At 41.9% G+C, this 144179-nt stretch overlaps 1 protein-coding gene across 5 annotated transcripts; it reads left to right on the forward strand.

The window, feature by feature from the left end:
- The first annotated feature begins 29744 nt into the window (after nucleotides 1-29744).
- fgfr3 (fibroblast growth factor receptor 3) lies at nucleotides 29745-91458 on the forward strand. Of its 5 annotated transcripts, none has more exons than XM_036517232.1 (18): nucleotides 29745-30031; nucleotides 34993-35207; nucleotides 48734-48997; nucleotides 53088-53153; nucleotides 63722-63891; nucleotides 68619-68742; nucleotides 69184-69374; nucleotides 71521-71665; nucleotides 75473-75651; nucleotides 77461-77609; nucleotides 77717-77838; nucleotides 79707-79817; nucleotides 80558-80748; nucleotides 81055-81177; nucleotides 81903-81973; nucleotides 85243-85380; nucleotides 85974-86079; nucleotides 91274-91458. In XM_036517232.1, exons 2-18 carry the CDS (start codon nucleotides 35063-35065, stop codon nucleotides 91436-91438), a joined length of 2460 nt encoding a protein of 819 aa, XP_036373125.1. In that variant the 5' UTR covers nucleotides 29745-30031; nucleotides 34993-35062; the 3' UTR covers nucleotides 91439-91458. The 5 variants fall into 5 exon arrangements, with proteins under 5 accessions (XP_036373125.1, XP_036373124.1, XP_036373126.1 ...); XM_036517231.1 differs by lacking the exon at nucleotides 71521-71665 and adding an exon at nucleotides 73573-73717; XM_036517233.1 differs by lacking the exon at nucleotides 71521-71665 and adding an exon at nucleotides 73573-73717 and having other exon boundaries at nucleotides 77464-77609.
- The last annotated feature ends 52721 nt before the right edge of the window (nucleotides 91459-144179 follow it).

Below are 144179 nucleotides of genomic sequence, written 5' to 3' on the forward strand. Positions count from 1 at the left end.
GGTTAGTAGCACATAGTTAATTATGTTAATGTAAAAAACGGTAAAAATACTTCCCTGGTGGCCTCCCTAGACAGACTCCTTTGTCTTTGTATGACCAAAGCATTTTGCAAAGTTGCTGCTTCAATGCAGAAACACCCAGGAAATAACTTTGAAAAAATAATAGATGAACATGGGTATACCTCCATGTCACAGATGTTTTACACAACAGATAAAATGTGTTTTACCAGCTAATAAATAAAATGCAGAAATGAAAGGAAAAAAGTTAAACAAAAACATTTTTTCTAATCTTCTAATTACAATTTTCTAATGGGATGAGCAGAAGACCATGCTAACAGCCACACAGCGAGGCTGCAGAGCTGGCTCATATACAAAGCATACAGTTCTTCCTGTCAAAGTCAGCCTTGGTTATCAATGATCTCACAAGGAGAAATGCTTTAAGAGAGAGCATACCTCAGCTGCAGTTATTTTACTGAAGAATCTGGTTAACCCCAGTGAAAACTAGTAGTTACTCAAAAATGTGTTGTGTCATTAATTCTCCAAATGGGTTCAGGCTATTATCAGTCAGGCCATAGGATTCTTCTCCCTTAAAGGGGCTATACAGTGGCTTTTCTCATGATTTTAAAACATTTCTTGGTATACATAAATTATTTTTTTTTCATTGAAAATTTTGAAAATCATAAAATTAGCTACAGGTCAAGCAACTAGCGACAAATTTGGCGACTTCTGGCAACTTTGGCAACCTCCATTCTTGTTGTCGAGCAACAGCAAAAATCACCTTTCACCAATTTGTGAATGACGTCATGTCTGCCTTTCCTAGTGCTGTAGCATTGTCCACGTTTTGTAATGATTGACCTATGTAGAATGAGCCGCTGTAATTACATGGAAGTAGATGTTCTACAGATCTAACAGATAGGCTACTATGCAGCTTGGCCAACGTCATTGGAGGGCAGGCAGACACAAAATCTACGCTATGCCTATCGCCGTGCGTGGCTATTATACAAAATTCAGGGAAATGATTAATGGTGTCCTAGCTCCATACTTCCTGCAGAGGCTAGTGTCTGACATAGGGGAACAAAGGTATAGCCTTTTGTTAGATGAGGACACTGATGTTAGCATATCAAAATACCTAGGTATTGTGGTCCACTACTTCAGTGAGAATAAAAATCAGGTCAACTCCACATTCAAGGCTGATAATTTTTCAGGAATCCTGTGGGTCACGGGATTCCTGCAGGATTCCCGCAGGATGGGAGTCAATTCCACTATTCATCACATGACTGGGACAGGACAAGAAAAAAAGTCAACGGGACAGATGGGACGGGAATCATAATAACAATAGGTCAGTTTTTATATATAAATATGCAGTTCTAATATGCATAAACGCTATTTTCTTTATTTTGAACACAATGCTACTCGTTCTCATGGCCAGACCTAGAGGTGGGCAGGGGTGGGCATTGCCCACCCAAATTGTTGCATTGCCCAGGCAAATGGCTGATCGTTGTTCTGGCCACAAGCATGTGTATATCTGTCACAGTAGTTATGTCCATTTGGAATCCTGTAGACGAATCACTTTCCCCCCCCCCCCCCCCCCCCATTGACTAGCTCAACAATTTCAAACTGTTTCAATTTCTGATTGGTTTGCTGGAAAATTTAGAGATGGAAAATTCTACTGACAGTTCTACAGTGCATGGCTCTTGCTTGAAAACTTGATCATAGCAACATTTTTCTCATATATATATTTTAAAATTGAAATATTAAAAAAAATCATTGTTCATTTATTTTCAGTTTTACTATTGTGACATGCACCGGCGAAGAGGGACTGCGATCGACGGCCCTGTCACCGCCACCAGCCAAGAGATCCACTGCGCCGCCGCCACCGACCGAGGGGGCCTCCACATCTTCACCGCCGCTCCAAGTATCGCCCGAGACCAGACAGGCAATCGATGACTTGTACCAGTGGAGTTGCAGGGGCCTCGAGGCAAACCTGAAGCACCAGCTGCGGAGCTTACTTCTGCCACTGAGCCGGGTGTCTCCACACCAATGCGGACGCCCTGTCTAGATGCCCCTGCGAGGGAGAGGAGTGCCGGTACTGTCAGCGCGGCGAGGACCGGGACGCGGTGACCCCAGTGGTGGCGACCCTGCAAACCATTCCCCGACGACACCACCTCTCCGGCATGTGGTGATGGCGGCATGGAAACCCTGGACCAGCAGCTCTTACTGGACCCTGTCCTCTCTTGGGTCCAGGTGTGGGTAGAGGCAGGCCAGCGATTGGCGTGGGCAGCAGTGTCTGCACTGGATCCCGAAACCAAGGCTCTCAACTCTGAGTGGTCCAGCCTCAGCAGCTGGGATGGTCTCCTCTATCGCCGCTGGCAATCCCCCGAGGGCTGCTCTGACATCCTCCAGCTCCTAGTGCCTCACCAGCTGCACCCAAAGGTCCTCCAGCTCGTCCACAGACAATCTATCTCCACCTTGCCAACAACACAGTTAAAAAAAAAGTAACTAAGTAACTTTTAAATATGTTACTTTTTACGCACTTTTGTGGATAATTTTATTTTTACTTTAGTACAATTTCACCAGTACATATTTACACATAGTAACAGTACTTTTACTTGAGTAAAATAATTTAGTACTCTTTACACCTCTGGCTATATTACATTTTATGTAGCCTGCTTTACTAGTCAATGTTAGAAAAAAATACTTGTTAACAGTAAAACCGTGGTTGGTGGGTGGCAGACATCACGGAGGGCCAGGGATTTGCAAATGATAGATTAAACATCGTTAGTCTATTAAAGTAAAGCCCAGTTATTACATAGAAACTGGGGCTAATTGTGAAGCCCTTGTAAAAGAGAGATTTTTTCCTGATAGCAAACAGAGCCAAAGGGCACTGACCACAGATGTTCAATGTTTTAATCATATTTTCATATTGTTTTCCATAAAGTAGCATTGCATTCTTTGATCAACAGCAAGAGCAACAAGGGCGAAACAACAGTCAATTCAAGTGTTTATAAAGACACTTATAAAGATCACCACTGGCCTGCAAACAAGATTCAGGCATCTTTGCTCTTCAGGCCAAGCACAAGGGGCAATAAAATCTTGGCTGGATCAAGACTGAACACATGGTGAGGCAGTATAAAGATGGTAGATGGTATGAAAATGAAGTTCATCCTTTGAAATGGACCAGGAGCAACTGTTGGAGGTGTGCTCCACATAGCCCACCAATCTGAGGAACCCAGCCTGTTAGGAATCCTTCCTAATCTTTACATGTATTCACTCAAAATCTATTCATGGTTCTGATTAAAATAAATACATAAATAAATACACATAAAGGGAAAATATGGACATGTCCTACAGGCACAGCATTGAAATAATTTTTCCACTCAAAATGATGAGTGTGAAATAACAATAATTTTTATGATCTTCAAGGGCGTCCTGTAAGAGTGAAAAAATGGAGCTGCTTCACCGACAGATGTGATTAACTGTAATTAAGAAAGGTTTCAAAGAAACAATAATCTTATTTAATAATCTGCTTGTGTTGCAGACCCTTTCTTCTTAACTTTGTGGTATTAATTGGAACATTACAGTTGAGATTTTTAAAGTGTTGAGGAGTTACACGGCAAGCCAGGAAGGTCAGTCCTGAATACTTTATTGTAGACAGACATTCATACATGTACCACAGCCATGTTATGGACATGTAACACAGCCATAACACTACAGTAAAACAGTGAACTCATGGATCCTCTCCTGAGTTCTAATGATCAAAGCATCTGGAATCCACCAGCTAGTGTACAGCTGCATGAAAGCGTAGCAATTCAGCTTTGAATCTGAGGAGAAGAATAAAACAGAGAGGACCACTGTAAGGTCTTGTAATTACAGTTTGTTTCTGCATCCCTAGCTCTACCATGTTTAGTTCAGGAACAGATTCAACACATGCCTCTAAAAATAGCTCTGGCTTCCATCAAACATTTTGCTTTTTGATGAAGGTGATATGATTTACCACAAACTGGCACAGCTGCCTGAGCCAAACACAAACATTAGTTACTGTAATTAGGGAAGGGAAGGAAAGTGCAAAGTGATTACAGACCCCACATGAGCCAGGGTAAAAGAAGCACAGGCATGCCTCAGGGCTGAACACATCTGAAGCTGAGCTCAAAAAGAATACAGAAAAACAGAACTGCTCTAGAGCAAAAGCTGTCCCACTTTTCCTGCTTTCAATGAAAAGCAAGGTCTGATTTCAAAATTAAACTGTGTCTGTCCACATTCTCTTGTACTTTATTTGAACTATTAAATTTGAACAAGTACTTCAAAGGACTTGCTGGTACCATGATAGTGTAAGAATGACAGCTTCTGGAAAAGTGAAGGGGGTATGGCACCAGAGGAAAACCATCATGATTAATAAATGATGTAAAAATTCAAAGTGCTGGTCTTTGGTAAGATCTTTAAATATTCATCTCTTCTGGCTAGGCTAGCTTATAATTTTCAAAAGAAATATCTTTTCAGCTAGTTGCAACCTTCATGAAGATGTATTTGAAAAAAAAATAATATGTAATATGTATGTAATATGTTTGACAACACTCCTTATCCAAAAACCTTTCCACAATGTGAAATCATGCATACCTATTTGTGTGAAAGGTTACTTTATCTTTCTATATGAAGAAAGACAAACCATTATTTTTAAGAAACGTATACAGCATTTCTCCAAGCCATGTAGGTGAAAAAACAGAAATGTTAAAGTTTGTGTTAAATTATCTTTTGTTTACATGTGATAGGGATTCATGTAAGTATTTGTGTTCCACACCATACCAACATAACATGGTCCTGGTGGCAAGAATAACATATGAATCACAAATTCTCTTGTACCATTTTATATATACCTGTTGAATATTAATTGACCTGTTGAATAATAACATATATACATTCATAGTGTGTTATCAAGATATTCAAACAAAATTCAAATCCAATTCCAGCACTAAATATTGTTACTGGGAAAATAAATGCAGGAGTGGCAATGCGAGCAAAGATGTGCCTTTTCAAAGCGGATGTGTGTATCGGCTCTGTGAGTCTCCACATGGACTCAGCTCCATGTTAGCTAGATAGATAACTTAATTTGTTCACTCAGATAGTTGGTACGAAATTGTGAAATGGAAAGCATATCAAACTAATAAGTTAATCCAAAATATCTGCTAACTACATCATCTTACCAACAAGCTAGCTTTGCTAGTTAGGATTAGGGTTATGAGTGGATAGTTAATATTAACCAGTGAGAGTATTTGTAAGTGAAAAAAAAGGTTTAAAAAATTATTTTGTGTCAAGTCACAAGATGTACTAATTGATTTAGGCTAAATAATTTATTGTAACCATAAAGAGATTCTACTAAAATCTCTGTAAATGCGAACAACAGAATATTTATTCTATTGAAAACATGAACGCCTGTTATTTATTCTTTCCACTGAACTTTAGTAATCTCTGAAGCTGTATCTGAATCAATGTAATAGTGAATGTATGTAATTATAACTAACAATCTTCAGTCCAATCTCTAACACAGTGAAAAATAAAGACTTGCACTGTAATATTAATGAGAATTGAATTCCAAAGTAATGACAGTTGTATGGAATAATAACATATGTGGAAGGAAGGCTCATTTCTGAATGTTTGCCCACTGATTACGGAGACAGCTGTCTTGCCTGGGGTGGTGTGTTTTGTAGGCAGAGAGCTCCTGGGTGAGAGCTGATTTCACAGTTTCACAGGGAGAGACTGTCTGCTGAGAGGAAAGGGCCCACAGCCAAACAATTCAGTGGTTACCAGGCAACCACAGTTGCTACTGTATGTAACATTGAGGGCCATGCAATATTCCCATAGAGCTGTGCTTTGCAATATACAGCTCATACCATGAAGGCTTCAGCAGTCTGCTGGGAGCAAGGGCCATGAATGGCAGCATTTACCCATCTGTGGTCACACCTACACAAAATAGGAGTATAAAGATATGTGTGTGTTAAGTTGTGGGGTGCTGAGTTCCCTAGCCTGATAATTATTTCTCTCTGGTTGTATCTGACACCTGTTGAGGAATGTCGGAGTTGGCCCCAGGAGTACGAAACTGAAAGTTCTTTGGATTGATATCTGTAGTTTTTCCAGTTCCTCCTCTGCTTGCGGGCACTGAGGCACAGAGCAGTGCTCTCACACTGCAGTGCCCCTGTAGTTTCTTATTTCTTTGCACTCAATTAAAGAATGCTTCTGAGCAGGATATTTTTCATTTTGCTATCATATCTGTTAGTCTGTGTGTTCCACCATGAGAACATTAATAGTGGTTAAATATGACGAGTTGAATGAAATCAGGAGACACTTCGATCACAAGTATTGTATCTGTCAGGACTCAGGCACGGACTCAGACGCGGACCACAAGTGCTCGAATTCCAGGCGTTTATTAGCAGAATTGTCAAACAAGCCGGCAGTCCAAAAACAGGCAGGGTCAAAATACCAGGTAGGCAGTCCAAGGGGAAAAACAAGGATCAAAAACAGAAACAGGCAGGGTCAAACCTTGAAGGCAGGCAGATCAGGCAATCAGGACAGGAGGGCAGGCAAAAACGTAGTCGAGGAACAGGCAAGGCAAAAACCAGCAAAATCCAAACAGGAAAACAGGCGGGAAACAAGACAGGCAGAAAACACTGAAACGATCTGGCAAACAACACAGAGACAAGCAGGGTAGATATAGGGCTGGGCTGATTAGGTGATGGGAAGCAGGTGTGCAGGCAGGCGGGTGGAGACAATCAGGTGGGCGGAGACAGGGCGGAGAGCGGGGCAGGGCTAGAACACAAGGAAAACAAAGGCACATGGACAGGGAAAAACAAAAACACAACAGCTAGGGGGCGGGAGCCCTGACAGTATCTGCCCATTCCTGATGACATCTGACTTGCCCCAGCTTTTGTTGCATTTAGAAATCTAAAATTCTTACATGCATAGTGGAAAACCAGGGGTGTTGGCATTCTCTGGAGCTATTTATGTATCTTTTCTACAGTTTTCATGTTTACACTTTGCCATTAATTATGAAAGCAATGGTGTATGCTAGAGAACCAATTGGGTCTGTGTTTGGCTCCAATTCAAGCTGGATGAGAAGGTGAGTCATCATTCTGCTGTAGAAAGTCAAATTTAAAACCCTCAAGACTGTTTTTCTCAAATTTTCACACTTGCCTCACTGTAAAGGTTTTAATGTTGTCAGGCTCTTCTGATATCACATAGAAATATGGATATCATCACTTTCTTACTGGATAGGTAATCTAGGATGCAAGTTGCATTAACATTCTTTAACAAAGAAGACATGTATCATGTGACATATAATATGATATTTTTGTGATTTAATTAGTCAGCCTAGCTGCTCTACCTTATCTACTTAGCCTGGCCTAGAGGACATATTAGTCAATGTAATATGTGAATCCTGTTAACTCTGAGTTATTTATAAATCAAGAATAATTAGACTATTATCAAAATGGGGGGAGGACCATCTGGCCCTTGCTACTTTGCCTTGGAAATAAGGTAGAATACTTGGAGAGGGGGCTTAATTCTAGGCTTTCAGAGAAAAAGTGGTGGTGTGGGCAGGACAGTCAGGGCATAGTAAGTCTGGGACTGATGCTGACAGTTGGCATGAGCGTAGGATACTATGGCCCAGCAAAGCTACAGGTCAGAATCTGACAGAAAGGGCAGCTGGGGTTGATACTGCGGGGCCTTAGGCTGTGAAATGTTAGCATGTTGCTATTGGAACACCATTAAAACCAATGGGGAATTAAATATCTCTTTAATTTTTATAATATCTTCAGCCCTTGCAATTATTCATTTAGGAAAAGGCACAATTCAAATCATGTGAAATTTAGTAAACAGTTCAGTAAATTGTTCAAAATTTGAGAGCAAAAGTGTACACAATTGTACATGTTTCACAGTCAGAGATGATGGCTGAGATGTTTGATGTTGATTTGATGCAAAGCTATATATGTGTATGTATGTGTATATAAAATTATGTGTGTGCGTGTTTGTATACATATACATATAAATTGACATTTTTCTTTGACTTTCTCACTTCTGGTGTTGAAGTAAAACTGGAGTGAGTGATAATATTAACTCCAGTGGGTAATACCTTAACCAGCTTTGTGCCCTACTGTATTGCACTACAGTACTACTGTAGCAGTTTTGTCTTCTCATTTCAAACAGCATTAAACCACACAGAACTGAAATGAAAGGCTGTTCTTTTGATATGTAAATAACTTGTGCAAATTTGGTCATTGCTGTTTTCCTTTGAGAAATGATCATGAATTAGCCACAAGCTGGGTTATTTATGTAAGAACACTCAAAAAGGTTGGATGTGCTGTAATTTACACAAGTAAATTCTTACTGTCACTTTCTGTGATAGTTTTTGTGGTGCATTGAATTTGTAAATATTTATCCCAGATGTGAATGGCATTGGTTATAGCCAACATTACTCTGGGACACACAGTCATCGATGTGTTTGAAGCAGCCCAGATTGTTCTGTGCTTTGGTCTGTGAGACTTAGGTATCTGTGATTGACTCAGAAAAAAGCCTTTGTTCTTGACAAAGCTCAATAAATTTCTCATTTTCTGCTTCTGTGTGTGAGTGAGTGAGTGAGTGAGTGAGTGAGTGAGTGAGTGTGTGTGTGTGTGTGTTTGGTTTATACTCGCACTTACTGTCTTCATCAGTTGTTTCTTCATCTTCATCTTCACCTTCATTATTGCTTCTTATAGTTCTACAGAAAACTAAAAATTAAATGGCTGTTCCTCTTGGAAGATTTTTATTACCTGTTAAAGTCTGATAAAATTCATTCACAGCTTGCATGTGTCAGGAGTGTCCTGACAGAGTTAATTGGCTGGGCTGGATTCCCTGGAGGTAAGCTGGTGAGGTGTCAGGAGCATGCATTCCAGGGCAGAGTGAATAATTGTTTAATTGGCTTTTGGGTGGCAGCTTCAGCTGGAGTGCGGGCTTGCAGCTGCTCCTTGTTCCTGATTAGGGCGCCGGGGAGGTATTTAGGAGGGTTGTGGGACTTTGTTGTGAGGGATGCCAGGGAGGAAGGCTTGATGTGTGGGGCGTTTTAGATTGGGGTTTTTTATTTATTTATTTATTTAGTTCTTTTTTTTGTTGTGGAGCTGGCTATTTTGGGGAATCAGTTGGAGTTTTTTTGTAGATTCTTTTGTTTGGTTTGGTTTTAAGTTCCTGGAGGTTGGGGACTGGGAACTTTTTTTTTTTTTTTTATCAATTATTCTGTTTTTCCTTTTCTTTTTTCTTTGGGGGTTTGTGGCTGTGCTGTTTTTCGGGGCGGAGTGGACCACGGGCCTTCCTGGCGGAGTGGACACGGGCCAAGACCGACAAGCGCTGGGGAAGGGGAAGATGACAGACGGAGAGACAGTGGCCTTGGACCCCCCAGTGCTGGGCGTGAGACGGGGAGTGGACAGCCCGTTGTTGTAGGGAACGTCCACACCCCAGGGAAGCGTTGTGGGTGTGTGTGACCGGTAGCAGCGGGGGGCCGGGGTAACACTGACTAGCTGCCATCCGCCTTCCTACAGTACAGTGCCGTGGACCTGACGGTGCGGTGACAACAAGAGGGAGCCAATGACCAGGGATGATGGTAGCCACTGGGAGGTCTGACGGTGAGAGCAAGAGCGTGCCCTCCGCCTCTATGCGCTTTCTTTCCTTTTTTGGGTTTTTATTTTGGGATGTAGTAAGGCCTGGCAGTGGGGCGCGGGCCAAGCTACATCCCACCATTGTATTTTCTGTTTTGTGTCTGTGGGGGAGTGCGTGCATGAGGGCTGTCCTGGTTGTGCGACCCATCCCCCCCCTCGGTTGGGTTGGCCGAGCGGGACAAGACAAATTTCTACAAGAATCACAGCAGCCTTGTAGCAAACTTAAAACGGCTGTTAAAATAACTAAATGAGGTCTAAAATGGGTATGTAGAGAGTGCAAGTTGGTTCTTTTAATCTAAAAGTGAAAACCATCTCATTTGAACCTTTTATGATGCGTTTCTTCTACTCACTGGCTAATCAAGTTACTCCCCTCCTCACCTCACTTCACTGGCTTCCTGCCTTCATCAATTTCAAAACCTTGGTGCTGGCATACAGGAAAGTGAATGGGACAGCCACGTCATACCTACGACCCCTCTTCAAACCCTATGGTCCCTCAAGATCGCTGCACTCTGCATCCACAGGGCAACTGACTGCCCTAAGCCAAAAGGGTCACTCTTCTCACTCACGATCTGTCTGTACTGGCCGTTCAGTGGTGGAATGAAGTTCCCACAGGGGTTAGGACAGTGGAATCACTGGCCATCCTCTGATGCAGACTGAAGACTCTCCTCTTCAGACTGCATCTCGGTTCCACTTTTATGCCCACACCCTAATACCTGCTACGTCTTGCATTCAATGTTAACTTTATGTGTAGTATTATGAATTTGTGCTCTAGGACCTGTTGTATCGTAGTATACTTGGCTTTTGTCAGAGTGCACAAGTGCACTTATGTTCTTTTGCAATGGAAGTTGCTCTGGATGAGAGCACCTACTAAATGCATGTAGTGTAATGATTCCAATTAATAATTCATTTCTAAGTTAAATTAAATGCAATGAAGAATTGAATACAAGGAGGTTGTTATTGGTGTTCTATGGCTGTGAGGGACCTCACATATAGAGCGTAGTGCCTGCAGCAAGAGCATGGGTAATGTGTTCTGACTGGTGACCCACACAGGACACAGAGCAGCTGCTGCTCAACAAAGGAGCACAAAGGTGTGCTTTTTAGAGGATGAAACACAACCTATGAGGGAGTCACATAAGACTGGGAATTCCTAAATTATATTCATGTAAAGCATACATTGGTCCAAATTTTAAAGTCGTCACTGTCAAAATGTTTAAAATATGATGGATCAGATCTTTAGCCTTGAAGACTTTTGTCTGTAGAAAAGGTGTAGCAGTTTGTAGTGTGAAGTTTGTCTGTCGGTGAACCTGTCAGGGCACAGGCAAGGACTCAGGCGCGGACCACGAGAACTCCAGAATCCAGGCGTTTATTAACAGACTCGTAGAACAAACAGGCAGTCCAAAACAGGCAGGGTCAAAATACCAGGAAGGCAGTCCAAACACAGTCAGGAATCAAAGCCGGGGACAGGCAGGGTCAAACCAGGTAGTCAGGAAGATCAGGTGAACAAGGCAGGACAGCAGGCAGGAGCAAGGTCGAAGAGCAGGCAGGGTCGATTCGGGGAACAGCGATCAGGCAGAAAACACGGCGGGAACAAGACAGGTAAAAGCACACTGCAACGAACTGGCAACAAGACAGAGACAAGCAGGGTAGATATAGGGCTGGGCTGATGAGGAGATGGGAAGCAGGTGTGTAAGCAGGCAGGAGGGGATGATCGGGTGGGCGGAGACAGGGCGGAGAGTGGGGCAGGGCTAGAACACAAGGAAAACAAAAGCACATGGACAGGGAAAAACAAAACACAATAGCTAGGGGGCGGGAGCACTGACAGAACCATGGAGGCTTTTAATGTTTTAATTTCAGAGAATTTAACTTTGTCAATCCATACTAGCAGTATACTTTCTCTTTACACCTGCTTCTTCTATACTGTATGCCTCTCCATTTTCAAAGCCTTTCTCATTGTGTTGTGATGTTTACCCATAACAGGCACCAAAAGTTCTACACTATTGGTTATCATCCCATGCCCTCCATCTCAGGAATAGGTTTTTGCCTTTCTTGGCTGATCTCTTTGCGTAACTTTCTATATCCAGCTTTCAACTTTTTCGATGAAGGCCACATGTGGATAAAATATCAATACATTTAGTCTAACATTGAAGCTGCTTATTCCATATTAAGAACCTATAATATAAAAGGAATTCAGACTTAACCCTGTGGATTACACAGAGGAGATTATTTAGAAAAACAAATATGATGGAGGCTTTAGGACCAGGTGGATTTGATTCCAAACACAAACAGTGCACATGGGAATGGAGGAGCACAGCACGGTCATAAGAATGCAGTCTCTCTGTGTTTAATATGTCACTTCATTGGTTAACACAGGACTTCAAAGTAGAGCTACACCCAAGTCTAACAAGAAAAATGCTAAAAATACATATTTGGGTGGGAATAAGCGGAACATACACTTATATACATGTTTGTAGCAATTTGACTGCAAATGTATACTAGCATCGGACTGTCAAGAACCAGCAGTAGAACTGAATTTACAATTCTACCCATTATTAGGTCAGTTACACATTCCTCTTAAAAATATTTTTCCTGTGAATTTTTTTGCCCCACAAAAACTAGCAGAACATTTATGTCTATAACCCCTTCCTGACCAATGGTACAGAGAATATAGTCCTAGATAAAGTCCATGTTTTTCTCAGCTATCTTTAGGCTATGAAATGTAATTCCCCTGAGGCTTGTGGAGGTAGCTTGAGAAAAATAAGGGAGGTCATTGGGTACAATGCCTGGCAGAGAAGAGTTACAGCAGTATGACCTCAGACCGCATACTAACTGCAGTTGGTCCCACAGTGAATCCAGTTCCAAGTATTTCACTCACAGGTTTATGAATTCTCTTGTAGGATCAAACTTCAGGAAGAATTTTAGACAGCAGACAAAGTCAGCTTTGAGATACAGGGAGCTGTGCATATACAGGAACCCCTCTTACTCCTAACATTTCACAACCAGCAACTTGCAGTCAATGGTATGTCATTTTTTACATTTAGCAACTGCTTTTCTTGAAAGTGGAATTTATCCAGATATATTTAGCAGGACCCTTGCAGAGCAGCATGAATCTGCATTAGACAGCAGTGATGCACTAATGTCCACTTTGGCTCCTACTAAAAACAGCTTCTGGGAAACAATGAAACTCAGAGAATATGGCAACCTTACCACAGAAGCTACACAAAGCAGGGGGAAAACAGGTAAAATCCTTACAGTACGTATGAATGAAGGAATATGTCAACATTATCTTGACATAGTTAGGTTTACCTGTTGTACAATGTCTTCTTCACTTTAATCATGCAGATGTATTGTCATGCTGTGTTATGTTTTTGGCTAACTGTGAACCATTTGGGAGCCTATGTGAGGGTGAGCGATTGTGATAAATATTAAAGCACTGAAATGACATAGACCCTGGATGCAGCTTCTAGAAAGTGTTCACCTATGGCTTGATAAAACTTTCTTTGCATAGGGGTTCAGCTAGCAAACCTTTTGGCCACTCTGGGCACAATTGGATTTATTATGTATATTTTGGTGGAGTATATTTTTAGTATCATTTTGGAATGATATATAATAATAATACCGTTCGAAATGTATACAGGGGAGTTATCGCCACCTACGACTTTTCTCTGGAACGTTGCCCACTCCAGCAGGGGAAGAACAGTTGGACCACTGGTTGGAGCAAGCACGGCTCATGGTGGAGGAATGCAACTGTTCTCTCAAAGAGAAAAGGCGGAGACTGTTGGAAAATCCCGGCCCGGCTGGAAATTAAGGCAGCACAAGCCAGTGATCCTGATGTGAGCCCTGAAGACTGCTTAGAGGTGCTTGAGCATGCTTTTGAGACTGCAGAGTCAGGAGAAGACCTGCACTTTGCAAGCAGGTGAGAAGCTCTCTGACTTCCTTAGGCATCTAGAAGAGTCGTTAGATAAGGTTGTGCAGAGTCTCCCTCCTGGTTGGATAAAGCAAGACTAGAACAGTTATTTGCGAGGTGCTGTAGCTTCTGATATGATGTTGGTTAATCTTCGTCTAAGAGAGAGGAAAGCAAAGCCACCAACCTTTCTTCAGCTGTTAAGAGATACGTGCAGAGGAGGAGTATGAAGCTTCAAGGAAAAATATCAGTCCGGTTGTGCAAAGTGCATATGTAAAGCAGTACATTGACGTAAAGCAGGCTGAACTTCAGAACTTGAAATCTGAAAAGAGCTCAAGTCTTTAGTTGCTGCTGTGGTGTCTAAGCCAGCTCAAGCCATGTCGGACAATGCTGAAAAAAGTCCCCCAAATGCATCGCCTAGTGAGTGCTGTTCCAACAGTGAGCTGACAGCTCTGAAGAAACAGATGAAGCGCTTACAACAGAAATTCATAAAGAAGTTGGCTGAGCCACAGCCGGCCATTTCAGCACTAGCTGCGTCAAAGCCAGTTGCAAGTTCTCCACAGAGATCACCCAAAGGCTCAGAGGTGCGCTTCTGTTATCAATGTGGGGAGAATGGGCATTTTGCAGGGAAATGTCAGAACCCCGAAAACCAGGCTAAGGTTATCAAGAGACTTATTCAGGCTCTGAAGGTTTCAAAGAACAACCAGCTGTCAGGTGATGCCACAGCTAGTGGGGTTAACTGTGGAGTTAAGAGTAGTACTGCTGATGTGCCAGAGAGTGCATGCATTCCTGATGGTTTCGTTGGGCCGCCTAGCCTTGTGCCCTTGAAGGTAAATGGGCATCCCTGCACTGCTTTGCTTGACAGTGGCTCTCAGGTGACAATCATTTTTGAGCCCTGGTACCAGAAATACTTGTCTGGTATCCCCATTCAGCCTCTCTCTGGCCTATCCCTTTGGGGTTTAAGTGAATCTGGCATTAGCTATCCTTAATGTGGTTATGTGGTGGTAGATTTAGAGTATCCAGCAGAGGTGGAGGGGACCAGTCAGACAGTAACTGCCCTTGCTCTCATATGTCTTAGTTCCAGGACTGATGATCAGACATCTATCATTATTGGTACTAATGCTAGTCATGTTAGATGCTTGGTGAAGCAATGTAGAGACAATGGTATTGTTGCACGAACACTAGGCCTTACTGTTTGTGTCCAGGACGATGAACTTACACTCAAGGACGTCGATGTTTCTGTCCAGGAAGATGAGGTTAGTCATGTCAGATGGCAAGGTCCAGGTCCAGGTTGATCTTACCACCAGGTGGCGACACATGCTGTGTGCAAGGTTGAGTTGAAGCATTCAGTCGAGCAAGAAATCCTGATGATGAACTCATCGCCAGTAGCCATTCGTCCTGCTGGTGTGTTTCTCCATCCTATGGTTGTGCCCAGTGGGGCGTTGGACATCAACAGCTTCAAAGTGTTTGTCAAGAATGAATGTTCAAAAGAGATTTCCATACCTCTGGGACAGTGACTGGATGCATGTGATTCAGTGGCTACTATCACTTCTAAGGAGACTGTGTCCCCTGAGTTTGATGCAAGTATGATCAACTTTGGAGACTCCCCAGTGCCAGAACAATGAAAGAACAGACTACGTAAGAAACTGGCCCAGAAGTCTCATGTCTTCTCCATGCATGAGTGGGATGTGGGATTAGCAAGAGGGGTGGAGCACAAAATCTGGCTTTCTGATCCACGACCTTTTCCTTAACAAGGATGGCATTTATTGATTTAAATTACTTTAAATGCTCAAAGTAACAAGGATGGCAATTTGAATAATTAAGTGGTAAGTAATCCCAAATGTTTCAAGTTATAGCTTTCTTGTGTTAAAAAATTCAAATTACAAAACGGAGCTAAATTTAGTTAAATTGATTTAAATTACTGAGAATAAACTTTCAGGTTAGGTTGAGTGCAATGAACAATAACGTTTAGAACACAGACCTCACAAAAGCTGTGATGTGTCATGAACATTTAACGTAATTTACATCGATAAATGCCATCCTTGTTAATTAAACAATCTCACATTGTAGCTTTCGCAAGCACACAAACTACAGACAATCTGCGCTGTTTCACGAGCATAATCATTTATTTATGATTGGTGTCAATTATTCTGTGAATTATTTGTTTTATTGTTAATCAAGGAGGATAAAGGGGAACAGGCTGAAAGTAATGATAGATTTAAAGGTAGTGTTTTAGCTTCTCCTGTTTCCAGCTCACCCGCAGCCACTGAAAAACATACGGGAAAAAAACCTAACGCCACATTCCAGGGATAGCTGTTATTGCGCTAAAAATAGCTGTTCGATACATTGCAATGGCTGTATCGTTCAGCCCTACTCTGTGCTTGATCTGCATAGTGGCTACTACCAGATAGCCATGTCCGAAGAGGACAGAGAGAAAACGGCATTTATTTGCCCACTAGGTTTTCTCCAATTTGAGAGGATGCCACAGGGGATTACAGGGGCTCCAGCAACCTTTCAAAGGTTAATGGAGAAAGGTGAGACATGAACCTCCTACAGGTTCTGGTTTACCTGGATGACCTGATTGTTTTCGGGAAGACGCTTGAGGAACATGAGGCAAGACTGCTCAAGGTCCTTGATCGTCTTGAGGAAGTTCGGCTGAAACCTTCTGTGGATAAGTTCCAGATCTGTTTGCCAAAAGTAAAGTACCTCAGGCATATTGTATCTGCAGAGTGTGTCGCCCCTGACCCAGAGGAAATTGAAGCCTTTACTAAATGGCCTAAACCGACAAACCTGAAGACCTTACAGTCTTATCTTGGATTCTGCTGCTATTATCGCTGGTTTATAGTGAATTATTCTGCAATTGTTAGGCCATTGACTGAGCTCATGAAGGGCTATGTTCCCACTCAGAAGGGTAAGAAACATACCCAAGATGGGAAGAAAGTCTACTTGAAAGAGTCTGAGCCCTTCGGGGAAAGATGGGACAAATCCTGTATGGACTCATTTCACGAGATTATCCACTGTCTGACACATGCACCTGTTCTGCCGTTTGCAAATCCCCAAAAGTCTGCATGTTGACACAAGCTTAAAGGGACTCCGTGCTGTACTCTACCAAGAGTATTCTGAAGGCCTAAGACCAGTCGCTTTTGCAAGCCGAAAGCTGAGCTCATCAAAGAGAAACTACCCCATACACCAGCTAGAGCTCTTGTCACTAAAATGGGCGGTAGTTCCATGAGTACCTATATGGGGCAAGATTCACAGTACAGACTGATAACAATCCCTTTACGTACGTACTGTCTACAGCAAAGCTCAATGCAGTAGGACATTGCTGGCTAGCTGCTCTATCAACATATGAGTTTGATATTCAGTATCGCCCAGGCTGACACAACATAGATGCCGACCTGTTGTCTAGGAACATGCCAGATGTGGAGAATGCAGATGAATGGGTGACTATACCTCAGTCTGGGATCAAGACTATCTGCCAGCAAGTCTATGTCACAGAGTCCCTGGCAGTCCACCAGTCCACCATCTATGCTTTTCTGATACACATGGAGTTAACACTAGGAGCGCCGAGCAGCGGTCATTTGACCGCTGTGACTTCCTACTAATAGCGCCGAGCTGGGTTTACCTACTTAAAGCGCGGCTAGGCGGTCAAAAGACCTCCGAGTCATTAGACAAGGACACTGTTACTGACACATAATGATCGCTAGATGGCGCTTCTTGCACAAAGCAAATAGTTTGCTTACAAGATCAACTTGAGCTCGGCCAATGTATCATTTCCGTGTAGATAGTCAGTGATTTTTTCATTAGAATGTTTGTTGTCCAGCCCTTCCATCATTCAGCATAATGTTTTTACTGAGAAAACCATCTGAACAACACTAAGCAAGACTAGTTCAGGCAACTTTTTCATAGTTTTTTATTTAATATTTAGTCTTCTGCCTTAGAGAATTAATTTATTATTAGAGATGCCACACACATGACAGCAGTTGGTCAGTTGGTCTGTAAATGTGTAGCCCAGCTTTATAAACATTCAGTTGTCGACTGACATCACGTCGTTGTCCCTAGTCTTTCATTTATTGTAAGGGCACAGTCCAACTAGTGCAAAAATTATTGTTGCAACAAATTACAGATTTGGACATTCTAATTGTTGGGCGACGTGTCGGGTGACGGGGTTATAAACCGCGTCACGGGGTTATAAGACCTCACGCTTATTCAGTACAACAGCCTATCGGAATGACAAGACAGGCAGCATTTGGTTGAGAATTACAATTTGTGTAAATTGAAACTTGTACAAGTTTAGAGTGTGAGAGTCCTTTGGGTGGCACTGGAGAAGTAAGCTAAAGTGTTTCAGTTCCAAACTCATCTGTCTCTTTGAAATTATCGCTTACACCACACACTAAGCCCTCCCGAGGATATAAAGCTTTACATTTGCATTTGAATAAATTAGTCATCTACCACAACTAACAGATAAAGCAAACACTACGACTTTTCAAGGCATTCAGTAGGCTATCATGTAGCCTGCCGAGTAGCCTACGAGTAACACCTCCCAGCCCCCTCCCAATAGAGTGCCATAGTTTATCGTTAGTGTCTCGCTTTTGAACGGTTTGGCCTGAACTAGTTCATACTATGAACAGCCTACCACCGCCTATCATGAGTCTTAGCTAAAACTAATTCCACACATGTAATAGAAAATGTAGGCACAGCTTGAAAGTGAATAAATATGCATGAATGTTGTTTTTACAAAATATGTATGTCGCAATTGAGTTTTGTCAACAAAGCTGTGTCGGATGTCTAGGCTTTTAGAATAAATTGAATTTATTTAAACTGAATTACAGCACGAAAAAACACCTTTTTGGAAAATCGACAGCTGTGTAGTTTATTTACAGTTAAATACTTAAGAAAAATTAATTATACATTACACAAGACAGATACACAAGGTACTCTATACAATGAAAAATGCACTAAGTAAATAACTACATAAAGTACTTTTCTAGCTATTTAGTATCCTATGTGTTGAGATGCTGTAACCCCTTGTGCACAGCCTGTTCAAGCAGGGAATGATGTGCCTTTATTCCGCCTCGCCATTCTGTGTTTCCATTTCAAGTAGAGAGATAATCGACCGACGGCCTAGAACAATAGCCTAGGTGTGATCCCAACCCCCTCCTAACGACCGCGTCATGAATCACTTGGTCAAGTTCCCTTCAACGTAAGCTAATGTTTTGCAAGTGCCTTTATCACTACTGAAATGCATTACATTTGGCTTACATGTCTGGCAGATGTCATAAGTTTTGTTCCCTGAACATCAGCTGATTTGGCACTGTCTCAAATCAAGTAAAGTTCCCTTCAGACTGTACTCAGGATGCTCTCGGAGCATTTGCCACAGAAAAGTCACGTAGATGTCTGGCAGAACACAGTTCTACCACTACACAACACTGCCTATCAGATTGTGAGGCACCTGAGTCACTCTCAAATGGTTAAACTGCAATACATTTTAATTTTTTTTTTTTAACTGCTGATTAGTTGGTAGTGTAGGCTTCCCCCTCTCAGCTGGTTGTTCATCCCATCATTAACTGAGCAGGGCATTTATCAAAGCTGTCTGCACTGAAGCTGCTGCTGTAAAAGTAGAGCAGGAGTTGTTCATGTCTCTCAAAGCAGGACCTTGAGAAGCCAGTGTGGACTGGTTAATCTCTGCTGGATCCATGTGATGACCCAGTCTTGTTGTAACAGTTGAGCAGGAGGAATCCAGATGGAGAAATCATGCAAAAAACAGGTAGGTTTTAAAAGACAAAGAATTTATACTAGAGACTAGAAACAAGCAAACTTGGGCATAGGAACGCACACAAGGCAGGGTAGCTCAAGACTGAGCACTGAACAAAGGAACAGGCAGGGCTTATAAAGAACACAAAACACATGACTATACTAACTACACACAGGTGAACACATTTAACTAAATTAGACAAGGCACAGACAGGAAGAAGGGCCCTCTGGATGATGATCGGGGAAACTGCAGGCAACAGGACCCAAAAGGCAGTTATGAGGACGCCTGCTGGTTGTTACAAGTAGAACTTCCTGTACCTGAAACCTGACAGCTGCCTCTGTCAACCTTGTTGTATAAAGACTCGATACAAAGACATGGGAGTCTGTCTGGAAGTCTATCAAGTAAAGCCCTGTCCCATCACTATCTAATATTGTATTTGTTAATTAATTAACTGTACAATGAATCCCATGTATTATTTGAGGAAGTTTTACTTTAGGGTATGTGTAGTATTGTGTTGAATAATATATTCCTGTCACGTATACTGAGTTTCACTTGCATGTTGGGCGTGTGGACTTGTGATCTCAACCCTGTGTTTTACACTTGCTCTTGGTCATATGTCATTGGTGGTGTCCTTGTTTGTGTAATGTTTCATGTCATTTTGTTCACGTCACTTTAACTTTGAGAGTTACTCTGGATAGGTGTATTTGCTGGATGTTGAAAATATAAATGTAGAGTTATATATACTCCTCTAGTATGCTGCTCTGGATAAGATCTGCTAGGTGACAAAATGTAAATGTAAATGGATAGTGTCAGTGGAGATCCACCTATCCTCCAGTCAGCATTCAGTTTGCTGTGACACACTGTGGGACAGGCAGTGTTTTGACCATGTGCATCAGGGGGTTTCATTCATCTTACTTCACAGTTCCTGTCCATACTTTGCTGCAGAGAAGCAAGCCTACTGTAGTACAATTGGCAAATTCAAGTTCAGCAAAAAAATCAATTGATTGATTTTTCCAGAAAATAAATCTAGGGATGTAATAAATCTAATGACTGTAAAAAAGTGCAGGCTCAAACAAATTCCGCAAAAGTGGAAGTGGAGGTTTTACATTTACATTTACATTTATTTATTTAGCAGACGCTTTTATCCAAAGCGACATACAAAAGTGCATACAGTAAGTATAGCGACAGTATGGGGACAGGATGTGTACAGTTCCACAATGAGACAGTTCTCAGCTGAGAGCAAGGTCTGTTTGAGGACACAGTACTATCAGATTTGTACAACTACAGCGTATAGGGCAACTAATACAATACACCTTCAAACAGCAAACAACAACTTCAAACAGCGCAATGAGTGTCAGGGTAAAGGCGGCAACAAGAAACAATTTAAAAAGCAGAGCAATTTACGACAGCACTGATTGGGGGGGCAGCAATTGTGTGCTGGGTCAGACCAGGTAGAGTCTGAAGAGGTGCGTCTTCAGGCCCCGTCTGAAGGAATGGGGTGAAGGAGCTGTCCGTAGCGGGACAGGGAGTTCGTTCCACCACTGGGGAGCGGGGAGGTTAACCAGGTGCTTCCATTAATCCATTTACAATAAACCCTGCTGCAGTTCAAGCTCCAAGGATCAGAAAGCAGAACTATAATAATAATAATTAAGAACTATAATAGACAGCTACTCATAATTACATTTGAATTCACTAGACTCTTTATGGTGATGTAGATAATAAAGCCTTCCAGACTCCCTGCTCATTCCTTCACCCAGCTGAGAGGGAGGACACCGTGCTTAAAGACTTGTAATTTGTATTTTGCCAACAAAGAAAGCCTAATCCCCCAGAAAGGCTCCCTCTTGAGGTCCAGAGCTTTGTCTCTCCTGCGATTGTGTGGGAGACAGAAGGGGGATAGAGATGTGTGTGACAGCAGAATGTGTGTGTGTGTGCATGTGTGTGTGTGTGTGCAGGAGGCATGAGTTGTTCACCTCTTGTTTTTTCTGCTTGGAGGAGCACATTTGAAAATTGTCTGCAATTCTTTTCCCTTCTTGAGCTCTTCTCTGATTGGCTGAACTTGTGTCTCCTGCTCACCAGCAGTGGAAAGGGTCATGGGGAAAGTGTCAGTGCTTGATGAAGTTGCTTAGCTCCAGAAGACATCTCTCAGAGTCCACTTGGGGGATGGTGGGGGGGGGGGGGTGCTCTCAGCTCTAATGAAGTCACCATGTGTTGACAGACTCTGTCTGATGCAGAGTCAGATTCACATTCTGTTTGAAACTTCTGTTATGGAGCCTTTCACAATTGTATTTTACAAATTTAAAAAAATATAAGTTTAAGGAAGAATTAATTGCATCTTTTAAAGTAAAGCTGCATTTGATGGTTCTATCTGTCTTCTGCTGAACAAGCTCATTTTTGTTTATATTTGTTTTTGCTTTTTTCTGATTTCTGATTTCCATGATATGAGAAAACATTCATTCACTTTATCCTGAATACAGAAATAGTCATCTATTCCCAGCAATGCCTGGGATAGTGTTTTTCACTCAGAATATATTAAAATACTCTGGTCCAAACATTTTCTGGTAGAGATTATTTAATTTTGAAAGCTTTGAAATTAGCCTATTATGTGTAAATTCATGCTTCTGAATCAGTAGCCTATGCAAACAATAACACTCAAGTGTAAATTCTACATGTAATTCAGTGAGGAATCGATCAATAGATCAGATCATTTAGATACTGTCAATTTGCAGAGTCGTTAGATTTAAATGCTTTCATGGCATGTCAATAAATCGATGCAATACAACAAGATGAATTTTAACCTTCATAACACACACATACACACAAACTTATATAAATGGTAAGCGAGTGGTGTTTATATATATATATATATATATATATATATATATATATATAAAATGTGTGTGTGTGTGTGGGTACAGTATAGCAGTTCCTCTGTGCTATAGCTGTGTTGGCTCCTCTGCAGTAAATGTTATTTCTCTGCTGTAGTCATGTACTGAGCTACAGACTGCAGTTTACCACAGGGGGATCAGAAACAGGTCAGACTGGATGTGAAGGTTTGTGGCACAGAGAAAAAACTCACTTTTCCCACCCCCACAGTTATTAAAATGTGAAGCACCATAAAGCTCCTGCTGAAGCAGTCATATCATATCATCTATGTCCTCACAACCCCTGTCACTTCCTGTTTAACTATGTTTTTGTTGTTTGAATGTTTTCATTACTTAACATAGAATGCATATTTAAATCCTAAATGATGAGCACAAATGACATGCATCATTTGATCAGCGGGACTGGAGGTGGCAACTACGCCCCTACCATGCTGTTACGGAATGATAACAACATGCCAAATGAGCAGAATCCAGTATTAATTCACTGTTTTTATTTGCCCCAGCCACACTGTTTCTCTGTGTCTCTGTCCAAGGCTTTTGTTGAAGTATTTGATGTTAGCTTGAATCGGGGTAGTCAAAAACGAGGCTAAAAATAGGAGTGGTGGACCAAACCAAAGCAGAAAATATCCTTTCATCTCCAAAAAGCGGGTGTGCCGTGCTGTCTGGATAGAGACGAAAGGAAAATCCTTGTGTGTAAATGTGCATAATAATTAGGCATTAATTCTGGCTGAAATTGATGTATGGGTCAAAGGTAATAGGCTTATAGAAGGAAATCCTCTATTCTTACCTTCCCCTGCTCTCTTGGGAGTGGCCTCATTCTATTCAGAATGGAGACTATCAGCTCATTTCTGTCACTCTCTCTTCATTCTTCTAGCATGTGTCTGGTTATCATTACTAATCATTGCAACCAGGTTTCAGCTCAAGTACAAACATATCATCTACCTCTGTACCTGTAGAGAGTTGCAATTTTTTGTCCTTGTCCAGATTTAAGTGGGACATTGTTGCTGTACCTTGTAGGGAATTAGAAAATGCTAATTATTCTGTTAAGTGTTTTTTATTATTTTTTAGGGTGTGTATTCTAAAAGCCTTGGCTCCCACACTCAAAGAGACAGGCCCTATGAGCTAACAAGGAGACCCCCAAAGTGCATACATAAAGAACGTGTCTGAACATGTTTGGGTAAATATTTCAGCTAACTGTTACCTCTACATGCATATATTATGGTTAACATCTAGGCTTCTCTTTTGGTTCAGAGCAATCACCCCAGAGAAGAGTGAAGTCTCACCTCGCTGCTGCTTCTGGGAGCCAGCCCACTCAGTGGGGGGAATGGCTGTATGGAGAGCATTTATTTGGATTAAACCTCATATCTTTGACACCCATGAATGAATGACAAAGTTTCAAGGAGTCTTTGTCTGCATATGAAAGCAGTTCAGCAGTATTTCTAGGCCAGTATATCTATTTCCATATTTGCTTTAATTATCATAGAGCAAACCCAACTATATTTGCTTTGATCAGGATAGGTCACAAAACTTAAACAGTACTACTACTCATGATAAAAATTATACCATAGATGGTTTATAAAAATGCTGTCATTAGTGGTATGGGCATGGCATACTAATGGTTAATATGGTTAGGCTTAAAACTAATATATTGCAATTTTTTGTATGGATAAGCTAAAATGTATTCGACTGATAATTGATAAGACTGATAATTATCATGCGTAGTCTTGTTTTTTTGATTTTTTATGTAATTCTTAGTGAGTAGCGGAGAATGACCAAAAGCTAAATTACAAAGAGAACAAACAACAGAAATACTGAAGACGTCCACTGAAGATCTCCACACAGGTTTAACATAGCACTTGGATTTGGTAAGTCCCAGCTGTACATGTTTATTAAATATTCCAATCATATCGAAAAAAAAAACTATTGATTAAAAATATAAGTATTCTGTTTTTAATTGTTCAATCATTAAATTATTATGAACATAATTAATTATTCCTTTCGTGAATGTGGGGGTACGTACGGACAAGTGGACTGGAGTGACAGGAAATGATGAATTACCTGGGTAGAACAGCGCTGTTTCAGTAGAGTTTCTCAATAATATTATTGTTGTCAGTAATGTGTCACACAAGGTGCTGTCTTTGTTGATGATTTCTGACAGTCAGCACCAGGAGATAGCTGTAAGAGCTGCCTCTCTAGCAGTGAAGTTCTTAATCATTGACTGTCACAATACTTGGTCTGTAGCCAGCATGTTTCTCCCATGTTAAGATTAGCCCGGTGGCTTTATCCTCATAAGGAACAATAGCTGCTGGAGTCAGACCTTGTGGTTGGTCATCCTGCCCATCTAACAACATGGCAGTACAAACACACAGAGGGAAGACCTGTGAGTGGCACAAAGTTAATGCTGTTCCAGTGTTTTCAGCACAAATACAAGCATATGCGCTCTTTAATCAGATAAAAACAATTAATAGTGACGTGGAACCTGTGTATACCTGATAGCAAATTGTCAGTCAAGAAAACAAAGTAAAAATGGCCATCTGTGTCTATGAGCAGTTGGGTTGAATAACTGTAAATATTTAGGCCTGGACAAGCAAAGCTACAGAGCAGAGAGGCAGGTCATGATGGCTGGTAAAAAAGTTAGAAGTAAGTGGTGCCTTAAAGGGTGTCCTCCCTTCACATCACTCAAATTGTATTATAACACCCAACTCTGCTGACAGTTTCATATCTGTTTTCCTATTGACAGGATGAGCACATGCTGGAAGAAAGGAATGTGTTACTGTCTTAGGATGCTCTGTTTTGCTGCAAGTGTCAACTCAAAGAAAGAGGAACAAGGATGAAGTAAACAGGAGCTGTCCCATAGCAATGAAAGCCCAGTATGAATATTTCTGCTTAATATTTTCCATATGTTTGGAGCAGGGTTCGAACGTGAGATTGTTTAATTAACAAGGATGGCAATTTGAATAATTAAGTGGCAAGTAATCCTAAATCTTTCCCTTAAATGTTTCACATAGCTTTCTTGTGTTACAAAATTCAAATTACAAAACAGAGCTAAATTTAGTTAAATTGATTTAAATTACTGAGAATAAACTTTTAGGTTAGGTTGAGTGCAATGAACAATAACGTTTAGAACACAGACCTCTGTGTTGTGATGTGTCATGAGCATTTAACGTAATTTAAATCGATAAATGCCATCCTTGCTAATTAAACAATCTCACGTTGTAGCTTTAGCAAGCACACAAGCTACAGACAATTTGAGGTGTTTCACAAGCATAATCATTTATTGTAATTACACGATTGGTGTAGATTATTCTGTGAATTATTTGTTTTATTGTTAATCAAGGAGGATAAAGGGGAACAGGTTGAAAGTAATGATAGATTTAAAGGTAGTGTTTGGGCTTTCTCTTGTTTCCAGCTCACCTGCTGCCACTGCTGTTAGGGGGGATCCAAGTCTTAATTAGGGGGGTCAGACCCCCCCCAGTCCCACCCCGTAAGTCGAACCCTGGTTTGGAGTCGGGCACAGCTCTATCTGCAGGCTACCTCAGAGCAAGTCAGAGGGCGAAGGTCATAGTGGGGGCAGTTACCCAGTGACCTAAGAGGCTGTAGGAGAGGAGCAGAGAGGTCACTTGGTCAGTTTGTCTCACTCCTAAGGTACTCATGCACTGACTTAGCAACTTTCATTGTCTGAAGGACCATCCTGGTTCCTCTCGTCTATGGCATATGTTATGTCCTGTGCTTTTACTGGTTTCCTACAAAATTGATTCAAAGGCAAATTCTAATTTCTGTTTCAATTTTTTTTGTTTACTGATGTTCACTTAGGATTATGTAGGTGAATTTTGCAGTGTTCTTTTGTATATTTTAGACTAGGTAGCTGTAGTAGTTTTAAGGTATTCAGTTAATTGCAGCTATAGTCCACTGCTGAGGTGCAAATGTTTCCATTGAAAACTGTAATGAAACAGCCAGTGACACAGCTAGCTCTTCCTTTACATGCATCAATAATGGTAAGAAGTTTAATAAACAGTATTTAGATATTGTGCAAACTTGCAGCCTAGCCTTGTTATATAGGATGCTTCACACTGAATGTGAGAGAGGCATGCAGCCTTGCCTTTATGAGTGCTGGCAGCATGTTTGCTGATAACAGACCCTTGATGTCATACAGAAGCAAAGCAGAACCTGCTGCTGATATGAGTACCACTATTACAGCTGAATCCACATATTACCATATGATGAATTTTAACATAATGCATTTTTACAAGAAAGTAGTGGTTGAGTTAATTTAAATGTACTGTATCTGAAGATTCAAATTTATTTTTGTTTATTTGTAAATTTTCCAATTTGACAAATGAAATCAAATTTTCATTTCAGTGTCAATGAATTACAACTTATTGACCATTTTGGTTACACACTGTCACTAATACATTGTTTTTTTCTCAAACATCTATGTGTTCAGTTTAAGGTGCCACAGTCTTTTTTACAGGCTGATGTACACAGTGGATGACACATGAGTCAAACACAGGTGGACAGAGATGTCAGTGATGCCATGAGCCTACTGGATGATTTATAGAATGTTACTAAAGTTTATGGCATCATAAAATTGCTCTGTCAACACCAAGTTAGAGAAATGACACCCCATTGACACTTCTTTAAACCTTTTTTACTAAATTACATCACCAATTGGCTTGTTTGCTAAATGGGGACATGATGTACAAAAACCAACAAGCTATTAATATCATATTGGATGCCTCCTTCAACACATATTGCAACACAGTGCCAATCTGGCCTCAGAGGATTGTATGTGGTGTATTTATTTGTAAATATTTCACATCTCCTATGTCCATAGCCTAGCAATCATGGGAATTTTGATTGTGTTACTGTTCACAATACTTAAAGCTCCTGTCTGGTGTTTATTAATAATAATAATAAGAATATCATCGTCATCAAATGTCTTTCAATTTAGTACACTGAGATTATGCCTGAGACATTTTGTCCCACACAGTTCAGTATTCGACAAATTAATGGTGATACATGGATTCTTTCAGTCGAACGGCATTTGCAAGATCATAGATTAAGAAAACCATGGAATGGCATGGGGGAGGAGAGAAAGAGAACAAGCAAATGTGCGCTGGAGCGGCAGGGGGTCAGTAGGCTCCCAGGCCTTGGAGATTAGAGTCATCAGTACATAGATTCTGGTTATTGTTCGCCTGGCTGTAAAACTGTCATTGCATGGCCCTATGGAGTTTTCTTACCAAGACAACGCCAGGGGATTCTTCAGCTGCCTTCTCCCCCTCTCCGATGCCAGAGAGCTCGAGGACGCAGGAGGGCCGTACCTCCAAGAAATTCCACTGCAGCTTTACAGCTTGGTGCTTCTATTGCCATTTGTTTTTTGTGGAAAAATTTTACACATGGAGGTACATAACTTTCTGCTTGTCCAGAGGTGTAAGGCCGAATCTCAAGAATATAAAAACTACCTGCTCTCCAAAGACAGCAAATCACTCGGACTGAAACTCAGTCCAATTTAGTTCAAGGAAAGTTTTTTCTTTTTTTCACTAAGCTGTCATGAAAGTAAGTCAAGGAAGCATTATGGAAAACTAGGGCATTGCTGGGTGGTTGCCAAAGTGTTGCTAAGTGGTTGCTAGGGTAAACAATATTGTTGCTAGGGAAATACCCACATTTGGTGAGGCATGGGTCACATGACCCAATGCAGCATATCAGGTCCCGTGGCTATTGGTCAAATGGTGACCAAGTGGTAAGACTTTGAAAAATGAACTGAATTGAATGGGAGGATGGAGGGATGAATAAATGACAAAAGGACAAGTGTGGGTCAGTGTGGGTTTCAATGAGTGTTGGGTGATTTTAGCTGAGGCAGCATATGTGGTACGGTGGCTGTCAGGCCAAAGGTGACCGAGCAGTAAGACTTTGAAAAATGAATTGAAGTCAATGGGAGGATGGAGGGATGAGTGAACGACAAAAAGACAAGTGCGGGTCAAGACAGTCTTGGTGGAGTGTTGGGTGATTTGACCTGAGGTAACATGTGAGGTATGGTGGCTATGGGGTGAACAGTGAGCGAGTGGGAGGGCCATGATGTGTGAGGGGGGTGATTTTGAAAATGAATGGGAGTCTATGGGAAAAAAGGGATGAAGAAACGGCAAAAACCGGAGAACGAGTGCAGGTACGGCTTAGCTGTGTACAAGCAACCTGATCGGGGTCAGACCGGACGGGTTACAGTTGGTTTGGTGTCAATATCTCGAAAACTCTGGGAAGAGAAGTGGTACAAAATTTGGTGGAATAAGAAGGAGAAGAAGGAGAAGAAGAAAAAGAATAAAACTATCGGATAACAATAGTGTGCTTGCTTCGCTTCACAATCACACTAATCATACAGTTAAAACACCAGTTTTGGAAGCTGAAGTTTAAGGATGAGCTTGTTTCACATAATTATGTTTCTGTATCCTCATGAACTACATACTTAAATTTATTCCGCGGAATTTCTGTACTGGGGTTATACACACAGTGATGGGTTACATAGCGTCATGCCATATAAAGTGGCTATGCATGCACTCCTCTAAATTTCTGTAAGTTTTAGCCTCAGTGTCACCATATTATCATGTAAAATTTGCAATGTTAGATAATGAAAATTATATTAAATACTTGGGGAAAGACGAGAGACAACAATTTCAGAGAACAATTTGTAATTACTAGCTGTTGTGTCTTAAAAGATAACGTTATTGGTGCATCAGGAACAATATACAACAATGACAATAGTGGTAGAGCGGTAAACACATAATACATAGATCATTAAATTGTGTATGCAGAGGAGTAATTACACGGACGTTTTCTATGTCAATGCAGATTACGCAACGGCTATGTTTACCCGATTTAGTTGAGGTGGGGCACTACGCAAGATTAAATGATGTAAAGATGCATAGATGTAAAATTAAGTATTAACATAAATGTCCGCACAGGTGAATAAGACCAGACAAATCTTGACAAGTTCTCCGATGATATAGTCGTGAAGATTATGTTTAGATAACACAAAAGCGAGGACAAAGCTGACTTCACGAAGCCCGAATATTTACATGCTAGTTGATTAATTTTTTTCGAGCGACGGAGGGAGGTGCCAGTTGTCTCCTCCCTGTTTCTCCGCAAATTTGTTCGCCTGCTGCAGCTTTTACTCTCGATGGGGCTGGTACAAGCGTAGTAGGTCTGGAGTCTGCAACCTGATCCTAGCTAATTTTTTTTTCTTGTGCCTGCAGCCCGGGACTGTACGGCGCGTCTTGAAGCCAAGCTTTCACACACACACACACACACGCGCGCGCGCGCGGATCAGTAACAGCGCCTACACTCTTTTAGAGCAACCATAGAGGGAAGACGGACATGACTACTCAAGGGGAGCTCTAACAGAGAACGCCAGTGGGAGTTAACCGGCTACCATCATTATTTTACTCAACCAAACCCCTAAATGCCGAACAGGAGATTCCTTCGAAAAGCACAGGCAACGAAAAGAGAAAAGAAAAAATACAGTACCATCTTAGACATGTAAAAAAAAAAACATGACGATTACGCGGTAATACAGGATTGTTGCTCCACCAGAAATTCTTGCGCTTCAACTGGTTTTGGAAGACTTCTTGCCCCAGCTCAAGAGAGCGTGCTTGGTTGGATTTAGAATACATTTAGCCTAAGTGTTTTTTATCATTATTCTTTTCATTACACATCTGGACAATTTTGAGGAAATAATTATAAAGGCTGCCTGCATAACATTTAATTGAGAGCCGTGATTGTATGGTCATATTCATCTCTTCAACGGGATTACTGTCACATTGGAAGTCCTCGGGTAAGATTTTCTCACCATATTTTATATTATTGGGCTATTTACAGTATTAGCCAATTATTATAATGTAGTTGTAGATATACTATTGATGTAGGATCGTTTAATTAACTGTATATATTTCTCTAAGAAGGAAACGCTGATTTATATGTTATTAACTTCCTCGTCTATGCTCCACTGTTGCCATTTGTAGCTGGCTGGCAGATTTCATATATATATATATATATATATATATATATATATATAATATGTGTGTGTGTGTTACAGAGCAGCATTTTTGTGGAAAGGTGGATTCTGTGTCAAAGTGATTGCCGCACAGTTTCATTTGTGACTTGGATGTGTCTTCGCAGAGCTTTGTTACAGTAGCGGCGCCCGTAACCACACACGTGTGTTATTGAGAAGCCTTAAAAGAAACAGACTTTCGAGGTTCAGCGTTCTGTCTGGTAAAGGGCTGGTTTCAGACGCAGGGGTGTGTGGAATTTGTAGTCTTAAGCACTTAATGCCCAACCAATGTGTTTGGAATTTTTGTCGGTTGCTTTCTTGAAACAAATTGGCTGTGAAGTGGATTACATATCGGGTCTCAATTGGTATTTAAGGCACAACTCGAGACGAAAATCAAAGGCATTTTAACGCAGCTGAAATAAATAACAAATGGTTTCGGTATAGCGTATTGTATATTTAAAGTGGGGAAAAATGATCTGTGCTAAATGAATGTAGCTGGAAACACTTGATATTCTTTGAAATAAACGGTTGAAGCGAAGGCGCGAGGGAAGCATGGGAAAATACGGCAAGGAAGACAAGATGTGAAAATACCTTAACATTCCACAACCGACAGTATCAACAGCACTCTTTTTCTTACAAAACAGTGTCTGTCTGACTCTGAAAACCTGTTACAGATATTTCAAAAAGCCCATTCGTTGTCGACTTAGTGTAAACTCGGCGAATGGGTTGGTCAAGGGTCAGACCCCTGGCGTAGCCGTTCGCAGGTTAGAGGGAGCTGTGATCCCCAGAGCCTCCGACACTAATACTTATGCTATCTCGTGAGGGGTCCAAAATAGCCTTTTGTCTTGTACTTCAGTCTATATTCGCAGCATTTTCTTTCTGATATATACTGGAAAATCAGTGTAGTGATCAGAAGTGGCGTCGTTAGGTCCTACATTCGGGGCTATAGCTCCAACTATTTTAAGCCTAGCCCTGAATATTTTTGCCCTGAAAAAAGGAGGTGTGTAACAGAGCGGAGCTTGGACCCGCAGCGTCCGAAGGTGTGATAATATTTATTTATTATAAAGCCTACTGATGCCAATATCCCTTCAAAAAAAAAAAAAAAAAACAAGCCCCAGGCAAACTTGACTTAACTTGACTTAGCCCCTGATCTTTTCAATAGCTAGAAATGCCCCTGGTGACCAGTCTCTCTCTCTCTCTCTCTCTCTCTCTCTCTCTCTTTCTCTCTCTCACACACACACACACACACGTAAAACATACTAAATGTAGTGCTAACCTCCTAACTTCCAATACTTGCCGTTCATCCTCAATCTGTTTTGCCTGGCGAGGGGAAACGGGTGAGACAGGAGAACTGGAACAGCGTGACAAGATTCCTCCAAGTTTAATTAGTTAATGTTTTAATAAAGGTTTAGTCATATTCCAAAATGAGCATGGAAGTGTTTGAATTTGTGTGGAAAATTCATTGTGTCAGTGCAGTTCCAAAGCAGGGGAATTTACTAAATTTACTTGTCCTTTTGCTGCTTAAATAGAGCACATTTTCTTTGCTGATTTATAAACTGTCCACCTTGACTGCAACAAATGTATTTTGTTGTATTTTGAGACGCTGAGATCCAGCTGTGTTACAGTGAACATATGACATATGACAACACATAGCAACAAGTAGATGGCCGTTAATCACTATCTCAAGGCAATCAGCAGTCACATTCAATGTTTCCTATCTTGAGCTCTCATGGTGTGGATCATGATTCCATACCTTTTTTTATACTAGTATCAGTTGTACATTGCAGCGCTATTCCGTGGTGTAACTTGCTGGAGTAGGGACAAGTGAATTGGGGTTACTATAAAATATGTTGTTAGTCCAGTAGGGAGCACTCTGATCCTGATCAAATAGGCCTTATGTCCCACAGCAATCATAGGGTTGATGTGCTGTATTAGGTAACATGTTTTTGATGATATGAAATTGGGTTTCTGGCTTTCTGCATTCTGCTGTACTCATGCCATAGATTGGAATGAGTTAATTCAGATGTTCTAGCTGAATTCCGAAGCTAGGTTCCTTATCTGCCCACCTAATCATCCTGCCAAAATGACTCAATACCTAAATTTTGTATTCCATTCCTCCTTGTCCTCTAACCATATCACTACTAAAGAGCAAGATGTCTCAAAGTACCTATTCAGCAACGGATTCAATAAATGGTAATGAAATAAATGAAATAAAGCTAAATGCTTCTCTCGTGAAATGAAGCCAATCCTCTTGAGTAATGTCATGATGATGGCATTGGTTTAATGCTGCAGTGAGTGTGTGAGAGCACATTTAGACAGCATTCCAGTGCACATCCTGCGCTGACAGCAGTCGCAGTAGCGCTGCCTCATCTGCAGAGGCAGGCAGACCAGCAATGCTGTTTACCTCCCCAGGACTAGAAGCACTCGTCCTCTCTGCTTTAGCTGTAATCTGCTTTAAAAGCATTGAAATGAAATCTGGTGGAGCTTTAAGTAAGGCACTCTAATCAGGGATCCGGACTAGTTACGTTTTTGCAATACATGATGTAACACTGTCAGTTGAGAGAGTTTGACAGGGATATGTGGACGATCTTGTATGCTTGTATAATATCTCTGTTGATACTTTTGGTGGTCAGAGAGTGTGTGGTTTACGGTTCTCTTGGAGCACTAACTGAGATAAAGATGAATGAACACGTAAATTGTTAACCCAACAAAGAAGGGAAGCAGAAAGGCAGACTGCAGGGGCAGAGGCTTCCACTCTGTCTGCCAGGAGGCGATCATGCACTCGTATTGGCAGGACTGGGTGGGAGGGGACCAGGCATTCAGTGTGGGCACCCCCCCCAGTGAATAGGAGCCAGCCTGACCCACACCACGCTCACTCAGCACAGGAGGATCATGGGAGACAGCTGACCAACAGGTGGACCTGCATGGAGTTCTGTTGTTGCCTCTCTGACAGAGCTCCACATAGCAGCAAGGAGGCTCTTTCACAACAATTCCCTGAGGACTGCACAAGCAAGGGCAGCTGCAGTAGAGCTGGATACAGAAACAATTATACACTGAAACTGAGCTCTAAAAAATATGGAAAAAGCACTGAATCACTGGTTGCACCAGTAAGAAGAAACCCTTCCATTCATAAATAAAATGAAAGTGAATGAGCTCTCTGAAGGGTAATGATTTGTTGTACTTGCTTTCCTGAGAATATAAAAAAAGCAGCAGAGTTGCCAAACATTTCCAAAGGTGTCAGCATTCTTCTGTATCCTGTATATGTTGGATCCTGAGCGAAGTGTTCAGAGGTAGAGCAGTCAGCAGCAAAATGGTAGCAAGTTAAAACTGGAAGAAATCTTCAAGAGATCTGATCCACATTGAGAACCATCAGGGACACAGTGTCTTAATGAATCAAAGGTCGACTTACCTGGAAACAACATGGAGAAGCTTCTTTTAATAATCAATTACAGTAAGGCAAATATATACTTCTTTTGTAGAGAAATCTGACATATTAAGTTTTGAATTTGAATATTAAAATGAGACTCAGAGTTAGAGAAGTTCCTGGTAATGGTCATAAATATGTATCTGTGGCTCTGAATGAAATGTATATGATCTGTTTGAAGGATTTACACAGAAACTATTGACATGGTACAGAATACTGTAAATGAAATTAAAATGACCATTGCTGCTGTTGTTTGAGAGGTAAAAATGACAGCTAATTTATGAAGCTATGTGTGAGTTACCATACTCTATCACTATTAAACATCATTTTGGATTAAAACTTTGTGTGTTCTGCATGACCGTGCATCCTCTAACTTGGTAGCTTTGCCTGGATTCTGAATAAAAGCCTTAGGGGCATTTTTAGTTCCTTACAGCATTGCTGTATTATTTCAACCTAACCAATGAGTTCTGGGCCTGGTTGCTATGCCATGGGGGCATGAGGAGAAGTGCTTTTGTTTAGCTCCTAGCTTGCCGTGTTTATAGCTGGCTGCCATTTCGAGATGAATTTCGGCACTGTGAATGTAATGGTTCCTTTGGATGAGATTTGTCTGGCACAAATATATTGTCATCACTGCTCTGATTGAAGAGGAGAAGCTTCACCCAAGGTTTCCTGGATCAAATAAGAGGCCCAAGATCTCCACAGTGTGTGTAGGCCCAGTGCTCTTATCACACTGTGTAAATAAACCTCGCTGGAGGCTTGGCCTCTTTCATTTTCAGGTGTGGGTGAGGGGGTAGACGGCACTTCCATACCTCTTAGGAATGGAGCCAAACAACAGACTGCCACAAAAAGAAAAACTGAGAAAGTGAGAGGGATTGGCATGGAGTTGCAGGTTGGACAGGGCAGAGTCTGCATTACAGCAAAGAAGAGCTGCAGTTTGAAGCTTAGACTGCTGTTTCCCCCTGCAGCCAAAGGGACCCATTTTTGTCTATGGGAGTTGTGTGTGTCACACCTCAGAGTGTGTTCCAGGTCCTCTGTAGGACCATGAGTGAGTTACTGCAGATATATTCCCCACAGACCTCCACCCCTACACTGTCTCCAGTTACTCTGTAGGATAAACCTACAGTGTGCTGATCAGACCATTCCATTCAGGTGGAGTTGAACTCTCCTCTGGACATTCATTTCCCTGCAGTATCCTAGTGGAAGCCAGTAATCCTATAAAGGAAGGTGCAGAGATGTTGACAGAATGTTTAAATGCAGAAGTCTTTCTTATACCTTGATGGTACCTGTGTCTTACTGCATGTGTGCTCTCTCTGTTCCCTAGGTGTGGGAGGCACTTTCTTGTGCTGGTGGGGGGCAGAAGGGCCCTGAAGTCTGGAGCATGTTTGTGGGGGATGTGTGAGTTGGGGTTGGGCAGCAGTGGTCCGCATCTCTCTCTGCCCTTCAGAGGAATGATGGAACTGTGGTACACCCTCTTCTTCCTCTCTGCCTTCCTCCAACCAATCACTGCTGCCTGGCTGCCCACAGCTCAGCCTGCAGGTAAGCCCCACCCACCAAACACAATGCTGTGCTGCTACCATCATGGTGAAACTGGCTCAGTGTTAGAGGTGATCTCATTCACAGGGTAATATCTGTGCTGCTTGTATCATGGTGGGGTGTCATGTGGGGTTTTAATGTGCACTGCACATCATGTGGAAAAAAAGACATTTCCATCTCAGATTAGATCCTTGAGCCATAAGCATTTAGCTGGTGCTAAAGAAGAAGGTCCCTGTAACTGATGCATCTGTAGAGCATTCAAAGCTAGGGTGTGGAGTGAGCTGGAAGCACAGTGCAGAAACGGCAGAGGCCACTTAGAACACAGTTGGGTTTGCAGTGTCTTCCTGGCTGCCTCTGGGCAGCTCTCTGTGTCCAGACAAAACACACACCAGGGAAGATCCAGTCCAGAGAGACGGACACCATCCGCGCCACTGACCAGTTGTCCATACTGTCACAGATGGGGAATTCACTGCTGTATAACAAGCAGATATATCACAATGGCTTGCCCTGCAAAAAGTGCTTTCCTCTCCCGTAGTCATCAGCTATCTTCAGCACACAGGGGTGAATGTTCATCCTTTTTCCTGCTATTAGGTGGTTGCTCCTGATACTGCACTAAACTCAGGTGATAATCTTTAACCTACAAAGTTTAATGTGTTTTGTTAATTTTAATTGATAAAGTGATCACTAAAACAAGATTTAAAAAAAAGATCATTTTTAAAGTGATTACAGCAGTCTGACTCTTAGACTCAGAATTGGTAGACACAGCCTGCAGTGGTTCCAGATCCCACTGCAGAACCTTGAGGGGTTCTTTAGCTGGGCAGCTAGCATGTGTCTCTAGACCCTCTGTACTTCCAGTAGAGCTGATTCCCACCTAACACATCTTTGCGATGTTCCTGTTCTCTTGAGAAGATGTAGTGATTCTTTAGTTGGGCTGGGATGATATGAAGGTCTTGAAAGCCAGCTCAGGCCCCATGCTGAATGTCTCCAGTGGAGTTCCCCATGTCCACAGATGGCTGAGCTGTGGGGATAAAAAGACAGTCATTTACAGACAGATGGCAGCTTTGCTCTCCTTTCCACTACCAAGAATTTTGTCATAGGAGAATATCATGGTATATGTCCAAGGGAACAAAACTGTACATCTGCCATTTCATCCTTAGCTGTGCTGAATGTGAATCACCTGTTTCAACAGCTGTACATGACCATTCATCAGTTTCCTCGGCTGTTGTCAAATGGAAGAGATTATGGGCTGGTACATGAGCAGCGTGTTGTCAAAATGCAGTTTAGCCTGTAACAGGAAATTAGGAATAGGGAGGTGTCTCACGCTTCAGCTGGAGCCTGTGGTCAGTGTAAGGCCTGATTCACTGCTGTCTTTGAGGGGTGTACTTTTTCTCATTTTGAATGACCTGCATAACCATAACAAATTTTTTTACCTTTGATTGTCAGTCTTCAGGTTAAGTTTGACCATTGGGTGCTATGTTAAATCTTTAAAATAAATGTGTACTTAAAAAACTCCCCAAGCCTTTCCTGTCAGTAAAGTACTTTAGTTTACTAAAAAACACCCCAAGCCTTTCCTTTCAGTCTTTAGTAAGTTGCAATTTGAACAATTAAGTGGCAAGTAATCCCAAAGCTTTCTCTTAAATGTTTCACATTATAGCTTTCTTGTGTTACAAAATTCAAATTACAAAATGGAGCTAAATTTAGTTAAATCGATTAAAATTATTGAGAATAAACTTTTAGGTTAGGTTGAGTACAATGAACAATAGCTAATAGAACACAGACCTCACAAAAGCTGTCATGTGTCATGAGCATTTAATGTAATTTAAATCGATAAATGCCATCCTTGCTAATTAAACAATCTCACGTTGTAGCTTTCGCAAGCACACAAGCTACAGACAATCTGCGGTGTTTCACGAGCATAATCATTTATTGTAATTACACGACTGGTGTTGATTATTCTGTGAATTATTTGTTTTATTGTTAATCAAGGAGGATAAAGGGGAACAAGTAGGTTCAAGGGGTTGAAAGTAATGATAGATTTAAAGGTAGTGTTTGGGCTTTCTCTTGTTTCCAGCTCACCTGCTGCCACTGCTGTTAGGGGGGATCCAAGTCTTAATTAGGGGGGTCAGACCCCCCCCAGTCCCACCCCGTAAGTCGAACCCTGGTTTGGAGTCGGGCACAGCTCTATCTGCAGGCTACCTCAGAGCAAGTCAGAGGGCGAAGGTCATAGTGGGGGCAGTTACCCAGTGACCTAAGAGGCTGTAGGAGAGGAGCAGAGAGGTCACTTGGTCAGTTTGTCTCACCCCTAAGGTACTCATGCACTGACTTAGCAACTTTCATTGTCTGAAGGACCATCCTGGTTCCTCTCGTCTATGGCATATGTTATGTCCTGTGCTTTTACTGGTTTCCTACAAAATTGATTCAAAGGCAAATTCTAATTTCTGTTTCAATTTTTTTTGTTTACTGATGTTCACTTAGGATTATGTAGGTGAATTTTGCAGTGTTCTTTTGTATATTTTAGACTAGGTAGCTGTAGTAGTTTTAGGGTATTCAGTTAATTGCAGCTATAGTCCACTGCTGAGGTGCAAATGTTTCCATTGAAAACTGTAATGAAACAGCCAGTGACACAGCTAGCTCTTCCTTTACATGCATCAATAATGGTAAGAAGTTTAATAAACAGTATTTAGATATTGTGAAAACTATATCTAGCAGCCATGATCATTTACTCCATTTACGCGATTGGTGTCAATTATTCTGTGGATTGTTTGTTTTATTGTTAATCAAGGAGGATAAAAGGGAACAGGTTGAAAGTAATGGTAGATTTAGACGTAACATTTCAGCCTCCCCTGTGTCCAGCTCACCAGTCGCCACTGGTGCATGTGTGTGTGTGTGTGTGTGTGTGTGTGTGTGTGTGTGTGTGTGTGTGTGTGTGTGTGTGTGTGTGTGTGTACCCTTGAACGCATAGGATTTTGGAGCAAAGTGCCATACCTTCAGTTGTCATGTTGTTAGATGGAGTTGATCTTTACTAAGAAGGAGACCTGCAAGTCTGGATCAGCTGTTCATAGATTTTAGTAATACAGAAATAAGAATGTAAAGGCAGAATCATTCCTGTACTATCATTGTTGAAATGCTGTTTGTAATGTCTAGAAATCCACTTGAATTATATGATGTAATATAAGACTCTAGTTATCGCAACAAAGCATAAATTGGAAAAAAGAAAAAGCTTGTATTTGAAAACTTTTGTATTTTGAATTAATGTTTGGCCATAATCACCAAAGCGCTAAACACATAAAACATTTTGAGAAAAAGTGTAGTTTTTCAAAATGCCTGGATGCCAGTCAACATGGCAAGAAAAAAGTAAGACACTTCCTGTATTAAAAAGGCTACCTTCTTGAATCTTACCAAAATGATGCAGGTATGAAGTTATGCATTTCATAGTCTACTGTCTAGGATTCTGAAAGACCTCCCAAGTATCTCCCAAGTGGCTTGTGTTGTAGCATTTATGTTAGAGCTGTATATTGTTCCATGATTGAAGAATTTATCTGAAAAAATCAGTTAAACATGAAACATGAACATTAATTGTATGCATTAAATTTGAATTCCAGATTTAAGTGTCAACCACACGGTGTGCTGTGATGGCAGGTAAACTGTACAGGTCTAGCAATAGTACTGGAAGTTAGATTATCTCAGTTACTGTAATGTAACACGATGGCATTTAGACAATGCAGTTACACTAATGTAATGTGATCGCATTTAGACTGTGCAGTTACTGTAATGTAATAAGATAGTATTTAGAGTGGGCAATTACTGTAATGAAATGTAATGGCTTTTAGACCTGTGCAGTTACAGTCATGTAATGTCATTTAGACATGTTGGCAGTAATGGCATTTAGTGCAGTTACTGTAAGGGTAGGAGTGGTGCTAACCTGTGAGGGCTTGGCCACTCCTGTGTTCTTTGGGTCCACAGATATATCAAATGTATCACAGTTCATTAACTGTTCTTTTAAACCTTCCTGCATGTTAGGGCATGAATTATGTATGAAAACACAGACACAGACTCAATTTACTGGCCAGCTGTTCAGCTCTCTCTCTCTTCTCTTTCTCTCTCTCTCACTCTCTCTCTCTCTCTATCTCTCTCCCTCTCTCTCTCTCTCTCTCTCTCTTTCTCAGACACACACACACACATGCAGGCACACCAGTGAAAGCATTTGATTTATAATGCATCGTTGCTCTGGACAGTTTGCAACAGCCTCTTGTTGTCAGCTCACTTGACGTATGGCTGGTTTTTAATTACAGGTCTTCCCTGAAGGAAATTGTTGAGATAGTTAAAAGATAAGACAGAGTCATAGTCAAACAAACAGTTTTGTTGAATTGAAAATGACCGAATATTTGCTCAGTGATCTGTAAGAGGCAGTTGTTGAAAATGACAGAATATCTGCTCAGTGAGCAAATGCTCCCAAAAGCCTCCGTTCCATTGTAAACTTATTTTGCGATTTAAGATCCCTGTGCTTCATAGCTTCATACCACATTTCAGTGGTAAAGAAAGGCTATCCAAGCCTATGTCAGGACTTCTACAGAAGTGCAAAACATGCATAAATAATTTCCCATTATCAGGGTCTCTTATTGTTACACAGCACATGGGAAAGCTAAATGTTCATTCTCAGGGCCTCTTACCATTACACAGCACAGGAAATGGAGGGGCACTAATGGAAGGGCAGCTGTGTGTGTGTGTGTGCGCGTGTGTGCGTGCATGTGTGCGTGCGTGCGTGCATGCGTGTGTGGGTGGGTGGGTGCTGCTCTTGGCAGGAGTAGACAGATGGCAGGTTGTGAGCTGTGTACTGTCGAAACAGAATGCAAGAGCCAGCTCACCTGTGCCACCCTCAAACACACAGACACACGCACAGCTAACCATTCTTCTCCATGCTCCACTGGTAAAATCAATACACACTGTCGCACCATAGGCATTTTGCAGGGTGCTCTGCATGTTTGATTGGCTATTGCATTCCAAGCCTTTTTTTTTTTTTTTTTAGCAAATTCTCCTTTTCCCTCTCAGTGACCCCCAGTGCAGTAACCAGTGACCAACCCCCCCCCCCTTCATTTTGCTTCAGTCTTATCATTAATATTCAAGTCAGGCAGTGATGCAAACGGATTATACAGTTTACTTTCTGTTCAAAGGCTGAACAGCCTGTGCTGGGGTCTGATGGATCTGTTATTAAAACCAAACACAGCCTCCATCTCCATCAGATTATTCTCCCACTTACTTCACCCAGAGACGAAAAGCAATAATGGCAGATGTCTGGAGGTATAGTGCAAGTCTTTTTTCACTGGAAGACGCAGACCAACGAGACCATTAGTTTGAGGCTCAATGTTGGCTGAAACCATGTCTCAGATTGAAGTTACAAAATTCATACTCATCTGGAGAGAATGGTGTACATGTGGGCAGTGTTTCTGTCACTTGAATTTGAGATACATATTTCAATTACTTTTGAGTAATTTGTGATATGTATGTGACAGGGCCAAAATAATTCAAATGTAATTTGTAACAAGATACTTTAGAGTGGAGTAATTTTGTATTTTCAACATATTCAAAATACTTTCTCCATGATTCATAAAACATTTTTTTAAAAATCCATGTAAATACATATTAAAATAAAGAACAATACACTTAGACACATGCACACACAGTGATTTTGTAAGCCCACACTACTCACAGTATTTCCGTAATGAAGTTCATCATTATGAATACCATAAGTAAAGGCTAAAGATAAAAACAATCCATACATGTTGCCCAGTGGCTAAAGAAGTGAGTGAGCTAGCAAGCTAGCTAGCTAGCTGTTAATTAGTGCTACAAGTTGGCTTGGATACTTAACAACATGAAACAGCTTGACGAGCATATAAGACTGGTTAGCCATGGGTAGTCAGAAAGTGTTAGCTAGATGTATAGGTCTGGGAAAGACCAGAGATCACAAGCCACAGCAAAGATGAATTAGACCCTTCATTTTCTGGAGGACACCAGAAGGGACCTGCTTTCTCTGGAGCTGTACCCACCGATCAAGCTCCTTTTTGCTCGATTTAACACAACCCTCGCCTCCTCAGCTCCGGTTGAGAGACTGTTCTCATTTGCAGGAATAATACTCCATCTGACAGGAGGCGGTTAACACCAGAAATATTTGAAAAGTTAGTTGTTCTTAAAGGCAACTAAATAGGCTACTAATTGAAGTAGTTGGGTCCCAACTGCCATGTCTTTGAATTGGACAGAGAGCAAATTCCTTCATACTGTACAAGACATACTATTTTCAGTATTTTTTTTTTACAGTTTTGCTTAGATGCAGTAGCATTCTACTTCCTGTTCTTCCTTCCTGTAGGGTTCAAACTTTCACCAGAGCCTTGTGTACATTATAAAAATCTGATCTGCCATTTTGTACAAATTCAGAATGCCCAGTGTTACAATTTTTGTATTTTGAAAATACAAAATACATGTATTTTTCATGATACATTTTCTGGCACCAGTATTTTGTATTTATTTGAGGGGTATTTTGTATTTTATAATAAGATACATTTTGATGTATCTTTGCCCATCTCTGGTGGTAAGGAGCAGGGCTTGTAAACAAAAACTGTTGCCAGTTCAATTCCCGCTGGGGCGCTGTTGCTGTAGACTTGGTCAAGGTACTTATAATAATTATAACAATATATCCAGTTGTTTAAATGGATAACTTATAAAATTGTAACATATGTAAGTTGCTCTGGATAGGAGCTTCTGCTAAATGACAATCAAGTAATGTAATGTAATGTAATGTAATATGGTTTTTACATATGCCTACTCTGCACACTGCCTGTTTCATGGGCTGCAGCACATTGTCTACAGTCAGTCTTATAAGCAGTAGGTGGCATCTTCAGCCACACACCCGAAGGGGAGTGAGATGTGCAGAGTCCCAAACAAAAAAGAAAGAGAGAAACTGAGTCAGTCTGCCAGTGGGGGAACTCAGCTGTGGGAGATGCAGGAGACTGTGTCTTGCAGTGATGGGCCACACAAGCATTCCTGTTCATATCGAAGGGCAACTGCACACAGTTGTTTCTCCTAACAGAGCAGCTTCTCTCCTGTCCCAGTTGCTCCTGGGGCTGAAGGCTGGGAAAGTGAGGGGGGTTTGGGGAGGGGACGGGGGGCGGGGTTGTGGGAGTGGATTAGGCTGGACATGGGGGGGATTGGTGGGCAGTGGATTAGGCGTTTTTTTTCTGGTAGCTAATTCCACCCTGTCCTACACATACATGTATGGTACCTCTGCTTGGTTGTGCTGTATCATGTGATTTCACACACTGAGCATGCAGGCCCTTATAATGCCCATACTGTACCCGGCTCTATTCATGGGACAACACTTAACTGAACTGGAACAAGGTGGGATGGGGGGCCCCACAAAGCAGTGCTCCAGCTGAACAAAACACATTGGGGATCAACTACCCAAAAGATAACAAAACAACAATAAAATTGGTGTGTTAGGGGAGACTGCGTGGGCAGCACAGAAAACAGTGGGCTACACACTGCTGCTTTCAGCCAGCAGAGGGCAGAGCGTGCTCACACCCTCTCCCCACTATCATTACCACAGAGCAAGAGATAATTAAAGCCTTTTACATATCGCTATTGCTGCATCTGCATTACTGCTACTCTTACTGCCACTGCTATGTACCTAATATTACAACGGTGTTCAAAAATATACACACACCTTTATTTTGTTCCCTTGTGAGACAAAATTTAAACTGTTGTTAAACCTTTTGTTCCTTTGTGAAAGTTAAATGATGGTGTTTAATTAAGTGCTTATTTAATAGTTGGGATTGGGGCTGGCGGGGTTTGAAAACAGCTGTCTCTATTCATTTTCTTCATGGTTAGTTCCTGGGATAGCAGTCACACAGAAGGACAGATAGTTGAGCTTTCTCCCTGTCTGAACAGCGAGCAGCTATAGAGCAGATCTCAGCCCTCCTCCAGTCTCCCAGCAGTCCCTTTGCTTTCTCTCTCTGATTCCCCCAGACCTCGACAGTGTTCTTGCCAGGGCATAGCCGCTGCTTTTTAAACCTAGTCATGATCATAGATGTTATGAACTGCTCAACCTTTCTTGTGCAAGCCACTCTGGATGAGAGCCAAATTGTCTTACATATATATCTGAAATGTGTGGAATGTGAGTCAGATTGCTGTGTGTCAGCGCCCAGGAACAGGGACCCTGACACTCTTGAGAGTCTGAGTTTGGAGAAAAGTGTGGGTGATGTCGCTTCTTTCCACCTCCTCCAGCCTGCAGGCCCCTCTCAGGACAGGGTCTGCTCCCCCAGCGGTCGCTCTGGGGTCAGAGGTTAAAGGGGATGATCCACTCAACTGGGGAGATGTTTCAATCAGCTCCCTATGTTTGGTCTTGAGTGGAGATGACACTTTTCCCCCATTGGCTTTGTGCGCGTGCTCTGTTGGAGGTCTGGGAGGGATGCATTCTGACTTTCATTGTGCATACGTGATACACGGCCCATTTATGTTAGCCACAAGATTTCTTTTATACATCAGAAAGACAGCTGACTCTTGTATGCTGGATGTGGTGTTATAATATTTTATATATTTCTTTCTTTAGTCATTTTTGGCTCTCTGTCTATGTGTGATTATTACTTCTTTACAATGCTGCTGCATCCTAAGGCCTTGGCCTTACATTGCAAGGATGACTGTACACTGAGTGCTGAAAAAGAAATGCTTTGACTCAATAGAACACCAACTAGGATTCTGATTCTCGAGCACTTTGGGTTCTCTAGGGTCCTGTAGCGAAGTGCAAGAGCCAGGCTCTTTGGTGTTGTGGTCAAAGCTGCAGTTTGGTACCTCGTAGACCTGGCTTCAAAGCCGGGTGGGGTGACTGCTCTCGCCCTTCGCTACAGGTCCCTCTCAGATAACATCCCAGTTAATTCCCCTCTGGGGTCCTGTGCAATGGACAAGATAATACTTAACAGTGAGAATAAAAAAGACAGTCAGACAGACTGGGCAGACAGATAGAAAGGGACAGGATGGATTGCAAAGGAAAAAGAAATGTAGTAGTATAGCAGGAAACCACTGTGTGTGATCAGTCCATCCAGCAATACATAATAAACAAAGTGGCCATAAACCTGTAGTAGGGTTAGGCTTATGAACTTCATGGTTGAACATCTCTATGCCCTGGAAACAGACAGGTTTTGTCTTAAGTAAAACTGGTATTTTGTTATACTCTCACATTTTGGGAGCACTTGCTTCCTTGCAAGAAAAGCGTGTACAGTGTGTTTGTTGAATTGAAAGTAGGCCAGTCCGCCTTTGGAATTACAATTATGGCTCAGCTGGAGGCCCGGCTGGCTCAGTGTAGGCAGGCACTTTGGCTGTGAGGAGGCTTTCTGGGTGTACAGTAGCTTCCCTTGGGCATTAGCATGGCAGAAGAAGGGGCGTTTGGAAGCAGTCTTTAACTTTGTGGCATTTGATAAAGCGCCTGTCCACACAGAGTAGAAAAGAGGCAACAAGCCACAAACTCCTTCCCCTTGATGTCCCTGTCTTTCCCTCCAGCAGGCTTTTGATAGTGTGACGTTGTCAGGCAGCTGGAGATTAAAGACATTGTGCCGAGGTATTTACATCCGGCCAGGCCACATTAAACAGAGATTAAGACTCACACATTAAAAAGTTTGAGCACTTCCAAGCGGGTGAGGATTTACAATCCACATAGCTGTGAAACAGAGAGAAAGAAATTGTGCTGGACCTCATTGGTGGTCACGTGGCCTAGGACCTGGCAATGTTGATGCCTGGCATTGAGACACTGTTTTCAGCAAGGCAATAGTAAAGAATCTGTTTCTTGGGCTTTGTGTTTGAGTGAGCTGCTGTTTGGAAGCCCAGTGCCAGAATGACTCTCTTTGTCTGAAGTTCATTAGCCCAGTCCCCGTGTGCAGGCCCGTATCAACTTATTTTATTGGTGGATTTTTCCATTGTGTAATTGCAATAATGTTAATAAATGAAATATCACATTCTTTTTACTCAGTGGCTGGATCAGAGGTGTAGATGATAGATGCACTTTAAAAAATTCTCTCATTTTCACAAATATAGTATAGTGCACACGCGCACACACACACACACACACACACACACGCACTTACTCACAGACACATGTGAAAGCTCACATTTACACTCACAGATGCATGTGAAAGTACACGCACATGCATACACACACACAGACGCACAAACACAAACATGGATAATTGCAATCCCAGTGGGATGTGGATAGATCTACAAATAGTTTCAAGTGCTTAAACAAGTAGAACAAAAGCCTAATTACCTGCAGTATAAACTGTTTTAGCAGCCCAGTGCAGACTTTCTAGGCATAACTGTATATTAGCCCAGGGTAGCAGAAAGCAAGCTGGATTAAGACAAATGCCTGCACTGTCCATCTGGAACCAATCACATTAGGTACATGCTGCTGGTTTTGGAATGAACTTGATAAAGTAACAGTTAAGTTTTTCAAAGAATCTGTAAGTTTAGTAATATTTTACAGCTCTGTTCATCGGCTTGTTTTTAACTGTCTCAATGTTGCATCATGCAAAAGTGAGGTGTTATTTCCCAGAAGGACACTATGTCTTTAGAAATCAGAAGTTGTAAAAAGAACAAATTTGATAACCATTTAGATTAAGTTTTCAGTGTCAGGACTGTTTGAGGTTATTTAAATCTGCTTTGTCTGAAAGATTGTTATAGCAGCCCCCATGCACTTCCACAGTGCAGAGTGGCAGTGACAGTGTGAGGCTGATCACCTAAAAGCAGAAGAGACACAAGGATAAACAGAATGACAGCTTTTCTTCCACAGGAAGCTGCCATGGTTCGCTGCAACCACCCTGATTCCAGGGCACTTGCTGTCCATACTCTGTTGCACAGCACTTCCATGCAGGGTACTTCCTGTCCATATTCTGTTCCACAGTGTAGACATGCAGGCCACTTCCTGTCCACGCTCTGTTGCACAGCACTGCCATGCAGGGCACTTCTTGTCCATATTCTGTTCCACAGTGTAGACATGCAGGCCACTTCCTGTCCACGCTCTTTTGCACAGCACTGCCATGCAGGACACTTCCTGTCCACACTCTCTTCCACAGCATAGCCATACAAGGCACTTCCTGTCTCCACTCATTTCCACAGTGTAGCCTTGCAGGGCACTTCTTGTCTGCACTCTCTTCCACAGCACTGCATTACAGGGCACTTCCTGTCCGCACTCTGTTCCACGGTACCAGCCCTTGTGGGCTCTGAGCACAGTGGATCTTTTCATCTGGGCCTTAAACCCCTGCTTGGAGCACAAGGGGCTCCCCAAGAATAAATAAACCCCTTGGGTCTGAAAGAAAAGTTGAGTTTGTAACCAGTGCCTCACTAACAAGAGTCATGTAATAGGAAAGAGATACTGTAGGATATTTATTGTGATATTCAGTTGAGATTAATGCCCCCCTTCATTTTAAGGAGCAGTAGAGGTGCACCCTCATTGAAGACCCCCCCCACCTCCCGCTTGGCCTATTTCTGTTCTCTGATACTGAGACATACACCAGACCCTGAAACTCAGTCACACACCATGCCCTGAACCTTAGATAAGCACCACGCCCTGATATTGGGACACGCACTTTGCACTGGTACTGGGACATGTACCACGCCCTGAAACTCAGCCACGCACTGCACTGTGATACAAATGCAGGGACTGAAGAAAAACCACAGAAACATAACTACAAACTTGCAGGGCTGCTCCCTGAGTTTGTAAAAGCAGAGTTGTGGAGCTGGGCTGTGGCCATCTGCAGATATGTAGGCTAGTGTGTTCAAATGAAAGAGGAGAGGAAAGGTTTACATTATCACTGACACACTTCACGCAGTGCACTAAAAACAAACAGCTGGCTGAAATTGCAACAAAACTGTGTTAACATAAAGACCATTATCACACCTTCTGTTCTGTGTGCAACTATGCTAGTCATCTCTCCCTGTCATGTACGCCTTGATACTGGGACTGGGTCTAAAAGTAACTCAATTTAGACCAATAATGAGACAATATTTTCCCCTGGTCTTAAAAGTCTTAAAGATTTCTTTCAAAATGTGATGAAAGGGCTGTAGTTAATGGATTTCATTTGATTAATGGAAGATTAGTGGTCTGAGAAGGAAAGGATAATATTCACTCGAGGTGTTCTGTTGGTCTCTTAGTGTCTGTTTATCTGATAGTTTGCCTGGTAACTTGCTGTGAAAAGACTATTTAGGTTTGATTCAGGACATGCCATTATTCCATTGCCTATGAGACCCCCTGGTAAGATATGCATTGTGCATGTTTGTGTGCACTGCATATTCATGTTGTGGGGTTTCTGCTCAATAGGACCAATTCAGACTTGCAATACATGTATAAATTATAAATCAAAATAGAGGTACACTTGTGCACATTCTAACCATGTCATAGGGTTGTGATGACAAATGATAACAAAATCGGTAATTTTACCTCCATTCAAAACTATAGGCAAGAACAGCGGGAGTATTTCACTTCAGTGTTTGAAAAATATGTTTGTTAAATAGCCATATCTCCGGCAGTTCTGGCTCTACACGCATAAATTATACATCAAAATAGAGGTACGCTTGTGCAGATTCTAACCTTGCCATCGGGTCTGTGCTGTGATGAATGGGTTTTGAATTATGAGCTGAAATATATGCCCAGTTCAAACTTCGCTCTAAGTCATGTAAACACATTCCTTTGTCAAAGAGAGCTCACAGCGTCAGACACAGAGAGGGGAGGGAGACTGCACATGGCAACTCCAATAGCGTGTATGCTCAATAGTGCACACAGACAACCACACTTTGCATTTTCTTCAGAAAATGCACACAAATCTAGTTTTAAGTGATATGCAGGTATTGCATTATCAAGTCTGAATTTGAAAAATCAAAAAACACATTAGTGAGGCACACAAAAATTGCCTAGCACCCCTAAATCTGAATCAGCCCCAGTGTGCCTAGGATTCACATGTACACCCCAGTAGATTAAAATGCAGTATCAAATACCCAAACTTGTTGTGCAAGCATGGAAACCATGGTATAAACAGCACAGATAAGGTTGAGGTTTTGCAGTTCATGTTTTGATTTAAAAACTGTGTTTAAGAAAATCTCCATCTGAACCAGCTTGTTTAGGTCATGCAGTGCAGCCGCAAAGCAAGCTTTAATGTCCTCCAACTCACGTCCATGGCTTTGGCTCTCACTGAGCAGGGCAGAATAAGCACATTCAGTCCTGAGGCTCTGCCACTTACAGGCATCGCTGTAGAATCATTGCATGGGCTCAGTGTCTGTGAACAGGGTGGGGGACTGGCTGGCTGTGTTTTTACTGTGGAGCTGTGGAGCCTAGCCCATGTCCTTCTTTGGGTGTGCAGGGGTCGGGGTGGTGCTGTGAGTAAGCCATTTGTCATCTCCAAGTGCAGTGAGACGGGGAACCTAAACGTGGCATGAAAACAGGGAGTACAAACCAGCAATGGTCTAATTGTTTTATTTCAACGTCTTGTTGTTTTTCTCAGACTCTGCATCAAGTGAGTCGGCCTTCCTGGAGGATTTTGTCCTGGGGATTGGAGACACTCTTGACCTTACTTGCAGCTCTCAGGCGGTGTCCCAGCCTGTCAGTTGGTTCAAGGATGGCATGGGTCTGTTGCCCAGCAACCACACAAGGATTGGCCAGAGAGTGTTGCGCATCATCAATGTGTCATACGAGGACTCGGGGGTGTACTCCTGCAGGCTGGCATTCGGCAAAATGCTGCTTAGCAACTTCTCCGTCAGAGTGACAGGTGAGCACACAGCTGTTACCTGGTCTCTTTAACCACATTTACAGCAAAAAAACACTGAACAGCTGCAAACTTACGCTTTCAATTTTTCTTTGATTTGCATTAGTGCTGTGTAAAATAAGACCGGCACTTCCTTAAAATATGGGCAATGATCTACTATTATGATATATAATATACAATAATGTAAATAATTGCCTTCACCCATTAACCATTTAATAAACTAATGAGAAGACCTGTCAACTTTGATAAAGACAACTTATCAACTTTGATAAAGCCATTATTACATTAGACAGGGTTCGAATTACAGGTGGAATTCAGGGGGTCTGACCCCCCTAGTTAAGACTTGGACCTCCCCTAACAGCAGTGGCGGCGGGTGAGCTGGAAACAAGAGAATTCCCGATTACCACCTTTAAATCTATCATTGCTATTACTTTCATCCTGTCCCCCTTTATCCTCCTTGATTAACAATAAAATAAATAATTCACAGAATAATCAACACCAATGGCGTAATTAGAATAAATGATTATGCTTGCGAAACACCGCAGACTGTCATTTGTGTGCTTGCTATACCATGAGATTGTAGTCGGGCTTTCCCTTGTTTCCAGCTCCTCCGCCGCCACTGCTGTTGGGGGGGTCTTAATTAGGGGGGGTCAGGACCCCCCAATTCCACCCATAATTCGAACCCTGACATTAGATAATTAAGAGATGATGCACCCCACACCAGGAAAGAGATGTACAGGGGTCATTCCTAGCAAATCATCAGGTTAATGACAGCAAACACAACTGCATCAATGAGGGCTTTACAAGATCTGAGCAGTATATTAGAGACACAACAGTAGACTCACCTCTTCGTAACAGCATCTGTGCTTGCACAGAAGCGCTGAAGCAGGACAACATGCAGTCTGCCAATACACTCCTATACAGCCAGCATTTTTCACATTACAAGTGAGGGATAGTGCACTAAGTGGAGGCCATGGCTGTGAAGGTTTTTAATATTGGAATGTTGTTCATATTCATATAATAAAAAGTATGCTTGCTAACCACCAAATTATTTTGTTTGGATGAAAAGTACTGCAAGCAACCATGGTGCTTTGAAAAATCTTTCCAAGGAGAAAAACTGGTGTCAGTCAGTCTGTGATCTTTATCTATAACATTACCATAGAGAGAGAAAGAGGTCAGTATACTTTTTCTTGGCAGAATATTTACCAATGATGACCGTTAACCCTTTTGTGCGTACGCTGACACCGGTGTGATTAGCCCTTTCGCGCATATGGTAAAATCGGTGTGGTTAGAAAACTAGATTGGAAAAATTCTAACTAACGTTAGCTTTGAGGAAACAGTGATTTAATGTTATAAAGTATAGCAAATGCGGCAGTTAAAATTATGAGAAGCTTAATAACGCTACTGAAAGCATAACAATCCATGTAACGTAACACGAGCAATACATAGCATAAAATAATTCACGTGCGAAAAGGATAATGGCATCTCCAGTAGTTTCATAATATCAGTAAGATCTGTTATAAATATGTCATTCATCAAAATAATCTCACAGACAGTATTTGTGTTTTTTACACTCAAGTCTGATGTTAAAACAGATCTGGTGTCAGTCTGAAACTCAGGGTTCAGGGCGTGAGTTCAGGGCATGCACACATCCCATAACCTGTGTACGTGGAAAAACCAGGCCAAGTGCTGTTTGTGACTTATGCTGTTGGGCAAAACAAGACATGTGTAAAAGAACTCAAAGTTAACTGATGTGTTTGTGATTAATCTTTGAGTGGATAATTCTCTGTACTGTGGCTTTGTGGGTGGGGGCAGGAGAAGCATGACTAAGTGGAATTAAATGTGCTGTGACACCCTGTTTCATTGGTAATGACAGTCTTGGTAGGGACTGTCCCATTTCTGGCATGCTGTTTGGTTGCATATTTATTATTGATTTGCCTTTGTAGACACACTAAAATTTTCACATTTTACACCAATCCTGAGAGATGTGGTCTACCAGGGATCGGAACCATGGCTCTGTTGATCGTGAGATCTGAGCCATGACCCCATCAATCCCAGGGTTTGGACCACGACACTGTTAATCCCAATATCTGAACCATGACTGTGTTAATCCTGGGACCTGAATCATGTCTTTTATAATCCCAGGTGAACCATGAACCTTTTAATTCCAGGATCTGAACCATGACTCTGTTAATCCAGGGATTTTAACCCTGACTCTTATAATCCTGCAATCTGTACCACTCTCCTCACTGTCCTATCTCTCCCATAAAGGTTCCCCAACATTCCTCCTCTGAAAACAATCAGCATCTCACTTTACCACAATACTGTCAGTAGATGATTATAGTAAATTCTATCACGGTAAACCTATAAAATTTTGCTTTTCCATCGTAGTGTTATGAAGTGACTTTTTCCTATCTCTTTCTTAGTTACTAAAAATGTGCTCAGGCCTTTGCTCAGAGGAGCTTTGTGCTTTTTTATAAGATTGCATTGGTGCAAGGTTCTCTGTTCCCTATGTGAGCCCAATGTGCTGCAGCAGGCCCAAACCCTCCTATAGTGCTGCTGAGGGCTTGTGATTTCACAGTAAATAACAAATTACGAAAAAAAAATTACAGCTGAGTTGGGTCCTGTAATACAGAGGCAATTGTTCAAGACCAGCACTGTTAGTGTTTCTTTAGAGGCATTTGAACTGGGAGGGTAAACCACAGTTTAAGCCTCATTCTGTTGTAAATTGAAGGTACCAGCTGAGCCTGTTATTGACTACTAATTGCAAAGCAATTAGTTTGAAAAGCTTCACATTGAAAACAGATGGGGTGGCGATGAACTTTGCTCTGGCACATGTGTTTAGGAACTCTGCCAAGGAAACCAAGATTTTTCCAGCCTTGATCAAAGAGGCACAGCAGCTCCTCAGCCTGGGTCCAGATACCAGGCACTTATTGTGAAAAGATCATTGTAGCAACAAGATCCTTTCACACAGTCTCAAATGTATTGACTCAATTCATGCTGTGTATTGTGTTCTTCTTTAAATATTTGAGCAAGGTGTCAGGTATTTAAAAAAGATATGTCTCTGGTGTTGAACTTTGTCCAGTTACAAATTGCCTGAAGCCAATTTAATATCATACTGTTCCTAGGCAGGTTGTGTACAGGTCAGTGTCACTTTTGGCTTTTAGTGTTATGCAGATATGGTGTTAAGAAAATAATCATTTAAAGAAATATGTCACCTGGAGCTACTGTATGTTGCTGAGCTAGCTGCTAAATGAGACCATTATGTAAAACAGGAGTGAAAGAGAACAAGAAGGTGTTTACAGAGATCTCAGCAAAGCTCTGGCAGGATCTGCCTTTTATTAACCCCCAAGCTAAATTGCACAAGCAAATTCAAGGTCATACCAATTAAATAACCATGGAGGTTTGTGCCATGTAACAATTTGAAAAGATGCAGAACAAAGATATATTTATATTTGTGGCTAGACTTGTGTGAATGTTTTTAAACTATATGTATATCATATGTCTATACATATGTATGGGAATATCGTGGGTTTTTATTATGCTTGACCCTTCGGATGACGGGGGTACAAACAAGGCGGGTTACAAGAAGAAGTAAAATTCCTTCTGTGATCTTTATTTCTCCACAGCACAGCAGGGACAGAAACCATATGTTCCCCCTCAATCTCCCTTTAATCAGACTCTCAAAAAAACCATATTGCTAGTCTTCTAACTAACTAGGTCCGTCCCCTATAAGGGTCTGTAAGGAAATGAGTCTTACTTGTTTTTCTGTAGCAAATAAGAATATATACAAAAATAATGACATACAAAAATTAATAACAACACAAGTCACTATAAATAACAAATTATATAAAATTATGGCTACATATATACCAACCATATATAAATTGATTAAATATAGGAATTTGTTCATCATAACAGTAGTCTCAAAGGGTCAGCGAAATGTTAGTTGGAAGCTGTTTCTGATTATTTTAATGTCCTTGTCGACATTAAGGCTGAACTGCAGTATGTCTTTGTGTTCATTTTCATTTAAGCTTGCCATGCATTAGACAGAAATGTGATATTTGTGCACCTTTGTGCTCATTCCCAACAGACTCCTTGTCTTCTGGTGATGATGAAGACTACGACGAAGAGTCAGACGATGCAGGTAATGGAAACGGTGTGTTTCATCCATTTAAAATGTACACATTTAAACATTGTGGAGAGATGGTGTTTGAGGCCCGTACTGTGAGCTGTTCCTCTGTAACCTGTGCCCAATGTCCTGTTCTAGACCCATAGCTGGTTAAACATTCACTCCTCTGCAAACTATTCCTCTGGAGAAAAAGGATGTGTTTCTTTGCATTCAAGGAGGAGTCTTTGCACCATGATTTTTATTCAAATCCCACTGTGTGTTTAGCAGTGGGTAAAGAATGAGCAAACATTATGAGTCACATCATCTGCAGTGATGTCACCCCAAGCTGGATAAAGGGTCTTAATCAAGCAGCTGCAAACAACTAGAGTAGCAGCTTTATAGTGTCCTAGGTCCAAGTGCATGCCCAATATGACTGCATTCTGCAGACATTCCAGTTGGTTTATAGAGCTTTCACTCATTCACTCACAGCCTTAAATCTCAGATAAAACTGAAGTAGTGGAGGAGAATGGCATTAACACAGCAGTAAGCTGTAATCTTTGTGAGTGCTCCCATTTTGACTTTGACAGTATATTGTGCCTCAAAACATTTAGCTCATCACTTTTCCTGTCCTGCTACTGCAATTGCTTCAGTCATTTTCAGAGTAAAAATCGCCTGTTTTAAACTTACCTTGGATGCACCACCACCTGAATCACCACCTTCTAGATTGATGGATTTTTTTCTTGCTTTGGAGAGCAGATACAGGGATGGACTCATTGGTCCTGTCTTCTTTGGTTCGGACAGCTATAGAATCGTAATTAGGCAACATTGCCAGGCAGTCAAGGGTCACTGAGTTGGTGTGCATAGACACTAACTCTGTATAGGTTACAGCGACCGTGTCACTATCTCATTGTGCTTTACCCCTGTGCTCATTGCAGAGACTGTGTCACTGATAACACTGTGCTCATTACAGAGATTGTGTCCCCTCAATTAAATTAACATGTTAAATAATTACATAACAATAACAATGAATTGTCCTTCATTGTCCTAAATATGTGCTACTTTTTACTTTTTTATTAGTTTTGGTGATAGCTGAACATGCCAAACTATGTTGAGTTAAAAAACTATCACATTTATTTAAAAGTGAAGGACACATGATGAACCCAGTTATATGTCTCATTATCCCACTACATTGGACAGTCTGCAGAGACTTTGTCACTCTTTCACAATGTATGACATAGGAAGGAGATCTTGATGGCCTTCAAAAGGGACATAGATAAATGTTACATCCCAGAAAACATTTTCCTTAGATATTTTTCAGAGAAAAATTCTAGGTTGTGAGTTTTAGGGAGGTCCTGTAATGGAAAGTGCACGAATGGTACCCAATAGCTTAAAGAGTTTATTAGCCTGCCCTGTGACTGTCGTTTCCCATAGTCCCAAGGCTCTGCGGTTACAGAGAAGGGATTAGGAAAAAGATAAAAGCTTTTCTTTTTAATGTCTGCTAATCCACCCCTAATTAGCCTGCAGAAAAGAGTCCTCTGCAGAGGTTACAGCCAAATGTGATGGCCAAGCTACAATAACTGTAAGCAAAGTGGCTTCACAGCTCCAGATTACAAAACCTCAATCACCAGTTTAACAATCTTCCACCAATGAGCCCACTTTTTCTAATCTTCTGTCTACTTGTCAAACTGTTCCCCATCAGAAATATCAGAGCCTAAGCATAAAGAAGACAGGAATGGGGATTGACTCATTCCTAAACACAAGCCCTACTCTCAGAATGCCCAGTCATTACGTATCATGTACATGTAGTATTGTTGGATTGTTGTAGTTTTGTGATGACTACTATGTGTAAACAGTCACTTGTCATCTTGCCTTACATCCTAAGCCTTACTTACATTGAAGATCTACAATATTCCTTCTTGCCTTTCCTGCAGCACTCAAATAACCAGTTACTGAAAGCTCCCTGTATATTTCAATCATTAAAATATTTGGAAAGCTAACAAAGCCTAATCTGTCCTGCTCTGCACCTAAGCTATGTACTTCTTGTTTATCCTGGATGAAGAGCAAAAACAAAGTGTTGCATGGCTATGTTTGCATTCTGTCCCCATAGACTCGACTGCACGCCTTCAAAGGGCCAGTGTAATCTGCTATGAAATCTGCCACTGTCCTTGCAGGCGTCAGCTAGGCAAATTACACAATTACCCCTGATCCTGTTTGCTGTAATCCGCCCCCCCGACTCAGTCCTGAGCCCATGTTCCATGGCGGGCTAATTGCGCCCAGTAAAAATCTCAGGAAGGGATCCCATTCTCTGGAACGGGCTGTCAAATAGAATAGGAGTGACATGCAATTCACTTTTAGAATTGTTCAGGAAAATAGCTTTGTGATTCAGCTAAATGTGAAATATTTAAATATAAATATAGTGGTTTCCTTGCAATGGCTGCAGAGTGGCATCTTAATTCTAGTGTTGCTTCCATGCAGGAATTGAACCCATCTACTACCCTCAAAGATGGCCAGAAAAGCTCAATTAAGTGTAGCCAGAGGTTATTAATGAGTGGGGTATGGTGCATCTTGGTGACTTTTATCTGGGCCACACAATTAGGGAGGTGGTGAGGAAACATTGGGATCCCCCCCCCCCCCCTCCCACCGTGCAGCGGATGGGTTGTGTCATAGCGGAAATTCCTCCTGGCGAATTACAGCTTTTGCTACAGATCACAGATATTCTCCCTTTAATGAGATTTGCTTTGGAATGGGTGTAGTCTGAACATCAGGAAAACGTCCACTGCGCACCTGAAGTGCAGTTTTTAATTGTCTCTAAGGACCCAAACTTTCACTGTGCTTTTCATCTCCTCTTTAGTGTTTGCATGCATCTCCCTTTGTTCTTCCAGGGCTAAGTGCTCTAGAGCCAGCCCCTAGTGCTGCTAATGATTACTTCCTAGAGCTTCCCAGCAGGATGGGTAGAGGCATTGTAGTATACATCACAAGAGTATGACTCCCCAGGTATAGGGGAGTTAATCATGTGCGGAGAGCACCATGCACAATGACTGTGATAATGTGGAGTTATCTGAAGCAATTTACAGGATTGGCTTGACAACCTTATGCAGTGCCTAGGCAGTTTCCATTCAGTGGCAGTCTCCAAGTCTCCATGAACTATGCGCCAGGAAATGACATGATCTCCTACGCCAAGACAGAAACTAACGTCCTATACGTGTCTTTGATGGAGATCAGCATTATTGCGCCAGCTTTTATGCTAAATATTACATGTAAAAGACGGCACAATTGTGTCTGACAGAATTAAAGTATAGACTATTTTTGGATTGTATGATCATAAAGGTGTGAGCGTTTATTAACATTTGACATTTATTGTGCTTTTTTGCAATTTCTAGCGAAGCAGAAATTAGCTTGCTAACAAGGTGTATCAATTAGCAAGCTAAAGTTAGCTTGCTAGCCACCTGCAGCTAGCTCTCAGCACACTGAAGAAAGTAGCTATAAAACAAACAACAAACTGTGATACACCGACTTTATTAAGTACCGGGCATGACATGGTGACCACCTCTGAGTATTTACTGATATTCACATATCATGTGCAAGTCCACTTCATATATTCAGCTAAACGCTCTTCAATTAGGCTATGTGATCAATGTCTGGTCTGTTGTCACCCCTACCACGATGACAGACAGCAGACTCACTGGACTTGACCTTATGAACATTCATCCTGAAATGAAAATAGACAATGAGGAAGTGCGCAAACAATTCGATGTGATCGGGAGAAGGAGGGTAAACTTCAAATAGGTAGACCAGATTTCATTATTCATGAATCAGTCAGTGGCGTTTCTCTCTCCCAGCTCTCTCTCTCTCTCTCGATGTGTGTGTGCATGCGTGCGTGTACGTGCATGTGCGTGGTCAGGTTTCTGTGCGTACCCTAAGAAGAAATCCTGCAGGTGCCCCTGCTCGTTGCTAACCATAGATCATTTGGGGGAAGCCTGCAAAGCAGCATTTAGTGACTTAAGTGAGAATAAAAATTAGGTCAGCTCCATATATCTTGGTTCGGTTGAGCTAACGGGTGGTGATGCTAGGGCTGTTGCGACTGCACTAAATGGATTTTCTGGTCAAGTGTGGTTTAAACAAGGAACATCTGATTGGCATTGGGACAGGCAATGCCTCTGTAATGACTGACATAAATAATGTTGTTTACAAAGTCCTTCGGGATGAGTACGGCCTGTCCAGTCTTGTGCTCATTAGATGTCTGTGCCCTTCTCTCCAGCTAGCTGTCAGTCATGCATCACATGACACCATACCAAGAAGTGTGGAGTACCTTGTGAGGGAGACATATAATTGGTTTTCTGTGTCTTTTAAATGGAGGGATGCTTACAGGGTAGTCTATGAGACAATAAACATTGGAGAAAAGCCCCTGCAAATCACTCAGGTGTGTGCAACATGGTGGCTGTCGATTGAGCCCGCAGTTGACTGCATCTTGAACCAGTGGGTTGAGTTGAAGCTGCACTTTGGCCTTACAAAGTCTTCTGAGCATTGCTAAATGGTGGAGACACTTTATGTAATGTACAGTGACCCTCAGAATGTACTATACCTAACATTTTTAAGGTCAATTCTATCAGAGGTCCAAGCAGCTGTGAAGGCTTTTGAAGCTGAGCAAGGAGACCCGCTCAGGCTTTTAGAAACTTCAATGACTGGTCTCATTAAGTCTGTCGCCACACATGTTTTAAATCCAATGACAAGAATTAATGTCCTTGAGGAGGCAATTGATTTTAATTTTTTAGTATACTTTATTTTATATCATGCTTATTTTTTATTTCAGTTTTTAATTGTATTTATTTCATGTTTGTTTATTTCATTTAACTTTTTATTAATGCACTTTATTTTATATCATTTTTATTCCATTTAAAAATATTTATGCAAATATTTATGCAATGTTTATCTTATGTTTTAATTTAATTTGTTAATGCACTTTATTTTATAAAGGTAATCTGAAATTAAAAATAACATGTTATATACATGCTCTTGCCCTGTCTGCAGTCCCTGGGAAAGGTCCTACAGGACAATCTATCTGCACCTCGCCAACCACACAGTTAAAAAAAGTAACTAAGTAACTTATACTCAAAGTAAATTTTAAATAAGGTACTTTTTACTTTTATTTGAGTGGATTTTTACACAAGTAATTTTACTTTTACTTTAGTGCAATTTCACCATAGTAACAGTACTTTTACTTGAGTAAAATAATTTAGTACTCTTTACACCTCTGCTCTCTATTACACATGACCAGAGATATCAACCACACCACTCTCTATTACACATGACACAAAATAGTTTATTGTCCATGAAACATTCCAGCACTGTTTATCCTCAGCCTCTTACCTCATTCCCTCTGAGACCTTGCTTTGTCTTCCCAGGATGTGGAGGAGTCTCTGGACTCCAGGCCCACATACCTGGAGGTAAAATGGGGATGTCAGTGGCAGGGGTGTCCGTGTCTCACATAGTGCACTTGCCAGGAGGGAACAGTGCCAGCTGACAACTGCTCCTCTAGGCCTCAGTAACCCACCCACCTCTTGCCAGGGAAAGGAGCCCTGAAGAAGAGAAAATAACATCAAAATACAGAGCTGTGTGCATTTTACTGCATGTGGCATGTGGCCTTTGCCATTTAATGTGTAACCCTTCTTGTGGTGTCCTCTGTCTATGAGGGTTAAAGGCATATTTCAGAAAGCACAGTGTATATAGAGATTCTGTTCAAACACTTTTCTAACACTTAATGCTCAGATGCTTATACTGAGTGGAGTAAGCTGCTGGTGTGCTGTTTTGATTAGAGAACCTGATAATGACTGTGGGAATGTGTTTTATCATCTATTATTGTCTTTTAAACACTGCCTTAGGTTCTCACAGTAGGAAGTAGGATTGAGATGATAACTGTAACCAAACATACGCACAATGTTGAAATGTGTGAATCATTAAAAAAGAATATTTACAGGCTTTTCTACCTGTTGATTGCAACAATAACAGTGACTGTTAATCACAGTTTACATTTTACGTCCTGAACAAGAAGGAGAGAAAGTTAAAGAACCTTGTTCTAGCTGCTAAACAGGGCTTAGAGAATACAGAGGTGGTTCAGTCTGGCCCCTGTGATTTCGTTTCCAAACAAATCACCATTCAGAGTCAAAATTAGGCTCCCTGCCCATTCAAAACCAAGCCATACAGAGTTTTTCCATAAGCAGAGAGCACAGAGAGCAGAGAGCTTAAGCTCCCACTCCCATCTCACTCAAACAGGAGCAGGAAAGGCTCTACTGGGTTAGACTCTGTACTGGAAGACTTCACTGGTTCAGGCTTAGTACTGGAAGGTTTCACTGGGTCAGTGTCTGTACTGTAAGGCTTTCCTGGGTCAGGCTCTGTACTGGAAGGCTTCACTGGGTCAGGCTCTGTACTGGTTGGCTTCACTGGGTCAGGCTCTGGGCTGGAAGGCTGCAGCTAGCTTTTGGTTATAGTGAGTAACACAGTTGAAATGGAATCATTTCATTGATAAGTGATTCTAACTTGGAAATGAAGTGAGTAAACTTGAAGGTGCTAAATAGCAGGCCGAACTACAGCCCCACTCTGGCTCTCAGATAGGGTTCTAGTGGAGTGCTGCAATCTGAGCCACATGGTATTACTTAGAAATAATACTAATAATAAACTTTATTTATGTCATACCAACTACAGCTCAAAGCACTTTACAAATAAAAACAAATAGAGAGACAAATACAAAATGCAGGCAACACAGAATGCATCAACAGGAAAATAATAAATGCATCCATTAAAAGCAATGCAAAACATAATAAATTAAGTAAAAGATATTTAAATTGAAATGATGTCTAAAAGTAAGATTAAATGAAGAGTAAAATAAAATTATAAAATATAAAAATTTCTAGTGAAATGCAAAACTAAAAAACAATTTAAAACAAGATATTTGATATAAACATATATAACAGTTTTCATAAAGTGACAAAGTAAAATGGTATGTCTTTAGCTGATTTTTAAAACTGTTTACAGAATCAGAATTCACATCTAATTTCTTAAGACAGTGTGTTCCCCACTTTCATCGTTTTAAAAACAGAGCTGCCTCACCACCTTTTCTGTTTGACCTTTGAGATATTAAGTAGGGCAGCATTTGAAGATCTAAGGGCACACAGACAGGCATTCTAAAATGTAGGTAGGTGCTAAACCATGAAGAGCTTTAAAAGCAAGTAAAAGAATGTTAAAATCAATTCTAAACTGCACTTGGAGCCATTGATATGTGGCCAGAACAGGAGTAATGTGCTTTCTCTTTCTGGTTCTGGTTAAAATTCTGGCATCAGCATTCTAAAGTTGTATCAATAGCTTACTATAGCAACCCAGTAAAAATTGCATTACAGTACTCTAGGCTACTAAAAACAAAGGCATGGGTCATGCAACATTAAAGAAGGTCTGATTCATGCTATAAGATTAAAAAGGTGGTCCTAGTTACACCATCAAAATTAGCCTCAAAACTCAGATCAGTGTGGAATGACCGCTAAATTCCTTGCTTCTGTTTTACTCTATAGAGCCAAATGGCTATGTTTACTGAATAATTTTTCTCTCTGTCTTTGTGACCTGATTGACAGAATTTCTGTCTTTTCCTAATTTAATTTAAGGAAATTGGACATTGAATTCCTTATGCTGGACAAGCAGCTGCTTCAAGGATTAAGATCACTGGCATTGTGTCTGCATAACTTTGGAAATCTGACACCATGTCCAGAAATTATTTTATCCACTGAAAGCATGTACAATGAGAAAGAATAGGACCAAGAATAGACTCACCTTTTTTCTAAGGGTTGAATTAATATGCTCTGGTCAAGTCCAAAGGAATAAGGATAATTTCTGAAATACTTTTTTCCTTGAGGAAATCATTAGGTTGTTTGTAAAGTACTTTTTTTCAGAATTTCCAGAAGGGTAGGTTAGATATTGGTGTGAAATTGCTGAGCAAAGAGCTTTCAAGATTGTTTTTAAGGGTTTCACTAAAGTAGCTTTAAGATGGGCAATTGCCTGTTACTCGAGAGCAGTTTACTAAGTCAAGCATGCTTTGTAATAAACACATCTTTCTTTGTTACAAAGGTTGTTTGAATTGGATCAAGAAAGCAAAGATGCCAATCTGGATGTGCTTTGGGGCCTTGGTTAGACGGAATGAAATACTAGTGATTTTTCTTTAAAATGTGATGCAAACTACTCACATTTTGACAATGAGGCCAAACTTGCCTAGTCTGGGGCTGGATTTAATAATCAATCAGTTGTGGAGAACAGTATTTTAGGATTGTTTCCACTATTGGGGGTAATTTTAGAAAAATATGCTTCTCTTCTTTTAGGTTCTACTTTGTGGAATGGACAGTCAGATGAATGAAATGAGACCAGTCTTGCAAAGATGAGATTTATTCCCCACGAGCCAAAGTTACGCACACAAGCAGTGCCCGAACTAAGACTGCCTAGGCTCGGATGAGTGCTTACATAAATACCAGGGTGTAATTTGGCTATGGGTCAACAGTTGTTGATTGCACTTAGATGCAGTGATATGTCAGTGAACTACAAGCATTGATATGGTGATGACCCTTTGTTCTGTGACAGTTCCTGCAGACAATTTGGTGTGATCTGCCCTGATATGGTGGTGACACTTTGCCAGTTCCCGCAGATGATTTGGTGTGATCTGCCTGATATGGTGGTGGCATTTTGTTCTAGGACAGTTACTGTGGGCAATTGGGTGTGATCTAGACATATTGTCTTGCCCTGATTAAATTTGACACGATTTTGGGTGATTAGATAAATGAGCAATACAGTGTAGATCCTAACACTTCTTATAACCTTACAATTAGCTGTATGTTGTTTATGATGTCATGATGTACCTGCAATTCCATTTTCCTCCATTTGTACTCAAACTTGTGCCACACACTTTTCAGCTAGGTACTAGTTTTATTTTTCAGTGGCATGGTTGAATTGGGACATTTTGTTTTGTTTTTTGCAGGAGCTATGATGTCTAAGACAGACACTAAAAACTGTTGACTAAGCAATGCACTGATACATTTTCAGCAGCTCAGGGAAACATCAGCATTCAACCCTTGTGATATTACTAAATCTAGCATGTGCGACGGTTGGTTGGTTAATGTGTTGAATAAAACTGAGAGTGTAATAGGTTCATAAACTCCATGGTGTCAGCATCTGTAATTAACATGTAGCTTAAAATGAACAAACAGAATAATCGTGCTATAGGTTGGGTGGTAAACAGGAGCACTGACGGTTGACTTTTCAGTACAAAAGCCAGATATTCAAAAGCTGCAACAGTGGCTAATCCTCCATCCCATTTGCACCTGGTTGAAAATGAATTCATATCTTAGTTTGAAGAGATTTGGGGCAGAGAGGGGTCCATTGGAAATATAACCACAAAACTGAAGGAATTTTGGCTGTACGGTTGCTTGCAATCCAGTAATATGCCTGTTATTCCAATATTATGGGAGCAGAGTATACTTTCTACTGTATGTGCCTCACACAGGTAACTGTAATGAACACCTGTTGGATTTTGAACTGGAAACATTGAAGATGTCAGTGTTCAGCTGTAGGCTGGACTATGTTTGAAGCATGGATGTTAGAAATGTTCCATAAAGGAGCAGATAATGTGCTCAGATTTATTTATTTATTATGAAAGTGTTTGCATTTGTGGACCTTACACTTTTATTTTTCTTATTTTCATTACCTCTAGTCCAGGCTGCCTGTTTTTGAGTAGCTCGTCAAAAGGTGCAAAGATTATGTACAAAAAAATCTGACAACAAATAAACACACCCTGGAAACCTCTTCCCATTTCAATCCAATCAAATACACAGATGTCCCACCACCCTCCAACACAAAATGATATCAGCTGTCAATCACTCTACTGTCAAGTTTGTCAACTTGTGAGCTTGATTATGTGAGCTTGACACATTGAAATTTGAAACATATGGATACAGAACAAACATTTGACATGCTATTGATGTGAATTTAAGATGTTTTTTATCCAAAATGTGAGCTTTGGATATTGACATTTGATGCATGTATATACAAAAAGTAGCTTAATTCAGCTGGTTAATGTGAGTGTTTTGATACGTTATGTGAATAAGTGTGAGTAATATAAGACATGAGTAGTTCTCAGCCACTTTCATTTTTTCAAAGTAGCTCTCAGATGACAAAAGGTTGGAGACCCCTGCTCTAGTCAGATGTGCAAGAGTTGCCTTTTCTATGCTTTCAGGGCTTTGTCTGTTTCGACTGAGGTGTTTCCCTGTAATTCTGTGGTATAAAAATGAGTGGCCTTTCTTCTCAAAATCTCAGCCTATATTCCACAGCAGTGGCATAGTTCCACTGCTCTGTTCTTGCCATTGCCTTCAGTGGACTCCAGCTGAAGTGGAAGTTTTTGTTACAAACTAAAAGATATCCTGGACTAACCTTGATAAATTAAATATCTTTGCCTATTTTCTTCACCATATCTTCACTTTGTTTCGTCTGCAGATTGTATCTTGCATCATTTTATCAGCTCATCTGTGTTTATAAGGTCACAGTTGTACATTCTTTTAACAGGTGTCCTCTATGCCAACTCTCTCCCACAGAAGCTCCGTACTGGACTCGACCAGACCGCATGGAGAAGAAACTGTTGGCTGTGCCTGCAGCCAACACGGTCAAGTTCCGCTGTGCGGCGGCTGGCAATCCCACCCCAACGATCCACTGGCTGAAGAATGGGAAGGAGTTTAAGGGTGAGCAGAGAATGGGCGGCATCAAGGTGGGTAGAGCAAACAGTTCAAAAATACCCCAAAACCTGGCACCTCCCACACTTAAAACACCTCACTATTGCATAATGGGTTAGAGAGATTGAACCCTGCATACTCTGAAAAACTGCTGCTACACTGAGGCTTCAGACCTGTGAAGGCACAGGAATCATATGTGTGTCAGAACGCTTCAATAACCAACACAAGAACACAAGAGAGCTTTTTGGTTGTTCTCTGCAGATGTCAGTTTCAGTCTTCTGTGGCCCTTTACTCCACATGCCCAGACAGCACTGAAACATACTCTGCAGAATGCGGACAAGAATATGCTCTGCTAGATTAGCAGGGTAATACTTGCTTGTTTGGTGTCATTGAAAGGAAATTGATGCAGTTGTACAGTGTGGAGATTCACTGGCCGGTAGATTAGGAATTTTGTGTGAGGAGGAAAGGGTGTTGTGATCTTCCTGTGTTGCCAGTGTCCTGGAGTCACTTCCTGTCTCTGTACTGATCTGCCAATATCTGTGCACTCCATGCTGTTGCAGAATGTGTCTACCAGTTTGCAGAGATCACTATTTAGTTTGATTACATTAAGTGGTTTCATTTTGTGGTGTTGATGTTGAAAAATGTTGTAAATCACTGTACACATCACTCATCCTACAAATAGCTGAATTTGATGGATTCACCATCGTAGTATAGTATCATAGATAATATGTCATCTTTATTGTGTTAATGTGGCTTGGGGAAGGGAGAGAACAGAGATATGCAGTGACATGGTAGTGATGGCAGAGTGCAGGTATGTAGTGATGTGAAGGCAGAGCACAGGTATGTAGTGGTGCGAAGGCAAAGTGCAACTATGTAGAGAAGGATAGGGCAAAGAGCAGGTAAGCAGTAATGGGAAGGTAGAGAGCAGATATGTAGAGATGGGAAGCCAGAGAGCAGGTATGGAATGATGGGAAGGTAGAGAGCAGGTATGTAGAGATGGGAAGCCAGAGAGCAGGTATGGAATGATGGGAAGGTAGAGAGCAGGTATGTAGAGATATGAAGGCAGAATGCAGGTATGGAATGATGGGAAGGCAGAGAGCACATATGTAGAGATGTGAAGGCAGAGAGCAGGTATGGAATGATGAGAAGGCAGAATGCAGGTATGGAATGATGGGAAGGCAGAGAGCAGGTAGGGAATGATGTGAAGGCAGAATGCAGGTGTTAGTAAAAGTCCCGAACACCAAAATGTGTTTCGTTCCGACAAAGAAGCAGATTGGATGTTCGTAGAAAAAGACAGGAAGGTTTATTTGCACAGCCGGCTGTGGGAACATCAGCATTGAGCAGAAGTTCAACAAGTATAGCATTTCATTCTTTTTTATACAGCTACATTTACATGTGAGTTATCATGACCAGCAGGGGTGCTGTTTTTTGTAGAGCTGTGCATAGCTAAACAGCTCCCTCTTTAATTGGGTCTTTCCTGAGCCTTGTAACCTAATTGGCTCCATAGGGTTCAAACTCAAACTTCACACAGAAGTGAGGTCCATATATGGTCATGGGGAACCCCGTGTTCCGCAGACAAGAGGCGCCGTTTGGCTCCGGTCGGATGTAGTGGCATTGCTTTGTATTCGAATACACATCGCTTGTCTCCAGCATTTGTATTCGAATACACATTACGTGTCTCCGGATCAAACACCGTGCCGTTCCACAAAACTGTCTCCTAACACAGGTATGTAGAGATGTGAAGGCAGAGAGCAGGTATGGAATGATGGGAAGGCAGAGTGCAGGTGTGTAGTGGAGGGAAGGTAGAAACTCAAAGTGTCAAGGTTTTTGTTCATGTTTTTGGAAAGTTTAGGGGCTTAAACCAGTGTTTCTCAATCCTACTCCTGAAGGCCCACTGTCCTGCATGTCTTCTATCTATCCTTGCTCCAAACACACCTGATTGAAATTAGTGTGATTAACATGCTCAGCTAATCAAAAGAGCCACTGATGGATTCAGTCAGGTTGGTAGAGCAGGGAAAGATGGAAAGCGTGCAGAGCAGAGGGCCCCCAGGAGCAGGATTGAGAATCAGTAGCTCAAACAATGTTTTGGACTTTAAAGGGAAGTAAATGTGGGAGGACAGGACAAACACATTATTTAGGGGTTAATCAAATCTGAGAGGGTCTTATTTGAGCCATATGTGGTGATCTCTTAATGATCTTATTTTTAATGATTTTATCTGTTTGGTTTATCCACTGCTTTTCCATTGGGTGTCTCCTTCTAGAGAGATTTAACTGGTTACACTGTTATGCAGGAAGGCCTTTATTTAAATGTTTCTCTGTCTGTTCCATTCAATGTCCCACATTCTGAAGTCTGGAAGCAAAAGGAGAAGAAAAATGTTTGAGCTGCGGTATTGATGTCCACAGTCTGACAGTTCCAGGGCCTTGTATGTCTGCATTCTCTCCATAGGTCAAATTAAACTAGGACACAGATATATTTCAGGTCTGCTTTGACAGCAGCATTCAACCTAGTACCAGCCCCAGTGCTCTTAACAGGCACATTCTGTTCAACAAAGAGTAAAAACCTAAACACAGTTTCCTGTAGGCTGGACTGTCCCGAACATTGTGACATAACTACTCTCCCAACTGCAAACATATATGGATTTATAAAGTATGCTCCTTAACAAGTACCATGCTGTGTGGAATGTTTACTATTACGAGACTCATTGCACAGTGGGCTGAGAGTTGGTTATTCCTTTCCAGTTTTATGGATGCTTATGGTAGCTTGTATGGATTCGTCAGGTTTGAGTTTACTTCTTGCAGGTCTGGTATGTGCAGATTAGTTATCAAGATGGAAAGTGCTTTCCATCTTTCTCAAGCCATAAGTATAAAAGTGCAATACAATGGTTTGCAGTTATACTTGTTGGATGAGTTGAAAGGAGTGTGCTAGTGTGGCCCATGCTGAGGAGACAGTCTCTCTTTGAAGGGCAGAGATAGTCCTTGCTAAATTTCCACTTACCCAGTACCACAAACAGCATTGTAGGCTCACCAGTCCAAGACACTCCAGCAGCAGGGCACACTGGCATGCATGGAGCCTGTGCTGTGTAACCACGCAACTGCTGAGAACACACGGCATAATATTTACACAGCTACATTTTTCTCCATACGACCTCTCCCAGACAGAGGAGAAAGTGCACTGTGTCTCTCAGCATGTCTTCCACTCCAACACAAATGTGCTCATGATTTGTGAATTTCCAAATGCAAGGGTTAAATGTTTGTAAAACAATTACTGCTATATTACATAAACCAGAAGGCATTTTTTCTGAATGTAGATTGATGATTTTGCATTAGTTATTACAGACAATATATTACATACAATTCAAATGTTCTTTCTTTTGATAAAAGCAGGCATACCTATATGTTTGTGTGGAACCTTTCTCCCCTAACTAATTTTCTAATTTCATTAATGATTTTTTTGGGTGAGGAGACTAATAATTCAGCAAAGTTACTTCATGCTCCTTGATACAGATCTGTTCTGTAAGATCTGTGAAATGTTCCCAAAGATGGTCTTGGCATCTGTGACAGCATCTTGGATGTACTTATCAGAATAAACAATCTCTTAATTATATTTACCAGAGTATCCTGAAAGTGGGGACCATCATCAAGTTTAGTATGTCATTTAGACTGATACTAATTCATATTCCTAATCTTTCCTAATTCATTACATTCTGTTAATGTATAGTTCATGTACTGTTCTGAGATCACTGAGTAGGTTGTATTCTTTACCCTGCTTTTTCATTTCTGTTTAAGCGGGACAGCAATCTTGGAAAACAGTCTCAATATTAAATATCAGTGCGTCTCATATGGACAAGAACCTTGTCATTGTGATTTTGTTTTATTTGATTAAATGTATTGAAACAGGTAAATCAGATGGGGATTATGTCTGATTCAAGCCTCAGTTGAAATGTGTTCTCATGTGAGCCAGTGATCTGCACAGGCCATAGAACAAGGCACTGTCTCCCTTTAATTTTACTATTACTAATATTACACTGGTTTGCTGTCTGGAATACAGGCAATATCTCTCATTGCCCTTATCCTTTTATTTCTTTTTGTTGGTAAAATAGACACAAATATATCTTAAGCCTTTTCTCTTTGACATCTGATTCTATTGGAGAATTCTGTTGGCTGTTGGAGTCCTTAAATGGTCAGGAAAACGGATTTTGAATACAATTTTTACAGTGGTCAATTTAATTCATAGAATAGAAATTCAGTACAGGTGTGTGTTTTATGGGTCACCCGCCGGTGTACCTGCAGTTATGGTCTCGAGCCCTTGGGGGGGCTGTTGTCCTGTGGCCACAGCTGCCACATTGCTCATGCTCTAGTTCTTAAACAGTTCTGACCTGACCAATAAGCAGCCCACCAAAGCCTTCGAGGGTCACGGCTGCTCCCTGAGAGCATGAGCCAAATTTAATTGTACAGCTTGCTGTGAAACTGAAAGAGTGATCTGGGGCAGGAAAGATGTTTAGAGTTGCTGCTCACAGAGTAAATATTCAGCTTTTGGGCTCTGCTGATGAAGGAATTGGACATGTTTGAACTGCATTTTTCCAGAGGCTTTCCATGCTTCATCTGTATTAATGTCTTGTGAATACCTTTATCCTTGACTCACTGACTCATCCTTAACTCTTTGATCACAGTATAACACAGTATGTCTCTCCCCCTTCTGTCTATGATAACACAGTTTCTCCTTATGGTGTATAACACACTCTCTCCCCCTTCTGTCTCTCAGCTGAGGCACCAGCAGTGGAGTCTGGTAATGGAGAGTGCTGTTCCATCTGACAGAGGGAACTATACCTGTGTGGTGCAGAACAAGTTTGGTACAATCACACACACCTACCAACTAGATGTCCTGGGTAAGCAAAGTGCACAAGGCCTTGATGTATTAATCATGAATGCATTATTATTATTATGTATGAACATTGCTGAACACTGTATATACTGGTTAAGACATAGCTAATGGCCATAATCATTCCAGTGAAGCTTCAGTATTACTACACAATAAAAATGATCATAGAAGCACTAAGTTGGAGATTTACTGTTGTAATTACATAGATCATTGTTCTTTTAGTTTATTGTTCTCTTTCTTTTAGCTGGCGTCTCGGCATCTGAGTAGGGTTAATCATCAAAGCTGTCAACTAGTAACTGTATGCATATGAAATTTATTACATTTACATTTATTCATTTGGCAGACGCTTTTACCCAAAGTTACCCACAAGTCGGTACAAGAATATCCTCTCTGTGATGTGATATATGCATCATCTTCTAATAAATTGACCACCCCACCCCCCGCCCAGAGCGTTCACCTCACAGGCCCATACTGCAAGCAGGACTCCCAGCCAATAAGACGGTGCTGGTGGGCAGTGATGTAGAGTTCCACTGCAAAGTTTACAGTGATGCTCAGCCCCACATTCAGTGGCTGAAGCACATAGAGGTGAATGGCAGCCGCTATGGACCCGATGGCGTGCCCTACGTCAACATCCTCAAGGTATGTGCCATAGAACTGCCCATGTTTCTCAGGTATGAATGAGTAAAAACTGTTCCCCTGAAGGACTTCCACCCCTCCTGTCTCCTGCCTGAACTGCTGCTCAGGTATGGTGATTGGCCCTGCTTCAGGCACTGTGATGTTTTGTGGAAAAGGTAATGTTAAACCATAAGGCATAGTGTTAGACTTCCAGAAGGCATAACATATCCTTGGGGGGGACAGAATTCCCATGTCTGCCTAAAATACCAGAATTTTCCAGTCACTGTTGTGTTTCCGGGCAGAGAATGTTAAGAGTATAATGATGCAGTTTTAGTGTGGACATCAGCCTGAGTTCAGGCAGCACTTAAAAACACATCACCCCATCACCTCTCAGTGAAGCCACAGCTGCTGCAGGCTCTTACCCACAGTGCCCGCCAAAAGGCGAGCAGAGAAGGCAAGCTACAAGCAGCTTATGCTTAGTGGCCAAAAGTAATTAAAGGTTTTGTTTGGAAACTTTGATGGAAGAATGACTGCACAAGTAGCTGGGCTCAGACAGCTGCTGGGTGAGGGCTTTGTTCCTGGTTAAAGAAGACAGGTCTAAAAGGCAGAGCCCCAGGGGACAGCAGGGATCAGGATCTGCACAGGACGGGGCTCAATGTGGTGGATCAGGATTTTCCAGATGCACGCTTTTCCCCCAGAATAAACAGTGATGTCATGAATCCAGAGCGCTCAAAGGCCTGACTGAGGAGAGAGAGAGGAGACGGCCTCTGCCAGCCTTACAAGCGTAGCTGTAGCTGGACAGTGTCATTTTTACCATGCAGTGAGGTTTTTTTACAGTGCTTTAAGACTGTTCTCATTTTTGTTTTTGTGCGAAGTACATTGTGCTATAATTCCAAAAAATTAAGAGAAAATATATAACGTAATACAATCTAATACAATATATAAATACATATTTTGTCCATATTTTTACATGACCTCTTTAAAAAGTCACTGGTAAGTGTTCATATAAATTGAACTTTTTGTCCAGTTACACCCCTTAAACTCTGGCCCTCCACTCTCCTGTGTGAATGTGCCTTTATAAAATGTGGGATGGCTCCTTCAGAAGTGCTGAGGGCCTGTTTTCATTTTTTTTCAAATGTAACGAGCAAAAACAAACATCTGGTTTGGAATAAGCCGAACGCCACAGAGGCGGCGCAGAGAGGGCCATTAAGCAGTGCGGCCTTGTGTGCCTGGGAAGGAGCCTTCTGAAAAGCCATGGAAAAAGTGAGTGGGAGCTGGGGAAGGGCCGAATCAGCAAAGGGGAGAGACCGCCGGCAACCGCAACCGCGTCTCCATCGTCTATTTTCGACTCCCACATAATTGGAACAGGGTTTTCTGGGATTCGCATTCCTCCTTCCCCTTCGTGTTCAGACAACTCGCAGCATCTCACGTGTGGCACTGTGCACCCCCCCCCCCCCCCCAAGGAAAAACTCAAGCAAACTCTCTGAACATTTAGAATACCACATTGATAAAAGGAAAAATTTGTTTCAGCTAATTTGAAAGGCAGATCCCACTATAAACTGCTTTCCTGTTGTGTCTCAGTATGGGATGAAGATTTTTTTCCCTCTTTGTTCTTCTTGCCTGGCTTAATATTTCCAGTTGGATAGAGAATGAGCTGATGTGGTGGTTTTTGAGTGCTGCTCTGTGGGCATTTACAAGTTCAGAATGCCTCCCTTTTTCTGAAGTGGCAAACGTGCATATCATACTGATTTGTAATCTGACTGACACTGATTTAAGGTATTGGACTCTAAAGAATTAACATTACATCCTATAATCCCCAAATCAGTATAATTTGTAAGCAATGTGTTTTTGAAACAGTGCTGCCTGACATAATTAGAGTAGCTAATACTAAAACTAATAGCAAACAATTGTGCTAAACCTGAGATTTAAATGTCTTAAATCTTATTCACCATGACCCAGAGCCATTGTCCACCAATGTGGAATACAACACTTGTGTACAATCAACTGTATGTTGTCCTTTTCTGATGTGTTTTTCATGTCGCTTTTTTCTGGATAACAGCTCTTCAGGGTAGTTATGTAGTTGAGCTCATTATAAATGTTTGTATTCAGAATTGTGATGTTCCATTGTCAGTCCTCCAGCACTCACTGCCCTGTCTGTCTGTCTCTCCAGTCTCTGGTCAGTAAAAGCTCTGAGGCCCATGTAAAATTCACTCTGTTCAATGTAACAGAGAAAGACGAGGGGAAATATTGGTGTCGAGCCTCTAATTTCGTAGGCAAGTCCGAAAACCCCTTCTGGCTTTTTATTCATAAACCAGGTAAAACACCCAGTACTCTGCCCCTGCTCCTAATGACCCCTCCTCCAGCCTTACCCAGTCTGTCACCCTCTCTAAGACTCCTCCTCTTCCTGCTCACAGCCCCTCCTTTATCCCAGCACCGTGCTGCACTGTCCAGCTTTGCTTTGGGTATGCCTCGCATGCTTGCTGGTGGAGAGAGCAGCTGTGATGGTTCTGTGTCAGAACTGTGACAGGCTGCTGCTGTAGGGATTATTAATGTTTTTGATCCATTCTCCTGCCCATCTTCTTCCCTGATCAACTGCAACAGCACACCTCTGTTTAGGCCAGGACTTCAAACAGAAACTACCCACTCTCTCTGATATTGATTTCCCTCCGAGTGCATTCTACAGTCATATTAATGTTTTCTGGATAGGTGCATGCTTAGTACCCTGCAGACTCCTTTTGGATGGGTATCAGCTTTGACTGTGAAGAGCTTGGAATGAGCTGTTAATAGAAGGCCTGAGAACTTCCTTTAGGCTGACTGTTACCCTGCATGGCCCCTCTGTCAGCAATAAAACCCCACTACCCAACTCTGAGGCAGGGAAAGGAGCATGGTCTGGCCCTCTTACTGGTCCCCATTGACATCTTCCACTGAAATATTGAACATTAAAAATATTATTCACATGTAACATCCAATGGCCTTTTATCTCTGTAAGCATCACGTGACCATTGCTCGCAGCCAATGCCAGATCTCAGAAACTGTAGCTCATTTGTGAGTAGTTGCAAACATTGTTGTACATTTTTAATTAATGATCAAATACTGTCAAACATCAACAACAACAAAAGTATGTGATAAAAAATCACTAACACTAAAGTGTGTAATTTTGAGTAATCTTAAATGCAACACTGTATTAAAGAAAGAGCAGAGTAAGTGTGGAGGGATGGAACTGTGGAAGTGCTGTTGTCAAGCAGTTGCTAAGAGATTGAACATCTCAGTAATGTAATTTCAAAACCAGATCCTAGACACAGGTTTAGTTCATTTAGTGCATTTGAGTACATTCAGACATAGATACTGTGGAAGTTGTCAGTATCAGCACAGCAGCTCTGCAACCATTTATTTATAAATCAGTAAACAGTGTTAACACCATGAAAAAACAGCCCTCCAGGTCCCAAGTGGCTCACATGGCAAAGCATTTGTATTTATTGCACCAGCAATGGCCCCATTGTGGCACAACAAATTGGCTTCATTCTACTGGGTGTAGGGGAGGAGAAGTTGGCCCAGGGCTCCTCATCTTGCAGCTCTCAGGCACACAGTGATTTGTCAGGTGCCTGCTCAGATTACACTGGAGGAATAGCACCTGTCCTCTACTGTAGTGTGCTGTGATTTCTAGTGTGAAAAATCAGCATTGGCTATGTGCAAATGTATCACGGGGTAGCATTTGTGACACATCAGCACTCCTGCTTGCACTCCAAGATCAGTGTAAAACTGGCAATTGCAAAACAATGTTACATAAAGGGGAAAAGAATTTTTTAAATGTTTGAAAAACACCCCTCTGCTTTTCTATGAAGACAGTATTTTAAAATATTCTGCCCTCATCTAACTGCCTTTGTTGAAATGGTGGATAGGCTGTCCATATATTTTCACTCTTCCCAGCATGCTTTGTGGTGGGACGGTACAAGAATCCCGGTGTCGGGCCTTCACTATTGTCGTGCCAGCTTCTGGGGAACTTGGTTGGCTTCCATGACAACTGGGGGAGAGAGACAGCTGGTAGCCAAGCTCTGTGGTGCAGAAATCAGCCTCATTTCTGCTTTTTCCTTGTTGATGGATTGTGTTTGGGTTTTCTTCTGTTTTCCTTCGTGTTTTGTGCCTTTTCTCTTGGGATTCAAGGCTGATGAACTCTTGTCCTCCCTCCCTCCCTCTCTTTCTCTCTCCTTCCTCTGTGTCCCAGACGGCAGGTATAAACACCACGGACAAGGAGCTAGAGATTCTGTTCTTGACAAATGTATCTTTTGAGGATGCAGGGGAGTACACTTGTCTAGCAGGGAACTCTATTGGGTATGCCTACCATTCTGCATGGCTAACCGTCCTGCCAGGTATTTTCCTCTGTTTCTTTTGGGATTCTTCTCATGGTCTTCTTCTGTGTGTGCTGAGTCACCATGTTGTTTTTTGATTGCATTTGTAATTTTTTTTTTTGCTACCATTTGTGCCAAAATGAAATACTTACAGCTAACTGTTGTATGAAAACACTGCATAATATTGACCACAATAAGTCAAAGACTGCATTTTCTTATGCTCAACAGTGAGATGAATATATTCCTGACATATTGAATGACCCTGTTCTACTCTAGCATGTGTTAACTGTGCTGATTGAATGAAGGGGAAGCCAAACAAAAGAACGGATAAGCTCTTCCATCTTTCTGCTCAGTAGCCAAATCTGCACAGTGCGAGCCACATTGGACAATGCTTCAATTTCTGTCACTGTTTCCATGGTGACTGGGTTTTTGTCTTAATCATACCTTACTATTTTGACTGAGTAGGAAATCTGAAATCCAAAATTAAAGGACTTGTCCTTTGCTGTCTGTTTCACATTTTTGACTTATTTTTGGATAGTGGACAGGGTGACAAATGTACCAGAAATATTTTACAACACTGTTAGTTGTGTTGGTTGTACATGCAGCAGTTACAGTGATATACTGCATAAGGAGAGCTATTTCAGTATTGCCAGAGTGTTCAGACATTTTGCAGAGAAACCACATATTGTAACCACAGCTGAAATTATTAGCAAGTCTGTGTAGCGGGGGCCTCTAGTGACATAATGTCTTCAGCTGTGTACCATAAGTGCCTTGAAATATATTGAGGTAGCGTAGCTAAGTTTGTTTCTTTTAGTAAGTCACAAAACAAATCCAGTAAATGCTCTTAACCTTGTCCCAGGTCCTGAATAATAATAATCACTGCTGTGCAGTGTTATCACTTCCATTGAGGAATTGGATTGTAGGTACTCTATCTGCAGGGATTGCAGTGTTGTTTATTAGCTGTGCACCCCATGTATAATGAGAGATGAATTTTATGCTACATATTTTTGGACAAGCATTTTGTGTGATGTGGTTTAATTCATGTCAAAAAACATCCTGGAACTTTGTGTCTGAGGATGCTTTGGGGTCATTCCATGCCCACTCACCCAGAATTCAGAACTTTTCCCAGTTCATGTCATGGATTTTCTTGAAAAAATCATGTAAAAACTAAATTTATGGGACCTTGCAAAATCCTATAGCTCTACTCCAAATACTTTTTTAGTTATGAATTTTGAGTTTGGCCCTCAGAGCTAAATTTCATTTTTGCGATTCTTTGCATGTGTATTATAAGTCTCACCAATTGCTTATTTTTCACTGGATTGGGTTGAAATTTGTACTGAACATCCATTACAGTAATCAAATTAATAAAAATATTTTTTTTACCCGAACGAAGAATCTTCCATGTTCAAAAATTAGTATCTCCACTAGTTTTCACTTTCTTGCAACTAAATTTTGAAAATAGGTGAGTTTTAGTAAATAACTCGTGCCTAACTTTACCCAGGTGTTAACATATTCTGTGTGTTTTGAGTTGTGAGAATCAGTCAATCAGTCATTGATTTGGAGATAAACTTGAGTGAAAAGATGGTTTTGAGCAATCTTAGAAAATTCATCCTCATCATAATCAAATTGTTTGGCTATTTCAGTTGGTTTCCCACTGGCAAGATTTGGCCAATGAACAAAGTATAATTATTATACCAACAAATAGCACATGCCTAGTAGTGTTTTTGTAGCTTTGACATTAATATAAGTTTCTCCATTGACCTTTAACCCTGGCAGCCATAGATGACAGTGGGAAGGAGGATGACTATGCTGACATTCTGATTTACGTGACGGGCTGCGTGCTCTTCATCCTCACCATTGTCATAGTAATCCTCTGTCGTATGAGGATGTCCACCCAGAAGACACTGCCTACTCCTCCTGTGCAGAAACTGTCCAAGTTCCCCCTCAAGAGACAGGTAACAGAAAGTAGATACAAGATTCGTGACCATGTGCTTTCTCTGTCCTTCCCTAAGTTTACACTTGTGTTGTTTAGCCTCCCTTTACACTATAGCATTCGCAGTGTAAAATACTATATGGATTCAAGAGAAAAAAGCTTAGAGAGAATTTTGTGTGTTTTGGAACAGGGTAGCACTATTATGTATCAACTGCATAGCCACTGAAACTGGCGGACCATGTAATTGCGGCTGCTACTTTGTTTGTAGTGTTATATTTGTCAGTCATTCTTTAAATATGATTCTCTAGCAAATCACCATTAGTCTGAATTTCAGTGCAAAATCAATCAAGTTTTTATGTGTGTGTAAGTGTGTGGTGTGTCTATGTGTGAACAGGGCCTGCATGCATGATGCCTGGGACCGGGACAAAATTATTTCAATGGCCCCCCGCCCTCACCCCAATTAAAACAAAAATATGCTTGACAGCACGCTTGGAATATTCAATGTCATGCTTTATTGTTAGGACAACTGAAATGTCATTCAAAAATGTTTAAAAAAAAGTCAAATCTGCTGCACCTTTTTGGTAGCAAAGTCATGTATTATGTCCTTATTAAGTCCAGATTCTGCGCCAACTGGCTGTCTGTTGAAAGCAGTGCCAAACTATTTAATCTGTCTTGAGGCATAGTAGATCGCAAATAGTTTTTTATAAGTTTCGTCTTACTGAACGCACGTTTACCACCCAAGACAGTACATATCGTATACACTAGCTAGTGGGTAAGGAACCTGGCATGTCTCAAACTTATAACCAAGGGCAGATAGGTAGCTACCATGTTAAACTCAGTTACAAGAGTTTAAAATACAACAGCATAAAGTAGGAAACTATTCCAACTGCACACTAATAATAAATAATGCGGAACCAGCAAGTCAAATTCAGCAACTGTCAGTCTCGCAGTTACCCTATTAAAACGACAGTTTAGCAAGATTGCTAAACTACCTCACTAATGTCTAGTAGGGTTCTCATTTCGCTAGCAAGCTGATTTGCTGTTTTCAAACAAGACAGTGCAATGGGGAAAGTGCATTCCTTACTTCAGGTTTTAATTTCCAGATAATCTCATTAAACAGTCACAGCAAATCTGCACTCACTTGCACGAGTATGCATTAGCAGGCTAGTCATCTTCTTTTTTTTTCTCTGTTCTTTTCGCTTTTGAGCGCCACATTTGTGCGTAGACATTTTGACAGCTCAGTTTGGTAAAGGGGGTGTGGACGAATTAATGTAGGACTACCCTTAAGACCAAACCATTTTGCAATATAATAGGGGGGACATGTAGGCTACATATTGTAGAATGAAGATAAATGATTTGATGGGAAGGATCATGTATTTAAAGCAAATGATGCAAACACTTTCTGAAAACATATAAATTTGTCTAAATATTCCACCAATCAATGGCCAACATTTATGAGTGAGGATCACTCTCTCTCCTGCCTGCCCACCCCCCCCCCCCGTGTGTGAGAGAGGATGATTTTGTGCATGTTTTGGGGGGGGGGGAGGGCTGGTGAATGTCTTTGGGTATAATAGCATATCCAGCTTCCCCACCATTCTTCTTTGAGCACAAGAACTGGTAAGTAAAGATGTTTGTGTGTCCCCAGCACATGAGCTGTAGCCCAGGTAGTGAGATGGATGGAAGAGGAGTAATTTTTACAGGTCACATGCACAGGTCTTTGGTAGAATTGCATATCACAGTACCCTCTCACACCCCTCATCTGTGCCTTGCTGAGCAAAGCTCCTACCCCTGTGTTCAGAGTCTATAACCCCTCCTATGTTTTGCACTCAAGCAGGTGTCTTTGGAGTCCAACTCATCCATGAATTCCAATACGCCATTGGTTAGGATAGCCCGACTATCATCAAGTGATGGACCAATGCTGGCCAATGTATCAGAGCTTGAGCTTCCTGCTGACCCACAGTGGGAATTCCCTCGCAGCAGGTGAGTCCAATGTTGAATAGGGTCTGTGTCCTACTCCAGTCCAATGGTGAGCTGGGTATGTGTCCTACTCTGGTCCAATTTTGAGCCACGTCTGTGTTGTTTTCCAGGTTGACACTGGGAAAGCCACTGGGAGAGGGCTGCTTTGGTCAGGTGGTAATGGCAGAGGCTATTGGGATAGACAAGGACAAGCTAAACAAGCCCCTCACGGTTGCAGTTAAAATGTTAAAAGGTTTGTGTGAATATGCCTAAAAGTGTGCATGAGAATGTGCATCAATTGACTATGTCAAAAACAATTAAAAGGTGAGGGACAGTGAATGCAGGCAGAATGTGACATGTCCTACCATGTGAAATGTGTGAGAACATGATGTATCAAGGGCTGGATTGCCAGTCCTTGCTATTGAAGAAGACTGATTGTGACTTGCTCCATCAAAATGAGTCGCCGTGGAAGCCAAGACACATCTTTAGTTTTCCATACACTTATTCAAATGATGCCAATTTTATTTCCCAACTCCCAAAACTTATATCAGTAATGCCCCATTATGTAAGGGATGATCCAGAACAGGTGAGAAGGATGCTTCCAATTTTTTAGAGGTTCTTAAACGCTCATGCCTTCTCAAATACATGGCCACGATCCTGACTGACATAACTTTACTGTAACTCGGGACTTTTCAGTGTAGCTCTTGTTTCTTTGAGAACATAAATTGATCCACATCTTCCAGAGGTCCCTCAATAGCTAATTTTAGCTCCTTATTCCCAACATGATTCTTACTCTCTCTGTCAATGGAGTCTCTGTCTGACACTTGCTCACTCTGTTCAAGTGTTAAAAAATAATCATCAACTCACTGACGCCATTCACCTGTGCCAGCCGCTTGATGGAGATCAATATTCTGAAGATGTAGCATTCGTCTTTGTCTTCCCATGAAATTTCTGGTAGGAAACCAGCTGGCTATGTAGTTTTTAACTCAGGATGATCTCTCAAATGAGAAACTATAAAACTACAGTCTGACAGATGCTTACATTTATGAATCACATGCTTTCTTTTTTCAAGAAATGATATATTCTGCCAATTGTGGCAAGACTGTAGCTGCTAAAAAATGTTCCTTTTAGCTGTGGTATGGTAAGCTACAACATTTGGTGCTAGTGGATGCTGAATTTAAATTTCAAGTTTTCAAAGAATACAAAAATTTTGGAGCGTTTATTAATCATGAAGCATGATCACATAGGCTTAAATCCCTTTGCTGTGAATAGACTTTATATTGTTCCTCATCGTTTAAATATTTACAAGTCTACTTAGATGATGATTTCAAAATCAAGACATAGAAAACACAGTAGAGGACATATTTCTGTCAGGGCTCCCGCCCCCTAGCTGTTGTGTTTTTGTTTTTCCCTGTCCATGTGCCTTTGTTTTCCTTGTGTTCTAGCCCTGCCCCGCTCTCCGCCCTGTCTCCGCCCACCTGATTGTCTCCACCCGCCTGCCTGCACACCTGCTTCCCATCTAATCAGCCCAGCCCTATATCTACCCTGCTTGTCTCTGTGTTGTTTGCCAGATCGTTTCAGTGTTTCTGCCTGTCTCGTTTCCCGCCTGTTTACCCTGTTTGGATTTTGCTGGTTTTTGCCTCGCCTGTTCCTCGACTTCGTTTTTTGCCTGCCCTTCTGTCCTGATTGCCTGATCTGCCTGCCTTCAAGGTTTGACCCTGCCTGTTTCGGTTTTTGATCCCTGTTTTGCCCTTGGACTGCTTACCTGGTATTTTGACCCTGCCTGTTTTTGGACTGCCTGCTTGTTTGAGGATTCTGCTTATAAACGCCTGTAATTGGAGCACTCGTGGTCCGCGTCTGAGTCCGTGCCTGAGTCCTGACATATTTCTTTCTAACAAAATCACTTCAAATCCCAAAATAGGTGAAGTGTACCTTTGTGATGAAAATTGTCACTATCTGCTAATTGCGAATGTGACATCTGGCTTATTTTGACAGAATGCATCACAATTAAACCCCATTAGAACCCCAAGGGAAGGTTTGATTGGCAGGCATGAGCAGTAACTTCAGTAAAGCTGCATGAATGACTGAAGGTTTCACCTCATCTTGCACATCTCTCCCTAGATGATGCCACAGATAAAGACCTGTCAGATCTGGTGTCGGAGATGGAGATGATGAAGATGATCGGCAAGCACAAGAACATCATTAACCTGCTGGGAGCGTGCACACAGGAAGGTAAGTGGGGCCCCAGAGCAGGAACCATGTATATACAACACTATGTCAGTAATTGGCCTAACTGTGTTTTATTATTATTTCTTTCACCACTGTATGGTTACACCTTACATGAAGTTGCACTATACCACTGTAAGTTACACTGTAACTAACACTGTAACTAACCAAAGCAATGTAGTTACTGTGTAATGGCATGCAGTTACACTGCTATTACCAAATGAGTTACAGTGTATGACACAGGTATACATACAACTTAGAGTTACCTTGTATTAATATAAGATGTAAGTGTGATGTAAGTGTGTTGTTACTATTATATAATTACTGTTAATACCATTACAAGTCATAACTTAATATTAATAGGTTCTATGTCCTGTCTGATATGTAATACATCATAGTATTCAGCTGTTTCTGTTCATTGTTTGGTTCCATGTTTTTAATATCCAAACAAGTATTTGAAATGATCTGAGATAGTCAGATTTGATTATGTCCAGTACATAATGTATAGCTCTTAGTCCCACAGGGAAACAGATATCATAAATTAATTCCTATGAATGCATCATTTATGCTGGTGATGAATGAGACATGTGTCAAGTGAACATTTTAAATGTGCAGGAGATGGGAGTGTTCATTAAAAGATGTTTTAAGGGGTACTTTATTCATTTTGGGTCTGAATAAAGTATTTTTGGTGTGCGGTGATGTTCAGGACCCACAGTAGACCAGATGAGTTTGATCTCTGTTCCTAGGCCCCCTGTACGTGCTAGTGGAGTATGCTTCCAAGGGGAACTTACGGGAGTACCTGAGGGCACGCCGGCCCCCCGGCATGGACTACTCCTTTGACGCCTGCAAGATCCCAGACGAACAGCTCACTTTCAAGGACCTTGTCTCCTGTGCCTACCAGGTGGCACGAGGGATGGAATACCTGGCCTCACAGAAGGTTTGAAAGCCTTCCATATGGGGTCAAGTGAGAGACATGGTGGAAATGGTGGATAGGCTGTTCAGGGGTCAGGGGGCATGTCTGGAGGTCTGGAGGTGTGTCCAAAGTGAGGAATTCCAGTTGTGCCTTGTGCCTTTGAAATTCACCCATTGTAGCCTGTTAAAAATATTAGCCACATGCATGAGGTGTTGCATATGTGGGGCAGATGGATGGGTGGTAAACCCAGGACTATGGCCTGCTGTGAAGGCCATGTGAAGATATTCTGCTGTGGTTTTGATGTGTCAGTGGATTTGGTTTCCTCTGCAGTGCATCCACAGAGACCTGGCTGCCAGGAATGTCCTGGTCACAGAAGATAATGTTATGAAGATTGCTGATTTTGGCCTGGCCAGGGATGTCCATAATATCGACTACTACAAAAAGACAACAAATGTAAGTTGACAACATGAACTACTACAAAAACACATAATTGAAAAAGGGATTGAAAAAGGTGTTTGCTGATTGGTTATGGCGCACCCATAGTGGGTCTGTGGCTCATGTCTGATGTATCTCTCCGCTGCCCAAGGGCGATAGCAGCCACTGGGCCTATTACCATAGGAACAAAGCCTGCAGGAGAAGCAGCCACTGGAATGGCAGTGGCAAATGTTTTTGGAGTCACTCACCACAGCAGATATTAATATGGATTGTTGACAGCAACCTAGACAGAAAAGCAAAAACAGCAATGTAACAAAGGCACATGATACAGTCCTCCCCCAGCCAGCAGGGAGGGAGGCTGGGTAGAGTGAGACTACACAGACAGATCCTGGACAGCCTATCAGAGATGTATATGCTGTGTCAAAGGTCGGCACAGACATCCTTCCTCTGTTACACTCTAGTGGTGCTGGAACTGCAGGCAAAATGTGTACGTAGCAGTGTTTGAAAGGCTGTCTGTTGGTTGGTCTTGGGAGGTCAGTTCCCTTTTTCCTGTCTGTGGTGCCAGCTGGCTTTGCTGTTTGACTGAGCAAGTTCTGATCAGCATCCATATTCATGTGGGCATGTTCAGTAGCGTGAGAGTGGCACCCTGGGGGCCATTATCGGGCTGGGGATTGAGGTAGTGCCACCCTGACCCAAAGCAGGCTTGCTGACAAAGGCCTTCTATTGTGCCACTGTTATTGCAGGGTCGGCTGCCTGTGAAATGGATGGCTCCAGAGGCTCTGTTTGACCGGGTCTACACACACCAGAGCGATGTGTAAGTTTTGCTGGGTGAGGGGGTGGTATGGGAGGGATATGGGTGTGTGAGTGAATGTATGTGTGTGGGTACGTGAGTGAGTGTATATGTATGTGTGTGTGTGTGTGTGTGTGTGTGTATGTGAACAGAGATTTTTTTTTTATTTTAGTACACAACTGATATTACAGTTGTATTTCATTGCCATTCATGTATCTGGGTCTCTGTTTCCCTGGTGTCAACTCTTTCCAAGCTCTGCCTGCTCAGAGGACTGTCCGTGCTAGCTTTAAATATGCTGCAGAAAAACTCAGACCACTGCAGAGGTAAAGAAGGGCAGTACTTTCATTCACATGTACTTTTCACTCCCTAAAACAGGTGACACATATCACAATACATTTGTTCAAGAGCTCAAGTTTTGTGCTGTACTTGAACTGCACTGCAGCAGTGTTTGTGGTAAGCATGTTCAAAAGGAACAGGAGAGAAAATCAGTTGGACCATCTGACAACAGATTTTTGAATTTCAGTGGGTGAGAACTTTGATAACAAAAATACTCAAAAACATTTTTTTTCTGTCCCCATACATACATCATGAAATGCAAAATGTCACATGGCAGAACAGTTCCACTAATGTTTGAGGTCCACACCAAAATGAGAAAGCAGCCGAGCATCTCTTGGAAACAAGCTGTTTCTAGGCACACCATCATCTGTGTTACTGTGTTACGCTGCCAGTGTGCAAAGATTCTGTCAGCACACTTTCTGCATGGAGGCGTGGGGCCTGCCATTGTGTTGTTTCAGTAGCTTCACATGAAACATGTTCTTACAGTAAACACTCACCAGCAGGGAAAGAAATAAAGAGGAAGGCAGGGATTTACACATACTGTATATATACAATTTATTTACTCATATGCATACAGCATGCCCTTATAACATACTTGCATACAGTATACATTAACTTTGTAACACACTTGCTTACAGTATATACTAACGTTATGACACACATACCTACAGTATATACTAACATACTAACACAAACTCATGACAAACTACAGTTAGTCTACTATGTCCAGCTAACTTTATAACTAACAGCATAAACTAACTGTGTTGTACAGCATGAGACCAGCACTTTCTCTGTGTTTTATATGCATACAGTGTAAGACCAGCACACTATCTGTGTTTTACAGGTATACAGCGTGAGACCAGCACGCTCTCTGTGCTTTACAGGTATACAGTGTGAGAACAACATTTTCTCTCTGCTTTACATGCATACATTGTGCTATTCTCACACTCTCTCTGCTTTACAGATATATAGTGTGAGACCAGCATGCTCACGCTGTCTGTGCTCTACAGGTGTTCAGTGTGAGACCAGCAGACTCTCTGTGCTTTACAGGCATACAGCGTGAGACCATCACACTCTCTGTTCATTAAAGGTTTACAGTGTGAGACCAGCACACTCTCTGTGCTTTACAGACATACAGTGTGAGACCAGCACACTCTCTGTGCTTTACAGGTATACAGTGTGAGACCAGCACACTCTCTGTGCCTTACAGGCATACAGTGTGAGACCAGCACACTCTCTGTGCTTTACAGGCATACAGCGTGAGACCATCACACTCTCTGTGCTTTACAGACATACAGTGTGAGACCAGCACACTCTCTGTGCTTTACAGGTATACAGTGTGAGACCAGCACACTCTCTGTGCTTTACAGGTATACAGCATGAGACCAGCACACTTTGTGCTTTACATGCGTACAGTGTGACACTAGCAGGCTCTCTTGTTTACAGGCGTACAGCCTGAGACCAGCTCGCTCACAGTAAGTTCTAGAAAGAAGTTAGGCATTGCATGTTTGCATTGTCCTTAAATGCCTTTAATTGCTTTTCAAAAATATTTTTACATATTTTCAAATATGTTTAGCCTTTTGTCTGTTAAAGACATGCAGACATTTTTAAAACTGCCTGAGTCTTTTTTGTTGTTGCTGTTGCCTAAACAAATATGCATATAGACTTACAGTTTATTTGGAGTCTGACACAGTTTGCACTCTGCTGCTGGGTTTGCCATTGGCTGTGGTGTGGCACTACAGTAGCCTCCAAGTGTGATGGAGGCCATGACCCTGTAAGCTGCTTTGTTTGGGTTTTATTACATTTACATCACATTTATTCATTTGGCGGGGTTTTAACACAATGATAATGAATTGTGGATGATACGATGAGGCTGAATCATGCAGCTCTCTGCTAAGACTGAAGCCTGCGGGTAGAACCGTGCAGTGTGGCTGTTTGGCAGGAGTGGCAATGGCTCTGAACCTGGGCTGCAGCTGAAGTTGTGTGTGGATAATTCAATTAGCTGTGCTTGGTGCTGGCGGGCCCGAGGGGTGGAGGGCAGAGGAGGTGTCAGTGTAGCCTAACAAAGAGCCCAGTATTAATATCTGGGCCCATCACCCATCTGATTAGATGGTTATATGGAGCTAGAGTCTGCTCATGTGCAGCAATGATGGAGAAGGCCCCTGAGAGGACTGGAAATATATGGAAATATATCTTATGTGAGAGTGTGTTAAACATGTGTTGCAGGAGTGTGTTTTTGTGAATAATGTGGCACATCAGCTAGACTATGAGACAGTGATTCACTGATCTGGCATCACACAGTACATGGTTCACATGCAAACCATGACTATAGTTGTCTCTCCTAAGCACACATGGTCATAGGTGTTGCAGTTGTTTCCTATCAAAACTCTAACACCTCTAAGATCTAGAGTGGAAGAAACAACCACATAATCTCATACATTTACTGTGCTACAGATAGTTACACTGTTAAACACTGTTATTAGGCAACCACAGCAAATATGTATGGTTACAAATCATGCCAGTGTATACCATTTCAGCTATATACTAGCTAATATTATATGTGTAATGAGGCACAAAGCTGTCTATTCTGCAATTAGTAGTGTTCATATTCCCAATTCTGATGTTCAGTTTTTGAATAGAATTAGGTTGTTGCTAGTTTTTTGCTAGTATGTGTTTATGGTATTGAAGAGCTAATAAAACGTTTAAAAGTCACAATAAATGCAACACTGCTTCCTCTCAGATGCAGACTGTATTAAACAAAGTATTAACTTAAACATTTCTGATTATTAAGAAAGAGCTGTTTTGTGCAACTGTAGGTTAATTGGTCTCAGACAAGCCAGGTAAGGTTGATGATGATGAACAGGATGAGGATAGTGATGGTATTGATGTTGCGTATGGGGATGATCATGAGGATGGTCATGATGAAGTTGAGGATGGTTTCCTCCTTTCCCTCTCAGCTGGTCCTATGGTGTTCTTCTGTGGGAGATCTTCACCCTGGGAGGGTCGCCCTACCCTGGTATCCCAGTGGAAGAGCTTTTCAAACTGCTGAAGGAGGGACACCGGATGGACAAGCCCGCCAACTGCACCCATGAGCTGTGAGTCCCCTCCTACACACATGTCTGTGCCTCCAGTGTCAGCACAGCCACCACTACAGAAAATTTCAATGTTGGCTGTCATTTGTGTGTGAATTTTAATACAAATAAACTAACATTGATTTTAATTGAAATGACCTAGATCAGATACAGTCAAAATTACTATTATTATTGTTATTATAATTATTTTAAAATGATTTAGTTGATATTCTCATCAAAGGTGACTTACAACATATGATAACACATACAAGAATACAAATGTAGAGAATTAATTATATATAAAAACTATATGGAGCCTTTATATATAAATATGTGAAGCCTGGCACAATGAGAGAAGATAAAGGACATGACTTTACAGGCATACTGAGAGACTCACACAAATACAATAGACTGTCAAGGTGTTTGTCTTTGGCCATGTATGGAGGTGAGCCATTGCTGTTGCATGACACTGGTGAACAAAAGCCTTAATAGCTTTAAGTCCTTAAAAATAAAAATAAAAGGATAAGTATGGTGTAATAGCAGAGTAATACATACTGATAGTAGAGTGGTTAGCAGTCAGATAAAAGGATGTGTTTTGATGTCTGTCGTTGCTGTAGATATATGATCATGCGTGAGTGCTGGCATGCTGTGCCCTCCCAGAGACCCACCTTCAGGCAGCTTGTGGAGGACCATGACAGAGTGCTGTCCATGACCTCCACTGATGTAAGCCCCCCTAAACAACACACACACAATGACCTCCACTGACTAGGGCTCAATGCTTACTTTGAAATGCTACACTGGACAACCAGCCATCACTTTTTGGTTGCCCAAAATAATGGGCAAGAGAATATGGTAGCCATGTTTTTATATTGTAATACCTCAAAAAACCCTGCTACGGTCAATTGCCGATAAGAGAACTTTACCCGAATCTGTTTCACCTAGACGGTTCAGCTGTAATTTTTATTTCTGTGGCAGTATTGGTGCTACCAAACTTTTCTTCTCTTTGGACACACTTTAGAAGCTATGAAATAATACTGTCCAATTGTCATTGAGGCGAAGAAAAATGGAGGCTTGTAGATTCATCCCCCAAAGTTCAAATGTTTTCTTTACAATGGCGCGTGTGAGTTCTGCAGAAAGCTGATAGAGTATCGGTAGTGATGTTATGTTTGTGACCGATTCGAGTCTTTTGAACGGCTCTTTGGTACGAATGAAGGGATCCAGGTCGTACTTGAGAGCTGTTAATTTTATCGTTGCACCCAAACTTCACTGCGTGTCCTAAGTTCAGTCATTGTAGCCTAGTGGTTATGGAGCAGGAATCGTAACTAGAGAGAGAGAGAGAGAAAGAGATTGAGATTGATTTCCCCCCTGATTGTTTCATGGGCGGTTATGTTGTAAAGCACAAATACACAATGACATTAGGTCTGGCAATACGAGTATCATTATTTCGCAGATATACTTAGTAACCCCCGTCCCCTAAAAGAACGATGAGCTGTTCTTTTGAACAGCTCTCGGAAAGGAACGGAGCCATAAGATCCGGCTCCCTTCAAAGAGGGTTATTCCCGTCACTAGAATCCGGCAGCAGAGCGCTTTCATCTTTGATGTCACTCCCTGGGTTAGCTAGCATTGTCACCTAGGGAACAACATTAAATTACCAGAATAGTAGTGCTAAGTTGCAGACCTCTTTCAAATTTGTTGCATATGCAGTGCTTTCCCTGTCGGAGATGTCATTTGACTGCAAAAACCTCATCAATATGCACATACATTTCTCAAACAACAACAATGCGTGAACCAACCTGTAAAAATAAAACTAGCTTTGTCACAGTACAGGCCAATACAGTAACTAAATAATTCTGTGCCGCCAATTTCTAGTTCGCTCGAGTAGTGGAATAGTGATTAAGTGCTGCTGGTAATTGAGTTGAAGACAATTCAATCTCAAAGTAACTAAAACAGTACTCTTCTTTCAATTGCATAGATTTGAAACAGTAAGATGTAGTCTACAGAAATAAATGTGTAGCTGGCAAGGACGTTTTGCTCGCTTGATGAAAAGGCTCAGAACTGCGAGTTGGTCAGAGGAGCAGCGTCTCATTGGAATGTGTACAAGAGTCAATAGTGATCACAGTCCATAGATCAGAGATATGTTGGCTGCTGACAGTATTTAGTAATCACAGTATTCAAGTATTTTTTGGTAGCAGTACACTACTTTAAATTAGCTAGACACTCACTGGACTGAGTAAGCTAGTTACAACAATAATTTTGCACATGGGATTTATGAATTGCTGTTTTTTTAATATGAAAATACATATTGTTGGGTTTTAAGGAGGAAAGGTTTTATTGCCAGGTTTTCTGCAATGGTGAGAGAGAGCCTAATATTGTAGGCTAAATGTGGGATGCCACTGCAAGGCAATGAGAGGGGAACCCATTTTATTTTAGAGGAAAAATAGTTTACAAGTTTTTAGTTTAATAGTTTAGTAACATCATAACATGAAGACTAAGATGGTGGCGCGTGCAAATCGCAAGGCTCAGTGTCTTAACAGATTTCGCAAAATAGTGTTAATTTATCTGGTTGTTTCAGCTATGCGAACTTCACAAACGGCAAACAGACACTTTTGGACATTAAAATATTAAAAAAATATTACTATGTTGGTGCACCAACATAGTTTTGTACCATCCATTCAACTTCGACAAACTACCACTGGAGTTAGAGAGGACGCTGCGGACAACTCACCCTGACCGGAAGTGTCTGGCGCCAGTGTCGAGACCGTAAACAAAGACAGGGGAAGCAGGGAGGTCTGCGGGCTAAGCTAAGGCTAAATCCACTCCGGCCAGCGCTACCCAGCATCTGCCTCGCCAATGTACTGTCTTGGGCGAACAAGCTGGACGAACTAAGGACTTGGACCCTCACACAGAGATGTCCCAAACAACACGGTGGAACTGGAGGGGCGCACGGTCTTCAGGGCTGACAGAGCTGCAGCAGTGACAGGTAAAAGCAGGGGCAGTGGTTTATGCGTCCATATGTGAATAAATCATGGTGCACCGACTCTACCATTGCTGAAATTTATTGCTCTGCTGATCTGGAATACCTGATTATTAAGTGCAGACCCTTTTATCTACCGCAAGAGCATGCATCATTGCTGCCACAGTTTATGTACCACCGGATGCAAATGCTAAAGTTGCCATGAAAGACCTCAGTGCTGCTATTAGCAAGCTGCAGACATATGGGGACGGGGCCTTTATTGTTGCTGGGGGACTTCAATCACTGCAACCTACGCACCGTGCTTCCAAGATTTTACCAAAATACCTCATGCACCACAAGGGGACATAAAACCTTGGATCACGTCTATACAAATGTGGCTGACACCTACAAAGCCACTCCCCTCCCCCACCTGGGACAGTCTGATCATCTTTCATTTTTCCTGTTTCCCAAGTATAGCCCGGTCATTAAACATGTGAAACCCACAATGAGGACCATCAAGATCTGGCTGGAGGGTGCTGACTCTGCTCTTCAGAACCAATTCCAGCACACAGACTATGCCACCACAGACTCTCAGATCTCATACACCAACTCTGACCTGGATCACATTAACAGATGTGTGGACAGAGTGACAACCCAAAGACAAATAAAAGCTTTCCCTAATCAGAAACTCTGGATGAACAGAGAGGTTCGCCTCCTGCTCAAGGCCAGGGATGCAGCCTTCAGGTCTGGAGACCGGGAGGCTTACATCTCAACCAGGGCCAACCTGAGGAGGGGAATCTCCCAGGCTAAACACACATACAAACAGAGGAGGACTTCTACTCCTCAGACCCCCAGCGCATGTGGCAGGGCATACAGACCATCACGGACTTCAAACCACCCAGTACTGTGCCCCCATCCAGCTCTGCCTCCCTCCCTGATGAGCTCAACCACTTCTACGCTCGCTTTGACCGGGGAAACAGGAGGAAACAGGAGGTCACCCACAAAGCGGATCTCCCACCTGGTGAACTGCCTCTCTCTTTTTCCACCTCTGATGTTTGCACCACCCTGAGCAGGGTGAATGCACAGGCATGGTATACCTGGCCGAGTGCTCAGAGTCTGTGCAGAGCAGCTGGCCCGGGGTCTTCACGGACATTTTTAATCTGTCTCTGGCCCAGGCAATTGTGCCCACAAGCTTCAAGACGGCCACCATTTTGCCAGTGCCGAAGCACTCCACTGCTACGGCCCTGAATGACTTCCACCCAGCTGCACTCACCCCCATCATTGCAAAGTGCTTTGAGTGACTGGTCTTATCACATCTGAAATCCTGTCTGCCCACTACCCTGGACCCCCATCAGTTTGCCTACTGCACCAACAGGTCAACAGAGGACGCCATCTCCATGGCACTCCACTCTGCCCTGACCCACCTGGACAGTCCCAACTCTTACGTCAGAATGGTTTTCATTCACTTCAGCTCAGCATTAAACACTGTGTTCCCCTCCAAGTTGATCTCCAAGCTTAGCCAGCTCGGTATTAGCACATCCCTCTGCAACTGGACTTTAGACTGTCTAACAGACTCCAATCTGTTAAGTTAGACAACCTCTCCTCAACCACTCTGACCCTGAACACCGGCGTGCCACAAGGCTATGTGCTAAGCCCTCTTCTGTACTCCCTCTTCACCCACGACTGCGTTCCTGTACATGGTTCTAACACCACAATCAAGTTAAGATGCAGATGACACCACGATGGTAGGCCTGATTGGGGGGACGATGAGATGGCCTACAGGGACGAGGTCCAGCACCTGGCCGCACGGTGTGCCAACAACAACCTGGCCCTTAACACCCAGAAAACCAAGGAGATCATTGTGGACTTCAGGCGAGCTATGAGCCACACACACACCCCCATCTACATCAACGGAGTTGTAGTGCAGCGTGTATCAAGCTTCAAATTCCTTGGAGTCCACATCTCTGACGATCTCACCTGGTCCCTGAACTCCTCCATTCTGATCAAAAAGGCACAGCAATGCCTTTACTTCCGGTGGAGCCTTAAGAAAGCTCACCTGTGTCCTAGGATACTGGTAAACTTTTATCACTGTACCATTGAGAGCATACTCACCAACTGCATCTCAGTGTGGTATGGCAGTTGCTCCGCATCAGACCGCAAAGCACTCCAGCGGGTGGTGAAAACTGGCCAACGGATCACCGGCACCCAACTGCCCACCATTGAGAACATTTATCACAAGCTGCCTGGGCAGGGCGAAAAGCATTATCAAGCATTATCCCACCCTAACCAGGGACTTTTTACTCTCCTCCCATCAGGCAGGCGTTACAGGAGCCTCTGCTCCCGCACCAGCAGGCTCAGGAAGAGCTTCTTCCCTGAGGCTGTGACCCTGCTGAACTCCACACCACAGCGCTAAGCATTATTGCACTCATTACTGCACTGTCTCAGTACTTTTACTTTTATATTTTCACTGCTGTACATACAATCATCTGTACATATCTTGCCTATACTGTACATACAACCCTTATATATACACTCCCCTTTCCAACTCTGTCCACTTCACCCCCCTATGTATAACACATTATTATATTATACATGTTTAATAATCCGTTAACACTGTACATACTGTAAAATATAGCATCATTTATACTGGAGTAATTACTCTTAATCGCACTTTCTGTAAATAATACTATTCTGTTGCACTTCTGGTTAGATGCTAACTGCATTTCATTGGCTTTGTACCTGTACTCTGCACAATGACAATAAAGTTGAATCTAATCTAATCTAATCTAGTATTTTTTTACACATTTTTTCATTCCAAAACAGCTGGGCAACACGGGATGATTGCCAAAACCTCTCAGTAAAATTTTCAACCACTAAGGTCTAGTCCTGCTGATGTAAGCCCCCTCAAACCTTTACACATTATTGCAGCAGTAACTGGGTGTCTTGTGTTTCTGTATTTCCCAGGAATACCTGGACCTGTCAGTACCCTTTGAGCAGTACTCTCCTACCTGCCAAGACTCCAACAGCACCTGCTCCTCAGGGGATGACTCAGTCTTCTCCCATGATCCTCTGCCAGATGAGCCTTGTCTTCCTAAACCACACCTGAGCAATGGGGTTCTCAGGACATAAACCCAGCACCAGTGTCCCCCCCCCCCCCCCCCTTCACTGCTGGCCTGGGGTCTCCTCTTCGTCTTCTCCAAAAACATGGACGAATCCAGTGCAGTACTCTGAACTTTTAGAAATCTGGAAATTATGTTTCTTGGTCCAGGTCTTGCTTGGTTTCATTAGCATATTGTAATGGTGAGCAGGAAGGATCCAGATGCAGACATAACTCAAGGAACACAGGAGGAATATAACAGACAAAGAATTTTTACTAAACACACAAACGTTGGCACAGGAAGGCACAGAACGCAGGCAAGCTCAAGACTGAGCAAGGAACAACTCAACAGGCAGGGTTTAAATACAGCAAACACTCAAGACTAATTACAAACACAGACAATGATTAGACATACACAGTACAAACACAAACAGGAAGAAAAGTCCCTCTGGTGGATGTTCAGGGAAGCAGCAGGCACCTGGGACAGGCTGTCATAAGGATGCCTGCTGGTCCTTGCGGGAAGCCGTCCCTGACACCCTGACACATATTTAAGGCTGTTTAAAGTTGAGCAGCCATCATTCTTCTAAACCAGCCAGATCCAGGACCCCCTTTCTGTTTTACCACCAGAATAGTTTGGAACTGACTGGTCATGCTGACACCATGCTGTGCCTACCTAGGGGACAGACAGATTCATCAGAGGAGGATAAATGCTGTTGACATGCCATGCACTGCTTTTGTTCTTCTGAGGTGTTTGGCTTATTGAGGCCTCTGGGAGAACACAGGCTTGAACAGAAAGTCCTCCATGTGAATATATGCAATTTCAAGATTCCAGCATCACACTGTCTTGTTTTCTTTGACTCATGGCTATTCTCCAAATTACAAGCAAATGAAGAATCTGAAAGTCCTGGATTGCTTCCCCCAACCAGGACCCATCCTTACTTAATGGTCCCCAAAGTCCCCACTATTATGTTGCTAAAGATGGCAACAACTAAAGGAAAAGAAACATTGACCTTGTAGCTTTGTGGCTATTCTCAACATGAGACACTTAAGCGTCCATAAGGGATGCTTTAAGAATAAATAAAATAATGTGTTTTTAGTGTATTACCTGAGAATTTTTTATTGTAAATATATAAATACAAATGTGTATCATAATGCTGTAAGCAACAGTGTACTTATTAAAAGAAATATACATTTTTGAAAATGCCATTTTGAAAATCAAGAACATTGCGATCTAGGATATACTGTTGTGATCATATCATTTAATCTTTTTAAATTTATTTGAGTAATTAACATGTATATTTGTAATTTATTTATAGACTTAACATATCTGTTCAAAAGGTTTAAAAAGTTAATCTAGGATATTTGATACTGTAAACAACTTGATTTTTTCATCAGATTTTAATTTTATAACTTATTAACAACAGAAATTACACAGGATATTTTCTCAACTTCCAGATTGGCCATGTCTGAGTCTGATCAATTTTGTTTACAGTTGAAAGAATGTATGAAGGAATGGAAAGATACATTTAACCATTTAGCTTCTGTAATTGTGCAAGCCCTTTACACACTGATATAGGTAAAACAGACAAAACAAAAAAAAAATCCTGAAATGTTTGTCCTGGATTGCAGTGTTGAATTTACCAGCATAAAACAGCTACTAAATCTTGTCAGGCAGATGACAGTTATGACATATTGAGAAATGAAGGGGATAAAGTTTACTAAGAAACTTGTGTGAAAATTTACCCCTATGAATGGATATCTAGCTGCTAACTGATAGTGTTTCTCCTTGATATGAAGGTGTGCATTGTGGTTAAACTTTATTGAAAGAACTCCACAAAGCAAAAAATTACTCTCATGTGTCATTGTGATTGTGATTTTTCAGATGTATGTTTTCTGTAGTTTTGTATGCATTGTCAGAATACATTTGTGATGGCAGTGTGTCAGAGAACAGGATGTGTACAGTTTTGTCTTTTTTATCCCAGGTCCAAACTCCCTGTGCAGCATACACACATGGAATCTCTTCCTTTGCACGTGTTCAGTGTGGAAATTCTAGCCAAATATTTGAAAGCAGTTCCACAACTGGGAGGAGAGGGAAAAGTTTAAAATGTTAATGTACTCTAAATAGTGACAATTACAAAGGGGAAAATGCAAGATTTTTAAATGACGTGTAATATTAATACAATTAATAAAATCTTGCTGCTGAGGTGGATAACTGCAAATTCACCTGCAGTTATTTTAAAGATTTGTTCTTCCTGACATCTTTGAATTGGCTCTTTGTAGAACTTGTAGAAACAAAGGGAGGAGAGTTCATTCATTTAAGATCTATTTCTTTGAATGTATCAAATGTCTATGGTTGCCAAACAAGTGGATCTTAGAAGGCCTTCATTTTAGGAAATGCAGTACAAGGCACTTCTCAGATATGAATTGGATTGGATGTAGATATATTTTAACGTGTTCCGTTGAAGTGGGTAAAGCTTTCCCTATGGTGAGAGTATTTTATTCTTTGTTTTACTTACAAAGATCCAGCTGTAAGGTCATGCATTGTTTATTGTAGTCCAGATTCTGTAGTCTTTATGGAGCTTCTGGTTCCATTGCGGGTAATAAGGACTTCTGCTATTTCCTGGCTACCCCTGGTTTAACTATGTGTTGCTGACCAAGGGATGCCTGCCAAACTTTTTCTTCTACTACTGATGGCCACCCAGTATAATTCTTATGTAACAAAGCAAAGATTGTTGTTTACCTGATCAAATTCTAATTAAGATCCACATTACACATCCTTATTTATTGTAATGTATTTATTATAATAACTAGATTTTATAAAGAGGAAACTGTGGTGTAGTGTCATGGTTCTACCTTGGTGGAAGAAGCAGAGGATGGACACTGAGTTGGTATTCCCAGGCTCAGCAAGTTTCTGATCAGTTGGGAAGCCCATATAAAAGGGATAACCTATATAAAGGGGATACTGTATATGAAGAGATACCCTGTATGCAGTGGATTTCCTATATAAAGTGGAATCCCATATAAAGGTCATATTCCACAAAAGGGGACACCCTCCATAAAGTGCCAGTCAAACTATTACAGAAATCCTCAGTGTGTTTGTTTTTTGTTTTTTTTTTGTTTTGTTTTTTTTTTTTTTTTTGCTTTGCCCCAGGTTAGAATGATAAGCAGTTCTGGTCTAACCACCCCACTTTCATTCACCTGTGCTTTCCTTTTTTGATAGTGCCATGAAGCTCTTGTTTGAAGAACAGTAATTTATAGTTGGAAATTAGTGATTGTTATACATTTAGTAGATTTTCCATAGTTGTGTGATTTCTTTTGAAAAAAATATATAGAAAAGAAAATGTTTTATCTTTACAGTATTTTCTTAACAAAACTCATCAAAGTATGTGCATTCTATGTACCCTTTCCCAACGTTTAAAAATTATGAAATTTCATATGTGAGTGAATTTTCAAAAATGAATTAAACTAGATATCTATATAATTTATTTTTTTCCTCAATATTCTTTCTCTTTTTAGACAAAATTTAGAAGGGCAAACTAATCATTTGATATTTAGACCTTTTGTAGTTTTCCTAACTGTTCTGGGCTGCATTTCATCTCTTTGAATGCAGTGTTCTGTTACATTCCTCTATATGGCCTGGAGATCCATCCCCCATACACAGGGGGAAAATGTTTATTTTCATATCCCTCACTGTGCCTGACAACTTATGCTGTTCAACATTTTTTTCAATAAATACATAACAAATCACAGTTTGTCAGACTCCAATCACTGTGTGTCTGTTAAAATCTATAATCTAATTTAGATGTGGGGTGAATGTCTAAAAAGTGCTTCTAAAATAGCAAAGGTTGGCACACAATGTCAGACATGTCTGATCTCTTACACATTCTTTGATGGAGGTACAAAAACCAACAACAGTTTAAGTGAAAGAAAATTACTCTCCTTTGAACACACTGAAATGACTTCACCAATCTCCTTCTGATGAATCAGGTTTATAGCCCTCAAAGCCCTCACAATGTATACATGCCCTTGAGTAAACTACAATAAACATGATGTAAAAGCAAAAGTGTATTTGATATTCATTATTGCTATAAATAAATAATTAAAAGAAATAAAGAAATGCTAGACTGAAATCTTCACACCATTGACATTCTTTTCATGAATACATTTTATTCCAAAGCAGTTCTACAAAAATGTGTCTTTAGACAGAGATTCTAATTTTAAATGCAAAGCTGTTCTAGAGTCTATGGTTCAGAACTCCCATTATCTCCCATTGTCTTCATCCCTGACTCTGGAACAGCTAGCAGAGCGTTTTCCTACAGACCTAAGAGACCTCGGAGAACTGTAGTGTATTAAATGCTCAGTGATGTACTCAGGTTCCAAAGCATGTAATGCCTTGTAAACGACTAGTATTACTAGAGTTACAAAATGTAAGTAACGTTTGACCTCAACTTGGTCCTAAACAGCAGTCTTGCAATTTACAGTTTACAATTTGGTATTTCGCAGATGCTTTTAAACCAAAGCAACTTATAATTGGTGCATCAATCAGGTTTAGCTTCTTACCTCATAGGCAAAAGATTGCAGTAGGAATGCAAATTAATTATTTACAGTACCATGCCCTTGTATATCCTGCAACAATAAAACTGACAAACAAACAAAATCTGCAACATAGAGACAAGGTTAGTACAGAAGATTTTTTTTTTTACATTTTATACCATAAAATATAAAAACATAACAGGAAGGTTACACAATAGAGGACAGATGGATTCTGAAAAGGTAGGTTGTCAGGCTCCTGCGGAAGATGGCGAGTGATTCCACAGTTCTGATTGGGTGAGGAAGGTTATTCCACCACCGTGGAATGAGGGCAGAAAAAAGACGTGGCCAAGTGGAAAGTGAGGAGACCACCAGCTGCCCAGAGGAGGTTGAGCAGAGAGATCTGGTTGGAGTGTATTGAGTGATCAGAGGCTGAAGGTTTGACGGGGCAGAGCCTCTTGTGGCCTGGTAAGCCAGCACCAGTGTCTTAAACTGGATGAGGGCTGCTACCGGAAGCCAGTGAAGTGCAGTGAGTAGCAGAGTGACATGAGAGTGTTTTGGGAGGTTGAATACCAGGTGTGCAGCAGCATTCTGAACCAGCTGAAGTGGCCTGATAGCGCAGGCCGGTAAGCCAGCCAGTAAGGCATTGCAGTAGTCAAGGCGGGAGATGACTAGTGCTTGAACTAGGAGCTGGGTTGCTTTTTGGGTAAGGAAAGGGCGGATCCTCCTGATGTTGTAGAGGGAGAAACTGCAGGACAAGGTGACCGCCGCAATGTGGCTTGAGAAGTTTAGCTGGTCATCCAGGGTCACGCCCAGGTTTTTGGCTGATCTGCAGGGGGTCACCACAGAACCCTCAATGGTGATCGAAGTGTCAACCGTTGGTGAGCTCTTTGCTGGAAAAAAGAGAAGCTCAGTCTTCTCCAGATTGAGTTTAAGATGGGTAGCAGACAATCAGGAGGCAATGTTGGCTAGGCAGGCTGTAATGCGTCAGAGTCAGAGGGGGAGAAAGAGAACAACAACTGTGTGTCATCTGCATAGCAGTGATAGGAAAGAGGGCAGAGATAACCTGTCCAAGTGATTTAGTGTAAAGGGAGAAAAGGAGTGGGCCAAGTACGGAACCTTGTGGGACCCTGGTCTGGAAAGGGCAGGGGCAGGAGACCAATTCCCTCCAAGATACCTGATAGGAACGATCAGAAAGGTAGGATTCGAACCATGTCAGCGCACATCCTGAGAAGCCCATCCCAGCAAGGGACAAGAGAAGAATCTGGTGGTTCACAGTGTCGAATGCTGCAGAGAGGTCAAGTAGTATGAGGACAGAGCTGAGTGACTTCGCTCTGGCCAAGTGAAGCGCTTCTGTGACTGTGTGGAGGGCAGTCCCAGTGGAGTGGCCGGCTTTGAATCCCAACTGGTTTGGGTCCAGGAGGTTTTTCTGTAGTAGATATGGAGAAAGTTGGTTATAGACTGTGTGTTCGAGGGTTTTGGAGAGAAATGGTAGAAGAGACACTGGACTGTAGCTTCAGACATCAGCTGGATTTAAAGTGGGTTTCTTTAGCAGTGGCATGACACATGCCCTCTTCAGAGCAGAGGGAACTACACCAGTAGACAGGGAGCTGTTGATTAAGGAAGAAATAAAGGGAAGAATGTCCTCAGAGATGGAGTGAAAGAGAGAAGAAGGGATAGGATGAAAAGGACAGGTAGTGGGATGGTGGGATTTTATTAGATGTAGAACATCAGTCAGTTAGGGGGGAGAAGGAAGAGAAGGTAGTGGGAGTGACAGCGGGTGTGGGATCCGAAATGGGAGGAGACGAGGGGAAAGATTGGCAGATGTCTGTTACCTTCTTCTCGAAGAAGGAGACAAAGTCACCAGCAGAAAGGGATGAGGGAGGAAGAGGAGGAGGGCGGGAGAGGAAGGAGGAGAATGTAGAGAAAAGTTTGTGAGGGTTAGAGGAGGCAGAGTGGATCCTGGAGTGGAAGAAGGCAGACTTAGCGGAGGACAGGGTAGATGAGAAGGAAATTAGAAGAGAGTGGAAATGGGATAGGTCATCTGGAGATTTTGATTTCCGCCATCTCCTTTCAGCCGCACGAAGTTTGGCTCTGTCTGCACGAATGCAGTCAGTCAACCAGGGACTGGGAGGGGACAGGCGAGCTGGTTTAGTAACAGGGGGACAGAAGGTGTCCAGGGAGGGGGACAGCGTGATACAAAGCAGTTCAATGCAGTCCCTGAGAACCCAAGCAATATCTAATCTTATCAGTTAAAATTGAATGATCAATTGTATATAATGCTGCAGATCTAGGAGCACCAAAACAGATCATGCACAAGAGTCTGCATTTAATAGTAGATCATTTGTCACCCTTAGAAGGGAATTATCTGTAGTTTTCTGAAACCAAATTTTTCGAAAATGTTGTATTCCATTACATTTAGAAGTTGCTTTTACAGAATTTTAAAATAAATGGCAGCTTTGACAGGTTTGTGGTTAAGATGGATGCATCAAGACTAGACTTCTTAAGGAAGAGTTGGGTAAATGCACATTTCAAATAAATCAGGAACTCACCTCATTAAAAGAGAACTATGGCCCTGTTCACACCTGGCATTAATATGCATCTTGGGTGATCCGATTACAAATGGACAGCACTAAGTACAGGTGTGAACTAGGCCTGCACGATATGAGGAAAATCTGCAATGTGCGATAACATTGTTCAATATTGCGATGACGATATGACTTGCAATAAATAAACAAATATTGAAGTGTGCATATTAGCCATACAGTTTCTATGTCTTTCTGCTTTAATAGGTACACTGCTAACACAGACCCCAAACATTGAATAGCCTATGCCCGCTGAATAAAGAAATGAAATAAATTATTTCAGACATGCTTTTATTGAACAAATTGCACATGAATACCCAATCAATTAAACAGAACATTAATTTAAATAAGACATTATAACTATAAGAAATTAAAGTTTAATTTCCCCTGCTCCCTTATACCATAACTTATTTGTTATGGTATGTAGCGTGTATTACCTTATATGGTTAGTTATGTTTTCATTTGCGTATTAAGTTTTTATAGATTTCAGTTAGCATTTGCTATATTTTTAGAGTTAAATCGCTGTTTCCTCAAAGCTAAAATTAGCAAGAATTTCTCCAACCTAGTGTTCTAATCGCACCAGTTTTAGCATATGCGCTAAATATTGGGCGGCAGTGTAGCATAGTGGTTAAGGAGCAGGACTCGTAACCGAAAGGTTGCCGGTTCAATCCCCACTGGGACACTGCTGCTGTACCCTTGGGCAAGGTACTTAACCCACAATTGCCTCAGTAAAATATCCAGCTGTATAAATGGATAACATTGTAAAGAACTGTAAACTATGTAAGTCGCTTTGGATAAAAGCGTCTGCCAAATGAATAAATGTAAATGTAAATGGCTAATCACACCGGTGTGACAGTTCGTGAGAAAGGGTTAAAATGAAATTTGCCGTTCAGCACATCTGCGTTTGTCACGTAAAATAAAAAGACCGCAGCACTTTATACAAGCAGTGATTGAAGTAGACCGACATCATGAATGTTCAATTATGTTGCATGTTTAAAAACCATTAGCCTAATGTTCCCTTACCATCTTCTTATTTGTCATTTCATTTGAAAAATAATTAAAACTGTTTTGATGCGGCTATATATAGCCTACCTGCTCATGCTGCTTCAGACGCCATTATTGTATAGCCTACAGATTATATATAGCCTACAATTATGTGAATTAAAATATAAAATATTAAAATGTTAAAATGTAAAATATTTGTAAGTTTGCAATCACTTTCTAAGTTGTAATCACCCTTCCTGAGAATTTTGCAGAAAAATAAACAAGTTGTTCATGTGCAAATGTTATGGGTTGGCTTTTTGTGTTGCGCGGGGGTCGGAGGGCGGTGGGGGGGTTGGGGGCGCTAAATCGCGGTAATTTGTTGCTTTATTACCGCGGGAAGAAAAAATCATTACCGTCACAGCCCTACACCATACTGCCCCCACTACATATATGTCAAACTTAAACATAAGCAGTGCCGTAAAATGCAGTGCTCCTTCTTGGGACATTGCAATGAGAAGTGCCAATGCTTTTGGAGGAGTGCAATTTTTGGGCTTTTGAAAAAATCCAAAATCATGGGAAAAATGAGAGAGAACATACCATATGAGCTGAATATAATAAAATGTCCCTGATTAGAAAAGGACCCCCATTTTCAACACCTTTTTTTGGTAACTAACTTTTTGAAGATCAAATCTTATTTTTTAAAGAAATCATTTCATTTGATATCAATTTAATGAAACACACTGAATAAAACAAGGTATGGTGACATATTGTCTACATCTTTTAGATGAAATTGCCACATTTATATAAAAATAAAATGTAATCACATTTTCAAATGAATAAGTTACTTAATTAAAAATAAACTAGTCTACTGGGATTTCTAATACCTTTCAACAATCTCAGATAAATGGCGCCATCTGTTGTTCTTAATGTATGACATAATTTATCATTTTTTATGACATAATTTTTTTAATTTGTAATTTCTGAAGCAGAAAAAAACCCTGTGTAACATTCAGGCCAATATGGAAAGTCCAATTGTTTCTTCAACACTATTTAGTCTATTAGTTATGGCAATAGGTAAAAAAAGTGCAGGAGATGTGCTTATTTTAAGCGCTACAAAGTGATTGTATCTTAGCAGCCATGCCATTTGGACATTGAACTATGTGTTCATTTCCCAGATTATGTTATGATCTACAAAAAATCGGTCACAATATCTGCTTTTCTTTGTGTGGCCTGTGCCTGGTGATGTCCTTTGAAACAAAATGTTATTAAAATCTAAGTACATGGACACACGAGTGTTTAAACCTGTTTTTCAGCACCCAAAAGTGGCCAAATTTCACTAAACTTGGTGTGTGCCACCCAGGCCTCATGGTAAGCATGTGTATAGACTTTTATACCAATGAACAAAAGCATTGCAGAGATATGGCCACTCTTCCTTGATGGCGTCTTCACGGGCAAATTTGTGGGTACACTGCGGCCACATTGTTCAACATGGCAGCCATCCTTTAACAACTGCTAAAGACAATGGTCCAAAGAGGTAATACACAAAACCTCATTGTGCCATTGTGGAGGAGGTGGTTAAATGTGTTATTGACAAAATCAAAGATGGATGAAACACAAAATTGCTTATGTGGAGGTTATGTAAGTTCCCAGATATAACATTAAAATAATCATTAAAATACCCATTACTCTGGCAGAAAAGCAGATATTTCAACTAAATTTCTTGTGCTTCAGCAAACTTTGCTGAAGCACAAGAAATTTAGTTGAAATATCTGCTTTTCTGCCAGAGTAATGGGTATTTTAATGATTATTTTAATGTTATAGCGCCCCCAAGTGGCCAAATTTCATGAAACTTGGTGCATACCCAGTATTGCTAATAACAAGTTTGGCATCAAGTGTACCAAGTTTGGCATCACTCCAGCAAAGCACTGCTGAAATATGACTAACTTCCTGTTTTGGTGTCCTTACCATGGAATTTCATTGGACGACAGCAGCCGTACTGTTTGCCCTAGCAAAATTCTTTGCATAACATTTGGTCAGACCCCTCTTTAGATGATACGTACCAAATTTGATGGTGATAGGATGTGTAACGGGTGTGGGCCGGCGAGCGAGCGAGTTTCAAACCGAGGTTCTCACTGCTCGCTGCCAACCCCTTACACAGCCAGCGTCGTTGCCAGTTGAGCTAAAGGCAAATTGCCGTTAGCCTGTCGGCAACAACACTACTTAACCAGGTCTCGGGGGAGTGACGTAGCCGCTGCAACCGCTTGCAACTCGCTACCTAAGACTTTTTACGCAGGACTCACATGAGCTATTACTTCAGCTCTGCTACAGATGCACGGTCTAGGACTAGTTTGCAAAAACTTGAAAAATTGAAAATATGATTTTTTTTCCAAAATCCACTACAGTAGATGAATCTATTCAATTCATCATGACCCAGGGATTCAGGGGAAATAAGGATCACAACTCTAGGACAAACGGTTCAAAAGTTATAAGCAAAAATGTACTCTGAAATTTGGCCTGTTGGTGGCACTACAGGAATTGATGGATTGACTCCAAATTTGGTGCCTGGATACCTTGGACTGTGCTCTATGAGAGTGCCAGATTCCACCAACATCCACCTAGGGCTTCTATGGCCTGCCATAGAAAACCATTGAAAAAATGATAATACCAAGATGGCTGAAACACAAAATAGCTGACACATAGGTTTCATGCTTTCCCAGCTATGGTCCTTTACAGTGATGATGCACAAGAAATTTGGTTGAAACATCTGCTTTGGTTCCAAAGTGATAGGCATTTGAATTTTTTTCTCCGTTTTTCTGGTAGAGCACCCCCATGTGGCCAAATTTCATGAAACTTGCTGGGTACCCAATATTCTCCCTAAGAATAAAGTATTTTGGCATGACTCCAACCAAGAATTGCTGACATATGGCTCACTTCCTGTTTTGGTGTCTTCGCCATGGAATTTCATTGGACAACAGCGGCCACATAATTTGCCCTAGCAAAAGTCTTTGAATAAGTTTTGGTCAGACCCCTCTGTAGATGATGTGTACCAAATTTGGTGATGATAGGATCAACAGTCTAGGACTAGTTCACAAAAGTAGGTTTTTCGAAAAATTCAAAATGGCAGAAAATCCCAAATGGCGGACTTTAACGTCAATGGGTGCATTCGAATCGGAAAAAAAGATCACAACCGTAGGACAAACCTGATGCCTGGATACTTTGGACTGTCCTTTATCAATGTGCCAAATTTAATAAAAATCTACCAAGGGCTTCTATGGGCTGCCATAGACTCCCATTGCGGAAAATATAATAATAATAATAATAGTGAAAAATTCTAACAATTACAACAGGTGCCTAGCACCGGAGGTGCTTGGCCCCTAATAATAATAATAATAATAATAATAATAATAATAATAATAATAATAATAGTGAAAAATTCTAACAATTACAATAGGTGCCTAGCACATTCTGTGCTTGGCCCCTAATAATAATAGTGAAAAATTCTAACAATTACAATAGGTGTTAAGCTGTTTATTGTAAGTAAACACTTGGCAGAGTGGTGTTTTAGTGCTTTTTCCTAAGCGAACCTTGTCGGGAATCGGTTGTGATGCGTGTAACACAATTTCAGCTTTTTATGTGATGTCACTTGAAATCAGACTAGCAACCCTATCGAAAAGGCCGACTGTAGTTTATCACAAAGACACACTTCTTTACTGCATTTTATTTCCATATCAACCAGCGATCGCTACGCCCCTGCTCCTTTCCGCTCATTGGTGGAACATCAGTTTTAAGGGGCGCGTCATCTTACCTGAAAGAACATGGCAGCGGGAGCACATAGCTCATAGCAGGCCAAAATATTTTTTCTTCTTTATAATTTTATTGAACAATTTTCCATATACAAACATCATGGCATTAAAATCTTCACATACATCAATAGGATCAGGTGCATACCAAAAACACAGAGAAAAGACATATCACAACAGACAAGATTGAAATAATATTCGACAACAAAAAGAGAGAGAATAAATAATAATAATAATAATGATAATAAAAATAAATTAAAGTGCTACGGCTTTTTTGTAAATAATATTCCTCTATTATACTCAAAAGTTTCATTGCATTTTTATTTTTCATAATTTTAAGGGCTTTTATGTAAGAAAGAAACTCATTATGAAACACGCTGAACTTAGGTTTCACTTTCATATACTTTGATTTGTATATATAAAATTTTCCAAAAATAAGAATGTTATTAATCAGAAAGTCATCTTTGCTATTGTCCATGATAAGTCCATAAACAATGTCCTTTTGAGAAAAATTTTCAAGCTGAAAAACCTTTGGGTAAAGCCAGTCATGTACATCAAGCCATAAAGCTTCAGAATACATACACTGGAAAAATAAATGATCAGTAGTTTCAGTATCATCACAAAATACACAATTATTGGTTTCAATTCCAAAACGCTGTCGTAACAAGTCACTGGATGGATACACTCAAATTAAAAATTTAAAATGGATTTCTTTTGCTTTGGGAGTCATGGGGAATTTTAAATAATTAGTCCGTAGCGTGTGAATAGTATATTTCGAATAGATTTGTGAAGCTGAGACTAAGATACTATAGGGTATGAGATGTTATTAAACATATTTCTAATTGTTTTGTTTGGGATTTTGACTTCATTAAAGTCACAGTCTCCAACTAAAAGTTTCGGGAGACAAGGGGTGATAGGAGTAGAATTTGTTAAAATTCCTTTAATTAAACATATAAAAGAATTGGGGATGGCTTTAGTTATGGATTTAAATATGTTACGATTGCCAATTAAATCATATCTAAGGCAGAAATTCTCATATGATATGATACAGCCACTACTATCAACTAAATGAATCACAGACCAAATACCTTTCTCAAAGCAGAGTAATGGTTTACTTTTGGTAGGCGTGATCAGTAGTTACCTAGCATCAGTAGCAGTGGCGTTGTAGCTACAGCAGAACATACTTTCTGTTGCATGGATGTGTAAGTTGTAGATTCTTACAAAATGTAGGAAATTATTTTTATAACGTGCAGTTTCTGGCCTACCGGTGTAGTTTGCCGGCTAAGTAGCTACCGCTGAGTTCGTGATATGTTAATGACTGGTAACGTTACTTTGTTGCGTGGTAACACTAGCTAAAAACCACGGTCCTTGGATGGTGAAGCTGTGAACCGTGTCATTTTAAATCAAGTACGTGTGGACAATCCATTTAGCTAGTCTAGTAGCCAGAAGCACGGTTTATAAAATGCAAAGCGTGTCAACTGCAAAGCCCCGGAAAGAAGGAAACGTGGAGATGAATGAGGACAGAAACATCAACATCCGTATTCCCAAAGAAGTCCCATTCTCCTTATCTCACTTCAGCATCAATGGAAATGTTCAGTTTAACGTGAATTATAAAGCTAAGAAGGCTACTGAGTTTACGTTGCTAAGGACGCAGTTCCAACCATAGAATCTAATGGACAAATTTTTTAGCGGAAGCAATAAAATCATTTTTAAATCAATATTTTGTGTCAAATTATTGATTTATTTAGTAAGTAGCCGTGTAATAAGCGGGATAATGTCCACTTCGCGTCGGGGTCCTGCATCATCCTGTCGGGGTTTTTGTCGCAATAATCACCAGCTCGCTGTACATTATCCCTTACTTACAACATTGAAGATACTCATGAATCCTCGTGCAATAATGTGATCACCCTGGATTCCTGGAAAACACTGGAAATAACTGAATGCCATATTACCCAAATAGGTAAGCCTAAGTGTATTATTAGCCTAAGTATACGGCAATTCTTAGGTGATCTACAATGGATCGCTTTATAACTTATCGACCAAGAAACTCTGACAGACCCTCCACTTCATCACGAATCACTGGCGAAAGTTCAGAGGATGAGGCTAACGCACCTGCTAACAGCCATGCTACAACTCTTGCTAAGCGCAAAGAGAGAAGACCTGAAAATATTCAGAGAATTATCTCAAGTTTGGATTTACCTTTAGAGAGACTGAGGGCGTTGAATTACTAGTGTGTGTCATCTGCTCTGCCGTGCTGTCAAACGAAAGTATGAAGCCATCAAAACTGCAGCGCCACTTGGAGACAACCCATTCTCACTTGAAAGAAAAACCAGTGGAATACTTTCAGGCCCATCTCAAATCTCTCAAAGGCCAACAGACATTGATGAGACAATCAGCTAGTTGGTTAGCTAGCTTTAAAAGCCTCTTATCAAGTTGCTCTTCGCTCAGAACAAAAAGCCATACACGATTGCAGAGGATTTAATATTGTCTGCAGCCAGTGATATGTGAAAAACAATGTTTGGGAATGATGAGTTTGTTAATAAACTGAAAAACATGCCGTTGTCGGACACAACCATTGCTCGCCGTATTGATGACATGGCATCTGATGTGAGGATGCAACTAGTAGAGAAACTGAGGTTGGCAGAGGCTTTTGCACTACAATTGGATGAAACCACGGACGTGTCAAAGGATGCTCAGCTTTTGGCGTTTGTGTGGTTTGTCGACCAAAATGAAACGCAGGAGGAATTTTTGTGTTGTAAGCAGCTGCGTGAATGCACAAGTTATAACATTTTCAAAGTGATCAATGGTTTTTTCAGAGAAAATGACATACCCTGGGCAAAATGTGTTGCGATGTGCACTGATGGTGCTAGAGCCGTGGCTGGTTTAAAAAGTGGACTAATAGCGCTTGTCAAAGATGTGGCTCCCCAAGTGACGTGGGTGCACTGCATGCTACATAGAGAGTCTCTCGTTGGCAAAGAAATGAGTGCTGAATTGTCAGACGTCATGGACTCTGTCGTGAAAGCTGTCAATGTTGTCAAGATGAGTGCTTTGCGAACACGTCTCTTTTCCTCTCTCTGTGCTGCTGCAGGAGAACACACTGCGCTACTTTATCATTCTGGGGTTCGATGGCTTTTGCATGGAGCAGTGCTGTCACGAGTGTTCGAGTTACGTACATCTATTCGGGTGTTTGCCAAAACACCCGCAGAGCTTTGCCAAAACTGCGCAGAGCTGGCTGCAAATTTCAGTGACGATGTCTGGGTTACTAAACTTGCATATCTTGCAAATGTCTACTCGGAGCTGAACAGACTCAACAGTTCTTTGCAAGGCCGCAATACACATGCCATCCAGCTGTATGACAGAATGCAAGGCTTTCCGAAGAAAATCAAAAGATGGAGGAAGCGAATCAGGGAGGGCACTTCTTCCATGTTTCCATCAGTGGATGAGTTGGGAGATTCTGCAGTGCTCTCACCTCATGTAACACGCACAATTGTTGCACACTTGGAGGCACTCGAGGGTCAATTTGGGAAATATTTTTCTGAGGCTGACTCCTGGCGCAGGGACAAGACATACAGTTTCCATTCAAAGATAATGCAGCAGATGGCTCAAACTTGACAGTGACAGAGGAGGATCAGCTGATCGAGCTATCCACTGTCAGTACATACAGAACCATGTATGAGACCACTCATCCAGTTCTGTATCTCTTGCCAGAAAGACTTCCCACAATTGACAGCAAAAGCAATGAGGAGCCTTCTACCTTTTGCAAAGACATGTCTTTGTGAGAGTGGATTTTTCTCCCTTACCCACCTGAAAAGCAAGTACAGGTCAAGACTGCAGCCTGAGGCTGATATGGCCCTCTGCCTGACAACCTCCATCTGCCCTAGAATAGACAAGCTGTGTGCCACTCACCAGGGTCAGACCTCTCACTAAGATAGGAACTGTGCCATCCACACATAAATTTAAGCTTAATCCTTCATTATCCCTCCCCCATTAAAATTTGTGAAATTATAAATGTCAATATAGAATTAAAACATGTTCTATAAAGCACCCCACTGTTATAGATAATGTATATAGTTCTGTTTACATATACATATGTGTATGGGAGTATAGGTATATGTATGTGTATATATATAATTTGTCTTTTTTTCATCTTCCACTTATTCATTTCACTTCTGTACAAGTAATGTAAGTCAAAACTGTGCATTCTTGATTTTCCTAAATACAAAAAAATACAAAAAACTGTTCTAAAAATGTTCTATAAATACATGAATCTGTCAATAATTATTATTTTAATGGCTTAGCATTGTATACACCATTACAAAGTACTTTTATACATGGCACTATAGGCCGCCCTACACATTATTGTTGGCCCAGTTTAACAAGCAACACAATTTTATACGATATGTAATAGGGGGGTCCCTCCACTGTGTCTCTATCAGCCAAGGGGTCCTTGGCCTGAAAAACGTTGAAGACCTCTGGTTTAGACAGTCAGGGGTACGGACAGCTCGGGAAAGGAAGGCTCTGCTCATGGTTTTACTGGGAAAAGCAGTTTTGTTTTGTTTAGTTATTTTTTCATTATTTTTATCTTTTGGTTGTTTTTGGTTTCGGTTTTGTTTGGCGTTTTCGGCCAGGTTTCTTTTCCTTTGCAAATATTTTGTTAAGTTTCATTTTGGTTTCTTTGGTACCCGACCGCTTCTCGGAGTGACGCCCGGGGCAGGCAAGGCAACGGAAGCTGGCTGGGAAAGGAGAGGGGGAAGCGAAGCTGGAGAGCGGCGGAGTGACAGCGCCCCAGGCTGGGCAGGAGGCGAATCGGGGCGGTGCCCCAGTGCAGTAAGGGTCGTGACGGTGTTGCCGTTGTGTGTGTGCGTGCCCTTTTTCAGTATGCCCAGCCTAGCAGAGTGGGTGATTTGTGCCCCCCCCAGGACAGCCATAGTTCCTGCTCCGGAGCTGCGTGACGAGGACGAGCAGCAAACATCAGCGTCTGAAGGCAGCGGTCTGGACCAAGAACATCAGCAGCACTCCGTCCTCCGTCCTTTTTTGGGGGTTTTGTTTTTTTTTTTATTTTGGGACACAAGCGAGGCCCAGTCTTGAGGCACAGGCTGAGTTGCGCCCCACCCTTTTTTTTGTGTGCGTGGGTGTGAGGACCTACTCCTGGGTGTGCGGTACCCCCTTTGGGCGGCCAAGATGGGTCCCGCCTCTGTCGCAAGGGCCGGCGCAGGAGACGAGTCAGAGTGGTCACTGTGTAGCATGTGAGTGTGCACAGGGGGTATTCTTACGGTGTGCTTAAGCTTGCAGTGTTGTGTGTGGGGGAGGGAAGTCTTGCTCCTGGCACTGGGCTCTTGTGGGGAGAGTGGGACGAGGGAAGGGCTGCCGTGGTGAAGGGGGGGGGGGGAGTTCAGGAGGGGAGGTCTGCAGGGCGAGAGCCATCCCTTTATGATTTGTGGTGTCTTTCTTAAAGTTGTTGTACCTGTACTCCTGGTGTCCTGGTTGTCTGTGGCGGGCAGATCTACTGAGGGAACCTGTGCTGGGGTAGCAGGGGCCAACGTTGGAGGCTCCTGACAGGTTCTTTGCCAGTGAGAATGGGTCTTTTCTCTTGGGGTTCTTGGAGATTTCTATCTTAGCAGTGTAATCATGGCAGGTACAGTTCTTTTTTTGGTACTTAATACTTTAAATACTGGAGGGCATATAAGTAGTTCAAAAGGTTCCAAATAGTAAGAATTGGATAGTAAAGTGCGCATAAAACTGGGACAAGCAGACAGAGCTTAAAAAATAGGCTGCACCCGGTCCGCCATCTTTTTTGGCCCCCTGGTGGGCCAAAACAGGAGTGTGGGCCACGGACCCCAAATTGGGCAGTCCTGTTATAGGTCAAATGTTCGCATGCTGAGTGGGAATGCATGGCGCATGTAAACGATTTTTCTTATCGCGTTTCAGGCAGTCTTTGTGATGTGTTTATAGCGCATGTTCATATCACGATGACAATGACAATACGATTTATCGGTCAGCACTAGTGTAAACGTACCCAAGACTCATTGAGATCCGATCACTAAGACCACATTCGGAGGTGGTCTGGGCCGCATATGGCCACGTTCTTTCAGTAGTGTGAACGCGAATGTGTCCTGGGCCACATTGAAGGACCATCTACTCAACTGACACCCTCTGCGTAAGCAAAAGTACGTACTCATTTGTGCACCAACGGTGTTCACACTGGTGTGATTAGCTGTTTTAGCGCATATGCTAAAACTGGTGCGATTAGAACACGAGATTGGAAAAATTATAGCTAATTTTAGCTTTGAGGAAACAGCGATTTAACGTTAAAAATATAGCAATTGCTAATGAAAAACTATGAGAAGCTTAATAACGCTAATGAAAACATAACAAACCATGTAACGTAGCCTAACACGCGCATTACAGCATGAAAAAAACATTACGTGTGAAAGGGTTTTAAAGCACAACAACAGGCAACAACAATTAAGAGTTTGCAAGTTACCTCAAATGCTTCCAAGCCCCAAAGGTGTAATGCAATATATTACATGAAAAATGGTATTATGAATAATACATGAAGTGTTGTAGTTCTACAAATAAATGCTAGACTATTGTGAGAGTCAAGATTTACGATCATGAATATCAAGGGGACATTCTAAAACGCTTAACATGGCTTAATGTTCCAAAACTGCGATCAATGATCACCAAATTTCTCTCGGATATCTCATCAGAAACACTTCCTCCTGTCAAAAAATCAAAACCAAAATCCTAGGAGTATGGTCGTTATCTCATTTTAAGCGTTTTCCTCTCCATTGACGCCCATTATAAGGAAAAAGCTTAACATGGCTATATGTCCCAAAACAGCGATCAATGATCACCAAATTTGTCTGATATCTCACATGTCGTAAACACTATCTCCTATCAAAAAAGCAAAACTGAAATCCAATGAAAGGGTAACTATCTTGCGGAAGCCATTTATTCTCCATTGACCCCCATTATAAATAAAAAGATTATCATAGCATTATGGACCAAAACAGCGACACATCATGACTACACTTCTCTAACACGTTTCTGATCATGAGCACGTTCAGGAGCCAATACGATGACCGCATGGGTTTAATTTAAACACTGCAATAAGGGACATTATTATTAACACAAGGCTTTTCTGCCATTATAAGGAAAAAGCTTAACGTGGCTTAATGTACCTAAACATCAACCAAAGACCAAGACCAAATTTCTCTCACACATCTCTTGTCATAAACACTTTCACAATTAAAAAAATGAAAACCGAAATCCAAGGAATATGGTCATTATCTTACGTTAAGCCCTCTGTGGCAGATGTGTTTGCTCATTCCGCTCTTGAACACCGTGTATTTGTTATTGTATTTGTGTATCTAGTCTTTTTCATTGCACATAAATGCAATGCACTGTTAACCTACAACAAACAGACACTGTTGGACATCACCAGGCTGCAGCAGGTTTTATACCTCCAGACCTGCACTGCATTGTTCGCTCCACACGAGACCACCACCAACCCCGAGACGGCTTACTGGCACCGCACTCAGGTGAAATTGGCGAGCCGAGGAGACCCCGCGAAGGCGGAGACGCAAGATGGGCAAGAGGGGGGGGACTGCATGCCAGGCTTAAAGCTCGTGCTAGCCATCCACCGCTACCCAGCCTCCTGCTAGCTAATGTGCGATCGCTGGAGAACAAACTGATGAACTGAGAGCCAGGATCACAACACACCGGGAAATCAGAGACTGCTGCACTCTAATTTTCACAGAGACCTGGCTGTCAGCCAAAGTACCAGAATCTAGTGTAGTGCAGCTACAGACGCACTCTGTTCACCGAGGAGACCGCACTGACGCCTCCGGTAAGGCTAAAGGAGGTGGTGTGTGTGTATACATAAACAACTTATGGTGTGGAGATGTACAAACTATCCACAAACACTGTTCGCCAGATGTAGAGATGCTGTTGTTGAAATGCCGACCCTACTATCTACCGAGGGAATTCAGTGCTGTGTTTTTGGCCGCTGTTTACATCCCTCTACGAGCTAACTCATCAGCAGCACTCGGTAAACTCCACGACGCTATCAGCGCGCTGGAAACAGCTCACCCTGACGCTGTTTTCATTGTCGTGGGAGACTTCAACCACTGCAATCTACAGACCGTGCTTCCGAAATATTTCCAACACGTAAAGATTCCCACACGAGATCAGAACACGTTGGATCATGTTTACAGCAACATTCGGGAGGTGTACAAAGCTGCCCCCCGCCCCCACTTTGGACTCTCAGACCACATCTCCCTGTTCTTGTACCCAGCCTACAGACAAAGACTCAAGCTAACGAACCCAGCGGTTGAACAGGTTAAACGCTGGTCTCCAGAGACTGAGAGCATCTTACAGGACTGTTTTGCACAGACAGACTGGGATGTGTTTAGAGCTGCAGCCACACTGGAGGATTCTTTTCTATTGACACAAATGAGTATGCTGCGTATGTGACTGGGTACATCAGCACCTGTGTTGACCACATTGTATCCACCATACAAATCAAGAAGTTTCCAAACCAGAAGCCTTGGATTAACAGTCAGGTACGCCACATGCTGCATGCTTGATCCCTTGTATTCAGATCAGGTGACGAGGAGGAGTACAAGGCAGCAAAGTACAGACTGAGGAAAACCATCAAGGAGGCTAAAAAGCAGTACAGAGAGAGGATGGATGGCTTCTACTCTACTGCTGATGCTGGACGGATGTGGCAAGGCCTGCAGCACATCACAGACTACAAAGGCACCACCAAAGAGATCACCAACCCCCCCCCCCCACCCTGCCGGAACAACTAAGCCAATTTTACGCCCGCTTTGAGATCTCCAGCAGCAATACTCAGAAGAGGCGCTCCAACACCCAGACCATGCACCCCCCCCCCCGTAACTGTCTCAGCAACTGATGTACACAGAGTCCTAAGAAGAATCAACCCCCGCAAGGCAGCAGGCCCAGATAACATACCTGGGAGGGCTCTCAAAGCATGTGCCACAGAGCTGGCTGATGTTCTGGCCTTCATCTTCAACCTGTCCCTCTCACAAGCCACAGTCCCCACATGTTTCAAAACCACCACCATCATCCCAGTTCCCAAGAGGAGCCCAGTGACTTGCCTGAATGACTACAGGCCAGTTGCACTCACTCCAATCATGACAAAGTGTTTTGAGAGAGTGGTTCTGGCCCACATCCAGAGCAGCATACCTGGAACACTGGACCCCCTGCAGTACGCCTACCACTCTAACAGATCTACCTCGGACACCATCTCTGCAGCCATTCACATAGCACTTTCCCATCTGGAAAACAATGAAGCCTATGTCAGGATGCTCTTCATTGACTACAGCTCTGCTTTTAATACAGTCATCCCCTCCAAGCTCACCAGCAAACTGTTGCACCTCGGTCTCAGCCCCACACTCTGTGACTGGATGTTAGATTTTCTCACTCGCAGGCCACAGGCTGCATTGTGATGAACACCGGCACCCCGCAAGGATGCGTCCTCAGCCCCGTGCTCTACACACTGTTTACACACTACTGTGTCACCTCTCACAAGGACAACACCATCCTGAAATTTGCTGACGACACCACTGTCATCGGACTCATTACTGGCGATGACGAGACAGAGTACAGGGATGAGGTGGCAAATCTGGTGACATGGTGTGAGGAGAACAATCTCACCCTCAACACAGACAAGACCAAGGAAATGATCATGGACACGAGAAAGGAGAAGAAAACTCATCAGCCACTGATCATCCATGGGCTTGAGGTGGAGAGGGTGAGCAGTTTCAAATTCCTGGGCGTCTACATCTGTGATGACCTCACTTGGACACTTAACACCACCCAGCTGGTCAAAAAGGCACAACAGCGGCTGTATTTCCTGAGGAGGCTGAGGAAATTTGGCATGTCACCACAGATCCTCAGCAAGTTCTACAGCTGCATCATTGAAAGCATCTTGACCAGCTGCATCACGGTGTGGTATGGGAGTACCACTGAAATGGGCCGTAAGCATCTGCAGAGAGTGGTAAAGACTGCTGAAAGGATTGTTAAGACACCGCTACCCTCTCTGCAGGACATCTATCATCAAAGAGTCCACAAAAGAGCCTGCTCCATTGTCAGGGACTACACCCACCCCCAGTGCAAACTGTTTACACTTCTACCCTCTGGCAAGAGGTACAGAAGTGTGAAATGCAGAACATCCAGACTAAGGTACAGCTTCTATCCAACAGCCATCAGACTCTTGAATGGGTCAAATACACAAATACACACCTCCCCGGCCTAGCCCATGCATACATTCACACATACACACCCACACCATAACCAACTGCACGCAATATGCGTTTTGCACAGAAGTGTTGACAAGACTATAAACCTGCACCACTGGTTATTGCACTACTACTCTGCTGCACATTGTATACTTGGAACTGATATTGCACATTATTAATGTATATGGAACTGACATTGCATCAACATTGCACATCCTACACTGCACTGATGTCCTTTTTGCACATTTAATGTATATATCCTTTATTTTTCTTACACTCTCAGACCTTTTTATATATTTTCTTAAATTCTTGTGTTTTCTTACTCTTAACGGCATTCATAAATGGAAGGCAAAGGAATAATTTCATTGTACAGGGAACTTGTTTCTTTACTGTGCATATGACAATAAAATTTGAACTGATTGAACTGAAGCCTTTTCCTTATAATGGGCGTTAATGGAGAGGAAAACGTTTAACTTAAGATAACGTCCATACTCAAAATTTCGGTTTTGATTTTTTGACAGGTAGAAGTGTTTATGACAAGACATGTCCAAGAGAAATTTGGTGATCATTGAACACTATTTTGGAATATTAAGCCACGTTAAGCTTTTTCCTTATAATGGGTGTCAATGGAAGTGTTTATGACAAGACATGTCATTAAGCCACGTTAAGCGTTTTAGAATGCCCATTTTTCCATAACAAGCGCACTTCGGTTTTAGAAAAGATTCATAAATGTATTCACAATACTAGCAAACCAGCAAACACCCTTTGATATGAAACATTTTCATTGCAGTGAATAAACTTTGGAAACATAATATCTTGCTTAGCCTATTTAATTCAAACATACTAGCAAGGTGCCAGGCGAAGTTCAAAATGTTCTAATCTAGCGTTTCTATTTTTTCAAAGATAAACAGAATTTGACAAAAGATCAGCTGCAGCTGAGTTAAGGGTATTTAAGTTCAGTGATGAACGGAATCTAGCTTGCTAGTCAACTAGGTTTTCATTTACAGATACAACACACATTATTTCATAGTGACAGTCATAACAAGATTCATTCAAACAGACCTTTAAATGATGCATAAACTTACATTTGCAAATGGAAATGATGTACATGTTTATTTGCATATAGAGGGGGGAAGTGAGATCCTATCACAAGTGGTCATTCGAGACCCATGTGGAGACGCTGTCAGGGCTCAGGCACAGACAGACGCGGACCACGAGTGCTCTAATTCCAGGCGTTTATTAACAGAATCGTCAAACAAGCTGGCAGTCCAAAACAGGCAGGGTCAAAATACCAGGCAGGCAGTCCAAGGGCAAAACAAGGATCAAAACAGCAACAGGCAGGGTCAAACCATGAAGGCAGGCAGATCAGACAATCAGGACAGAAGGGCAGGTAGAGACGATGTCGAGGAACAGGCAAGGCAAAAACCAGAAAATCCAAACGGGGGAAACACAGGCAGGAACGAGACAGGCAGAAACACTGAAACGATCTGGCAAACAAGACAGAGACAAGCAGGGTAGATATAGGGCTGGGCTGATGAGGTGATGGGAAGCAGGTGTGCAGGCAGGCAGGTGGAGACAATCAGGTTGGCGGAGACAGGGTGGAGAGCGGGGCAGGGCGAGAATACAAGTAAAACAAAAGCACATGAACAGCGAAAAATAAAAACACAACAGCTAAGGAGTGGGAGCCCTGACAGACGCATTTTAATGCCAGGTGTGAACAGACGTACTTAGAGCTGTCCACTTGTGATCGGATCACCCAATACGCATGTTAATGCCAGGTGTGAACAGGGCCTATTAAATATAGAGACTAAGTGAGAAGCAATTCCCCCAATTACCTCTTTAAAGAGTCTGGTGGGAATGACATCTAGCATACTAGCGGAAGGCTTCATTTGAGACACAGTGTCTAAGAAATACTGCATAGAAATAGGCATGAAAGAACTGTGAAGCAGTTTGGCAGTTAATGACGTGAGAATGAAAGGAATACCCTTCATTCTGGTTAGAAGGCACAGGCAGCTACACATAAAAATACTGACATAATCAGAGATTCAGGTTTCTCTCAACTCAAGGATGTTTCCGTAAAAACCATGACTGAGGATAAGCTCAAGAGTATGACCCATAGTATGTAATGCTCCTTACACATTTTACAAAAAATTGAAAGAAGCATTTTTTTTTTATTTATAAACGCAAGAGTAATAAGCTTTGAGAGGTTATCAAGGTGAATAGTTAAATCCCCAGCAATACAGTTTCAGTTGTATTTCAAAACAAGGGAGGGTACAAATTCAGAGAACTCTGAGATAAATAATTTTTTATTAGGTGGGTGACAGGTCACTGCACAGAGAATAGGAATATGACTACCAGCATGTGTAGTGAAGAAAAGCACTTCAAAAGACAAAGCATCTTTAGAGATATAGAAGTGCATTTAAATGAATTCTTAGGAGTTATGGCTAAGCTGCCACCATGAAAGTTTTCTCTAAGCCTGATAATAAATGTATATTCTGGGGAAGAAGCCTCAGTAAGAGGATAATGGTTGTCTTTCTTGTGCCAGGATTCTGTAACCAGTAAAAAGGTTCAAACTTTCCATTAGCTCTCATTAATAATGAAAGTTTTGTTTGACAGAGCTCTGACATTAAACTAAATAGACTGAAAGTAGCATGATCAGACACAGTATTGTATTACACAGTGATAAAATTTGTAAATTTGGCACAGCAGGGCTTGCCCTGAACCCTCAATATGTAGACATAATTGGCAGAAGTGTCTGAGTGGTGAGGGTGTATAATCAATAATCCCTGTTTTTGTAGCTAATCAAACAAGTTTACAAGATTCTTAAATGTTTGAGGACAGCATTCTGAGACTGTTTTGACTGGGTTTCAAGCCATCTCTCAAAAATAGCCTAGGCCACTCCCAGTTATTTATGTACATAAGACCTTGGTCTTTTCACCAGTCCAAAAGCTGGTTGTTCAGGTCAAAAAGTCTGCTGAACTTCTCTCGCTGCAGAAGTTGCAGTAGCTGTATTCAAAACTGTCTACTGCATACTGCGTACTACACAAGTATATACTGTATACTGCATGCTATTTTTCAGTGTAGTACCCAGTATGCGACCATTAATGATTACATTTGTAGTTTGTTACATTGTCACATGAACTCATTGCGAGTTTAGAAACGTTCAGATTTAGATTTCCACGTGGTATTTTCCTGTTAGACGCCACTTGCATTCTCACGAGTGGAAAGTATTGACGAGTTCACGAAAAGTATTCTAGAGTTGAAGTATTTTCAGGTTTTTTCTTTTCAATGTCTTACCTTTCGGTGGTACGGGCACATAATGTGGCACACAGGAGGAGAAGGCGAACATAGCTATTGTACTTTTGGGTAGCCTATAAAAAATATCACACATAGCCATCCAAATGGTGGTACCGGTACACATAATTTATTAATTATTAGGGGTGCAGCGGATCACAAAACTCACGGTTTGGATTGTATCGAGTCACGGATCGGATCATTTTTCGGATCAGCGAAAAAAGGAGACAAATATAACTTTGCTTTCCATTTATTACTTAAAGAACACTTAAAGCAAGGAACTTTTGCCCATGGTCTTAAATGAAAACAACATTCAACGTCCAATAAATGTCCAATAAAATCTTAAAATAAAATATTCATTACTCAGTTGCTGAGCGCTTGTTCTGCTGTTCTTAGGCTGTATCCGAAATCGCTCCCTATTCACTATATAGTGCATATATATATATACATTTTACACTTGATCATTGGACTTAACTGCCAGCTAGCTAGCTAACGTTGGTTAGCCTCCCACCAGAGATGAAATTAAATACAAAAAAAAGATAACAAAAAAGAGGCAACACTACACAGAATAATATCAATTGCACGAGATGGTCGAACAAGCAATTTACAAATTAGAGAGGGAAGGAGATCATTAAAAGGAATAAACCCCACTAGCAATGCACCTTCACATGCACGCCACTACAACAGACTCACAGGGGTAGCAAGCAACTAACACCACGAAGGGGAGACAATTTCAAGCGAACAGTCGCAGACACAAGCAGCTAAAAGCGAAGCCAGCTATAGTGGAAGTTAGCTGTAGGCAAAGCAGCAGCGTTCTTGCAGCGGGAGCCACAGTAGCAGTCGTAGTTCCCCAGTCGAGTTACTAGACACCAACCCCGGCCTAAGGTCCCTGTAATACATGATAAAAACATCAGTTTTAAAAACAAGGATGATAACAATGAGATTAAAACTAGCGCCATAATACGCTACATGTCATCAACACGCCCACTCGCTCGTGGTGGCTTCTCTGGAATGTTACCTGCTCTATTCACACATGGGATCACTCCGACATGAGACGGACTTTGTACTAGGGAGCTGGCAGAACGAAGTCTGTCTCATGTCCAGTCCGACTGATTCGGACTTTTGCGTTCTCACATACAGCTCCTCCGGCTAATGGCTAGATAAGTTCCGGCTTTCAGTGCATGTCTGAAAGGGGCTTAAGTCTGCATTCTCCAATGCTAGAGTTCTCAACTTTAGACGAGCTGACTTTACTAAGATGCGTGACTATACAAGGAATATAAACTGGGTACCTCTTCTAGATGGCAAAACTGTGAAAGAAATATGGTGCATATTTGAAACGATTATTGTGGATGTACAGCGTAAATTCATTCCACAAGTGAGAAAAGTGAAGCTGAAAAAGAAGCATCCACAGTGGATGAATAAGTCGTTATAAGGACAGTTTGAAACAAAAGAAGGAAATTATTTAGAATATATAAGTTGGACAGCTCAGAGAGTAATAAGGTTGAATACAGTAATATGCGAGCTCAAGTTAAGAAAGAAATGAGGGAAGCTAAAAGGCGTTTTGAAAGACAGATTGCACTGGATGCAAAGAGCAACTCTAAACGGCTTTTTTTATCCAGAGGGGGGTGCTACAGGGCTCTGTCTTTGAAAACCTCTTGTTTACTTTTTATATTAATAATGTGGGTAAAATGTGTCAGAGGCTAGCTTTCATTTTTATGCAGACAACACAGTTATGTATTGTTATGCACCTACACTGAATAAGGCTTTTAAAGCACTTCAGTCTGTTTTTACAATTGTTTAGGCCCAGCTGTGTCAGCCAAAGGTCATTTTGTATACCATGGTGTGCTGAGGTTTGTTACAAACTCCAAAGCTCTCACCCACCACTGTACCCCCTAAATGAGAGTAGGCTGGCTTTCCTTAGCTCTGGTGCATTTTCATTTATAAGGCCATACTGAGACATTTCCCATCTTACTTGTGTGCTAACATTGTCCAGCAGGAGAACGATAATGATCGCCAACATTTACAATACTATATTTCTGACTGTCCCCCACACAGAGCTGGGAAAAAAGGGCTCCAGTTCTCTACCCCTTCTACTTGGAATGAGTTTCAGAAAGATATGAAGTTACAGGAACATGTCTCTGAGTGTGTTGTTTTTTTTTTTTTTTGTAACTTCAGAAGTCTTTTAAATTGCAATTCCTTTTGTTTCACGTTGTAAATATGTTATTGTCTGAAACTTCATGTGCTGCTATTTTTGGATTTTAAAATGTGGATTTAAAAAATCTCAGTGAAACTAACATGGTAAAATAAAGTTTAAATAAACAAAATAAGGAGGGAAAGTTACTCACTGGTTAGTTAGGAAGCTAACACCGGCATCTGTTCACTGCAGGCAAGCTTGCTTGTCTTTTATCATGCCTCTGAATAAAACATTGTGCCCATGCCAATGTAAACTATGTGTACATGGGTATCAACAAAATGGCTATTCTTGTTGAATGAAATAAACATACCTCAGTGCAGTGATGTTCACAGGTCATTTTGAACAAGTCCAAGTCAAGTCTCAAGTCTTGGTTCTCAAGTCTGAGTCAAGTCTTAAGTCTAGGCAATAGACTGAGCTTTCTGCGCATTGGTGAAACCTCATCAATGTTTTTTCTAAGGAATGCACCTTGTGTTAATATTACTTACTGAGTTATTAGATAGCTTCAGGTGCTGGTTAAATAAAAAGATTATTTAATTCAAACAAAGATATAAACAGAAATAAGCAGTGTGTGAGATCACTATTTAGTTTAATGTCAGAGAAACTGCACTGCAACATGAAAAACCACAAAGTCACGCTTAAAAGGGGGATGGTATTGTGCACTGTAATATAAACATATACATTTTTTTATCTCTCACACACACACACACAGAGGGAGAGAGAGAGAGAAACCTATAGATTTAGGGTTCTGGGTTTACATCTCCCTCCCCATCCACCCTTGCCCCCTTCCTCCCTCCCTCTCCTCTGGCCTACAGTATCATGCTGATGTGGTCTGAAAAATAAGTAAAATACATCCACTAAAAGAATGACCTCTGTGGTAGTTTACTTACTATTTGTTACCATAGCAAAATGTTTAATTTACCTGGAATCTTTTTATAGAGGGTTCTGATACAGGGATAAACGTTTTTAAGCTATATGCTGTATCACCATTTATCATTTATTATCATTGATATTCCATTGTTTAGCCACCCTATACTCAGAAGGGAGGCGAAACAATGGAATAGCCTAAAACCTTAAATTAGTCTGGTTGACACCTACACCAAGAGAAATTCCTTGTACATTTTAACTTCTGATTGTGAATCTAATGATAAGAAAATAATGCTAAAATTGTGAAGAATGATTCACTACTCTAAACAAATATAATACAGGGCAAATGTAATTGGATACGAACAGAAATGACCACTGAGCAAAAATTCACAGGTAGTCTTGAAAGCACTGACTTGTTTGAATTTACAGAGTTGAGCAGAGGATGGATATTAAAGATTTAGTCTATAATAAGGTTATTACAGGATGATAATGTTTGTGGAGCAGAAAAATCAGTCACTCTCAATGTCGGTAAATGAATTTTGATTCACTATTGATTCATCCTCTTTTGGACCATCAGTAAATTATTCTGTGATTAACTTGGTTAAATCGGAGCAGCTAACAGCATTTCTCATATTGATAAGAGCCTATTCTTTTTAAGATTTGGCTACAGCATTGCCACGCACAGCCATTCCTCCAGCAGTGTGTGCAGGTTGCAGCCGATGCAGGGCAGGTTTACCAACCGGGCAAGCGGGGCACATGCCCTAGTGCCCCGAATTACCAGGTGCCCCCACAATGTACTAAAGGGCCCCATCCTTCCACCCCAACCACCCCTCTGGAACAGCACAGGGGCCCCTCAGCGTCCACTGTTTGGTTGTTTCACAGTCATCTATCTACATCGAACCATCTAACATGCCTTACCAGTCAAAAGCAAGTGATTTTTAAGATAGTCCTGTCACCTGTTTCATATGAAGGTGCAGGCAATGGTGCCAAATCACTTTGGACCTCACAATGAATATGGGCAACTGGATATGACGTTATACTCCAGGACTTCTGTTTTATCCTGGCTTTTGAGTTAACATTAGCTAGCATCATGGATTAGCTAGTGTCAAGGAAGTGAGAATTTAGTAAAAATTAAATGGTCTGAACCCAGTGGTCTTAGAAATTAATGCCCTTGTTTATCATCTGGCACTCTGAATACCGAACACAAATGACACCAATTACTAAAACTCCTCACTTAACCAACATGTAAAATAATTAAAAGAATTGATTTCATATAATAATTATTAATAAATATATTAATTATCAATTAAATCGCCAAATTCGTTCATAGGAAATGAGCAGTCAAGTGGATCAACCTTTGTCAGAATTATACAATCACAACTGTAATAAATTACAAAGGTTTATTGAGAAGTTACACTAAGACAAAGACAAAATTCAGAGTCTGGGCTACAAACCTGGTACACTACCTAAACAGAGATTAAATTACATAAAGCCATTAAAAAAACAAGAACATGGATTGATCACAGAATGGATGAATGAATGCATGAAGAGAAGATTACCCAAGCCAATTGTTTACCTCTCCCAAGGAAGAACACAGGAACCACTCACAATAGCAGCTGAAACTGAGCCACGGACTGGATGACTGAACGGATGACTGAGCGTCTATCTGAGCTGGCTGAACATCATGGCTGAGCGCAGGCAAAAACTGAGCAAAGAGGCCTGTTCTAGGCCTTCGATTTAAGAAGAAGTTCTCTCCACCTCCCTGACCCACGCATAATTAATTTTATGGTGGGGGAGTGCCTGGAAGTTTCTCCAGGACTTAATTTTGTGCTTTTGATGCAAACATCTGGAAATACCAGGTATATTTTTGAGATTATCATTTTTGCATTCAGCTCTTCATGAGCATCGCAATGACACCAAACATTAATAGGCATGGGTTGAGAGGAGAAAGTTGGCTGAGAGGAACTGGTAAAATGGTGGTTTTGCTGCTATATTGGGAAATACATGTTATCACACCACATTAGATTTTCCAACATTTTCCCATGACATGAGGGTACAATTAACTGTGGGGCATAAAAGGGTAAGTGATCCAAATATGTAAATACACACACACACACACACACACACACACACACACACGCACATATGCTGATTGTGCTCAGGAAGGGGAGAAGTGGAGAGAAGGCAACCCTCTGCAGTTGTGGTCTAGCTAGATGTTACTGTTTTAAGAAGTAACTTTAAGATTGGCCAAAAAGGCAAAGTTCTTTAAGATTATATTAGAATTATGTGGCACCTGAACCTCTTTCAGATTAAACCAAACATGACTGTGGCCACCATTTAGCCAAGGATTCTACATCTGAGGGGCAGATTAATGCTTACCAATACACAAAGCGGGCATACCACACCCTACTTCTGCTTTTATCTAGCAAAACCAAATGTGCATCTAAACAGTCAATCATTAGTTTGAGGTTTTAAGTATCTGACTGGGTTTTAGGTGACTTCTTGCAATCTTGAAGCGATGGCTGCTTATTTTAAGTAGGTATGTGACCTGAAGTCACTGATTTAGGGGTATTTATGGTGGTAGGCCATTCGCCCTCTTGTCTGCTATGTGTGTGTATTTGTCTTATCTTATCTGCCCTTGGTCTAGCCCTGAGTGGGGAAAGGAATCATAAAAACCCAAACCAGGCAAAGAACCATAAAATGCATGGTACTCTCCCGACATTAGCATGGTAATGGCATAGGATAATGTTTCTGTGAAAGTCAGGGTTGCTTGAATTGACACTGAGGTATAACTAGCAAGTAGTTATTTCCAAAAAAATTGAGAATTTTTCAGTATACTGATAGCTAGCAGTCTTGATTTCTTTGTTATAAAACAGTTGGTGTTTGCAATGTTATGATAAATTATTTTTCTCACAATTTCTATGTTTAACATTTGTTCTGAACAAATTGTGATGAAATTAACATTAGCTGTTTGTAGCAGGAACTCCTTACAACTTGCTGAAAATAATAATTAACAATGGCCTCTAATCAATGTTCCCCAATGTCTACTGTTAGCGCCGGTGATCGTGACACAAACGCGGACCACAGGATCTTCCAGTTCCAGGCGTTTTATTGAAAGGGACAGGCAGTTCGTAAATCCAGAGACAGGCAGGGTTCGAAATAAAGAGAAGCAGTCCGGGGGCAAATCCAAAATCGGGAGTCAGGGAGAACAGGGTCAGGAACCAGGCAGGTGAGTAGTAGCGATCAGATCCAAAGGGCAGGCAGAAATCGTGGTCGGGAAACAGGCAGGATCGGCAATGTAGCAAATACTCAGGAGAAACAAAACGCGGGGACGAGACAGGTGAAACACACTGAAACGAACTAGCAACAAGACAGAGACACGCAGGGTAGATATAGGGTTGGGGTGACGAGGAGATGGGATGCAGGTGAGCAGGCAGGCAGGTGCAGGCAATGAGGAAATCAGGTGGGCGGGGACCAGGCGGGGAGTGGGGCGGGGCTGGAACACAAGGAAAACAAAAGCACAAGGACAGGGAAAAACAAAAACACTGCGGCTTAAGGAGGCGGAGCCCTGACAGTTAACCCCCAACCCCCCCCCCACGGACGCCTCCAGGCGTCACAGCGGGTTCGCCAGGGTGCCGGCGGTGGAAGTCCCGGATCAGGGCAGGATCCAGGATGTCCCTGGCAGGAACCCAGCTCCTCTCCTCGGGACCGTAACCCTCCCAGTCCACCAGATATTGTAGACCGCGCCCCCTACGCTGAACTTTCAGCAGGCGGCGCACAGTGTGAACTTTCGCTCCGTCGATCAGGCGGGGCGGCGGAGGAGCCCGGGGAGCTGGGCAGAGAGGGCTACGGACGACGGGCTTGATCTTGGAGACATGGAAGGTGGGGTGAACACAGCGAAGAGAGAGCGGGAGCTTCAGCCGAACCGCCGTGGGACTGATCATTTTAGCGATGGGAAAGGGGTCGATGAAGCAGGGAGCCAGCTTGCGGGAGTCCACCTTGAGGGGAAGGTCCCGGGTGGAGAGCGGTGGCGGTCAGCAAACCACTTAGCCCGAGCCGAGGAGCGGAGCAGTGTGGTACGCGTGCGTCTCCAGGTGCGACGGCAGCGCTGCACAAACACCGTCGCCGAGGGGACCCCCACCTCCTCCTCCTGGGCCGGGAATAGGGGAGGTTGGTAGCCCACACAGCACTGGAAGGGTGATAGCCCCGTGGAAGCAGAGGGAAGGGAGTTGACGGCGTATTCGACCCAGGGGAGGTGCTGGCTCCACACCGACGGCTCCCGAGACGTCAGGCATCGTAGCACCGTCTCCAGCTGTTGGTTGGCCCGCTTGGTCTGGCCGTTGGACTGGGGGTGAAAACCGGAGGACAGACTGACGGTGGCACCCAGTAACCTGCAAAAAGCCCTCCAAAAGTTAGAAGTGAATTGGGGCCCTTGGTCGGACACCACATCGGAGGGTAGACTGTGCAGCCGGAACACCTGGTTTATGAGCAGCTGAGCGGTCTCCCTGGTGGAGGGCAGTTTGGGTAAGGGGATGAAGTGCACGGCTTTGGAAAACCAGTCCACGATGGTGAGGATGGCGGTGTTACCTTCGGATGGGGGCAGGCCAGTAACGAAGTCCAGGGCGATGTGGGACCAGGGCCGTCTGGGAACAGGCAGGGGTTGCAGCAGACCGGCGGGAGGTCGGGTGGAGGTTTTGTTCTAGGCGCAGACCGAGCAGGCGGCGGTGAAGCTCCGGATGTCCTCCGTCATGGTGGACCACCAAAAGCTGGCCAATGAACGCCACTGTGCGCCGGGCTCCAGGGTGGCCGGCGAGTGAAATTGAAGCGGGAGAAAAACAGGGACCAGCGGGCTTGTCGGGGATTCAAGCGCTTAGCCGATCTGACGTACTCAAGGTTTTTGTGGTCAGTCCATTCCAGGAACGGAACACTCGCCCCCTCCAGCCAGTGCCTCCACTCCTTGAGCGCCAGTTTGATGGCCAGTAGCTCCCGGTCGCCGATGTCGTAGTTGCGTTCGGTGGGCGTGAGGCGGTGGGAGAAATAGGCGCAGGGGTGGAGCTTGTTGTCGGCAGGCAAACGCTGGGACAGGACAGCCCCCACTCCCACGTCCGAAGCGTCTACCTCCACCACGTACTGGTGAGCAGGGTCGGGTTGGGTCAGGACAGGCGCTGAGGTGAACCGAGCTTTCAAGTCGCGGAACGCCTCCTCGGCAATCGGAGACCAGGTTAACACTCGGTTAATGGATGTAAGGGCAGTGAGGGGAGCCGCTACCGTACCGTAATTGCGGATGAAGCGGCGGTAGAAATTAGCAAAGCCAAGGAATTGCTGCAGCTCTCTGCGGGAGGTGGGACGAGGCCACTCCTCGACTGCGCGAACCTTCTGCCGCTACATACGGATACTTCCTGATGTGATAACGAAGCCCAGGAAGGAAGTGGTGCTCTGATGAAAGGCGCACTTCTCCGCTTTCACGTAGAGGTGGTTCTCGAGCAGACGCTGGAGGACGCGGCGGACATGCTGTACGTGCTCAGGCAGGGAGCGAGAGTAAATCAAGACGTCATCCAAGTAAACGAACACGAACCGGTTCAGCATGTCTCTGAGGACGTCGTTGACCAGGGACTGGAAAACAGCCGGGAAATTCGTCAGACCGAATGGCATGACCAGATATTCGTAATGACCGGACGGGGTGTTGAACGCCGTCTTCCATTCGTCCCCCTCTCAGATTCTGACCAGGTGGTAGGCATTGTGGAGATCGAGTCTCGTGAAGATGGTGGCACCCTGTAGCGACTCAAAGGCGGACGACAGAAGAGGCAGGGGGTAGCGGTTCTTTACGGTGATGGCGTTGAGGCCCCGATAATCTATGCAGGGACGAAGAGAGCCGTCCTTCTTCCCCACGAAGAAGAATCTGGCTCCTGCAGGCGAGGAGGAAGGGCGAATGAGGCCGGCCACGAGGGACTCCTGGATGTATTTATTCATGGCCTCTGTCTCCAGTGGAGACAAGGAAAACAGGCGCCCCCTAGTGGGGGATGAACCGGGCAGCAGGTCGATGGCACAGTCATAAGGGCGATGAGGAGGCAACAAGGTGGCGCGGGACTTGCTAAAAACCAGCTTCAGGTCCATGTACTCAGGTGGCAGTGCCAACAGGTCCGGGAAATCCTTGGGAGCGGAAGCAACCAGCGATACAGGGGCCATGGCGTCCCGAAGGCAGTGGGAGTGGCAAAAAGGGCTCCAGCCCAGGATCCAGTTACCCTCCCAATCAATGTGGGGGTTGTGTCGAGCTAGCCAGGGGTGACCCAGGACCACGGCGGCTTGCGGGAAACTGATGATGTTAAGCATGATCTCCTCGCAGTGGTTGCCCAAGACGAGGAAGTTCACCGGGGGAGTGGCGTGGGTAACACGGATCAGAGGGGCCCCGGTGATCGCGTGGGCCTCCAACGGCGAGTGCAGTGGGATGCGGGGCAGGCGTCGATAAAACTGCCATCGGCCCCCGAGTCGATCAGGACGGAGACAGCATGGCCCTGACCTCCGACAAGCAGGGTGGCTGAAAGCAAAGGGCGGGTCTGAGGGGAATGGTGTAAAGGGGTTACGCTTACTTGTAATCCCCTCGCTACAGGTGAGCGCTTGCCCTTAGCCGGGCAGGTCGCCACGAAATGGCCAGGCTGCCCGCAGTACAGGCAGGACTGGGTGCTGATCCTCCGCTGACGCTCCGCGGGGGACAGGCGGGTGCGGTCAACCTGCATCGGCTCTGGAGCACCCGGGGGTGGCGGTGCAGGGCTCCTGGCCGCCGTCACAGGGGGTTGATCACGGACAGGGCTGGGCAGGCTGCTAGATGCTCTCTCCCGGCATCGCTGCGACAGGCGCTGGTCCACACGGATGACCAGGTCCACCAAAGCATCGAAGCTGGCAGGCAGCTCCCGAGTGGCCAGCTCGTCTTTGATGGGCTCCACGAGACCGTGGAGGAAGGTGTCGTACTGCGCCTCCGCATTCCACCCACTAGTGGCGGTCAGGGTGCGGAAGTCAATGGCGTAATCCGACACCGACCGCCCCCCCGGCGGATTAGCAGCATCTCCTTCGCTGCCTCGCAGCCCTGCCAGGAGCGGTCGAACACTCTCCCCATCTCCTCAGCAAAGGCTGTGTAGGACCGACAGAAGGGAGAGCCGGCATCCCAGACTGCGGTACCCCACTAACTAGCGCGGCCTGTCAGCAGGGTGATGACGTAGGCGATCCTCGCCCGGTCCATGGGGAACGTGGAGGGTTGCAGTTCGAACACCAGGGAACACTGAGAGAGAAACGAGCGGCAGGTAGCAGGATCCCCCACATATGACTCAGGGGGTGGCAGCCGAGGCTCCCGACTGGGAGAAGCGGGCGGGACTGGCGGAGAGGCAGCAGCGGGCGGAAAAGGGCGATTTTCCTGAGTCAGCTGCAACTGCTGCAACTGAGCAGTGACCCCGGTGAGGCCGGTGGCGAAGCTGTTCAGGGACCGGCTGATGGAGTCCAGCTGGCTCTGGTGCCCCCCCAACAGAGCACCTTGAAGCTCCAGGGCTGCCCTCAGCTGTGGGAGGTCCGCTGGGTCCATGCTGGCTAGTTCGTTCTGTTAGCGCCGGTGATCGGGACACAAACGCGGACCACAGGATGTTCCGGTTCCAGGCGCTTTATTGAAAGGGACAGGCAGTTCGTAAATCCAGAGACAGGCAGGGTTCGAAACACAGAGAAGCAGTCCGGGGGCAAATCCAAAATTGAGAGTCAGGGAGAACAGGGTCAGGAACCAGGCAGGTGAGTAGTAGCGATCAGATCCAAAGGGCAGGCAGAAATCGTGGTCGGGAAACAGGCAGGATCGGCAATGTAGCAAATACTCAGGAGAAACAAAACGCGGGGACGAGACAGGTGAAACACACTGAAACTAACACGCAGGGAAGATATAGGGCTGGGGTGACGAGGAGATGGGATGCAGGTGAGCAGGCAGGCAGGTGCAGGCAATGAAGAAATCAGGTGGGCGGGGACCAGGCGGGGAGCGGGGCGGGGCTGGAACACAAGGAAAACAAAAGCACAGGGACAGGGAAAAACAAAACCACCGCGGCTTAAGGGGGCGGAGCCCTGACATCTACATTGCTCTCAGGCTTTTCCTCACCCTACCCATGACAAACTGTGAGGGAAAATCGTCCTTTTCACAGATGACATGCATCAAGGGTGAACTTAGGACCACCATAGGGCAGCATCGACTTAGCTCTCTTTCTTTGATGGCCACAGAATCTGAGCTTTTGAGGGAGCTGGATTTTAATGACGTAATCGATGAATCGGCAAGGAGGAAATCGAGGAAGAACCTTTTAGCTTAAATAGCAAATATTAATTTACAACGTGGTTATCTTTTAATGCACAAGCATTTCACGTTTGTAAACAGGAGTTGTTGTAGCTGCCAGTGTTTTGTACGCCAGCACACACTTTTCCCCGTCCCACATAAGCACACATTGAAACATATGTAATGTAATAAATATCAATTGATCTGGATGGATGTCACCTTTTTAATATGACATTCCTCATCTACATTACTCTGACACATGAAATTTCATACCAAGTGTTTAACAACAAATTAGGCTAGAAGTAGCCTACTCTCCAATACACTCTTTACAATATTTTATGGAGTCAATAACACCCTTGATGTTATGTTAAATTTAGTCAATTCGGAAAGTTTGTGCATTTTTGTGACAGGTGAAAGGAATGTCAAGCATTATAAGGAAATGATCAGACAGCATTGCTTTATGTGGAGAAATAGTTTAATTAGTTTATGTTCATACTCATACTTTGATGTTCAGGACTGATCTCAAATGGGGACGAGACAGCCTACAGAGATGAAGTATGCAAACTGGCAGGATGGTGCACAGAGAATAACCTATCACTGAATATCAAAAAAACTAAAGAATTCATCATAGACTTCAGGAGACACCATGAGGACCTCTCTCCTCTAAACATCAAAGCAGAAGAAGTGGAGAGGGTTTCCAGCTTCAAGTTTCTAGGAACCCACATCACAGAGGACCTCACATGGACAATCAACTCCACTGCTCTGGTCAAGAAGGCTCAACAACGGCTCTACTTCTTAAGGACACTTAGGAAGACCAACTTGTCCGCGGAACTGCTTGTGTCCTTCTACCGCTGCTCTATTGAGAGTGTATTGACATGCTGTATTACAGCATGGTATGCCAACTGCACAGCAGCAGACAGGAGAGCTCTCCAGAGAGTCATAAACACAGTCCAGAAAATAATTGGACTCCCCTTGCCCTCACCTTCAGACCATGCTGCCCCTGCAGAGCCAGCAGCATTGTGAGGGATGCAACTCACCCCTGCCATCACCTTTTCTCTCTGCTGCCATCTGAAGGCACTACAGGGCCTTAAAGACCCGCACTTCCAGGCTCAAAAACAGCTTTTACCCCAGAGCCATTACTGAACTGAGCTCCACAAAACACTGACCCCCCCTACCACCACCACCACCCCACCCCCCATGTGCAATAACATCTGTAAATAATCTGTATATAATGTGCAATTATGTTTTATAAGGTGCAATAATATTGGTACAGTGGTACATTTTGGCACAGTGCAATAATATCTTTACACAGTGCAATAGCATAGGTACAATACACAACAGTAGCTCTTGTGTGTGTGTACATGTGTGTAATGTTAATGTACCGTGTACCATGTGCAATGACAATAAAGGCATTCTGATTCTGATTCTGATTCATGCCAAATTAGTTAAAGTTCATACCAAGGGTGGGACTGAGACACAATGTGTGTTTCCAATAGCTGAGCTACATACTGGGTAAAACCAATGCAGTCAGGAATAGACATAAAGGTCATTTTTAGAGTACTGGTTCTACTGTCAATATGAATATTAAAATGTCTTTTGGTACCACGTAGTCTATAAACATTTAAGAGTATAAATGGCAGCAGTTTCGAAACATGCGTGTTCTTATCAACATAAGAGTAAGAGTAGTTTAAAACAAGAAATTCAGAGGAGGGCATGAATCCAGTTTGCAGTACTAAGCAAATATCCCAGTCAAATATTGCAGCAACACCACGTCCTAATATACAAGGCTCATGGCTATTGGAATACCCATTAGGGGTGGCTTCATTAAGAGCAGTGTTTTCATTCAGCCTAAGCCAGATTGCAGATAGGTTAAGGGCATCTATCTTGTTAGCAGTAATTAGCCTATACTGAAATTTGAAGTAGGACCAGAAAAAATACTACACCAAATCAACCTTTGAGCAGTCTTACATAACAAAATAATATTATTTTTAATGATTTCCAGTTGCATCAGTTGGACTTTTTTATACCAGCATAAATAACAAGAAAGAGGTTTTTGTTTACCTTTAATATAAATTCTATTAATGTAATTAACATACCCTTAGCATCTGATATTGGGCAATCTGGCACCCAGGAGGCAGCTGACTGTGTTTGCTGATGAGTCTATGGCTACATTCAGACTACAGGCTTTAATGCAGTGGCGGCAGTGGAGCATAGTGGTTAAGGAGCAGGGCTCGTAACCGAAAGGTTGCCGGTTTGATGCCCGCTGGGACACTGCTACTGTACCCTTGGGCAAGGTACTGAAGCCACAATTGCCTCAGTAAATATCCAGCTGTATAAATGGATAACATTGTAAAGAACTGTAGCCTATGTAAGTCGCTTTGGATAAAAGCATCTGCTAAATGAATAAATGTAAATGTAATGCACAATTCCAACGTGCTCAAATCCGATTTTATTTCTCACTATACATATTCATGTTTGAAAGTGGCCCGTATCTGATGTCAGTGTGAATGAACCTCCATTCTGAAATGTCCTGCATGCCCACATAAACAACAACAAAAGTCTGCCTAGTCACAATCTCATCTATCCATGCTATGGTTACATTCAAGATAATTTGTGATTGAGGTCAGCTGTGAGTTCATCAGGTAATGATGAGGAGGGCAAAAGACAGAACAACTGCGATACAAGCCCATGAGCTTTGCTTGTATGGATGTGTCCTCCCAAATTCTTATTGAATAAGTTGCTGTCTTCCATGTTTGCAAAAGTACCAAGAATTCAATGCAGCGTTATAACAAGGGTAACCTGTCACATGCAGTGACATAAAAATTCACATTAAACACATTCAATTCAATTTCAGCATCCAAACACAGGCTGCATGTAGCCGTGTAGGTTGCATGGCTAAAAACCTGATGTATTGCCAATATTGATGTGGTCCAATTCAGAACTAAAAACATGCAACTTCATGTGTTTTTACTGTTTTTTCACATCACACTGTTCACAAATCATCCAAAATGGGTCACATATGAGGGAAAAAAATCAGAATTGGGCCACTTTCAGCTGCAGTCTGACCAATGAGGTCAATGAAGTCATGAGCACTTTCTCAATAAGTGCATTTTTGATTTGAGAAAATCTGTTTGAAAGGTGAACAGAATGCTGGTGTTTCATCAGCAAATACAGTTTACAGTTGTGCTTGTTTCAGACCAAAAAAAAAAGTTTGGATTCTGAGGCAGCAGGGTACTGGCTACCTGATGCATTCTGTGTTACTAACAGAGGATCTAAGAAATGTTTACTTTTCACTGCTGTAATTCCATACAACTTCCAGATATGACTCAGTACTCACTGATACAGTATTCTGTACTGTATAGAATAGAATAGAATAGAATATACAATATTCAGTATTATATACTTGCTACTAGAGGTGTACAGAGACTTTATTATCTGTATCTGTATCTGTATCTGTTCGACCAACAAAACTATCTGTCTCTGTATCTGTATTCCGATAGTAGATAGTAGACGGAAGTGGGCGTGGTTTATACAGGAAATCACGTTAAATCGGGCAAATGTATTTTCTAACCTAATTCATCGGCAATGCAATTTTTGTGTCTTCAAAGCATCAAATTGATTTAATATTGGCATATAATTAATTAGGAAATATATTTCCACATCCTCATACTGTACTTTCAGAAACTGGGAGAAAATAATAATAATAAATAATAAATAAAAATAAAAAAGTTTTATAAATCGAAAGATGTTGATGTATAGGTTGCGGGGAAAGAAATTTGAAAATTTGAAAGAAATACAGCTGCCACACCAGGCTTTTGTCTCGCTAGCTCCCGCACATGACGCCTCCTCCTTCTCGATGCGAGAGTTTCCCTGAGTGATAGCCGGGAACGGTCAGCGCTCAGTCCGTTGCCTGCTTTGCGATGACTCAGTGGGGGCGACTACAGAATATAGCGATCACTTTTCAATGTGTAGTAAATGAAACGAATTTTGACTGTTTTTTAATGGAGGAGATTAACACATACAGCTAAAAACTACAGGTTCTAAGCTTCATTTTGATATATATGTTGCGGGTGTAATCCAGCTGCCACACCAGTCTTTTGTCTCGTTAGCTCCCGCACCTGACTTGGTGGGGGCGACTACAGAATATAGCGATCACTTTTCAATAATGTGTAGTAATTGACTACGACTAGTTAGTGAAATCAAGTCCTATGTTGCAAACAGAATGGGCATTTTTATCTTGTGGCCATCCACAATGATATGAATTGATTTGAAGAAACATAATGGCTGACGCACAGACATGTCAATCTTGGCTTTTTTTTTCCGAATAATAACGAGCAACTTCGGGTAGAAGTTTCCACCTGTTTCCATCGCGTTATTTGTGCTTTCCTGAATAACGTATTATTCGGATTCGGGTACATCCCTACTTGCTACAAAGCAAATTTTTCATGTAACTCATATTGACAGAGCTAAATGTAAACATTTTGCACTGGGAGCAAACAAGGGTGGACTTAGAAGGTAAAATTCAAGTAGTTGCCAAGTCCAATGCAGAGAAATTGATGTGGTGATAAATAATGTGTATCTTTCAAATGCAGTGTTTATTTTATATAATTTATAATGCATTTGTCTGCAGGTCTCAATGTCAATTGCACTAAAAAGCAAACATCTCAATGTTTCAGAAATTAATCAATGATGGAATCCAGCAAATCCTCAAAAAAGACAAAATAATCTAACAATAATTCAAATGAAATCCAGTGACAATGAAATCAGCTGCAGCAGAAATGCATTTGAAAAGAGGAAAAAACACCCTGAGCCCACCACCTCCAGATCTCCAGGTAAAGTCTTGTGTTTGCAGATTCTTGGGCAAGAGCTTGTGATTGAAAGCTTTTGAATTCCATCCATTGTGCTTATCTTCCACAAAGCTCATAAACACTCCACTATCTAGTCAACTATACAGCATCAACAACTTGGTCCTGGAGTTGCTACCTGTCCTGTCTCATTGTCTTACAACACAGAGCACAGTACCTTACACCTTTAAGAATGCAGTAGTTTGGCCATGATATGGTGTTGGCCAGAGGTAGGTAGTTACTGTTGCTATGGTAATTGCAATAACAATAAACACAAAAATGCATTTAATACAGCTTTTGTTGTTGTTTTGTTTATTGATGCAGCGACCATATTAATATTTACTATTTACCGTCAAGTGACATCATATCGAAGCCAAAATACTCCTCTGTTGCAAGGATGGTGCCAATAATCACACTCAGGTAGATAATCCACTCATCACTCACAGCCCTAAAGACCTGAACTCTTATCTGCTATTCAGCCCTATGGCCCTCCATCAACCACATCGTACCTCACCATTATGACTGTCTCCCAGTGACTTATTCACTCATATAAATGTAACACACATGTTTTCAGGAGTTTATCTAAATCTAAACTGTCTGTTGCAAGTGGACAGGAAATAATATTTCAGTAGTATATTATAGACATGAAATGTAATGCAATCATCATGGAAACAAACAATATTCCATACATGATTTAGCTTGCTTGCAAACAATGTGATTACATTGTAGAATTCATTCTAGCTAGTCTTGACAGATAAAACCATCTAATGAAGTATGGTACTATTAAAGTCATCTAAAAATCAATGCATTATTTACAACAACTAATCCTTTCTAGACAACTACTGTTTAGCACAATAATATTTGAGCTTTGGAAATGTAAATTGGATAATATTTTATCTTGCTTAATATCCTCTGTAACTGAAGGTATGTAATACATACATTTGGTTTTTCAGGGTAAGAAATGCCACAGATGTGATATTGGTGCAATCATTAGAATATTTAAAAAATTAATGCCATACATGGTAAATCACAAGATTTAACCAAGGAGTGCACAGTGAAGCACTGACTGCAGTTTAATAACTGGATATGTTTTCAGAGAAGTACAATATTAGCAGAAAAAAAATAATAATATGGCAAAATTTGTGTTTGTTTTTTTTTTTGGGGGGGGTGGGGGGGGGGGGCACAAGTATGTGACCATACCTCCAAATCTGGTTCCATCCTTTCCCAGATATAAATGCATATCTCTAATAGCAGGTTAATTGCAGAACATATCCTGTTTGCACAGCATACAGTACAGCACTGAAATCAGTGGCCACAAGAGGCCCAGGCAGCAGGACACTGAGGGGTTTGTGTTTCTGGGGCTTGGCCCCAGTCCTGTCTGAAGTGAGTCCTGACTGGAACATCCTGCTTCTCAGTGGAACTTCCTCTCTCCACAGAAGTGGGCCATTCACAGGGCCTTGTGAGGAGGGCTTGTTGTGCTGCGGGACATTTCTTTCCAAGGTGTGCTTGTGGAGGCTAGCCTCCCCCCCTCCGCCTTAGTGAAGGTAGCGTACTCCACCAAGTGGATACTGGGGGAAAAATGACAAATTCTACACATGACCTGGTTTGTTTAAGGGTTGACCAGTGTACACTTAATTACTTACTTTTAGTGGTTGTAATAGAGGATTTGTGGAGTTTGAAGTCTTATCATCCTGACTGAAAGTAGTGTTTTCCATGGATACACAGGTTCAAGCAGGAAGGCAGTGTATTGCAACTGGAGATTTGCAAAAGTAAAATTAGTTGAGTTGAGTTTATACAGTAGAAGTTTTAAATATTGTGACTGTACCATTCTGGTTGATCTTGTCAGCTGTAGGGTCTGAGTAATGCCCCGTTCCCCTCAACACCAGGGGCCTCATTTATAAAACATTCTTACACACAGATTTGATCTTAGAATGTGCGTCCGCTCAAATCCACGCCAAAGTTCAGATTTATAAAAACGGTCTTTGACGTGGAAAAGTACTTAGCTCCACGTCAGGTTCCAACTTAGCGTACACACTTTCCCCTGTGGCTACGTTGGAGTACTGCACGTGTTTGGAAATCTAAAAGCGCCAACCAGGGTTTCCGCTAGGATTTTTTTCTTGCCGGTCCGGTGTCCGGAAAGAATTTATTTTACCGGACAAATTTGAAATTTACCGGTCACGTTTCAGTAACAGTCTATAGCACTATTCGGACGGGATTAGTTTTACAAGAGTAGGTGGAGTAATGTAGTTTTACCACAGGACGTCTGTATTATGAATGGCCAATTCGCACGGCTTTCGACCTTCTTTTTGATCTGAATCGTGTTGGTCGTGTGCCGAAAACACTTGAGGTTTCCAACAGACTTGTCCGACCGCCTAGAACGCAACTGAGTGCTTCTTCAAGCGCCTCCATACTTGAAAAATCGCGGGACACTACTTTTAAACAGGATATGACGGAAGATTTACATAAACATTTACAGCTGGTCTATTTGCACGGGATTAGTATTACCTGAGGTAATTTTTCCGGACCTTTTTACAGAAGGTAAAAGTCGCCGTAATCTTTACTGACATTGTCCGTAATGATTACTGAGATGGCACGTTCGGACGGGACTAAAAGCTCTGGTAATAATTACTTTACCTCACCTCTCCATGTAAAACGAATCCCGGCCGAATAGTGCTTATGTTACAAACGCAAATATAATCTGCACCTAGGTTGACGAAAGAATGACAACGACCTCAAATCAGTTTGACTATTTAATGAACAGTAACGATTGAGCAAAACCTTAACATTAGCCGCTAAAATGTATGCTACGTTTTGTATGAGCATTATTACTGGACATTTTGACCGGCAAGTTTTTAATTCACCTTTTTTATGAATTTTACCAGGAAAAAACTGGTAATTGCCGGCTAACGGAAACCCTGGCGCCTACATGTCGTCTGCTGCGTATTGACCCCACCCCTCATTATTATTATCATCATCATCATCATCATCATCATTATTATTATTAGTAGTAGTAGTAGTAGAAGAAGAAGATGGTGTTGTAGTTGCGTTGCCAGATTGAACACATTGCTTAGGCTATACGTAATGTTTGGACAGTAAAGTTATCAATAAATTAAAACAACATACTACTTGTGGAACTTGGGGAAAACAAAACAAAAACACACATTGGTTTTCCAAAACTACCCCTATTAGCATAACTGACACATCCTTGAAGGAAATTTATTTAATATACATATTATGGTTCTACACATGTGAAACATTTCGGTCAATCGGCTATAAAATATCTAGTAATGCAGTGTTTTGCAAGAGGAAGAATGGCAACATTGGCACTTCCCGAAGATATCGCCAACCGCGCAATAGGAAGGGGACGAGTTTTTACAGATCGGGCAGACGTCTTAGCGCATGATGACGAGTGGCTGTTAAGAACGTATCGTTTACCGAGAGCTACGCCATTAGAGCTTTGTGCCCACATGGCACGTACTTAGTTTTAGCGGTAACGCCACTGGAAAGGCTCCCAAACAGCGTCCCTGCACGTATGTGCGCCTACGCCAACAGGACCTCGATTTCGGCCTCGCTATTTTTTTCTGCGTACGTTCATTTTCTCTGAATCACATGTACGCACATTTCAGAAATGATCTTAGATCAAATGTAGGATCGTTTCTACGCAACTTTTTTATAAATGAGGCCCCAGCATTAGAACGGGCAGCACAGACAAGACGAGGCCCTCGTGCTGGCCAGGGACAGAAACTGCAGCCCTCTGACCTGTGGTGTTCCAACCCCTGCTTCTATTTATGGTGACAATGAAGCTTCATCTACATAGATGATTGTATGCTGATGTATGACTATGTCAGTCTCCATTATCCTCTAGCAAAACATCTTAACATTATTGTCTTTCTGTTCTGGAGTAAACTTCTTTCACACTGTATAGTGTAATGATGTGTTGTGTGTTGCAGTACGACAGTATTGTAGAAATAATACACATATCTTACCTGGGCTCACAAATCCTTATCTCTTGGACTGTTCCTCTGAAAAGGCACTGAGTTTAATTTTTTCATCGTTATTTGGTTCCTTTGTAGAACCCAGGCAGTTGTGGTCACACTTAAGCTGTTGTTTTCCTGAACCATTTCATTGTTGACCTCACACTGCTGTTTTTCTCTGAGGTAGATACTGTTCTTGGTTCTGACAAGCTCAGCAATAGCCATCTTGTGCTCTTCTCTGAGAATATGCCTATATTCACCAGTTCTCTACTCAATTCTGGAAGCAGATCATAGTAAAGCAACTACTCAATTAATGTCCACTGAACATAATGTATGTACAGTGCATGTAAAGTATAAGGTTTAAACTCCAGTTTAAACTAAACTTCTAAGTATCATAACTGCTAACAGCAGACAGGATACATGAAGTATAGCAGTGGTTCATCAGAAGAAATCGGAGGGGCCATAGGTGCCCCAGCATTATGTGCAGTCCATCCTTCTGCCTTAGAAGCAAATCACTCCATATTAAGAATAATTTTTTGAATGTTTAGTGCCTCTCAGTATATTTTTGTTGGATTGAGCACTCTTGCCCCAAACCTCAGCCTGAACATGTTAACTTATTGTAAGTATAGTACATTGAAGCCAAGCTGAAACAATCTAGATATTTCAGGGAGTTTTCTATGTATCTTCAGCAAACAAGTTAAAGAGTTTCCTGACCAGAAAACAAGGTTTAAACAGTCTTAAAATGGAGGTTCAGACAGCTACTCTTGATTCAAAATGATCCAAAATTGGATGAGGTCATCCTGGACCTGAAAACACAATGATTTTAATAGCTGTTGTTGGAGTTCCTTCAAGCAATGCCAAGCTGTAGTTTGACTATTCCTAGTTTGTGCAAAACCACAACGTGGTGCGGTTTCGTGTATGTACAAACTGTCTCAGGAACTGAAAATAATTAATAGTTTCAAACTGGTCAAAAAGGATAGGGTTTGAAATCTTATACAGCAAACTTTAATAATGTAAAAATATGATGATACTTTAAGAATGTGGGACAAAATCGTTTTACCATGTATATAGCCTATTAAATCTGGAAGCACAATATTATAGACATTGTCAAAATCTAATGTATACTCACAGTTTTGCGAAATTCACGTCATTAGATTCAAAGTGTGCTCACTGACACAAACCCACAGAGCTAAGCACAGCCTGTAACTATTTCATAAAACAACTGCTGCACAAGCTCTTGTCCAAGCACATACTTAAATAAATCTGCAGGCAACACAGCATTGGTCAACTTGCTACATGATGATGAGGAATACCATGGTCCAGTCTTAGATGGTCCTTAACACCAATAAGACTAAGGAGTTGCACAAGCATAACACCTCCCTCAACAATGGTTACAGCTGGGTAAATGCACAGAACATATTTACAAAACAGCCAGCAATAACTATTTTTAAAAAGAAATTTTGGTCTTTTTACATCAACTGTCCATTACTGCCTGTGTTTTATAAATCTTTAAGAGATAATATTTTAACTTTTTCATCATCTGTTAGTTTCCCAATGTCAATGATTCATAGAAGAATATGACAAGTTGGAGTATTACTATTGCGTAAGTAAGTAAGGTGTTGGAGGTTAGCCAGATAGGACTAGAGGACACTTACAAAGACAGAGCCTTAAGTAAGGCTCATTGCTTTCAAACCTCAGTCATCTCTATCAGGCTCCATTACACAGAACAAATAGAGCAAAGCAGTCCTTTATACCCTTAGCAATAACTCTTTTAAATGGATGGGGGAAATATCTTCCTTGCAATTATTAACACACGTCTTAGTCACTTTTTACCATTCAATTGATCCATTACTCTTTAGCACAGGACCAGCTTTTTTGCTCTTTTACAGCCTTCTGATTCGATCTTAAATGCACCTGCCTATCTTAAAACAGGGGGTACAAGACTTACCATGGTGAATAAATGTAAGTAACCTATAAACATAACGTTCATAAAGTATGTAGATACCAAATATGTGGAATTCTGCCCTAGTTCATGAAAAGAAGGTATCTGAATTGTTGCAAGAAGTGTAAACATTTATAAAAATGTTGAAATTATAGATTGTATCTTTTTCAATGGATTGCTTTAAAATTTTACACAATATGAAAGCATAGGCATCTGTGTCCATTTGTGTCCAAATTTTCCACTCCCTAAGCAGAAGCAGAATCTGTGTAATGAGTGGTAGAGTTTGTTTCTTTTCTCATCTCTATGAAATACAGTTCATGACTTATGGCCATTGGAAATTTGATGGAAAACAAAAAAGCTGTCGTACCGCATGACCCATTGGGCAAATACTGTCTGGTTGTATAGGTTCCATAGCTCCCTAGAAACTGTCCAGATTTCATGTACTTTCAATGAACAGGATTTGAGTTAAAACCATACATTCCAGATTTGAATTATACCCCAATACCAATATAATAATCCAAGCAAAAATAATGGGGTGCCTACATACCACTGGTTTATCTGATCAGGCAGTCTCCTGGTTTAAAATGTCGTGTCAGATTCATGAAATGCATAAACACCCAATTTTGTGCTTACCCTTGTTCGCATGATGTTGAATCCTGAGTGTTCTTAAATTAGATACTTGTGCATGTTATCTCTTATTAGCATAAGTAAAACATCCCAACAACCTCATATAAGGTGCTGATGCTGCTGAAAGGGAACACTGTATATATTTCACTGGTTGAAATAAGCATGACTGTGAGAGGACTCCAATATCTAAATCAATTTTAGATCAAAAAGTGTGTCCTCAACTTTTGTATCTGTCACATAGAAAGTATGTGGGAGTAGACTTTACAGGGGGTGAAAGGTGCATGGCTATGTAAAATTCATACCTCAAAATTGCTTAGTTAATTCTGAGTATCTAAGTCTGAACTGTTGTCCTGTTCTCTGGAGCGATTTGGCCATAGGGCCGTCTTGTTGCCATTTATCTGATGGCAAAAAAATGCCATCTTTCATGGCCATATCGTGAGGGACACAGCAGGCAAGCAACATCTTGCACAACTTCTCTGTTGTGGGCATAAGTGTGCTGTCAGCTATGTTCACGCACATCTACCAGCCTTTTAGGACACCAATAGTGCACTCCATTACCAAACAAGCACACGTATGTGGTTTTATTCAGCCTCCCGTGGTGTCTGGCAGTAGTGACTTCATTCAGGGTTTCAGCACATAACTATGTATAATAAAGAACATCCCTGATGGAGGTTGCTTCACCAGCATTTACCTCATTTCATTTGGTGGGATTTTTCAGTCCCAGATAATAACAGTGTGCAGGATTTCTTTTATATCCCAGTTTGTTTGGTTATACAGTGGATATAAAAAGTCTACACACCCTTATGAAATAACAACAACATAAATGTCAGACTCTTTCCATTTTTAATGTGACTTTCCAACAAACAAAAATCCAGAGAAAGAAAGAGTTAATTATTAGTACAAATAAATTTTAAAAAACTGCAACACCCTGATTGCATAAGTCTGTACCTTCTTTGCAAAAGAGTTCAAGTTCCTTCAAATTGCGGGGGGATCTCCTGTGTACAGTTCTCTTTAGGTCAATCCACAGGTTTTCGGTAGGATTGAGGTCTGGGCTCTTACTGGGCCATTCCAAGACTTTGATTTTCCTTTTCTGAAGGCTGAAGCCTTGGTCGACTTGGATGTGTGCTTTGGGTCGTTGTCATGTTGGGATGTGAAATTCCTCTTCATCTTCAGCTTTCTGACAAAGGCCAACAGGTTTTTTGCCAATATATCTTGATATTTGGAGCTATTCATTATCCCATCTATCTTGACAAGAGCCCCTGACCCAGCTGAAGAGAAGCAGCCCCAAAGCATGATGTTACCACTACCATGCTTCAAAGTCGGTATGGAGCTCCATGGATGATGATCTTTATTGGCATTGCACGAAACATATCTTTTACAATTTAGGCCGAAAAGTTCAACCTTTGTCTCGGCAGACCATAGCACATTTTCCCACATGGTTTGGGGTGACTGAATGATTCTTTTGGCATAATTTAGATTGGCTTGGATGTTCCTTTTTGTTCCGTCTTGCCACATGTAAGCAGTGACTGGTACCTGCCAGAAATTCCTGTAGCTCCTTCAGTGTTGCTGTTGGCTCCTTGGTAGCCTGCTGGATAGTTTTTTCCCCGTCGTCTCATCAACCTTGGAGGGTCGTCCTGATCTTTGCAATGTCTCTGTGGCGCCACATTTTCTCCACTTATTGATGATGGTTTTGAGAGTGCTCCATGGTACATCCACTGTCTTCGATATTCCTTTATATCCCTCTCCTGATTGGTACTTTTCAACAATTAGCTCTTGCAGTTTCTTTGGCCTCTCTTTACGGACCATGGCTCTCCCAGTAGGATGCAATCCCAAATATTCAAGAAAATCCTACAGCAACAACTGACTTTAATCTGGGTTTAATCAGAATCACTTTCACTGATGGCAGGTGTATGCTATCTGCCTACAGGCACGATTTTGAATGTGATTGGTTAACTTTGAACACAGCTACAGCCCCCATTATGAAAGTGTGTGCAGACTTATGCAATCAGGGTGTTGTAGTTTTTTTACTTAAAATGTTCCTAACAATTAACTATTGATGATCACATTACAAATGAAAAAAGTCAGACATTTACATTGCTGTTATTTCTGTCTTTACATTTCAGAAACCTGCAATTTCATAAGGGTGTATTCTTCTATCTTAGTAGGTATCTTAGGTAACTTCTTCTATCTACTGTAATGCCATATAATTGGCAACCCCAATACAGAGGTTATTAGTGCTGTAATGTAACAATTCATCTGAAATTGATGAAATTACCCTCAAATTAAAGATAAAAGATGGTGTGTAGTTTCACCTGATAATAGTTATAATATTCTAAAATTAAGATGTGGAAGTACAGAACAAAAAGAATCCAAAATGTGTCACAGTTAAAACACTAAGTTCACTATACAATCTGAAAACAAAAGTCAGTAGTGAAAATATGAACTACTGTGAGATGGACATGTATTCTTGATAAACTTTATGATGGGGATGTGGATTCGATCCTCATTTGCTTGCCACAACTTTCTGGGTGGTCCAACTGCTGAGGGGAAAGGTGTCGGGAGGGCTTTGAAGACTGTGATAGCCTTTTCCATTGTTAAACACAAAAACTATGATCATGGGAAATTTCAGCCAATATATTGAATACAGGTTTGAGAAACAAAGGAGGCCTTATTGATTTTTTTCATGATGCCATAGAAGAAGAGCTTAGAAGCTTAGACTTTCCATCTGTGCTTAATCTCTCTGATAGACTCACAATTTGAAGGTGGAAGAATCCTCAGCAGTTCATCTATGACCTACAAATTATGATTGAAAACAAGATCACATGTCAGTAAGGCACTAGAGCGGGTGTCCTGAATGGGGCTCAGGAGGCTGTTGCTGCCAGCAGCAATGGCATAGTGTATAAATAAGGCATGTGTTGTCTAACTTACCTTTGACCTTGCCTTGGCAGAAGCTGATAATAGATAAAGGAAAATCATCTTAATCCTTGAGGAGTAGATGAATTTTACACACAATCAGCAACAGTGTTCAGTAGTGTTGTGTCTCTGTTTCAGACTGTCAAGGCCACTAGAGGATGTTTCTCCAACTAAACAGAAATGCAATTTCATTTAATTACCTCAATCTTATTGGTTTTGGCATTATGATGTATAGACATGATATGTAGTTCAAAGGCTGTTCTTTCCCTATGTGTGAGTTGACAGTTTTCAAATATGAGTATGTGTACTTCCATGCCTTATTATTATCCTGTCAAGAAGCACGGTGAAGCCACTGGAATCTTTCTCATTGTCATCATCTGATGCGTTATGGCTGTTGTTATTCAAACCAAATCCAAACACAAGCTGCCGCCTCTTCTCCCTCTCATGTGTAGGTGCCTCTAGTGTAGGTGTCCTAGGTGTTGCACCCTTGGGTTTCTTTCCAAATTTAGCGCCCTTGGGTCTTCTTTCCAGCTGTTGCACCCTTGGCTGCACATTCTGAAGTGTCTTCATTAGTAGTGTGGTGACAGTTTCCTGTTGCAGTTCTCCCTTACTCAAATATACTAAATGACATACAAAGATATGTGTCATTATGTATCATTTTATACAGGGGCGTGTCTAGAATTTTTTTCTTATCGGGCCAGGTAGGGGCACAGACTGTAGAAGGTGGCACACTGAAATGACCAGTAAAAATTATTTAAATGTCCTACAGTCTTAGATTTTAGGTCGTAATACAGAGTAGGCTAAGATATGAATAACATAGCTATTTATTTACACAAATAATACACATCGAACAGTGTAGTGTTTAGACATCCTATCTGACTGAATAAAATGTTTTTGTTTGTTTGTTTGTTTGGGTCGATCTGTGCTCCGGAAGTGTATACTGGTGAATCTAGTACTAACCTAGTAGTAGTAGTTTCAGCAAGATAAAGGCTTGTGTTTCTTAGGTATCTAAGCCTACCTCTTTGTTAACTTGCAGAGACAGAAACAACCAGCTGAGTTTGGATTTGAATAACTTTATTGCAACTTCTACAAGCAAATGATCTTCTACAAAGTAGGCTGTATATTAAGAGAATGCTGTTGTTTGTTTCCTGCATGAGCAACAGATAGCCTAGCAAAAATACATTATGCATTTAAAAAAGGGGCAAGACAAGTGATGGCATCATTTCCAAGTAAGGTGTTTATACATTTATGACAACTATGTGTGTGGACACAAAACCTGAGCCAACCTGAACACAAATAGGCATTTGAATAAATCACAGTCTCACTGTACACCATCAAAGAACTAGTCTGTGCCTGTGCCTTTTATGTGAGAATTACATTAAAGTAAAGAGTTATAAGACAGTTTATGTATATTGTCAAATTGGTCTAAAATTATTTACAAACATCAAGGATTATGACAGCTGTATACACCTGTTTTGGTGCTGTTGGGAGAAGCGTTCAACAAAGTCATCTAAGTTCAACGACCTTGCCCTCCTCCTCTCAATACTAAGAAATCATGCATATTGTTTGGTAAGGCTACTGCAAATCAGAAAATGACTTTCCTTAAACTGAAACACATAGGCTAGATATTACATGCAATTGTATTATCCACTAATGGTATGTTA

The sequence above is a fragment of the Megalops cyprinoides genome, chromosome 22 (assembly GCF_013368585.1).
Source record: "Megalops cyprinoides isolate fMegCyp1 chromosome 22, fMegCyp1.pri, whole genome shotgun sequence".
Taxonomy (NCBI): Eukaryota; Metazoa; Chordata; class Actinopteri; order Elopiformes; family Megalopidae; genus Megalops; species Megalops cyprinoides.

Bases quoted from the DNA above. Each gene is read 5' to 3' on its own strand.
- fgfr3 (XM_036517232.1), top strand. From the start codon at position 35,063: ATGTGTGAGTTGGGGTTGGGCAGCAGTGGTCCGCATCTCTCTCTGCCC. The intron at 81,178-81,902 runs GTAAGTTGACAA...CTGTTATTGCAG, and splicing joins ACTACAAAAAGACAACAAAT to GGTCGGCTGCCTGTGAAATG. The intron at 86,080-91,273 runs GTAAGCCCCCCT...TGTATTTCCCAG, and splicing joins TGTCCATGACCTCCACTGAT to GAATACCTGGACCTGTCAGT.